Genomic DNA, 137013 nt, shown 5'->3' on the forward strand with positions numbered 1-137013 from the left:
AGACCACACGACGCTCTCCAAGCAAACAGGTGTGGAGGTCGCAAAGACCACACAACCCTCTCCAAAGTTAGCCACCAAAAGTAGAGTGACACACTCGCAGTGCAATCCAACGGGCTTGGAGGTCAGACAGACCACACGACCCTCTCCAAAGTTAGCCATCAAAAGTCAAGTAACACACTCGCGGTGCAAACAGACAGGCGTGGAGGTCAGAAAGACCACACGACCCTCTCAAAAGGTTGTCATCCAATAGGCGTGGAGGTCAGAAAGGGCACACGATCTCCCCAAAGTTAGCCACCAAAAAGTCGAGTCACACACTCGCGGTGCAAATAGACGAGCGTGGAGGTCAGAAAGGGCACATGACCCTCTCTAAAGTTAGCCACCAAAAGTTGAGTAACATACTTGCGATGCAAACATACAGGAGTGGAGAACTGACGTAAAATGAGTGGGAATAGTTATGACTGACGTAAACCACGTCTTTCCTAAAAAAGAAAGGGTGGAAGTTGATGCATGCCACTTAGCACAGGTTATTGCCAAAAAAAGGAAAAGAATCAATTGATACGAATTGACTAGCGGGGTATGTAACCAATAAAAGAAAGAAAGGCCAAATCATGGTTGTTTAATTTCCCATGTGCCAGCACAAAGGAAACTGGCTGGGTAATTGGAGGGGACATTTAGACCCCTGGGGCTGAGAGCCCATCATCTAAGGCCAAGCCCATCCGCAAGTCCAGGAAGACTTGTGGATGACTTAAGGCTAAGAGCCCTACAGATAGAGAACTCGTAACCATAATTACGAAGGAGATAACCCCAAGGAACTGGGAATGAGGCCCAAGAGTAGGTATGAATATCCTACGTGAGATAACTCCTACAAAACAGGAGATATCCTCTTCATTTAAATAAGGAATCACAAAGGATAAGTACACAGAACTGGTGATTAGAGTTGATCACCATCACGCCGCATCTTGCTACAAATAACTCGGTAGAGGTAACATCATTTTTATCTTCAGTTTTATATACTTATTCTTATATTGTTACCAACTTAAGCATCAGAGCTTACACAGGGCAACCAACGTCGTCTCTTCCTGCAAGTGTCATCCGTGCGATTCGTGGTGTGAAACGCATCCTTAATAGGTACATTCAACGTACCGAATATTATGTTTGGTCAATATTGTTATGGTATCAACTTCGAAATTAACTTGGTGAGCTAACAATAAACCAAGATTACCAGTACTTTCAAGCAGGGATAGCTCTTTCTACAATTAAATTGAAGTAGATTTGATGTCCAAAGTATGATGGATTCAGGGTAGTAAGTAGTCAGTAGTGTCCTCTCGGTATAAATTTATATTGACTAATAACTAGATATTTTTTCTTTTATGCCACTACGAGTTTTAGGCTAGTCTATTTACCTACTCTATGTTAACTAGTAATTGGTGTTAAAATATTAGGATCTCAATGTTAGGATAATACTTTTGACATTCAGACAAGCATGCTTGTTCTATATCTAATCTGTCTTGCTCTATACCATTTCTTGTGCATGATACGTGCTTGGTCTGTTGTTAAATTTGTGCCAAATGCTTCTAATCTTGATCCCTTCCTAAACCATGCTAGAAATTCATTGGTAAGTCTTTTTTTTTTTTTAATAAAAAAATGTAACACTTAACTTTCATAACATTGAAAACTAGGGAAAGGAGGAGGACAATCTATCAAAAATCAAGAAAAAGAAATTTTATGAGCTACTTCCAAATGTCCTAACTACTGCCTGTAATTTGAATAATTGAAGACCTCAATTCGTTTAGAAAGAGGCTCTTAATTTAAAAATCAAAGGGAGTATTCTATGCACTTTCCAAAAGAGTTTAAAATCTTCTAGAATGAATTGGACAATTAGAATTTGTTTTGAATTGAGATGAGATAAAAGTTGAAAATTGAATAAAATATTGTTAGAATATTATTTTTTAATATCATTATTGTTTTGAGATTTGAAAAAATTAAATTATTTATTATATTTTGTGTGGAAATTTAGAAAAGTTGTAATGATTAAATGAGATTAGATGAAATGAGTTGAGATCAACTTTGAATTCAAATAAAGCCGCTTTGAGGCCAGTTTGTGTTCTGTCTTCTAATGCCTCCTATAAACATTTATTGCTAAAATTGGAATCTAAAAGCTTACCAAATTAGTAAATTGTATCGAGTTCATGAATGGTTATCATGTAACACCCGACCCGATTCTTGGCCCAAGCCCGTGGAGGACCCCAATTTGCCTGAAGAACGGCATCGTTTTGGATAAGTAATTTCCTTTTCTTTTCCCTCTTTTCTCCCACACCCCCAACAGTTTCTCCTTCTTTTTCCCCCTTCAGTTTTCTCTCCCTTGTCACATTCTCTCCCAAGGCAACCCTTTCACGCCACTTTTGTATCGCTCAACAAATATCTTTCTCTTGCAGTTCATCCCCCTCCCTTCTCCCGTCACGACTCACACATCACCCCTGTCAAGACATCGTCATTGGTTGCCCTCTGTGTTATGGGGGATATAGAGGAAAACATGGAATGCTTGAGTCAGGTCACTGGGTTAGTCCATGGTAGAATGGGTCTTTGTAGTCTGTTGTATGTCGATTTAAGGGGTAGTTATGAGTCCATTTCTTTTTTACTTTCCGTGTATTTAGTTTAGTAGTTATTTTTCTTGTCTATTTAATGTATGAACATATGGAACGAAATATCAAGTATTTTTCCAAAATTTTTAAGTGGTGTTGAAGGGATTCTGGCTCTTCAAATTGCCAGTTTATTATTTTTATATTATTAGGCTCTTCAAATTGATGATCAGTGGAGAAAGTAATTTTATGCTTACCGTAAGGCTCTCCCATGGTATTGTTACTTGATAGATTCCAGCCCAGTTCATTCCTGGAAGGAATTTGTGGTGGCACTCAAGGTCCGTTTTGGGCCTTTGGCCTATGAGCATCCGGTTGGGACTTTCACAAAGCTCTGCCAGATAGACTTAGTGGAGGAATACCAACCCAATTTGAGATACTATCCAATAGGATCGGTGGGCTTATACAGGAGTTCCACATCAACACATTTTTTAGTGGGCTACGACAAGATTTGCAGATTGTGGTGACCATGTTTTAGCCTACAATGTTGCTGGCTACTTTTGGGCTTGCAGGGTTACAGGAAGAAGAAGTGTGGCATACGTTCAATGTCCAAAAACCACCATACCTACCCCAACCCAATGCTCCTAGACTACCTTCACTTGCACTAGTCCTAAGGCTACCCCCGTCTCCTCCACGTCTTGAAGCAAGAAATTTCCAGCCTACTGACCCACCATACCCATTAAGAGAATCTCCCTAGACCAAAGGCAAGAAAAAATATTATACTATTATTGTGACGAAAAATTCCAGTAGGAGCATAGCAATTTCCACTGTGGAAGGAGAGTTGCTAGGAATTTCCCTCCATGCTATTTCGAGTACATCGTCTTCGCAAACTATGCAATTGTGGGGTGTAATAGGAGATAAATCAGTGGTTGTCCAAATTCATGCAGGAAGCACACACAACTTTATGGATCTAAACGTGGCAAAAAAGGCAAACTTTTACATTAACAAAAGTCACAACCTAACAGTAATGGAGGCAAATGGGGAGCAGGTCCCAAGTTTGGAGTGTTGTGAGGTAGTCTCCTTTCAACTACAAGGTCAGTCATTTTTTGCACACCTATACTCACTGCCCTTGGTAGGATTTGACCGTATCATAGGTGTAAATTGGCTATATTTATTGGGACCAATTCTTTAAGATTTTACTAAACTTACCATGAAGTTTATGTGGTACGGAAAAAAAATTCAATTACAAGGACTTAGTCCATCAGATCCCACAAGGGAATATTCTATTTGGGAAGACTTAGATGAGCATCGGAGGAAGTCTCCATACCTTGAGGGCAAGGTCTTCAAAAAGAGAAGGGTTGTGTTATGGGCAAGACATAAAAGGCTATGTGGGATACAGAGGAAAACGTGGGATACTTGAGCCTGGTCACTTGTGGGGTTATCTTTTTGCCGTTTATTTCTTTTTAGTGTTGTTCTTTTATTTATCAAGTTGATCGGGTCAGTCCATGGTGGAATGGCTCTTATTGGTTTGTTGTACATGGGTTTAGGGGACAACAGTGAGCCATTTCTCTTTTACTTTCTGTCTATCTAGTTTAGTAGTTATTTTCTTGTCTATTTATTGTACAAACATATGGCATGAAATATCAAGTATTTGCCCAGAATTTGTTAGTGGCATTAGAGGGGTTCTAGCTCCTCGAATTTCCAGTCTGTTATTTTAATATTTCAATATTATTAAGGTCATAACATTCACGCTGGTAAGGTTTCGTCTATCCCATTATCTCTCTATCCCTTCTCTGCCCAACTACAGCTCTCACTCCCGCTCAATCTCTGTTCCAGATCGATTTCCAGTTGCATATTGGAGCTCCCTCGCTGGAATATTGCATATCGGAGTATTGTTGGGAGATGATTTTCAGGTAATAGGAACGAACTCCCTAACCCTCCAGGTACGGGGCATTAGATATCATTTATTTGGATTTTTACATAGCATTTTTATTTTGTACATAGAACGAAATGTAGCTGCTTTCAGGTATAATATGAGATGAAGGCAGATAGTATATGTAAGCAATACAGTTGAGAGCCTACTCAGTTTCCAGTGATTACAACTTACGCGTTGCCAATACCCCTAGTGAAAATGCCAAGATGGCTGTCATAAGAATTCCCTTATTTCTTATAAGCATCTCCACAACATTTTCTGAATTTGTATTCTTCAAGTCCTTTATGATCTCTTCATAGAACCCTACATTTCTCTTTTCGTCTACCACTTGCTTTGGGACAGTGACAAAGAGGATATCACCACTGAATTTTCCAATGTTCTTTTCCATGTCTGTATTTTTTCGCACTTTAAAGGTTTGCTCAATATAATCAATTTTGTCTTCATGTACTTTCCTTTCTCCACTTATCATCAAGTTGCCAGATCCAGTAATTTGAAGTTGAACCTCATCATTCTTGAAACCTAAAAGACCACACAAAATGAAAAAAACTAATTACATTATTCTTGATTTCATCCATAACTCAATACTAATTCCATTGGTTGAAATACAATATTTTATCACTTGTCACTTTTTCAATGCCTAGAAAAAGTTATTCTGACCTTTCCATGAAGAAATATCACTCACCAATTTTTCCTTGAGGAAGATGGTAAACTTTTCCCTTGCTCTTCTTCTCGTCTTCTCTTTGGGAGCCACTGGCATTTCCTTCTACATTCTCATATGTTCTCTTTTCTTCTACCCCTTGCTTTGGGACAGTGACATACAGAATCTCAGCACTGAATTTTCCAGTGATCTTATCCATGTCCGTATTTTTTGGCACTTCAAAGGTTTGCTCAAAATAAACAATTTTTTCTTCATGTACTTTCCTTTCTCCACTGATCATCAAGTCGCCAGAGCCAGTAACCTGAAGCTTAAGCTCATCCTTCTTGAAACCTAAAAGACCACACAAAATGAGAAAAACAAAGTACATTATTCTTGATTTCATCCATAACACAATACTAATTCCATAGGTTGGAATACAATATTTTGTCACAAAAAATAAAGCTTTCATGATAAAACTTTCGTGCTTCATATACCTTTTTCAATGCCTAGAAAAAGTTATTCCCAGCTTTCCATGAAGAAAAATCACTCACCAATTTTTTCTTGAGGAAGATGGTAAACTTTTCCCCAATAAAGAAATAAACAAAATTTTGCAAGAAACAATTCTGTAGCTTTTGGTGAGCATATAGTTAATCTATTTGAGTAATGCTAAGTACAATACTAATTAAAGTGTGCAAGTCTCACGTACTCTCTTTAAAAAAAAGTAGAATACATCATCAAAAAAATAATTTTTTGACGTGGGTTTCAGATTTAAACACTTTTTTCCACGAGGGTTGCACATTCTAAACCTGCAACTATCATTTCTCAAACTTATCAATAATGCATTTCTTAAAGTATAATGGCAGGAAGAAATTAATACATCATATCTCATGTTGGAAAGTGAAGGTCTTCCCCCTAAATATTCACATGAAGTTTTGTCAGGAAAAGAAATGGTGACAAGTTTTGCATTCACTACCAGGTAGATTAACAAGTAGATAATGGGTGCTTGGGTCCTCCGTCCAACCCGAAGAAGGTAGAAATTTTTCAACTACTGCGTTTTGCCTGCTTGTTCTCCCTCCATTCCCCCTCGTATCTCTAACATTTTCCATAGATGAAACCCACGATCAAGCTGAATTTTGTTAAAGACGATGAATGTTGATGAGGTGATGCTTTGTAATGTAATTATTAGATGCAGTCTTATTTATTTGAAAATGATGAGCAAATCAAGTTTGCTTTTTCGCCAAGGATTGAAACTTGAAATACAAACGCTTTCCTTGTGGTTTTATGCTCCCTTATTCCAAGCTTTACCTGTTGGGAAAATTAAGTTTTGGGTGGCCGGTGGAAAACAGGAAAGGTACTGTATTCTTAGCTTTCCTGGTGCCCAAACTCCAAACCACCTCTTTCGGCCTAGCTAGTTTATTGCCTTGATATGCTCTTGCATGAATATGAAATTCATTATATAATATCTCATATGATAAGAATAAGAATAAGAATAAGGGTAGGTGGTGAATGGAATTCCACATTACTTAGTAAGGAAAAGTTCTTGCTCTTTATAAGGTTCCAATGGATTCTAATTATATCATTAACTAATCATTTTGAAATATAGATTGTATAGTTTAGACCTTCTATTAGAGTGTTACACATACACGCACTCATTCCTGACTAGTGGCTTTGGTTGAGGCTGGCTGCCTCTCAAGAGTATTATAAGGTTGTGTTTGGATGTTGAAATGAGTTGAGTTGAGTTGAGATGATAAAATATTGTTAGAATATTATTTTTTAATATTATTATTATTTTGGAATTAAAAAAAATTGAATTGTTTATTATATTTTGTGTTGGGATTTGAAAAAGTTATAATGATGAGTTGAGATGAATTTATGTTCCAAACGAAGCCTTAATTTTGTATTGATTTTTGATTTTCGAGTCTCTCCTTTTTGAGTTGAAAGACATAGCTGACCAGAAGATAATAAAATTGCATGCTCTTTTCCGCATAAAATACTATGCCATAGCTAAGTCACTTGGAAGGACCTAATTGAAAGAGATTGTTACGAAAGCTCAACTTGTAAATTATATTTTAAAACTGATCTAGCTCTTCTTGTGTGGGCTCAACACATGAAAGATTTTAATTAAATTTTTTGAAACGTTTCGATCTCGTGTTAAACTAATACCTGTCTAGAAAGTTTGATCTGAATAGAAAGAAACAAATTTAATTATGAAAATTAAACAGCACTTAGTTTTGACAGAAACATCATACGTAAGGTGGGAAATTTGACGACAGATGGAGCTTTGAATTATAGGAAATCTAATCCAACAATCAGACAAGTCTCTGTTAAATCCACAATGGCACTTTGGGTACCCTCCAAAAGATTTTTGGGACGGGATTTAGCAGCGGATTTGAAGTGAATTCAGTGAACAAATCCATGATTAGAATGGAACTTACCTATGGCAATCAAAATATAAATTAAGGTGAAATTCTGATGTCGTGGTATTTAATGGAATAAAATTCTCTCTATTTCACTTGAAATTAATAGTATTCATTTAGTATAAAACAATGAATATTTTGGTCATTTCACATTATGTTAATTAATGAAATGATTAAGGCCCGGTTTGAATAGCAAGAACCTCTCATCTCATCCCATCTCATTTCAGTATCCAAACACCACGGACACAAACACTTTTCAATTTCAAATCTTCTTATTTTTCTTCCAATGAACACTAATCATTATAATTTTTCTAGACTTCCAAACAAAATGCAAAAAATAATTCAACTTTTTCAAATCTCAAAATAAAAATAATATTAAAAAATAATATTCTAATAATATTTTAACTTATAATATTTTTATTCAATTTTTTCTCTTTCATTTTCCAAATCTCCATAAAACATCAAACTCAAACCATTTTACTACTATTCACAAACCATTTCACTACTATTCATAAATACACTTCACTACTTTATCTCACATTATTCAAAATTCCATAAAATATTTTAACTTAAACCATTTCACTACTATTCATAAATTACAAATCTCAAGTGGAGTTTAGGACTATCTCTCTCAATGCGCAATCTCATATATAATAAATTTTCAAAAAGCACGCACTTACCAATAGACTCAACTTCCATAAATAAAAGACATTTGCATAACTACAAAGTCAGCAACTCATATTTAGGGTCAAACTCACAATATGAACATTAGATTCTAGTCAACAAATCCAACTGAGACTTTTATGAATCACCAAGATAATTATAAATATTATTCGGCAAATTTAATTTACAACTTCAAGAATATGAAATGAATCTCTTGTATTTCACCAATAACATATGAGATATTTAAACTTTGTTTTTTATCAAGGGTAAAGCGATTAAGGCATTTGCCACGAAGGACAATCATAACAGTCTAACCACTACTTTAAATGACTTGTCCGTATCGCATCATAAACTCTCTCAATTAAATTAGTCGTATTTACCCTCTAATAAAATTTCAATCTCTAACTCTCACGAGTAAACCATAATGGAAACACCAAATAGTATTAAACAAAACTAAATTTTTTTGGTATTATCTATCATATTAATTGTATATGGATTTTGAACAAAAGCACACATAAATTTTTTTTGTAAACAATCTCACAAGACATAACGTCTTACCTAATTTTTACAAACTCATGTCTACTACCTTGTAATATGGAAAACTGCTCATTAGGTACCAAATAATAATTTAAGACAACTAGATCATTATCTCTATTAGTAAGACACTTTTCTAGGTTTGCCAACAGTGTTCAAAGAATTTATTTTATTCAACAGGTCATCAATAATAACAACTAGGTATATTGGATATCTATGAATAGACAGTTGATTTAGACTACATGAAAATTGGACCAACAACATTTATACTTTTGTACCAAAATAGTACAAGCAGCAATCATTCACTCAAAGTACTTCGTACCTTAAATATCATGAAAGATAACCATCTAAGTTTTCTACAAAAATAAACTATTTAACTCATTCTAGAAAAGTTCCAATGAATGTGCAATCAATGATTATCTAAAGATGACTCAATTAGTGCCAAGAGATAGATTCATACTTCTATCAACTCCACTTTTCAATTGTCAATCACCCCAAGTTGGATCATATATGTGAAGTGACTTTAAAATCCTATATTAGGGTTTATATTATGTGAATTTAATACCTTTAGAAGAGCACATATTACAAATATTCTATTATAGTCTCTAAGTGATGAGAGAATATTTTTATATTACTATCACATTATCACTAGTGGTACATCTTCACTTGAAAGTTTACTCCCATTATTTAGTGAATTACTCTCACAATTTTTGGTTTTTTTTATAATAGCAAATGAAAATATGAATATTACAGTAATGTGCAATAAAACATTTTTCTAAAAAACAGTGTTAATAAAATCTACAATACCTCACCCTCACTGAAAATATGAGAAAGTTTCTTGCTCAAGCAAAAACATTCAAACTTAGAGCCTCAATACTTCCATATAAATTGAGTTCATATTTACACAATCACCCACCCTTACTAAAAGGAGAATGAACTTAGTCTAAGGACGACATGTCAGGATTAAGGAGAATGAACTTGCACTAAAAAACCTTTTAAATTAATGTGTGTTAGTCAAGAAATGTTGTCAACTAACCAGAAATACTTGCAAGTTTTAAAAAGTATCTACTTATCTATGAGTTAATCTAAATTGCTTTAATATTACAATGCACAACCTCAAATAAGGGAGCAATTAATCTTTACGTTACAAAATAACCGTTCAGCTTACATTATTACTCACAAAATTCTCAAAGGAAAAATTGTGCTTGAGCTCTATGTGTTAGTTAGTCTCTTTAATTTCTATGAAAATTGTAGTGCATGTGTCACACGCATACTTAGAATTCCATTCATGAAGTTTTTGAAGACTTTTATGATAATGATGGTCTAAGGTTATCTAACACTTAAAGAATCGTCGTTATTATCCAACTATTGCTTACGGAGGAGATTCTTGCGCTTATAAATCGCATATCCAATCTCGAGGCTTTCTTCTCGGTTATCTCAAAGTTACTATCATATGTACATCTAGTTGCACACACATCTAAGAAAGTTGTCACATCTATCTAAGTTAGAATAAAAATAATTAACTCACATTACATGATAAAAAATTTGCTAAGCTTTCTGATAATATCTTGTGCCACAATGCCTAATATTAATTTCTAACATAATTTTTGTACAAATTTCTATTGCATAGGAGATTAATTATACATCAATCTCAACCATATTGCCATTAGGATAAAATTAGTGTACTGAGCTAGTAGTATGTAAAAAAACAATTCTTTCCTAAATTGAAAGAAAATCTATTTGGGCCAATCATAAGCATAAACTATAGATACTCAATTACTTGATCCTCTATTTTATCCTGTCTTGCTAATTTGAAGACTAATGAGCTTATTAGTAATAAAATAAGCTCATACAATTTAATCACAATACACATAAAATTGTCACATTTGGCCCAAATATTTATTATTCAAGAAAAATAATAATTTAAGAAATTTATAACATAAAGTAAAATGCCTAACAAATGTGAGAGAAAATGACCTTATAATATTATGGCGTGCATGCATTCAGCACAACCGTAATCATACCAAAAAAAAAAAATCTTAAAAAAATATACATGGGCATAACCATCTAAAAAATGTTAAAAAATATACATATCGCATATCATGGCACATTGCTTTATGTCAGTTATACTGCACTAGCCGTTGGAAGTACTGTAGCACCAGCTTGGTGCTCCACTCTTCACGCAGCAGAGCCACTACACCGACCTAGTACGCCCTCTGCATGCAGCAGAGCTTCTTGCACTGGCCTAGTGCGCAATTGTACGTCAGCAGCAAAGTGTGCGTCTTGTTGCTCTCTCAAGCACCCTCAGGTGCACGCTTCGCCGAGGCGTTTGCTATTGTGCTTTAGGCCATGTAGCACCGAGTTGCTAACTGCACCTATGGTGCGATAGGCATCGAGCTTTTTACTGTATTCCCTTCATTGATTTCCTTTCCTACTAGATGTTTGAGAGGGTCGTGACAATTTGTTATCAGATAGGCATCCCACGTGAGTAGCTATGGCATAAGGTACCCGCCTCAACCTTCTTCAAGATGGCCTTAACTCCCTTAAAAATCTACGTACCGATTCCCTACTCCAAAACCTGGAAACATAAATGTTGGCCCTAAAAGGGTAGCCTGACTCTGTTATGCAGCAATTAGCATCACTCACCTTAGAGCGAGCATATTGAGCAAGGAGAGGAACCCCACTAGACAGGTAAAAATCAACTTCCCTAATTTCTATGGAGATGGAGATGACCCTAGTGGTTGGTTATACAAAACCAACCATTATTTTTCATATCAAAACACCTTACCACAACACAAACTTAGGCTGACCTCTTTCCACATGGAGGGATAAACCTTGGTTTGGTTTCAGGATTTAGAGGAGTTAGGAGAGGTTTAAGGACTACGAGAGTTTAACTAAGGCCCTCTTAGTGAGGTTTGGACCATCTTCATATGATGATTTAATGGAGACACTAACAAAACTCAAACAGTCTGGTAGAGTATAAGGCTAATTTGGCACAAATTAAGTTGCTTTCTCAATGGGTTAAGGGATGAAATTAGGCTACCTGTGAGAATTTTCAACCTACCAACTTATTGACAGCATAGAGTCTTACCAAAAGCCAAGAGGAAAACTCAGAGTAGTACAAGAAACCATAAAATACCATGTTCTCACCAAGAAAACCTCAAACACGGCCCAACTTCCAAGATTTCTAATCCAAAAACAGCTCTAAAGCCATTATGCCTGTCCAAAAGATCAAACCTCAACGGATGAAAGAAATGAGGGATAAGGGCCTATGCTATTATTGTGATTCCAAACGGAATCGAGGCCGTAGATGTTACAACCCAAGCTTTTTTTTATTAATGAAGTTGAGGAGGAGATAGTTGAACCCCCAATTATGGAAGAGGAATATGAGAAGGAAAAGAAACCGGATTTTGTGACTAATTCAGCACAACCTGAAATTTCCCTACATGCCCGTATTGGATCCTTGAGTCCTAAAAGTATAGAGGTTAAGGGTAGGGTAGGAAACCAAGAAGTGGTGGTATTGATAGACTAGGGAAGCACCCACAACTTTGTGGATCCCTCTATGTTGGAGAAGGGGGGAATTCCAGTAGAACCCAATGAAAAAATAAGGGTGAGAGTGGCCAATGGTGAACAGGTGTTGAGTGAAGCACATTGCACAACACTTGGAATAAAAATTCAAGGGTTGGTAGTTTTTGTGAGTAATTATTTTGGTGCTTGTGGGTTGTGATATGGTTTTGGGAATGCAATGGTTCAAGGAATTGGGACCCATTTGTGGAATTTGAAAAACCTCCCAATGCAGTTCTAGCAAAGTGCAAAAACAGTGGAGTTACAAGGATTATGCCCCTCACAGTTAATTGTAGAAGGAAATATTAAAAAAAAGGGAGGGCTAGAAAAAAGGGCTAGTACTACAGTTAATTGAAGAAAAATAAGGGAGCACAACAGAAGAAATACCCCCAGCCATTCAACAAGTTTTTCGTGCCCTTTATTATTAAGTGTGATGCACCGAAAAGTGCTCTTGGGGCTATCCTGATGCAAAGGGGTAAACCTATAGCATTTTTCAGTCAAACTCTAAAGGGTAAAGTGCTGCCCAATCAACTTATGAGAAAAAGTTGTATGCATTAGTGATGGCTATGCAGAAATGGAGGGCCTATTTGCTTGGGCATCCTTTTATGGTCAAAACTGACAACCAAATTAGCCTTTAGTATTTATTGGAGAAGAAACTAGGGACCCCTATGCAACATAAATCAATCTCTAAACTACTAGGGTATGACATGTTGGTGGAGTATGAGAAGGGGCAAGACAACAAGGCAGCAGAGACCTTGTCCAACTGGAGGATGAAATGCCTAAGATAGAGGCAATTGTTGCAGTGATTTCATTTCCTACTATGGATTGGCCGAAAGAAGTAAGAGATGGTTATCAAGAGGACCCTAGGGTCCAAGAATTGTTGCTGAAGTTCCAACAAGGGGGGTTACCTTCCTCTTATACCATTAGAGATGGATTAGTGTTTTATAAGTAGAATTTGTGGGAAATGGCAGCGCTTTCAAGCATAAGCATAAATTACCAAATCTATTACACACCATTCCAGTGGGTGGTCGTTTAGGGTATGACAAACCATGCATCAGCTTAAAAGGGCTTTTTTTGGGTTGGCATGAAGAAAGATGTCAAGGACTTCATTAAGGGTTGTGACACTTGCTTGAGTGTCAAACCCAATCAGACTAATTCTAGTGGGCTACTCCATTCCCTACCAATCCCCTCCCAACCATAGAACCAAATGTATTTTATTGATGGCCTACCTTTGTTCCATGGATTAAATAGTCTATGGGTAGTGGTAGATAGGCTCACCAAGTAAGGGCATTTTATTCCCATAGTCCATCCCTACATTGCCGAAATAGTGGCCCACTCGTTCGCTAAGCATGTCATAAAGCTACATGGAATGCCCAGTTTTATAGTCTCATATTAAGATAGGACTTTCACCATAATTTCTGGCATGAGTTTTTCAAAATCCAAGTGGTTCAACTGGCCTTTAGCACAACCTTTCACTCCCAATCAGATGGTCAATCTGAGGCAGTCAACAAATGTGTGAAAAATTCTTGAGTTGCTACAGAGGAGAGAGGCCAAAGGATTAGGCCCTGTGGATTCCTTTGGCTAAGTGGTGGTATTATACCAACCAACACTCATCCATTCGAACCCCCCCCCCCCCCTCGAAACCCTATATGGCTACCCACCACCTCGGTTAATAACCTATTTACTATGATTAACTAGAGTGAAAGCAGTAGAAGAAACCCTAAAGACACAGGAATAGTACCATATTTGTGACACCCCTTCCTGTAAGTCAAGAATATTACGTACGTTGGGAACATAATTCATGGTAAAGACATTCAATCACATAAAATACCTCATCTATTGGATCATAAACCTAACTTAGCATGACAGTCTTTCATTACATAAAAGTTGAAACATAAAGAAATGATCTAAACTGGTTCTTTGTGATACTGACACTGCTTAAATGTCTAAATCGTACACTATGTCTCTGGAATTTTATTCAACTCCTGACACTTCTGCTCTGTATCCACGAAATTATCATCTGGGACATTAAAACATAAAATAGATAAACAAACAAATGAGTCGAAGACTCAGTAATAGTACATCATACTGTAAACTTAACTTAGTTTAACATTAGGCTTAATTTTGAAAACTTACATCGTCACAATATACACATATCATATGAATCATTCTTTAGCAACATAATTAGAATCAAACATAATCATAGAAATACATGTAACATGGATGCATGGATGACAAAGTCAAGCATTTCCTATCATTCGTACATGATTTATTCATCTTGTCTTTCACTTATTTCGTGGCCATCATAATATGTGTGCATTGGTCCAATTCTCGTTGACCATATTTAACATATTATAATATAGGGTGAACCATACTTGTGTCTGTGGCACCGTAGAATGTATCATAACATGTAGTGAAACATGCTTGCATCCGTGTTATCACAAAACATATGGTGAACCACACTTGAGTCCATGGCACCGCATATCATAACTTGTGGTGAAACACACTTGGGTTTGTGTCACCTGAAAACATCATAGCATACATGCGATGGACCACACTTGAGTCCATGGCTTGCACATCCATCTATAACATAAGGCCAATCTTATAGCTTGCATGTTATTCATGTGGTTTCTTATTAACTTTTATAATACATGTGAACATGTTGACTTCATGATTGTACATGACATGACATACTCTTGTGCATGGCATAACATTAAATATGGCATATTATTATGAGTCTTACGCAACACAGCATAGCATAGACATGGCATAACATGACCTAAACATTACGTAACCATTACATGGCATACATGTGATTTTCATAACATATCATCTATTCTAACAACAATCCATATCAGCATATAGCATACATAATCTCATTCACAAGCATATCCTCGTAATTCATAAAGGTTCATGAAAAGCAGCTAACCTTGAATTGACTCGTAGCGTGGCGTAGATAAACATCACATTTTCATGTAAAAACAGAATATTTACAACACACATAGAGTTATGATCATGCTACTTACCTCTTAGTGTTGCTTCTTGGATCCTATTTCGTAGTTCGTTACCTCTAGAAGTTACTAAATTTCTAGAAATAGTCTCATAGCATTCTACTCAATTGAATACATATTACGAATTTTAAATCTAAATAAATATTCAGCTACATACTAAATTCTATAAATACTAATATCGTATAATTTTTAAAAATAATAATATCGCAAGATAGGATGAAAAATGTGATGCTCACAATCCCCGCTTGGAATTTGACGAAGATTGAAGCATTGAGACATGTATACAAAGTTACATACTCCCATGCATAATAGATAATATTAAATGCACCTAATATGTTTCTAGCAGTATGCAATAATCGTAGCACAATTTTTTTGCTCAAACATAAGTTGCACTAGAATAACTAAATCCCAATACTTTCCATAATATTAATACGTAGATAACATCATCATCCATCCAAACATGTCTTTAACACAAAACAGAGACATTGTACTAGATCAAAAACTTCTTAATTACAAAAGACCAAATAATCTCTTGACTACACACCGAGCTGGTCGCACAACTCTGCTATCAACAATAGTATTACATTTAGAAACTAGATGATGGACTCCATGAGGTCCTCTAAACGAAGCCTCTTGCTAACTAGCCTCTTCTAGTCCGGTACGTCTTTCTTCATATTTTCTAGGAATAGTTTCTACCATTCTAGTGGAAATGGTAGTTAGGACAACCACAGTGAGATCTTACAATCTTAGCAAGCTATACAACTAAACTACCAATAGTTTACAAAATAGGGATGATAATAAACATGGCATGTAGGCATGATTGACATGACCTAACTTTTACAAGAAAAATTACATCATTCACATTTGAGTTTACATACTTCATAACATGCTTGCCTTCACAAACATATTTCATTCATTCTCTATCTTGTTCTTACAGAGAATGGATGACTCATGGTTCTCCATAAATCATCTACTCATACAGTTTACTGCATTGCATCACATCACAAGTCTATCTAGCAGCTGTGAGTACATAATCTGAGTCTTTCCTTATGGCATTTCCATTACCATCAGTCAATAGAACCAGCTAGCATTAGGTGTCTTTTAACTTTGTTCCAGTGATCTTTTGATCCCATTTGAAGCCTGTTGATGGTTCTTTGTCAATCTACGGGATTCCACTCTATTTTATTCACTCTATGGTGGACAAGGGAGTTCCACTAGGATAGTCCACTATCCTTTCATTTGGAGTTGAGATAAACACTTAACATTTCATGCTTGACTCAAAATTCATGACAGGCTCGCATGTTTCATGACATATATTCATGCTATGTGATAGATATTCATGCTTATGACCAATGGCATCATGAATAACATAGTTATTGAAAATATAACAAGAATTTAGATAAAACATGATTCACTTTGCATGGAGTTTACTATATAACATATTATCATACACCAAGAGTAAGTTAGAAACTAACTTACATAAATACTTGTGATTAAAAATTTATTGGGCTGACATGGGAGGTACAAGATAGGGCATGGGGCAGGACAATCATAGGTAATTGGGTGTGGAAGGAGCCATGTTGGGGTGAAATCCTTGCACCCAATGGACCAGTTCTGGGGGATCAGTTTTGTCTTTTGAACCTCGAACTTGGAGGGCTATTGTGAAGGGGTATGAGGTTGGGTTAGAGGCTAAAAAGAATGCCCACATGCAGTGCATGGGCATGGCAGGCTATACAAAGGCGTCTTGGTTGCTTGCAAAAGTTGTTCAAGTCAAATGGGAATGGGAGATGTGCAAACCGATTGGGGTGAGGCGCATGGTTTTGGGATTTCAAGTTTAAATCCAATGGGCCTGGTCTTGGGCAGTATAAAGATGTAACTAGGGGCATGGTGTGTGTAAGAGGTGTAAGCTTTTGTAAGAGAAACATGGGTCTAACTTGTTTCGAACTCAATCTCCTTACACATGTGTACTAACCTTGACATACGTAAAGGTAGTCCAAATTTCAGGTGTGATGGTGCCTTGTGTTCTAGAGGTTCCCTAGTGTCTCTTAGTTGATTTGGGCATCCTACATTGCAATGTGGCAGCTAGTTGATGATGTGGCGCCTTTTGATTGTCCCATTTCGCACTCAGAAATTATGAAGCTTTTTGTTATATCATAAAATCTGAAAAATTCATTCAAATCTAATAGTGCAATCCATTTCATCAAATTTGATCCTAAGTGTCTTAAAAAATCCCAAACATCTTCCATTCACTTAGCGGATCATAATTCGACTACAATAACAAACCAAAATCTAACTAATCTTTAATCTATGAAATTTCTCCCAAGTTTTTACTGCATATCTAATTTATAATTAAAAAAAATTATTTCCATCAAATTGTTTTGGGGCATTACATCCTCCCACCTTAACTAGAGATTTCGTACTCAAAATCTAAGGGCACGTACAAAACAATATCTTAAGCAGATAATAACTAAAGGAGAATACTCATAAAACTAAAGCCCATCATTGGTCGTGGGGTCGGTGGGTGATGACGGTGGTGGTATCTCTAATCCTGCCAATGTGATGTCCCGAGGGAGATAGTACAATGTGTCATCTTCGGACTCGTAGTACATGTTGATGATTAATGCAGAGTCAACCTCAATGCAACTAGGTCATCATCACTAGAAGATTGTCCCTCCTTTAGACAGCAGTATCGATGAGTGGAGAAGATCAATGATCCAGAAGTCTTGGCATCTGTATAGCATAGCACTCCTCCTCAGCATGGTTTGACGCTGCCTCCTCTAGCGATCTCTAAGCACAAAATCGAGTCCCATCCTTCCAAGTGGTTGGGTGGTGTGGCGGGAACCGTTCCTCATGAGATATTGCTTTCCTCTCATAGCCTGCCCCATGAAAATCTATATCCATGACGTAGGTTCTATGGTGTTCCCACTTCCCCATGCCTCGCCAATAGGCCACAACCTCTTTTCATCAGGTGTCTACTACATCATTCCTCTCTCATTGGGCACACTCACTCCGTTGATAGTATGTATTTCCACACAGTGACTCTCTAACATGCCATATATTGCTACAAAATACTGAAGTCAACAACAAGATGACCAAATTCAAGCTTAACAATCCATGCAACTGTGTCATTTCTATCTGAGGTAAAATTCTTTCTTTGGTATCCGAAAAAAAGAATCAAGTACAAAAGGGATGTCTGATGCATGCAATCTCTTATGGTATACAAAACAATAACTACAATTTCGGCTAAGCCATTTTCATTGTCAAATACAAAAATTAAATCACAACCCAAATAGATGAGACTACTTGGCTTGCATATCCCTTTCTTTTTCCCAAGTTGCTTCCTGGTATTATGGTTATACCACAATATTGTTACCAGTGAAATCTTATAGTTCCTCAACTCCTCCTCCCAATCAATAATTTGCACTCTTATTTTCTCATAGGTCAAGTTTGGTTACAATGGTATACTTTCTAGATTGAAAATTGATGGGGACTGGTCCCCAAAATTCTTCTTTAAGGAAGACATATGGAACACATTGTGAATTCCATGGAATTCAGTTAGTAGATTTAAACGGTACACAACTGCTCCCACTTTCTCTAATATCTTATATGGTCTCACATATCTTAGACTCAATTTCCCTTCTTGCCAAAACGAGTCACTCCCCTCATGGAAGATACCTTCACACAGACCCAGTCATCGACTTCAAAATCCATATTCTCCTCCTATTGTCGTCATAACTCTTTTACAAACTCTAAGCTGCTTTCATTCTTTCTCGGATTAATAAGACTTGGTCCTTTAGTTCCTGCAGAGCCTTCAGGCCAATAACCTTGCCCTTTTCAACCTCATCTCAATATAATGGAGTTCTACACTTTCTTCTGTACAAGGCTTCATTGGGTGCCATTTGAATGGTGGCATGAAAGCTATTGTTATAAGAGAATTCTACCAAAGGAAGTTTCTTCTCCCAATTACCTGTGTGCTCTACCACACAGGCCCTGAGCATGTGCTCCAGAGTGTGTATGGTTTACTAAGTCTGTCTGTCTATCTCAAGTTGGCAAGCACTCAATTTGGTGCCCATCAAGCTCTGCGAAATTTGCTAAAAGCAGGATGTAAAACGAGTGTCTTTGTCTAACACAATCTTTCTTGTCACTCCGTATAACCAGACAATTTCTAACACAAATCCTGGCCAATTCGGGATCAGTAGTGGTTGTTACATGCCTGCCAACTTCTAATGTCCTGCTATGACAACTCTATACACCGATAGGGGTGAAAAAAAAACCGGTGAATTAGTAAACCGGACCGCACCGGACCAAACCGGTGGGTTTGGTTCGGTATCGGGTTTGGTTCGATTCAGTACCAGTTTCGTTTTTCTCAAAATCGGTCCAGTTCCAGTTTTTCTTTTTCTAAAACTAGACCAAACCGGACCGGATCGATTCATATATATATTTTAATTTTTTATATTCTATAAAATATTTTTTATATTATATATAATTTTTATATATAATATATATAATTATATATAAAATAATTTTGTATTATATTTTAAATTACTAATTAATATAATATTAAATTTTAAAATCCTATATCACTATAGTCTATAATACAATCATAATATACTAAAATATATTATCACTATATTATTATATGCTATAATATATTATATTATATGTACTATATAATATATTGGAAAAACTAAAAAAACCGGACTGTACTAAACCGAAAAAATCGGTTCAGTACTGGTTTAAAGGTATAATCAGTGTGGTATCGATTCTTCAAGTTTAAAAACTAGTATATACTGGTTTGGTTTTAAAATATGTCTAAAATCGGACTAAACCGAACCAATTACACCCCTACACACCGATCACCTGTTTACGAATTTCTCCTCATCTTTTTTCATTCATTCTCACCAAAAGCATCCGCTACCACATTTGCCTTACCTGGGTGGTAATTAATGTTACACTGATAGTCACTGATCGTTTTGAGACACCTTTTCTATCTCATATTTAAATTCTTTTGCAAAACATTTACTTAAGGCTCTTGTGATCTATGAATACTTCACACTTTTCACCAAAAGTAGTGTTTTAATTCTTCAGGGTGAACACCACTGCAGCTAACTCCTAATCGTGGGTAGGGTAATTCTGTTTGTAGTTCTTCAACTGACGTGAAGCATAGGTGACTACTCGCCCTTCTTGCATCAATGCACATCCAAGACCTGCTTTAAATGCATCACTATATACTACATAGGGCTTACGGGACTCTAACAATGTCAACACCAATGTCATTGTTAGTTTCTTCTATAATTCAAGTAAACTTCCCTCGCACCTATCACTCTAAATGAACCTTGCATTCTTCTTGGTTAGGACAGTACGTGGTCCAAATAGTTTTGAGAAACCCTCAACGAATCTTTTGAGTAACCAGCCAGTCCTAAGAAACTCCAGATCTCGTGTATGTTGGTCCGTCTCTGCCAACTAATCACTGCCTCTACCTTACTGGGATTGACAACTACTCTGTTGGATATCACATATCCCAAGAATTTCACTTCCGTGAGCCAAAACTCTCATTTGCTGAGTTTGGTGTGCAACTTAGATCTTTATGTCTAGTCAGCGCCAAACCAAAATGCCTTCGATACTTTTTGAATAGATCAAAATGTCATAACAGACAACAAAGCTATCTAGGAATGGCCTGAATACTATGTTCATCATATCCATAAATGTCGCAGGAGCATTAGTCAACCCAAATGGCATCACCAAAAACTCGTAGTGGTTGTACCTTGTCCTAAAAGCAGTCTTTGGTATACCCTGCTCTCTGACCTTTAGGTGATAATATCTCGATCGTAAATCTATCATTGAAAACACTGATGCTTCTTATACTTGATCTCGTAGGTCGTCAATTTGAGGTAACAGATACTTGTTGTTTATCATCACCTTGTTCAACTCCCTATAGTCAATACACATCCTCATCGAACCATCCTTATTCTTCATGAACAATACAGGGGCACCCTGGGTGAAGAACTAGAGCTGCAACTACAGTTGCTGGAGATGGTGCTGAAGTAGATTAGTAATTTGGCAACCAGCTATGATCAATTGGTTGTTACAACAAGTGACAATAATTCAAGTTAGGGCTCCTTTGGGTGATAAAAATTACTGGTAATTCGTTGTTTGATGGAAGTACAAGGATTCAAGCTTCGGCAGTTAGGCTGGATTTTTCAAGGTTTGATGGTTCAGAACCAATAAAGTGGATTCTCAAGGCCCATCAATTTTACGCTTACTATAATACTCCGAAAGAACACAAATTGCAAATTACTTCCTTCCATATGGAAGGTAAGGCTCTCTCATAGTATTGTTGGTTGATGGATTCCAGCCCAGCTCATTCCTGGGAGGAATTTGTGATAGCATTTGGGCCTTCGACCTACAAGCATCCTGTTGGGGCTTTCACAAAACTTTACCAAATAGACTCAGTGGAGGAATACCAAACCCAATTTGAGATACTATCCAATAGGATCGGTGGGTTTATAGAGGAGTTTTGCATCAACATTTTTTTAGTGGGCTATGAGAGGATTTGTGGATTGTGGTGACCATGTTTTAGCCTACAATGTTGCTGGCTACTTTTGGGCTTGCAAGGTTACAGGAAGAAGAAGTGTGGCATAGGTTCAAAGACCAAGATCCACCCAACCTACCCCAACCCAATACACCTAGACTACTCGAACCTACACTCATCTTAAGGCTACCCCGATCTCCTCCACGTTTGGAAGCAAGAATCCCCAACCTAATGACCCACCACCTCTTCCTAACAAAAGACCCACCAATTGGAGCATAGGTGTCGAGTACCTAAATTATTTTTGTTGGAAGGACTACAACCAGAAGGAGAAGAGGAAGTTTTTTAGAGTATTCCCAATGAACAAGAGATGGGAACCGTCCAAGAGCCCACCGAGGTAGGAGAGTTGCTAGAAATTTCCCTCCATGCTATTTCAGGCACACCGTCTCTGCAAACTATGCAATTATGGGGTGTACTAGGAGATAAATCAGTGGTTGTCCAAATTGATGTAGGAAGCACACACAACTTTAAGGATCTAAGCGTGGCAAAAAAGGCAAACTTTTACATTGAAGAAAGTCATAACCTAACAGTAATGGTGGCAAATGGGGAGCAAGTTCCAAGTTTGGGATGTTATGAGGTAGTCTCCTTTCAACTACAAGGTCAATCATTTTTTGCACACCTATACTCCCTGCCCTTGGTAAGATTTGACCTTGTCATAGGTGTAAATTAGCTCTACTAATTGGGACCAATTCTTTAAGATTATACTAAACTTACTATAAAGTTTATGTGGTACGGAAAAGCAATTCAATTACAAGGACTTAGTCCATCAGATGCCACAAGGGAATATTCTATTTGGGAAGACTTAGATGAGCATCGTAGGAAGTCTCCATACCTTGAAGGGCAAGGTCTTCAGAAAGAGAAGGGTTGCGTTATGGGCAAGACACAAAGGGCTATATGGGATACAGAGGAAAACGTGGCATGCTTGAGCCTGGTCACCTGTGGGGTTATCTTTTTACCGTTTATTTCTTTTTAGTGTTGTTCTTTTATTTATCAAGCTGAACGAATCAGTCCATGGTGGAATGGGCCTTATTGGTCTATTGTACATGGGTTTAAGGGACAACAGTGAGTCCATTTTTCTTTTACTTTATGTCTATCTAGTTTAGTAGTTATTTTCTTGTCTATTTAATGTACAAATTATACCATTCACGCGCGCTTGTCTATAAGAATATTACTTATTTATGATTAATTATTTTTAATAAAAATGATTATTTCTTATTAAAATAAGTTTATTTTTAACGCAAATAGTCGTTATGGTTATGGTCGCAAATAAGTTCATAACATTCACGCTGGTAAGGTTTCGTCCGTCCCATTACCTCTCCATCCCTTCTCTGCCCAACTACAGCTCTCCCTCCCGCTCAATCTTTGTTTCAGATCGATTTCCAGTTGCATATTGGAGCACCCTCGCCGGAATATTGCATATCGGAGTATTGTTGGGAGATGATTTTCAGGTAATAGGAACTAACTCCCTAACCCTCTGGGTACGGGGCATTAGATATCATTTATTTGGATTTTTACATAGCATTTTTATTCTGTACATAGAACGAAATGTAGCTACTTTCAGGTATAATACGAGATGAAGGCAGATAGTATATGTAAGCAATACAGGGCCGAGAGCCTGCTCAGCTTCCAGTCGATTCCTATTTACGTGTTACCAATACCCCTAGTGAAAATGCCAAGATGGCTGTCATAAAAATTCCCTTATTTCTTTTAAGCATCTCCACAACATTTTCCGAATTTGTATTCTTCAAATACTCTGTGATCTCTTCAGAGAACCCAACATTTCTCTTTTCGTCTACCACTTGCTTCGGGACAGTGACAAAGAGAATCTCACCACTGAATTTTCCAGTGGTCGTATCCATGTCCATATTTGTTGGCACTGTAAAGGTTTGCTCAAAATAAACAATTTTGTCATCATGTACTTTCCTTTCTCCATTGATCATCAAGTTGCCAGAGCCAGTAATTTGAAAATGAATCTCATCATTCTTGAAACCTAAAAGACCACACAAAATGAGAAAAACTAATTACATTATTCATTCATAACACAATACTAATTCCATTGGTTGGAATACAATATTTTGTCACTTTTCAATAAAGCTAATTCCATGATAAAACTTTTGTGCTTCTTATACCTTTTTCAATCATGCCTTGAAAAAGTTATTCCCACCTTTCCATGAAGAAAAATCACTCACCAGTTTTTCCTTGAGGAAGATGGTTGGCATTTCCCTTGCTCTTCTTCTCGTCTTCTCTTTGGGAACCATTGGCATTTCCTTCTACATTCTCATATGTTCTCTTTTCTTCTACCACTTGCTTTGGGACAGTGACATATAGAATCTCACCACTGAATTTTCCAGTGGTCTTATCCATTTCTGTATTTTTTGGCACTTTAAAGGTTTGCTCAAAATAAACAATTTTTTCTTCATGTACTTTCCTTTCTCCACTGATTATCAAGTCGCCAGAGCCAGTTACCTGAAGCTTAAGCTCATCCTTCTTGAAACCTAAAAGACCACACAAAATGAGAAAAACTAAGTACATTATTCTTGATTTCATCCATAACACAGTACTAAATCCATTGGTTGGAATACAATATTTTGTCACTTTTCCATAATTAAAGCATCCATGATAAAATTTTCGTGTTTCATATACCTTTTTCAATGCCTAGAAAAAGTTATTCCCACCTTTCCATGAAGAAAAATCACTCACCAATTTTTCCTTGAGGAAGATGGTAAACTTTTCCCCCAATAAATAAATAGACAACATTTTGCAAGAATAAACTCTGCAGCTTTTGGTGAGCATATATTTAACCTATCAATATGCTTTTCTTCACAGAAGGTTTTAAAAGTGTAATGGCAGGAAGAAATTAAGACATTATATGCCAGGTAAGGGAAAGTGAAGGTCTCCCCCCTAAATATTCATATGAAGTTTTATCTGAAAAAGAATATACAGTGTTTTTAAGTAGAAATGGTGATGGAGTTTAGCAGATTCATTACCAGGCAGATCAACAACGAGAGAATGGGTTCTTGGGTCCTCCCTCCAAAGCGAAGAAGGTACAAATTCTTCAACTACTGGGTTTTGCGAGCTTGTTCTCCCTCCATATCCCCTCATATCTCTAACATTTTCCATAGATGGAAAGCTGAACTTTGTTAAAGATGATGCATGTTGATGAGGTGATGCTTTGTAATGTAATTAGATGCAGTCTTATTTATTTGAAAATGATGAGCTAATAAAGTTTGCTTTTTCTCAAAGTATTGAAACTTGAAATACAAAAGCTTTCCTTGTGGTATTATGCTTCCTTATTCCAAGCTTTACCTGTTGGGAAAATTAAGTTTTAGGTGGTCACCTACGCAGTTTAATTGTAACCGGTGGAAAACAGGAAAGGTACTCTATTCTTTGCTTTCCTGGTGCCCAAACTCCGAACCATGCACCTCTTTCGGCCTAGCTAGTTTGTTGCCTTGATATGCTCTTGCATGAACTTTTAAAAACTAACTAAAAAATGAGAAATGATTTACACAAACTCTAATTAGATAAACCTCACGTAAGTCTTTATTAAAAAATTGACATCACCTTAAAAAAATGTAAAAAAAATATATATATATTATTTATTAGTGTAATTCACCTTTTTACAAATGACTTGTACGAAATTTATCTATTTAAAACTTATACATGACATTATTAGTAAAAATTAATAAATTTATTCAGCGATCCCAAACCAATTACCAATAGAAAGCAAGAAAGTAGTGGGCCAACAATGAGAGGATTATGGCTTAAGGCCGGTGACTGTTAAACCAATTATAAATGATTTTCTAATTTTCACCTTCCACTTATAATTTGGGTTATTGTTAAATATAAGTTAGAAAATATATCCCCATGTGTACTTAAACTTCTTAATTAATTAATAATGTTACTATAAAGTAATAAATTTTATTTAAAATTTAAGATATTAAAAAAGTACTTATGTAGTTAATTAAACCACTTTTAGTTATTCTAATCCATGTCCTTTTGTACATAATAAAATAATTACAAATCAATGATACGATCTTAATGATTAAGAATTTGATAAAAATCAATAAACGGATCAGTATTTCATGGAATAACGTCCTGCTTATAATTTCACTTGAAATTAATAGTATTCATTTAGCATAAAACAAAGGATATTTCGATCATTTCACATCATGTTAATAATTAAATTCGACGACTAAAATATCATGTGTTTGACACTGAATGGATATTCTCAATTTCACTTAAAAGGGAGAGATTTATTATACGTATTTTTATGCACTTCTTGTTAGTTTTTTTTAATAATATTTATAATTTATTACTGTTGCTCGCCTTTGCTTTTTGGTCTTTTACTTTGTGTTTTATGGGGCTGGAAATTAAATTGCCGTTACTTTGGGTTTAATTTGGCTTGTAGCCTTATTAGTTATAAACGTTGGTTTCTCATAACTTTTCCTTACCGTTTTGGATTTCAAGAAGCTTTATTGCTTTAACAGTTTCTTCAACGTTTTTCAACGGGCTTGTGGTTGTTTATATTGGCTTATTTAGTATATGTTTTTTCCGTTTACGTCCTTTAAGGTCTGGGTCACTTTTTGTCTATTACATATTTATGTATATATTTGTGTAGTCTTGCGGTGAGTACGATGATGGAATGTACTTGAGAATAAGTGAGATAAGAAAAATAAGTTTAGAGATTATAATATTTTTTAGAGTATTTCCAGATAAAAGAAAGGTGTTCTTTTAATTGAGCTCAACCACTTGTGCAGAGTTAGTTCAGACTATACGACGATCAGTTAGGCTGTTGTATCCTAGAGGAGTCAAGTCAAGATGAATTCTGTTGTACCGGTTAATTTGAGACTTTGTATACAGCAGAGAACTTGAATATCTTTAAAAAGAGCGATATTTTCGTGCCTTGGTCCAAACTGGCTTCGTTTTAATTTTAATTTAATTGTAATTTTTATTATATTATTATGAATTTCACCAACACTTCTTAAACTAATACCCATGTAATTATACCAACTAATACATAATAAATAGTAATTCGCTATCTTTTCAATGAATAACATGAGTAATGATACACATACAACTATTTTATAAGAAAAATTCTACTTAATATCCCTACAACACATGCTAAGGGATCCAAAAATAACTCCCTAACCCTCTGGGTACGGGTTATTTGATTTATTTGGATTTTTACATAGCATTTTTATTCTGTACATAGAACGAAATGTAGCAGCTTTCAGGTATAATATGAGATGAAGGCAGATCTTATATATGTAAGCAATACAGGGTCGAGAGCCTGCTCAGTTTCCAGTTGATTCCGTCTTACGTGTTACCAATACCCCTAGTGAAAATGCCAAGATTGCTGTCATAAGAATTCCCTTATTTCTTTTAAGCATCTCCACAACATTTTCCGAATTTGTATCCTTCAAATCCTTTGTGCAGATCTCTTCAGAGAACCCTACATTTCTCTTTTCTTCTACCACTTGCTTTGGAACAGTGACAAAGAGAACCTGATCACCAATGAATTTTCCAGTGGTCTTATCCATGTCCGTATTTTTTGGCACTTTAAAGGTTTTTTCAAAAGAAATAATTTTTTCTTCATGTGCTTTCCTTTCTCCACTGATCATCAAGTCGCCAGAGCAAGTAACCTGAAGCTTAATCTCATCCTTCTTGAAACCTAAAAGACCACACAAAATGAGAAATAAGTACATTATTCTTGATTTCATCCATGACACAGTACTAAATGCATTTGTTGGAATACAATATTTTTTCACTTTTCCGTAAAGCTCCATGATAAAATTTTCGTGCTTCATATACCCTTTTCAATGCCTAGAGAAAGTTATTCCCACCTTACCATGAAGAAAAATCACTCACCAATTTTTCCTTGAGGAAGACGGTAAACTTTTCGATCCCCAATAAATAAATAGACAACACTTTGCAAGAATCGACTCTGCAGCTTTTGGTGAGCATATACTTAACCTATATATCAATATGCTTTTCTTCACAGAAGGTTTTAAAAGTGTATTGGCAGGAAGAAATTAAGACATTATATGCCTGGTAATGGAAAGTGAAGGTCACCCCCCTAAATATTCACATGAAGTTTTATCTGAAAAAGAATTTACAGTGTTTTTAAGTAGAAATGGTGACTGAGTTTAATTAGCAGATTCATTACCAGGCAGATCAACAACTAGAGAATGGGTTCTTGGGTTCTCCATCCAACTCGAAGAAGGTACAAATTCTTCAACTACTGGGTTTTGCGAGCTTGTTCTCCCTCCATTTTCCATAGATGAAAAGCTGAACTTTGTTAAAGATGATGAATGTTGATGAGGTGATGCTTTGTAGTGTAATTATATGCAGTCTTATTTATTTGAAAATGATGAGCAAATCAAGTTTGCTTTTCCGCTAAGGATTGAAACTTGAAATACAAACGCTTTCCTTGTGGTATTATGCTTCCTTATTCCAAGCTTTACCTGTTGGGAAAATTAAGTTTTGAGTGGCCGATGGAAAATAGGAAAGGTACTCTATTCTTTGCTTTCCTGGTGCCCAAACTCCAAACCACCTCTTTCGGCCTAGCTAGTTTATTGCCTTGATATCCTCTTGCATGAATATGAAATTCATACACGCACTCATCCCTGACTAGTGGCTTTACTTGAGGCTGGATGCCTCTCATCAAGAGTATTATTAATTTTGTATTGGCTTTCGATTTTCGAGTCTCTCCTGTTTGAGTTGAAAGGCTTAGCTGACCAGAAGATAATAAAATTGCATGCTCTTTTTCGCATGAAAATACGATGCCATAGCTAAGTCGCTTGGAAGAACCTAATTGAAAGAGATTGTTACAAAAGCTCAAGCTGTAAATTATATTTTAAAACTCTAGCTCGATCGTCGTGTGGGTTAATGGGCTCAACACATGAAAAACTTTCATTAAATTTTTTGAAACGTTTCGATATCGTGTTAAACTAATACCTGTCTGGAAAGTTTGATATGATTGGAAAGTGACAAATTTGATTATTAAAATTATAACTTAAGAGATTGAAATGGATCATTGAAGGGATAAACAACACTAGTCCAAAACATTGCATAAATTGTATTTCTTTGGAGGCTCCAAAACACCACATGTAAGGTGGGAAATTTGACGAAAAGCCGAGCTTTGATAAATACCCAAATTCCTTTAACAAGTTGAGCTTTGATAAGAGGTGAAGAAAATCCAAATTTTCAATTGAAGGATATGTTCATATATATATATAGATAGACCCAGATCCAACCCGTCGGCCTTTAACGCCGTTAATTCTAAGCAAAAACACTAGTGGCTAGCCCCCTCCCAATGGCACGTACGTTTTGAATACCCTATAACACAACAATTAGATAAGTCTCTGTTAAATCCACGGAGTTTTTGGGACTGGATTTAGCAGCGGATTTATATGAACACAAGATAATTTTTTTTCCATTTGGATTTGAAGTGAATTCAGCGAACAAATACATGATTATTAGAATGGGACCTACAAACAAGAGCAATCAAATTATAAATTAAGGTCAAATTCTGATGTGGGATTAGTATTTCATGGAATAAGGTCCTGTTTATTTCACTTGAAATTAATAGTATTCATTTAACATAAAACAAATGATATTTCTAACATTTCACATCATGTTAATAATTAAATTCAACGACTAAAATATCATGTGTTTAACACTAAATGGATATTCTCAATTTCACTTAAAATTAGGGAGAGAATTCTTATCCGTATTTTTATACACTTCTTAAACTAATACCCAAGTAATTATACCAAGTTAATAAATAGTAATTCGCTATCCCTTCAATGTGTAACATGAGTAACGATACACATGCGTACAACCAATCATTTTTTTCTAAAATAATATGAGTAATAATACACATACAACTATTTTTATAAGAAAAATTATACTCAAGGGCCCTACACCATACACCTGTTGACGGAAAAATAAAAACTTACATTAGCAGGTGTGTAGTGTAGGGCTGCCGAGTAGAAGAATTTTCATAATGAAAAAGGAAGTTCGCATATATACAATTTATATAATTATTAGTACTCGAGCATCTCCTAATCGCTAAAACATTGTCCTTTGTTTCGGTTCATTATGGTAAAACATATGAAAAGCTAATGTCACGATCCTAATGATTAATCAAATTAGTATATGCATTTTAGAACTTTTAAAAACTAAATTGTTTAAACCCTTAACCATTTGATTCATATCTATCATTACTAGTCAAAAATGAGAAATGATTTATACAAGTTCTAAATAGATAAACCTCACGCAAGTCTTTATAAAAAGTTGACATCACCTTAAAAAAATGTAAAAAAAAAAATTATTATTTATTAGTGTAATTCACCTTTTTACAAATGACTTGTACGAAATTTGTCTATTTAAAACTTATACCTAGCATTATTAGTAAAAATTAATAAATTTATTCAGCGATCCCAAACCAATTACCAATAGAAAGCAAGAAAGTAGTGGGCCAACAATGAGAAGATTATGGCTTAAGGCCGGTGATTGTTAAACCAATTATAAATGATTCTCGATTTTTCACCTTCCACCTATAATTTGGGTTATTGTTAAATATAAGTTAGAAAATATATCCCCATGTGTACTTAAACTTCTTAATTAATTAATAATGTTACTATAAAGTAATAAATTTTATTTAAAATATAAGATATTAAAAAAGTACTTATGTAGTTAATTAAACCACTTTTAGTTATTCTAATCCATGTCCTTTTGTACATAATAAAATAATTACAAATCAATGATACGATCTTAATGATTAAGAATTTGATAAAAATCAATAAACAAATATCTTTGGACTTCTTTAATACTGATTTGACCATACCCTTCATCCTTAGAGCTGGTTTGGATGCTGTGTTAACATCTCATACATGTAAACATCCAAGTACTAAAATCATTACCAACTAATTATTAATTTATTATAACTTTTCAAACTTTCAAATAAAATATAAAAAATAATTTAATTTTTTCAAATCTCAAAATAAAAATTATATTTAAAAGTTATATTCAAACAATATTTTAACTATATAATAACTTTATTCAAGTTTTTTCTCTCTCATCTCCCAAAACTCTATAAACATTTTAATTAAAAATATTCACTAATATTTACAGATTTTTCATCTCATCTCATCTCAACATTTAAACGAGTTGGAAGAGCTCATAACTAATAGGTTTTAACCATATCACAGGCCCAACTTATAAGAAGGAAGTCATAATTTTGCGTGTTGTTATCACAAATAGAAACGTTTGGTCTACAAAGAAATCTTACAAAATGAAACTTACAAAATGATATATATATATATATATATAATTTGGTACAATATGTAAGATTGTAAATATTTTTTTATTGTAAAATAAATCTAACTTAATCACATAAGCCACGTCACTTAGTAATTTTTAAGATTTCTTTATATATCTAGCACTTATCATAGTTATATATATTCTATTCAATCATAAGTAAAAAAATAACGATCGAAGAATAAAACAGTTTTGCATAGTACTGCATGATAAGAACAAAATGTTCAAAAATAAAAACAATTAATATTTAGTAGTATCTTGTTTTATTGGTTGTGAGGGATAATATAAAGGATTTTTTTTAAGATTTTTCAATTGCGGTTCAAATTCTGAATCTGATTAATTAAATCTGTTCTTAAAAAAAAAAAAAAAAAAACACATATTATATAGTACTGCATGTTGTTAATTTGGTTAGTCCAATGGTAAGTTAAGATTAAAGATCGACTAATTTCTAGATCAGATGGGTACTATAGATTAGAGTAATCAGAAAATCAAAGAGTTTATCAAAATGGTTAATTGCAAAATCAGTATTTAAATTCTCACATTTTTATAATTAGAGACCTCAGTTTTTAACTTTCACAAAATGAATACCTACACTTCGAAAAACTCACAATTAGTACCTTAATTATTTGTCTTCCATTAGAAAATTAACATGAGGATTGTCGCGTTTCATCAATATGGCATGTGTTCAAGTTAGACCGACATGTGTGTCACCTCCTTCTACTTTTGTAGAAGAAGATTGAAGGAGTTGGATATAAATCTAAATGCATTCTTCTTGAAATTCAAATATCAATTTTGCGAAATTTAAAAATTTATTATTCAAATTGTAAAAACGTAAAGATTCCGATGTTGATCATCTTGCAATTCACGCTTATAATAAAAAATTTTAAACCATAAGACCCAAAATTCTATATATATAATGATAAGGAAGAAAGGCAGGCAATAGAAATGATAAAAACCTGATCACCCATGCAATATTAATAGTACTACTGGCTCTCCTCTCTTCCCTCCCTACGTCTCGTTTTGTTTCTTTAATTACTTCATTTAGGGTCATGGTCCTAGTATTTAGTGATGCTGCGCCCTTGGCACCATGCTTTTTAGCTTTAATTTAATCGCCCAAAAGGAGAAAAACTTGCCAAAAAACCATCACAACCGCCTTCTTTCATGTCGAAAATGGGTTCAAACCCTCCAGGTGAGATATAATTAATTAGTACTTTCTCTACATAGCACAAAGGGTTTAACCCTCACACTCCAAAGGGATCGAGAAAAAAGAAAAAGAAAAGAAAGAGAAGAAACTACTCGCATCACATACCAAAAAAAAAACCATCAAAATTAAGAGGAGAAAAGGTGAATGAAGGTGAAGAGAGACTTGGCATGGAAGCTAGGAAGCTTAGATTGCTATTTTTATGGGCTTTGTTGCGATATTTTCAACAACGCTGAAGGCACGCATTGCGGATTTTGATGAGGTGTGGCAGAAGCGATACGAAGAATCCAAGAAGGCTTCCCTCGAGGCCTACCAGCCAAATCCAGAGAATGTTACCGATCATTTCAACGTGGAGGTCCACAAGTAATAACATATATACCTAGCAATAGACTTTTGAGGATTAATATTACTGAAATCACACGCCATACATATTTTAATTTTTTTAAAATAAATTAAAATTCCTACTAAATTAATTGAGTTCTTCTACTCAATATTATCCCTACACCACATAATTGCTAAGGAAAAAATAAATAAAAAAGATAAAAAAAATCAAAGTAGCTAGGTGTGTGTAAAAATAATAAGTAGAATTTTTCTATACTTTATCTGAGAATTTAAATGTTTTCGTATGCATGTGTTGTATTGTCGGTTTCTGTAATACGTACATTTTGTTCTAATTTGCTGTCCGAGAGTTTTAAGTGGAACAAAGATAGATAGATAGATATATATAATGATATAATGATATGATACAAATAAATATTTTAAACAAATGAGCCATAAATATTATATGCATGTAGGGTTCGCTTTATAAATCTATCATTTTTTTAATTTGTAGCTAGCCCTCAAATTTGAGCAAGAACTCGAAGACCAAAACCTTGACTCGATCGCAAGTTGTAATTATTAATTAGTTTGCGTGCCATTGTTGTACGTACATACGTAGGGCCTTGAACGGTGCAGATGGCACAAGGAGAAATTTAGGCGGCAAAAGCTGGACGGGGCCATGCAAGGCTACAAACCCAATTGATCGGTGCTGGAGATGTCACAAAAACTGGGCTAAACGTCGCAAGAAGCTAACGAGATGTGTCCTAGGTTTCGGTCGTGGGACAACAGGAGGCAAGCATGGGAATATCTATGTGGTCACAGATCCATCCGACGGTGACCTTGTTAACCCTAAACCAGGAACCCTACGCCATGCCGTCATTCAGCCCAAGCCGCTTTGGATCATCTTTGCACACGACATGATTATTAGACTCAGCGAAGAGCTCATAATGACGAGTGACAAGACCCTCGATGGACGTGGGGCTAAGGTTCACATTGCCTTTGGTGCTCAAATTACCATTCAGTTTGTAAGAAATGTGATCATCCATGGCCTCCGCATCCATGATATAAAGGTTGGCTCTGGTGGCATGGTTAGAGATTCAGTCGATCACTATGGCTATCGCACGCGCAGTGATGGTGATGGGATCTCAATTTTTGGATCCTCCAATATTTGGATCGATCATGTTTCCATGTCGAACTGTGACGATGGATTGATTGATGCCATCTCAGGATCCACTGCCATTACCATCTCCAACTGCCACTTCACCCATCATAACGAGGTCATGACGTTTAAAATTAAATCTATTGGTTTGTTTATTGATATATTAAATACATGATGATCTGATGTGGAAGTGATCTGATCAGTGATCACACATCAGTTTATCGTAAAGAACTATTGGTGTTTTAACTCTTTCTATGTGTGCGTTGCATATATGCAGGTGATGTTGTTTGGTGCAAGCGATGGATTCAGTGGAGATGAAGTGATGCAGATAACTCTTGCTTTCAATCACTTCGGACAGGGATTGGTACAAAGGATGCCAAGGGCAAGATGGGGGTTTGTCCACGTTGTCAACAATGACTACACCCATTGGCTCATGTATGCCATTGGTGGCAGCCAACATCCTACCATTCTTAGCCAGGGTAACCGGTTTATAGCTCCTCCAAAGGCATTTTGCAAGGAGGTAGGTTCGTTCATTACAATCATGCGTGCATATAGTAGCAAAATGCATGCTAGAGTCTAATTAATTAAAAAGAGTTCAGTTATCATTATTTATCAAAAAAGTTGGATCAAAGAATAATAACCAAAAGGGAAGAAAGAAAAGCATCAATTAATTCAAATACAGTACAAGTACTTGTCACTGTATGATCTGCAGTTTGCAGAAATGATGATGAGAGAATGTTCATATATGCATGTGGGTTACTGATTGTACTGCAGGTGACGAAGAGGGATTATGCACCTGAGAGCGTGTGGAAGACATGGGACTGGAGATCAGAGGGTGATTTGATGATGAATGGAGCCTTCTTTGTTCAATCTGGAAGACCAATTAAACACATGCGCAGGAAGGATGCAGTGATCAAAGCAAAACCAGGCTCGTTTGTGAGAAGGCTCACCCGCTTTGCAGGCGCTCTCAACTGCTTCAAGCATAAGCCATGTTAACCCTGCCAAATGCAACATATATAGTATTTATATATCTGTACGTATGGCGTAGAAACTTATGATCAACCCTGTGAATAAACAGAGGTTTAAGTAGCAGTAGACAACTTAGTGCAAATGGAAATAACATTTTGGGTGGATGTTTGAGAAAGGCAGATCGAGAGAGAGAATAATGGAATTGGGATATATGTATGAGAAGGGAAGATTGGCAGTCTGCATTCAAAAAAAAAAAAAAAATGTAAATTTCTTATTTTATTTGCCGAACTAGTTTTTTTAGAAGTCAAATAACAAATATTTTGGTTTAACATACTCTGTAATGCAACTTTTAAGGCCACCATTGAAAGATTGTCAAGAAAAAAAGTTGCTGTTAAGAAATAGCTGGGGCCTATATAAAGTATACGCTTTAGTAATGGGCGACTATTATTTTCCTCTCATACGTTACCAGAGCAAATTCCGACAGAGTCAAGTGGTGGGAAAATTAAATTTTTTTAAAGCATTGCCCAGAGTGGCCACACCCATTCTTGGCTCTAAGCTGTGGAGCTTGAGGATTTATGTTGTTCAGATTGGTCACTCAAATGGTCAAAGCAATGAATCGAGCTATAACTTTTTGTTTTTTTTTTTATAGTTAATAAGAAAATTTTATTACCATGAATAGGTAAATCCCAAGTACTAAGAACGTATATAAGGGAAATACCTACTTCGCACTAGAAACGAAAAGAGGCTAAAGCAAATCCTGAAAATTATCAACATTCAATTCAAGAGCCTTAGCCCACAAACACAAAGTACTAAAGAAGAAATCCCTAAGTTCTCTCATTGAGCATTCTTTGTATTCGATGCATCTCTCATTCCTTTCCAACCAAAGACACCCCATCAAGCACAAAGAAATTTATCTTCTATATGGCAGCAACACGTTTTCTTCTGTAACACCCGGGCCTAGTGCCAGACCTTTTTTTTTTTTTACATATTTTGGGTTAAGTATGTGAAAAACTCAGTTAAAATTTTTCAAGTACTATTTTATGGGTCGAGAAAATTTAAGGAAGAGCTCATTTATTTTTTTATTCACTACATTTTTTTTTATGGACCATAAAGCCCAACTCCATGAGATTTTTCTCTCTGACCGCACATCCCATGCACATACGTGATCTTCCCACTAGGGTTTTCAGCAGCAACTAGATATACCACTACTTTGATCAAACAATCATATATATTTCTCCCGATTTTCTCTCCATTTGATTTTTAACTCCCAACGATTTTGCGGTTTACCCTTTCTGTTTCTCACATAAAATCTACCTATCAACAGATTTAGATACTCAAATCCTCCCTGCTTATCAATCCGTATCCCACTCCCTCAAGGCAGATTTATACTTCCCTAGGGTTTTTATATCAATCACCTATTTATACACTTCATGCACAGCCCCTCAGGCACGTTACTGCCATTATCACCTTGGAATTTTCAGAGCCCCAACAGCCACTCCACACGCAGCAACTCCTCTTTGCAAACAGCGCACCACCCTCCAGCTCAGTCCTCACCCACTCAGAAAACACCACCCCAACCTCACGGGAAGCCCCTTTCACGGTAGCATCATTCTCATTGGAGTAGTCCCATCGTGAGCAGACCTTGCTCCGCCGTACACCACTGCCAGTGCACCACCCATGTGAAACCGTAACTTCCCCTTGCTCAGCCACTGCGCAGCTCCTTAAACCATCATGCATGACCCGCGCCACTACAAATCTCCACCGGAAGCAACGCTGCAGTAGGAATCGCCCACAGCCACGGCAAACATGAAAACCACCGTGATAGCCGCTGCTCTGCCCTGCACCTCTCTACCCAGTCGTTGATACGCTTTGGAGGTGAAGGACTCTGTTTTTACACGCCGAAACAGGGAAGCATACCCACCGCGAGCCACGTTGTCAGACCCCTTTACTCCGACGCCACTGCCATCAAAAGATGCCGGAGGACAAGCCTCCACCTTCGGACGCTGCCCTGGTCGACGCCCAGCCCCCAAACTGTTGCTAGCCTCGCTGCCCCCACAAAGAGTTTCCGTTCTCTCTCACGCCAAGCTCTCTCTCCGTCCCTTTCTCTTTCTACATGAGGTCTCTCGCTCATCTCTCTCTCTCTCTTACCAGTGCTCAGCCGCCCCTTTTTCTATCGTAACCACTACCCTCACCACCGTAGACAACCGCCCAACTTGCCGCCTGTCGAGCTCTCAATCTCTCAGTGAGCCTCTGCCTCACAAACTGTTGTTTTGCTTTTACGTAACATGAGTTTTTGTCTTCAATTAACAAAGCTTCTACTGAAGCTTGGGTAATGTATTATTTAATTAAATAAAATTATACTATTACCCTTTGATCTACAAATTGCGTTAAGGTGTTTTAAACTTCTAATATGAGTTAGTAATCTCTAATATATTTATGTTTACAAATATGTTTTAAGTCATTTAAATTGGTATTAAGCAAGGTTTTTCTTTCAAACGTAAACGATAATGTTATAATTTTATTATGATCTAGTTTATTAAATAATTGATGTTATATAATTTAAAATATTTTGGTATAATTATTCTATTTAGTATTAAATTTGATAGTTTGATTCTTTAATAGTAAATAAGTTAGAATTTAATATTTTAGTCAAAGGTCAAGTTGGATACTGAAGAATTTGGGAAGTGATGATATTTTAGGGATTGAAAATTTAGGTTTTCGAGGAATTAAAATAGGTTATTCTAGCATTTTAGGCTTAAATATTGAAGTATGTGATCGACTGAAAATTTACGGAAATTACGTGATTATTTTATAGGTGATGATTAATTTTTGTTTGGCATTTTTAAGGAAATTTTCGAAAAGCTAAGAAGTCCAAGTAAGCGAGGTTCCTATGCTAGACTTTGCATAAAAATAAAACGGGCTAAGGTTGATTTTTGAAAAATATGTATGTTTTGTTATGAAAAAAAATGTGAACTACCTCAGTTATTTCTTTTACATTACTCATAAGATTATATTTAAGAATAAAGTATTTTCTGGCATGACTGGTGTAGACATAGGCTTATTTTTGACATTATGTTTCTGAATTGTGCAAAAGAAAGCGAATATGCAATTTTGTGCATAAATTATGTTTTTGAGATATGATTATGTTCTGTTCTGAAGATGTTTTGTACTCTGATATGATGTGATTTCTAAAATCCTCTGGCATAACATTCTGTTTTTGTTTCAGTTCTGTTCTGACCTTACCACGGGTTTAAAACTGTGGCCTCTGTTCGAGTTGGTACCAACTTTTCTGTTTCTGATGCACCCACTTTGAAAACAAAGTGGTTTTCTGCGTGATTTTTCCTATGTGCACACTAAAGGCTCTAAGAATGAATAAGGGGAAGATTCACATTCTGTTTCTGCTCGGTTGGCTGACGGGGTTTGTACAACCCTACCACGGGGGTTAAACATGGTATCTGCTCTGATGTAATAAGATAAGACGTGATGTTTCAATTTATGTTATGCCAAAGGGATTTTAATTATGAATATTTTTTAACTTTCGCTCTAATATTTTTTATAACATGTTCTGACTCTGCATTCTCAAAATAATAAGTGTTTTGTTCTGCATTCTGAATTTTGTAAATGCTCATGTTTACACACTAGTATATGTTCTTTGCTTACTGAGATGTTGATAACTCATTCTTTATCTCTAAATATTTTTCAGATGATTTTGATGGTTCAGCTATAGAACAAGAGTAGGAAGTTTTAGCAAGGTGTAAAGATAGTAGAGAAATAAGTATCTGGGGGTACAAGTACTTATTTGAGAGTCATAATTAATAAATTGATTATTTTCGAATATTTTGATGTATTGAGTTAAGGATATTTTTGAATTATTGAAGAGTTTCTAATTTATCTTACTGAGAATTTCTTTGTTGTTTCAGTGAAGGAACATGTATATTTGGGTTGAGCAAAATAATTAATATTTTATTGAGTTTTCTAGATTTTATAGTTGTGGTATTGGAATTGATATTAAGTATTAAGAACTAACTCTCCGAACCTTCGGGATCGGGGCGTTACATCTTCCCTCTAAACTATTCCAACATGCAAGAAGATCACCACTTCCTTAGGCATTACCCAATCAGTACCCATCTGACCAAAAATCTCATTACACAAAGACTTGGCCACCTCACAATGAAAGAAAAGATGATTTCAAGCTGGAACTAACAATGAGTTAGTTGTTCAACCATTCTTTGGGCTTATACCCTAAATGAGAAATTTTCAAATGCTTGATATAATCATCTGATATAGAATTCTATATCAGCTTTCTGCAAGCTTTTAGTACACATGAAGAGGTCATGCCGCTCTTCAAATAGGCAACCAAAATCCAGGTAAAAGCCACGCTGTAGGATTCTCTAGATACAAACCATCACACCCATTTCCGAAAGGAAGATTCTTATAACTCATTCAGGCAAACATACAATACTGAGTCAAATGAATAATATTTACATTACGTATTCTCAGTAAGTTACAATTTATTCACCAACCATCCAGACTCGATGTTGTGTGTAGCAGACTGACAGTGTACTTGACATTAAATTTGAGCAGGCCAATTTAATTTGTAACATGATCGAACGGCCAAGGAAAAAACCCTAGGAGGATTTCCCACTCTGAACAAGCAAGGTGGAGAACTTGAACCTGTAATACTAGGTTATGGAATTATTCTGGAGCAGAAGATAATACAACAGAGCTCAAAATATGAATCAACGTCCAGTGAAAATCAACCCTTCAGTAAAGAAATCATGTCTCTGCTTCACGACATCTGTCACCACATAAATCGAAGCTTCAAACTTATGGTAAATTATTAGTATGACAGGTCTCAGATTTACAACTTCCAAGATAAACAATTTATGCAAGAATGATTTGCTCAAGGCATCTTCTCATATGTTGGATGCACTAAGGATACAGAGAGAATGTTACCAAGTTCATAGTTTTCCAGATACTTCAAAATGAGTACAAGACAATGCAGATTTTTAACATATTAGCATAGGTGAAACTAGATGTGCTGATGAGACCACCAAGCAATGGAAGCGATAAACTGGAGAAAGTCTTTCATGACTTATGGTTCTCCAGATGGTGCATGGGACTAAGGTTATATTGCAAAACATCAATGATGACAGTAAACTGGGTTGCAACCCAATTTACCCTTGATATTCACATTATGGGAAAATTCAAAGTTGTAGTCTGTTCAGAACACAAGTTACTTGCTCAAGTGCACTAATGCTGGTGACTCCATCAATAAGGATAAGAAAATAGACATGATTAAAAAAATATATATACATACTTAATGCTAGTTTCAAATGTAAAAAACTATAACCAAGTCAGCTAATGAACTCGTGATAAAGCTTCTCTGCTAACCTTTTAGTTTATACGCTTCAAGTCATCAATGTTTAACGCTGAGGCACTTCAAGTTTAAGCAATTTGATGAACGACAGAACAGATCAGAACAATTAAAATAGCATTCAAGAATGTCTTCCAACAATGCTAATGATTTATGCAAAGGGATTGGCTCTTAAGAGAGCCCGTGTTCATCACACACAGAGGCTAGGATACATGTAAACCAGATCATGAAGAGCTGGAACACAGGTGCAAACAAACACACCCCAGGTATCCACAAACAATCCGTATGCACCGCCCACCTACACCGACCTACATGTGAACATACCTGAGATATCTTGAGTTCCAGTTCATCCCACTCTAAAGATGGATTGCTTCCTTTTACTATCCCTGTTCCAGCATACATCAATGCACCAAGACCCTAGGATCCAGAATTGGTCAGCACCGTGATGTTGTTAACAATATGGTTTCCAAATGATTCAGACAGTTACAAAGATTTTCTTGCAATATACAAAACAAATTATATGCTCTTTTACTATTGCTTAGAGCTTACTATTAGTAAATTTGCTCTTAGAAGTGTGGCATCTGTAAGAAGTCAGGGTTTTGTTTCTTAATTGAGTTAAAACGTCATAAGTTCTGAAGGCAGTTCCACTAGCTCAAAATGGATTAGTAAACTAAAAAATAGGGTTTACTTGGCTCACCTTTTCCACTAATGCCGACCTGATGCCAACTGCAAACTCACTCTCTCCACCACCAAACCAACCAACAGGCCCAGCATACATTCCTCGATCAAATACCTCTGAACAATATACATAGAAATTCATGTATATTGATATTAATACCAATTAATTTAGGTTTAGGAAGACAAGGTTAATATTATATTGCCTGAAGAATAGTGTTATGATAACTGTGCTATAAAGTTTCAGCAATTTACTGTTACTGGTCACAGCAATATAAACTAAGTTTTGTTAAACTTTTATAATGGCTATGCCTTGTTAACTTGCGCTAGTATTAGGTGAGATAAATGATACATAATCAGTCCATGTATATGGTCCAAAAAGGGGTGAGAAATCAAGTACAAGCTGGTTTTGTACTGCTAAAATAACGGAAGAAAAAAATAAAAAGATTTGAGTACTCCCCTGTTTTCGCAGCTGTCTTATGAAATCTTTCATTAGGACTAAATTTTAATTATCTAGCAGCCCTCACGTCTTACATTTGCTAGAATATCCAGCCAATGAAATCAAAGAGTATGCTTTCAAGGCAAATCAAATTGAACATCTAATTCCATAAAAGCAGTAATTAGAGAAGGAATTATTGACCACTAATCTGCCTAGGTACTGACATGGAAATGATGATACAAAAAAAGTGTCCTGCAGCATCCAGACATAGGCAGCCAATTTGCAGTTCCTGAGCAGCTACAGAATCTCTCCCTGAGTCTGAGTGTCGTTATCTGTTTTCCAATTTCTCTTGAAGTCACAAGTTATGTCATCTGATTAAGGATATTTCGTGAACTCCATGGTTCGACTCTTAACTGGTCCAACTTACTCCACTTTCTACCAAGTTAGGCAATCCCAATTGTTGGGATTGGGTTCATGTGAGTACTAGGTGCACCCAGAAACAGGTTCATCCCCTCCCTTCTAAATGGGGCACCTATGTCTAGGAAATGGTACTCCATTGAAGTCACAACACTGACAAATTAGGATTTGCACCAGAGTTCTAAATTTGGGAAATAAATTCACAAATCCTAACAACGCTACTCCAACATTACTGCCACAGCCAACACCACCATGACAACCTTTCTATAGTGCCACCCACCACCACCACATCCGCTCTCAATCAACACCACAAAAAGCAAAACCACAACTCCGCACCACCATCATAGCCTCCACCTCCTCCCTCCCCTTCAATCCACCATTTATCAGTGCCACTAGCATATCCAACTTATTCCAAACATGTTCAAATATAGTACACTTTGCCTCTCATAGAAGGCATGTATAGCTTTTTTTGGCATCTTGATTTCCTTCACATGTTCAACCTTATTCCTGAAGACAGTTTTCCTTTCGCTGACAAAATTAATAAATTGCATGCAATATTGTAAGAGGACTTTTGAATGTCGTCTCAAAGAACTTTGAAAGAAAAAAACAAAACTTGGACTGTGCATCATAAAAATAACAATGATAGAGTATCTACCATTTTCGGCTATAAAAACTCGTGCCTCTTCTCTTGGAGATCCGCAAACTGCTGGAGTGGGATGAAGAGAAGCTAAGATGTCAAACTGGCAAGGAAAGATAAAACAGAAGAATTTTGTAAAGAATACAGGTACAGGAAAACAAATATAAATGAAAAAAGCATCATGTCATGCATGGATTAATGATTAAGATTTAAAGCTATTTGGAAGAAAAACAACCGCAATCATTTAACTTTGAGGTCAGGAAAGTAAACACGAAGGATTCAAAATACACAGATTGAATGTAAATCAGAGATCAAATTGCTGTGAAAATTGTGATGGACTGTCTCTGTTTTCACCTCATCATCTTCACATTTTAACCTGCCTGTCAATTGGGCATATAAATGTTGGACTCTTCGTAGTTTCTTTATCACTTTCTTTGGTTCTACCATTACACCGCTACATACAGCCTGCAAAGCAGAATTGTCAGCATAAGTTAAGATGTCCGGAACAACTTGGACAGAGTCTATAACAAATGCTCAATACAGAGATGTTGGGTCAGCAGTTAATGCCATGTCATCCAGCTACTTGCTTATATGAATGTTGTAGGCTTCGAAGTCAAGAGAAGACTAATTAAGCATGATGGCATCATTAGAAACATGCGCTTATTAGAAGAGAATGCTAGTGATGGAGGCAAAGGCATGATCAAGAAAAACCAAAAGCACTAACAGGGACACAAGAGAAAATAGGGCATACATGGTATAGCTGGGTTTTTTTTTTTTCTTTTTTTTTTTTTTTTTTTTAGCAAAATCTGGTGCTAGTGGCCTCTCAAAGGAAGAAAACTGGTTTTGCCAACTTGCATTGTAGATGATTGTTGGATGTATAGAGGTAAAATGCATGGACTGCAATGATCCGTAATCATGAATAAGGCATTCGTCTAAACATAGACAATTGAGGGACTTATTAACCACATAGCTTATGATCATAGTAACTAATTGATGGGGTTTTAGGAGGGACACGTAACACAATCAGCTTTTTATATCAATCACAGATGGCAATGTAGCGGAAAGGAAACTGCAAAAGATTGAGGTTGATTCTAACCTCTAGAATTGCATTGATTCTATCCTCTAGAATTTAATTAATAAAAAAAAATGAAACCTTTCAAAAGTAAATGAAGTCAACTCTGTAATTGAAAGACGTCTTAGGTTCTCCTCAATTAACAAGAGGTCAACTATATTAAACTTATCTCTGAATCTCCACATCTAAAGGAAATCAAATCCTTCCAGAATATTAAATTGAATAGGAATTGCGGTTGGAGTTCCGGCATAAAACCAGTTTTGGATTTCTTCTGCAATTTTTCCTGCATCAGAGCATCCTAGGCATCCTACTTGGAAGGCCATTGATAAGAGTTTCATTACAAACAACTACCAAGAACATATCAAGAAATACATATAAGAAGACCAGTAAAATAAGTAACATAAGTAAACTTGCCTCTAATTTCTTTCTTATGCTTTCTCTCACTATGGTAAACTCTAGGTGGTCCTTGGGACTGCAAAATCAGTACAAGGACAAGTGACATGATAAAAGTTGTATGTCAGCCACACTAGAGGAACTGAAATTACTCGCAGCATTAGTTTTTTTTTTTAATAAGTAAGAGGTAAATTTTATTGATATGAATGAAATAGGCAAGGCCCGTGTATACAAGAGTACACCTAAATACATTCTAGGATCCAGCATTAGTAATGGTATTACATCCCTAAAAGTTAACAACTAATGGTAATTCACTAATAACCTGGAAAGCAAGTCAAGTTCTACTTGAAGATCTTGAGCCATTGATCCACCTCTGGCACGGGTTCCAGCCAAAGCCTCACTACTGACGCGAAGACATTTTCTGTGAAATAGTCGCTCCGGCTGTTCACAAAGTTTATACACGTTAAGTTAATGTTGGACATTGAGTCCAAGGACTTTGAAAATATATGAACTATCACCCAGTAACAGGCACAAGCAGTAAAGGGCAAAACCGGTAGGTGAACAGGAATGCCAGGAAAGCAGTATACAAAAAACAAAATCTTTGTCCTTTTTTTAAATTTTTGTTGGGGGGGACATAAAAAGCATAAGCTAGTTGTTGAGTAATGAGACTTTTTACCGTATTGCCTATAAATGCTGGTGCATTAGGTGGTTGTAGACAAAACTGATAAGCATTGTCCTTGTCCTTTCCAACCTACAATGTCTAGCTGATGTAAGCTGATCTTGCTATCTCACAGATCCATAAAATTTGGGGATAAATACCACGATATGTATAGTTCGACGGTGCAAATTAAATGAAGACAAGAAAATACTACCTGCAAACATGTTAACCATGTTGTAGGAGCAATATCGTTAGCAGTCACCACTCTGCTGCTTCGTGCTAGCACAACCTTAATTATCACGTTATGATTGATTCATTTATACATAAGAGAGAGAAAACAAAAGAGGAGGCAGGTAGAGGGGTGGATATGATGGAAAAATTAGTGTTCGAAACCATAGAACCTGAATATTCAAAATCAAAAACACAGAATATATATAACCTTGGTTAGTTCAGAGTTGCTTCTCTCTATTTGCTGCAAGGATCTGTTAACAGCAAGTTCCCAATATTTCTTAGACGGAACATCAGTCTTGCTTACTATGAATGTTTTAGGACGTTCGTTTCGCATGTTTACGACAAAGGAAGAAAGCTGCATCATCTAAGAATGTATAAACAGGAAATATAGATATGGTACAAGAGACTAACCACACGAATATCCATTCATTGCGCAAAGCCAACAAAATATACGGACCTGGCGCATCGTAGCCTGAAGTGCATCAATAGCCATTTCCCATGGCAATGAAAGGGATTCGTCCCATGCAACAGTTGTTGCAAGCATTGAGTTTCCTTCAAGCTCATCCAGCTCAACCTGTCATTCAGAATATAGTAGCGGAAGGTATTAATCCCAACAAGAAAAATGACCCAATGCCCCAACTCAATCGTGTAATGAAAACAGCTTCTCTTGCCTGAGGAACCATAAAGTAAAAGGAACCAAAACGCTCCCATTCTGACGACATGTTAGACCTCGCATCGAAACGGATACCTCCATAAGCACGGATTAAAGGGCTCGTAGCTGAGAGGAACCTTCATACAGAGAAAATACCACATCGAGATTTCTCATTTTAACGTACTGGGCTTCCGAAATGACAGAAGAAAATGAGATTAATTTTCAGTTTAACTACCTTCTAATGGATTTCCAGTCGCTATATGAAAATGGGCCCATCCGTCGAAAGAAGACTGCCGAACCCACGCCGGCAACACTGACCATACTGTTTGCTCCCTTTGGGCTGCCATTCCCGTTGCCGTTTCTGTCGACAGATTGGAAAACATCGGAGCTATCTGATCGACTGGAGAAGAAACAGCGAGAAAGAAGGAGATTGTTTTGGGCGTGAAGCCAATCAATTGCGTCAATTTGTTGCTGGATTGGGACCTAATCACAAACAAGTATGCCCATTAGCTTTTGTTTCTACTTTCTTCTGCTAATTTCTATCAATTTTTTTTTTTTTTTATTATTTTCAAATTAAAAAAGAATTTATATTTTAAATCTTCTATCGTTCTGGTCTTTTGCAATCTAAGATTATTATCAAAAATTCTAATAGTCATCCCACGCCGTATATCAATATGTAATTTATCATTTTTATCTTTCAATTTAAATACATAATTATGTGATTTGGCTATCAATAATATGATCTGTGATTATGTACGTAGAATATGTAATGTACACGTTTTGATAATTTAAAGTATTGTTTGGATAGTGAGTTAAGATGAGATGAATTGATATGAAAGTTGTAAGTCTAATAAAATATTATTATAAAAGAACTTCTATAGATACAAAAAAATTATACAAAGTAAATTCACAAACTGATGTGATTTTATAGAATTTATTAGATCTACTTTATAATAAAAGTAACTTTACAATCTGACATATCACATCAAGTTATGTCAGTTTGTAAGTTTACTTTGTATAATCTATTTGTGGCTAAAGTATTTTTCTTATTAAAATATTATTTTTTAATTTATTATTGTTTTAAAATTTGAAAAAGTTGAATTATTTACTATATTTTGTGTAGAGATTTAGAAAAGTTCTAATACTGAGATGAGATGAGATGAAACACTATCTCGTTTGTTTTAACAACTATTTTTATCTCATCTCATTTAATCATTACAATTTTTCCAAATTCACACATAAAATAAAATAAATTTAATTTTTCCAAATCTCAAAACAAAAATAATATAAAAATATATATTCTAATAATATTTTATTCAATTTTTAACTTTTATCTCAGCTCATCTCATCTGCGAAAACGAACGAGATCGAATGGCCTAAGTTTGAAACTTTATGATTTAATTTGAAATTGTAAAACATATTTTATTCTCTCTTTTTATTCAAAAGTACTCCGACTATTTTTTAATAAAAAGGCATGCCTTAACAATAAAGAAATTTTATAAAAATAAACCTAAAATTTGACGTGATTTGATGTATTATGTTAAATTATAAAATTATTTTTATTGTTAAGTAAATCTAACATATGATATAAAATCATGAAAAAATTATTTTTACCTACATACCTATGTAAACGTTGTTATAAGTATTAGACTAGATGGTTTTAATGTTCCTTAGAATATATATGAGCTGAGCATTGTCTTAGGCACATGATGTGCACTCTGTGTAAATACCGTAGACAATAGGTTTGTTATCGTCTATGGTTGCTCATAACAAACTTTATTCTTTATTTGTATATATATACTGACACAGTACCGCATAACAATACAACGAGGAATATTGTGATTTTGTTGTGCCTACTCTGCTCTCCTCTTTCCTTTATTCTAACTTGGTATCAAGAGCAATCGACTAATCATCTTTGATCCATGGCTGAAGAACTCTCAAATCCCCCACCACCTCCAACGCCTCATCCTCCAACGCCTCCTCCTTCGTTTCCCTCCCACCATATTAATTCCTCCTTTTCTCACATTATGACTACAAAATTATCAACTGAAAATTATATTCTCTGAAAAGTTCAAACTTCGGCATATCTCAGAGGTTAAGACCTCTTCTCCTTCGTCGATGGTTCGTCTCCTTCACCTCTTGAGTTTCTACCTCACTCCTCGAATACATCACCCAAAATCAACTCTGATTTTCTCACCTGGCACAAGACAGACCAACTTGTGCTCAGCATCCTCTTCTCCTCCATCTCAGAATCTATACTCAATCATGTTCTTTCTTTCACTACATCTCATCAACTATGGACCTCTCTTTCTTTTATGTTCTCTTTTCAATCCCAAGACAAAGAGTTTCAAGTGCGTTTTCAGCTCCAAAAGTGAACAAACCATTTCGGACTATTTTGGCAAGGTGAGCCAACTAGCAGATTCGCTTACTACAACTAAGACTCCTCTGTCCGAAAAAGAACTCATCACCTACATCCTCAATGGTCTTGGTTCTTCTTATGAATCCTCCGTAACCTCCATTACTACTCGATTTGACCCCATTTCATCTCATGAACTTTACCAATTATTTCTCATACATGAAACTCGTCTTATGCACAACCATCTCTCTCCTCTATTACTATTGTTGAACCATCAGCACATTTTACCTCTGCCTCCCGTGATCAACGTGGACTAGGTTCTTTCTTAAGAGGACGTCAGGGACGTGGTCAAGGTCATGGCTACTTCAATAACCATGGTGGTCGCACTTTTTCTCCTCAATACACTTCACCACAGTCCCAATCTCAGCAGTATAACTCTCAACACTCAGTCTGTCAAGTGTGCCAAAAGATTGGCCATGTTGCTCTTCAGTGTAGGCAACGATTTAATCATTCTTATCAGTATGAAGCTCCCAAAGTTTTCTCAGCAAACTATACTACTCAAACCCCCTCTTCTGAATCGGTTTGGTACTCCGATTCTGCAGCCACTCATCATCTCACTCATGTAACTTGAGCATGTCTTATGAGCCTTATGCAGGTAGTGAGACCATTAGAGTGGGTGACGGTGCTGGCATTCCAGTAGATCATTTTGATGATTCCTCTCTTGCTTTTAACTCCTTTCCCTTTCTTCTCAGAAACTTGCTTTACGTTCCTTCTATAACAAAAAATCTTGTCTCTGTTCTCAAATTTTGCACTAATAACAATTGTTATTTTGAATTTCATGCCACCTATTTTTCTGTGAAGGACAAGGTGACACAGAAAATCCTCCTCACCAGAGTCACTCGTGATGGTCTATACATCTTCCCCACCACCAAGTCCTTACTACCTCCCCCATCTGTCCATGTTGGAGAACGAACTTTAGTTACTCACTAGCATAGGCGGCTTGGGCATCCATCTCTAGCCTTAGTCTCTCGCGTGTTGCACTCAAAATGTTTGCCTTATTTCCCCACAGATTCAGTTTTCTATTGTTCAGTTTGTCCTCTTGCAAAATGTCATCAATTGTCGTTTTCTTCTACGTCGGAACATTACACTAAGCCCTTAGCATTACTTTGTGCTGATGTATGGAGCCCGGCCCACTATGTTTCAAGAAATGGCTATGAATATTATGTCTCGTTTGTTGACTATTTTACTCGATATACTTGGTTCTTTCCCATGAAATTAAAATCTGATGTGCACACATTTTCTCCACTTTTTTGCCTTTAGTTGAATGTTTGTTTAATTCCAAGTTAATTACACTACAAACCGATGGAGGTGGTGAATTCAAACCTCTCACCTCCATATGCAATCAACTGGGCATTACACATCGTTTTTCATGTCCTCACACCCATCAATAAAATGGGTTAGTCGAACGTAAACATCGTCATATAGTTGAAACTGGGCTTGCACTCTTAGCCCAATCTTCTCTTCCCTTTAACTATTGGGTTGAAACCTTTGAAACTGTGGTTTAACTCATCAATTTACTTCCTACTCTCACTCTTAAAAACAAGTCACCTTACTCTAAGGTTCACAACTGTGAACCGGACTACAAATTCCTCAAAATTTTTGGTTGTGAGTGTTGGCTCAACTTAAGGCCCTACAATTCCCATAAGCTAAATTTTTGGTCCACCTCTTTCATTTTTCTCGGGTACATTCCAGTCCATAAAAGGATACAAATGCATGGACCTCAAAACTCACAAATTATATGTTTCTCGGGATGTGCTCTTCAATGAAAAATCTTTCCCTTTCTCCTCTACAAGGCCCATGCAATTTCCTCTCAATTTTGAATCCTCTCCAACCCATTTACCCCTCTTCTTTTCGTCTCTTCTTGGCCCTATAGCAAACTCATCTTCTTTCAATTTCAGCCCATCTATCCTTGGTCCAGGCCCAACCCATTCATCATTCATTCATCCTAATAATCGCACTGAGAACTCATCCTCTTCACCTTTACCAAACCAGCGCCCTAATCTTCCTTCTTCCACCGTGCAACCTGCTCAAAACTCTTCCCAAACAAATTCGTTGATCTCAAGCTTGATTCCACCTCGCTCTCCAATCATTACACGAGCACACACAAACTCATCCCGTCCTCGCCGATTCACTGGTGGAACTGTTGCCTACCCCACTCGACACTGTCTCACCGTCTCTGCACAAACTCCAGATGAACCTTCAAGTTTTTCTCAGGCCTCAAAATTTGATGAGTGGCAACGGGCCATGAAGGAGGAATATATAGCTTTTCTTCGAAATTCAACATGGACGTTGGTTCCGCCCGTTCTTCACTAAAATGTCTTGGGGTGTCGATGGGTCTTTCGCACCAAGACCCACACGAATGGTTCATTCGAACGTAGATATGCCCGTTTGGTTACAAAGGGATATCATCAACAACCTGGAATTGATTTCCAGGACACTTTTAGTCCTATTGTAAAACCTTCAACAATCCGACTTGTGTTATCTATTGTTGTTTCCAAAGGGTGGCTCATGCATCAAATTGATATACAAAATGCTTTTTACATGGGTTACTAAGAAATGATGTTTATATGCAGCAACCCTAAGGTTTTATTGACTCCACTCGACCACACCATGTCTGCAAACTTCATAAGGCAATTGACGGTCTAAAACCAGCTCCACGAGCTTGGTTTGCTCAGCTAAGTACCTAGCTACTTGATTATGGTTTTGTAGCTTCTAAAGTTGATCCATCATTATTTATACTAATCCATTTTGATACTCAAATTTATTTATTAGTCTACGTGGATGACATTGTCATTACATCTTTGAAGTCATCTGCTATCATTGGATTAATACATGATTTGGGTACTGCTTTTCCTGTAAAGGATCTGGGCCGACTTGCTTTTTTTCTTGGTATTGAAGTTGACTATACTCAAGATGGTATTATGTTGTCTCAATGTAAATACCTCTAAACTCTTCTCACCCGTAGCAATATGCTCCATGCAAAACCCATGTCCTCCCTAATGTCTGCCTCCTTAATATTGTCAAAATATGATACTCCTGATTTTGAAGATATCACATTATATAGGAGTATTGTAGGTGGATTACAATATTTGTCAATCACGAGACTAGACATTGCTTTTGCGGTGAACAAGGTTTGCCGATTCCTACATGCACCAAAAATGTCTCACTGGACTGCAGTGAAAAGAATTCTAAGGTACTTAAAATCTACAATTAATCATGGACTGTTTTTTGTTTCAAAGTCAAGTCTCACACTCCAAGCTTACTCCGATGCCGATTGGGGTGTTTGTTCGGATGATCATCGCTCTACTAGTGCTTATTGTATTTTCTTGGGTCAACATTTGATATCTTGGAGCTCCAAAAAGCAGTCCACTGTGGCTAGATCTTCAACAGAGTCGGAGTACAAACCTATAGCCTCATCTGTAATATGGCTCCAAACTATCCTACGTGAACTTGGTATCTCTTTATCTCAAGCCCCAATTTTATGGTGTGATAATCTTGGGGCGACCTACCTTTCAACAAATCCAGTTTATCACTCTAGAACTAAACATATGGATATTGACTATCACTTTGTGAGGGATAGAGTTGCTGCCAATACATTGAAGGTTTCCTTCATCAGCTCTCAAGATCAAATTGTTGATGTTCTTACCAAACCCTTGGTAGCTGACAAGTATCTTCGTTTCAAATCAAGTCTCAATGTTGTTGACACACCCTTGAACTCGAGTGGGGCGTATTAGAATAGATGGTTTTGATGTTCCTTAGAATATATATGAGCTGAGTATTGTCTCAAGCACATGATGTGCACTCTGTGTAAATACCGTAGACAATAGGTTTGTTATTGTCTACGGTTGCCCATAACAAACTTTATTCTTTATTTGTGTATATATACTGACACAGTACCACATAACAATACAACAAGGAATATTGTGATTCTATTGTGCTTACTCTGCTCTCATATTTCCTTTATTCTAACAATAAGTCAAAAGATATATATGATTAGCAATGATAATTGTTTTATTATACTAATAGCAAATTATATTTTATGATAAATTTGAATTTATAAATTGACGTTATTTGATATGATATATTAAATTTTAAAATTTTAATATATCAAATCAAGTCATGTCAATATATAAATTACAATTTTTTATAAATAATAACTAATTTATCTTCTTCTAAAAGTAATATTGGGTATAAGTCTCAAATAGATAAATTTTATACATGTTCTTTGTAAAAAAGCGGGTCCCACTAATAAAGAATAGTTTTTTACCTTTTTATTGTGGATCTACTTTTTTACAAAGATTTGCATAAGATTTTTCTTTTTAAAACTTGTACAAATTATTTCTCCAGTAGGAGAATATATAAAATGTTAACATGGAAATGACTATTTGGAGCCGAAAATTAGAAAAATAGTTAATGTGTATCTTCTCCATTACAAAGAAAATAATATGTACACTTTGTAAAATTAAAAAAAAAAAAAAGGAAAATCATTTAAAACCAGCAGGTAGGATGCATGGAAGAGCTAGCATCTTTTATTCATTAAAAATTATGTTTACAGTATTAAGATGTGCAAGTTTCGCATATTCTCATTAAAAAAATAGATAAACATGAGATTCACATAAAAAAAATTAATTTTTTAAAAGTGAACTCCACTTTTTTTCAAAATGAATGCGCAAAATTTACACAATACCGCAGGACTGTATCTAACATTACTCGTTATTTATTAAGTTTAGGTGCAATCAATACACATACATACATACATACATACATACATATATATGACCAAAACTATGATTCATGTGATATATGATCAACTTAAGCAATACTACTACTCAATGATGCCCCAATTAAAACTGCAATACATGTATGTAATGTGCTGATCTTCCTATTAGACAATAGCATTCACTACCACAAATCTGAGCTATTGGGATGATTTTTCTTTAGTACGAAAAGAAAATTGTCCCAAAAAATAAAATCTAGGATGAAATTTTGATTTTGTTCCAAAAAAATACTGAAACATGCAGACCGTTCGAATACATTCGAACAGTATACTTAGTGACGATAAGTTTCATCCCTAATAAAATAATTATTCGAGGATGAAAAAAATTGGTGGGTTAAGCGCAGAAAAACTGATTTACCGTTCGAAAAGCCCTCTATAGCATTCGAACACGTAGATCACCAATTTTTGAACGGTCAGTTAACATTCAAATGGTAATATTGTGTTCGAATAGTGACACTAATTTAATAAAACATTTAATATATTAAAAAATAATAATAGTAATCAACAATTAATTTATAAAAAAAAGATATAATGCATAATTAATTAAACTTACAAAACATCAAATATTGTTCATACCAAAAATAAAACAAAATACAAATAAAAGATATAAAATACTATGTCCCTAACTCTTTGAGGACATCCTCGATTGCATCTATTTTTGTCTCAATCTGTGTTAGTCGAGTAGATATAATCTCCTGAGTCAGAGACACGCAATTAACATTCACAACTAACTCAGAATGGCACCCATGATCTCTTTACGTAAGCCAGAGAAGACAATCTGGATCTCTATATGCACTACATCAGCAATCTGATCAGGAGTAGCAGTGCGTGATGCCTTAGGCTATGTGGATGTCTCACTGGCCAATATTCCATGATCAGTCGGGTGTGCATCTCTGGTCTGAGTATCGACTGGCTTTGTAGTAGGAGCATGAAGATGAAGTCTCGAGTATCCCGTGCTCCGTGACAGGGTGGAGGAGTTGATTGGTCCAATCGACTCCTGGATAAGCTAAGCAACATCAAGTAAGATCCCGACCGATAACATGAATCGTGTGATCTGGAGGCCGAACGGCAAAATATCTGTCGTTGTAGCATATGAAACCATTGATCGCATCCAAGTGAATATATAATCCACTAGGTCGATAGGCATCAAACGAGCGACACGTATCATAAATCTCACTCTATCTATGCCAACTTCCGTCTTGTGCTGACGATGGTCAATGTTGTGGGCGATGATTAAGTTTATAATCTTGAAAAAATCTGATAAATGAACATGTTTGATGCTCTTCATCCCATCATAAGGAGGAGCATCTGGACCAACAACCAACTGCCTCACCTCTGCATCTGAGAGGCCATCCAATCCATCAGTATTAGTGTCCTCGTCCTCAACTCTCTCCTCATCAGCTGAAGACTCCTTGGACACCACGTTTGGATATACAATCCCCAAATATGCGATGCTGATAAAATCGACAAGTATGTTTGCCAAGAATGGGAATGAAATACCTCATATGTTGATAATATATTTACCAACAGCATTCAGACTGGAGGCACTGAGCCCTTTATAAAAGATGGTGACAAGATCAACATGTGCCAAGAATAGGAACATCTAGTCCCTCTGGCCTAGAATCGGTAGCCAACCGTGCTCTACGAACACCGATGTCAAGGAGTGGCCCTCGAAGAGAAGATCTTGAAAATCGTCGATCTTCACCTGACGGTCTAATAAAACTTTACAGCCTAAGAATGTATCGACCGTACTACTAAAAGAACCTCGTTCTCCTGGTATGGCACGCTTTGACTTTCCCCTAGCAGAAATTTCAACTTGAAATTTAAATAATAAAATTAAAAATATTAATTACAAAATATAATAGACAAAAGAATCATAAAATTATATAATTAATGAAACAATTTAAATCTTTTTTTTGTGTTTAATCGTTCGAACGAGGTATCTTACGTTCGAACAATGTATCTTACGTTTAAATTTTGTATATATAAATGACGGCATTCGAATGCGTTCGAATGCTAACAATACATTTCAAATGGTTTTGGATATAGACAGTCAAACGGTATAGACACCGTTCTCAAGAACGACTTTTAAGTTCTAATCGTTTGAATAGTATAAATACGTTCGAACGGGAACTGGATCGAACTCAACAATGGTTGAGCAACTCAATGGCCATCGAAAGGAAAGGAATCCAGTGATTCCTTTCATTTCTTCAACAAAATAACACACATACAAGGCCAAAATGTCCATAGAAACATTTTGGCCTTATGTTTTGCAGCCCCAGAGTACTAAATCTAAACTTAAATTGAGTTTTCTATGGACAAGACCGAAATGTTTCTATAGACATTTCAGCCTTGTGCGTGTGTTATTTTGTTGAAGAAACGAAAAGAATCGGTGGATTCATTTCGTTTCAATGGCCATTGAGTTGACTTAGCCATTGTTGAGCTTGATCCAGTTACCGTTCGAACGTGTTTATATCGTTCAAACGATTAGAACCCAAAAGTCATTCTTGAGAACGGTATCTATATCGTTCGACTGCCTATATCCAAAACCATTCGAAATGTATTGTTAGCGTTTGAAGATGTTCGAGCGCATTCGTTTATATATACAAAATTTAAACATAAGATACATTGTTCGAACATCAAATAGCTCATTTGAACAATTAAACACAGAAAACAGATTTAAATTGTTTCATTAATTATATAATTTTTTATTGTTTTGTGTATTATATTTTGTAATTAATCTTTTTAGTTTTATTATTTAAATTTCAGATTAAAATGTCTGTTAGGGGAAAGTCAAAGTGTGCCAGACCAGGAGAACGAGGTTCTTCTAGTAGTACGGTCGATACAGTCCTAGGTTGTAAAATTTTATTAGACCATCAGGTGAAGATTGACGATTTTCAAGATCTTCTCTTAGAATGCTGCTCCTTGATATCGATGTTCGTGGAGAGCGGTTGGTCAACGATTTTGGACCAGAGGAATGAGGCGTTCCTGTTCTTGGCATATATTGATCTCGTTACCGACTTTTATAGAGGGATCAGTGCCTCCAGTCTGGATGATGATGGTAGATATATTATCAGTATACGAGGTATTTCATTCCCGTTCTCGGCAAACATACTCGTGCTCGTGCTCCTTGAGGCATCACGCACCGTTACTCCTGATCAGATTGCTGATATATTGCGTACGGAGATCAGGACTTCCATCTCTGGCTTACGTAAAGAGATCACGGGTGCCATTTCTAATTTAGTTGTGAATGTTGATCGTGTGTCTCAGAATCAGGAGACGATATCTACTTGACTGACACAAATAGAGGCAAAAATAGATGCAATCGAGGATGTCCTCAAAGAGTTGGAGACATAGTATTTTATATCTTTTATTTGTATTTTGTTTTATTTTTGGTATGGACAATATTTGATGTTTTGTAAGTTTAATTAATTATGCATTATAGCTTTTTTTTATAAATTAATTGTTGATTACTATTATTATTTTTTTAATTGATTAAGTGTTTTATTAAATTAGTATCACCGTTCGAACACAATATTACCATTCGAATGTTAACTGACCGTTCAAACCCTATACGTCGTACGAAAATGGGTGATCTACATATTCGAACGGTGTAGAGGTTGTTCGAACGATAAATCAGTTTTCCGCACTTAATCAGCCAATTTTTTTTCCATCCTCGAATAATTATTTTATTAGGGACAAAATTTATCGTCCTTAGTATACGTTCGTTAGAACGAAATCAAAATTTTGTCCTGGATCTTATTTCTTGGAATGATTTTCATTTCGTTCCAAAGAAAAATTGTCCCAGTAGCTCAAATTTGTTGTAGTGTTAATTATATGAAGCTAATTCTAAGCAGCCAGAAAATAATATATAGTATAGTCAATAAATTATCTGCTCTAATCATATATCTTATATAAATATATACTCTATATATAACATTAATTTAAATAAAAAACATGATTTTTAACAAACAAAAAACAATAATGAATGTACGTATAATAGAGCAATGCTTTCTTCTTATTATACTATCATAAATTATTAAACTTACAAAAAAAGAAAACAAGAGAGAAAAATTCAACTGACGCTTCAAAACTAATTACTAGCTAGCTATCATCCATTTTACAGCGTGGTGTTTAAACTATGAAGTAATATTAGATAACAAATCTTAATTATGTAATTTATGTGTATAAATCTGATGCAGGTCCTTTGTAAAGAGGTGGACTCTATTAAAAAGTGTGATTTTTTTTTGTACTTATTTATAGTGGAGTCTATTTTATACTTTGAAATTCATTGCAAATGGTTAATTCAAAGCTGCAAAACTTATTTTCTCATGATAAAGGATCATATATATATATATATATATATATATATATATATATAAAAGCAAACAGAATATATTGGAAGTATATATATAGTTAATAATTATATATTCGGTCTTCTTGTTCTAGTAATACGAAAACTATTACTAATTAATTAATTAATTAATTAAAAACACATTTTATACCGACAAATAACTACGGTACGTTAGTTTTGAAACATGGTATATATTAAACTAACACTTGAGATAATTGCACTGGATTTTGCATATCATGATAGTATGAGGGTGCAATATATATGTATATATATATATATATAGTAATTTTATATGAGGTATATGCAACAATATGGGCTTTTTGTGAATATGAGTAAGATAAGCGGCGCCCTAATCCTAACTATCTTCACATATATATAATAAAAAAAAATGAAGATGATTGCAAGAGAAGGATGCATGGATAGGGATCAAGATCGACTTTACAAGAAGCTGTTCAATACCAGCTTTCCACGTGCCATTACAGATAGATAAGAAGTTGGACTCTCCATATTAAACACACACGTTATAGTCCATGAATGGATGGAGGAGAGAATATACGCCATGATGAAGAAAACCCACCCCCACCCAAAAAAAAAAAAAAAAAAACCCAGAACTTGTACGTGAATGTCTAGCTTAGCTAGGTAGGTAGGTAGCTTACCTGGAGACGTATAATCCCTGATGCAGACGCCGGTGGTTCTGATTTCAATTGGTAAATGGCGGCTTTGAGACTGTCCATGGCCAATGCAGGTGATGGAACCGGGGATAAACTACGTGTTTCAATGGTTTCTACAGGGAATAGTCCGGCCTGGTCTGATCCTTTGCAACCATTCATGGACATTATACACGGCTGATATCGCTGCTTTCAAACACACATACATTCAAAGATGACCAATCATCATTACTTCAGTACTTTCTAAGAAATGTGAAGAAGAAGCAGCACGTACAGACGTACGCATGCTACATATATAAGTACGTTGGTAAAGATCACTGCATTGCTTAATGCTTACACGACGGAAGAAACGAAGGGTTTGGCTACTGGAACTGCATTTGCTTTGGTTTGGATGGATTAAACGGGTCAGGAATTGCCCCGACGCGGCACCTGCAGCGCTAGCTGCCATATCTGCCCACACAGAGAGAGAGAGAGAGAGAGAGAGAGAGAGAGAGAGAGAGAGAGAGAGCTCTATACAATAACGATAGTCCCGTATTATTTATAGGGCCGAGCGATGGATGCTGTCCTGGTTCCAGTATTGCAGTGAGTACAATTTTCTTGATCTCCGCCGTTGCTTGGTTTTAAGCGGTTGAGATGTACGTGTGTAAGGGTGTTCATCCAGGTTCCAACCCGGGAACCCAGATGTACCCGGACCGAAACCCGGGTTTCAAACTCGAGCCGAAACCCGGACCAAATTGATCCGGATTAGATACAGGCCGAAACCCGGGTGGATCTGAGTTTTTAAAATCCGGAAATCCGGGTTCTGTGTCGTTGTACCTGGATTTTATTTATTTATTTTTAAGTAAATGCCTTTATTTTATTAAATTTTTTTCTAAGAAGTCAAGTTTATGAAACACATAATATTTGTGTTCTAAAAATACTAAATGCATGTGACACAAAAAAAATCACTACAAGGGGAATCACCTTTCCCGATGATTTAATTTCGCTGGGAAAAATAATAAAATAGCCACCTATCACCTTTCGCAGCATTTATAAATCGCTGGAGATTCGTCGGTATTAAAGCCCCACTTCTAATCTACTCCAACGAAAGTTAAAAATCGCCGAGAAAGATTTTCTTTACTAGCGAATTTTTTTTCGCCGCAAATAGTATCTTATATCGCCACAATTGTAATCTACGATTCAGTTGGTAATCGTCGGGAACGATTAATTCCAGCGATTTACTACTGTTGCTAAAATACATAAAATTGCCGGAAATAGTTTTTCCAACGATTTTAGAAAATCACCGAAATTGACTAAACGGTTTTGAAATGACAATTGCGACGATAACAATTCGCCGCTATTGACCTATACCAGCAATTTATAAATCGCTGCAATTGAGTTATTGTTTTGGTGAACTCAATTGCAGCAATATATAAATCGCTGGTATAGGTCAATAGCTGTGAATTTTTATCATCGCAATTGAGTCTTTCATTTTGAAATGACAATTGCGGCGATCATAACATCGCTGGTATAGGTCAATAGCAGCAAATTTTGCTAAAACTTCTTGACCCAGTGTTCTTACTCGGCCTCTTTTTTGTTGTTCCTAAATGCAACATTCAACCAATTTTTGCTTCATTCATTCAAACTAAACATTGAAAACACATATAGCAAATAAAATCCATCAACTCATCCAAACTCATATGTATTTATACACTAAGGTGATGCATTATATTCTCATATCAAGTACAAACTGAGTTACATCTGAAATAATAGATAAACATCATTTTTATAATAGATTGTTTAACTCTACTATCTACTGAAATAACTACTACCAAGTTCCACAAATCTATTTAAGTGGGACCGTTCATCGGCATTAGCACCCACAGTTCTACATATTGTCTTCGATCGAGAAAGGTAGCAAACACGAAGATATATATATCACGTTACTTCTCATACTCCTCATCTGTGTATTTGACAATATCAACAGACTGCACAACATTAAGGAAAACTAAAAAATTCAATTATAATATTAATCAAGAATAGGTTAAAATCCATCTATGCATGCATCACAATGCAATCCACTACATATTACACTAATGGTATTTATAAATTACATTATCAAACACAAAATTACAAGAAATGAGTTACAAAATCAGTAGCACGGTCTTCCCATCAGTGATTTAATCTCACACCAAATAATAATAGTCCATTGTCAATTCCTACAGCCAAGAAATCAAAAAGCTCATTAACTAGTTTTGCATGTTCTATTCAAATAGAATATTAAAAATGAGTATAGAAAATGAGTATAAAAACTGAGGGTTTTATGTATAAAGATTGCAGCACCTCAAAATGGTTTTGAAATTAATGACAATACATCAAAATAATGTCAAGAAATGCACCCAAACAGTCCTATCTAGCTAAAGGGTAGTCATAGAAAAGATGCATATCAGATTCAATATCACCCAAAATAGTCCATTGTATGCTTGCAAATGCATGTGCTAGTGTTTGGCAATAATGTTTTATAAGTACAATTGATTGGGTGCAACAATAATGTTTGGCAAGAATCAAACATTTTATATGAGTTGAACTCAATAGTTTTCAATGAATAAAAGTATGTAACCAGATTTAAAAAATAAAAAACTTCAACTAACAAATGCATAATTCAAGCAAATGCATATAGTAATAAAATTTATTCTTTATTTCAACATAGAACTTCCCAAGACTCTAGTTTTTCTTCTTATATTTATTTAATTTTTCAATTTAGAAGGCAATTAATTATGATTATCCACCATTGCTCTTCAATTATGGCCAAGAGATCTGACACTGTTTTTAAAGCTTCATTGGGTTACTTTCTTCACCACTCAGTTCATGCCAGTTTTCCAAGCAATAAGGGTTCAGTAACAAAAGAAATATTTCATTCCATCTACCTTGTAGTCATTTTTTTTATAAGTAAAGCAAATGAATCGAATAATCGTGTTCCCTTCCCAAGGTTACTACATGAAAACAAGACCATTTCACCAGAAAGAATCGTGTTCCATCTACCAGTTTGTAGTCATCATGCTTCGCAAAGAACATTTTCCACAAAAATGAGTGGAAACCCACCCTTTCACTAATAGGTTGCACCAGTTCTTTTATATATCAAGCCAAACAATACAGTGAGTACTAAATGATAAAAATCAGCTATATGGGTAAATCTAAAAGGATCTACAACTACAATGGAATTAGTGACTTGGTGAAATACACAAAAGTGAACTTTTTGTAACATATTTGAATTTTAACATAATCCTGAGTTATTATGGCTAGCAAGGATAGAAATAGGCCAAGAAGTTCTGGAGTGAACAACTCTAGACAGCATAATGGCAGAAAATAGTTCAGATAGCAAAAATCCTATTATTTCAAATAAGCTTGTTTGGGTAAGCAAAATTAAAATGCATTTTAGGCCAAGTAATATTGAGATTAGAAAAAAGAAGCATGAGCTAAACATCATTATTAGGCCACCAATCATCTATAAAAAGCATTTGCTTTTCTCTAAAATAGTCAAGCAAGACAAGTCTATAAAACCCTATTCACCACCAATCACAACTAACAAAATAATAACAACAAAGAATCTAAGCTAAACTAAAATCTAACAAATACCACTACACACCAATGTCCCAAACAATCCATGAGTTATAAAAGCTCAACACACAGAGAGAGAGAGAGAGAGAGAGAGAGAGAGAGAGAGAGAGAGAGAGAGAGAGAGAGAGGGTTTCGAGTAAATGGTGAATCTGGCCAACCAAAACACTACTCACGCACTACCACAACACAACAGGTTATAGATCTGGGCGACGAAATGCAACCCAAAAAGAAAAAATAGATCTAGCCAAACGGCAGCTCTACTAGTCACTGGAGACAATGGCTAGGTTTTTGGCTTCCCCAACACACTCTAGATACGAAAGAAACCTCCCCCTAAGAGAAGAGATCTAAATGCTCAAAACAGAGAGAGAGAGAGAGAGAGAGAGAGAGAGGAACGTACCGAGAGTAGCAAAAAGGCTCTGTCTTCTGTGGACAGTAGCCTCTGAAAGCACCAGTGGCGATGGTTGTGGTTTCGGCACTCGGTCGAGAGAGAGAGAGAAGTTAGACAGAGAAGAGAAGAGAGCTAGGGTTTCAGTTTGAACTTTAGGCAAGAGAAGAGAGATCGAGAGCTAGGGTTTTCGTTTGACACTTTGGGCGAGAGAGAGAGATGGAGAGCTAGGGAGTCAGGGACAAGGATTTGGAGCTGGACTTTGAGTGAGAGAGAGAGGACATCACACAGAAGAATGAGGGTTTATATATATATATATATATATATATATATAACCCAGGTACCAGATGTTAAATCCGGAACCCATGTTTCATAACCGGATTCAGCCCGGATTAATCCGGATTTTGTAATGCGGGTTTCGGCCCAGATTTGTTCCTGACATGGCCAGGAAAAAATCTGGCCCGGATGAACAGTCTTATGTAATGTGTGCATGTAATCGATCTGCCGTAAAATTTTCACCCTACGCTATCCATCCGGGCGAAATATTGTTTAAATTAAGGGAAATGTTTTAGTCACAAAGAGACTCACAAAAGCATAGTTTTAAATTTCATTCCGTTCCGGCTGTAATTTTTTGTTCTGATGTAGTATCTGGAATGCTATACCTTCTCGTTTCGTTTTGTTTCGCTCCAAATTCTGGCCATTCCGGTCCCTATTCTATTTCGGACCCTTTTTGTAATTTTCTTGTGCTTGAATAATATTTTTGTAAATTTTAAATCCAGATGGTATTTAATTAATTCTAGAATATAAATTGTATTTATATAATTTTATTTTTTTGTAACTTTAAATATGTCCCTTTATTCTCTCTTTTTTAAAATATCATTATTTTTTATAATTTCTCTGTTCTTTTTTTTTTTTTTTTTGTGTCTCAACTCAAGTTTGTGATTTTTTCAACATATATTCATTTTATAAATCTTCAATTCTTCCATATATATACACATATACATGATACACACTTACATATAAATATTTATATATAATATATAATTAATCCCGAAACTTTACACTAGAATACACCAATACCAAAAATATTCTGTTCCAGTACTTAAACCGGAATGATCATCAGAACGAAATTTAAAACATTGCACAAAAGTAAATCTAATGTGGCTTGATTAAATTGTAAAACTGTTTTTATGGTACTATATAATTAATCCCGAAACGGGACACTAGAATACACCAATACCAAAAATATTCCGTTCTAGTACTTAAATCAGAATGATCACCGGAACAAAAATTTAAAACATTGCACAAAACTAAATCTAATGTAGCTTGATTAAATTGTAAAACTGTTTTTATAGTATTATATAATTAATCCCGAAAGGGTACACTAGAATACACCAATTCCAAAAATATTCCGTTCTAGTACTTAAAACCGGAATGATCACCGGAACAAAATTTAAAACATTGCACAAAAGTAAATCTAATGTGACTTGATTAAATTGTAAAACTGTTTTTATGGTATTATATTAATCTCGAAATGGTACACTAGAATACACCAATACCAAAAATATTCCGTTCCAGTACTTAAATCGGAATGATCACCGGAATAAAATTTAAAACATTGCACAAAAGTAAATCTAATGTGGCTTGATTAAATTGTAAAACTGTTTTTATGGTATTATATAATTAATCCCGAAATGGTACACTAGAATACACCAATACCAAAAATATTCCGTTCCAGTACTTAAAACCGGAATGATCACTGGAACAAAATTTAAAACATTGCACAAAAGTAAATCTAATGTAGCTTGATTAAATTGTAAAATTGTTTTTATTGTACCATAAAAAGTTATATCAATTTGTAGATTTATTTTTATAAAATTTTTTTTGAGTGATAATATTTTTCTTAAATTAAATAAGAATTGTCTATAATTAAAAAGAAATTAAAATTTAAAAATTAGTAAACATTACGTACCGACATATATAATGATTGGATCAGGAGAACAGATATTACTGATGAATGATTATTAAACTCGGCATGTTGATTATTTTCTTTTTAAAATTAGTAATTAAATAAAAATATACTGATGAATGAATGAAAATATATTGTATATTTAATTAAATAAATAATATTAATTTTGAATGACATGGAGAAGATTTTTATTTAAATGAAAATTGTACATATATATAAAAAGACAAACATATTAAGAAAGGCCGAGACAAATCAGACCAATCTCAAAATTCCGACCACCTTTTTTTTTTTTTTTTTTTTTTTGGGACTTGCGTGAATAATTTAAAACGAAAACATGAGAAAAACACAGTGATTAACGGGATTAATTACATGAGAGAAACACGTACGTTCATGAAGGGGCCATGCTAATTTGTCGTTCTTCTGAATAGTATCCATCCATGCATCCATGCATGTGAATAATTTTGAAAAATATATATATAAAAAAGACTGATTATTAAGGCCACACCTGTCCTTTTAATTTTTATATTTAAGAATAATCTTCTTATTTCCCAAGCTAAAAGTTTCATCTTCCAATTGCTAAAAGTTAGTGATAGAGGGAAATAGAGGGAAAAAGAACAAGAGAAATAACTTAGCCAGCTCAGCCTTTAACATTCCAAAGATTTTCAATTGGACTAAGTACTTAAGATCGACTTGTTCAAAATATAATTAAATATTTTCTGGATAATCTTCTATATATATATATATTAAAAAGAACAATTCGTATATTATATATATTCAAATAATAGAACGTACCGTTCACCTTATTTTCCTAATGATCACAATCTTCAAATAGTTTTGCAATATATAAGTCGGTATGTTGCATGACACATCACTTATAGTAAAATCTATTATAATTCTAAAAAATTAAAACACACGTCTTGGGTGTATAAAAAATAAGACCTATAAATAGATTTTCTCTTCTAATTAACCTAATTCTAAAGTTTGCATTTAAGAATGATCACATTTTTCGATAAAAACTATAATAAATTAATAGATATAGAGAAAATTAAATAAGACAAACGATATTGACATTAATTAATTGCACAACATTAATTTATCACAAAATCTTTCAAGTTCTTTTAGACTCCTCGTGATCACCATTCATTTAATATGAGGTTAGATATGACGTGGCTAACAAGAAATTATATAATCTTGCTTAAAAATTATATAATATATGTAGATACTGTACTAAACATTGTGATCATGATGCAAGATTGAATTTTGCATAAAGAGGCCGTGGGGTTTTTTTTATATATATTTATTTAATATTTATCCTTGCATCATCTCTTTTCGTTTGCATGCACGTTTGTATATTTTATTTCGGCTGTGACCCACTTCATCTTCTTCGAGTAATGACAGGTTGTTGCATGGCTGACTGATCTTGAAGACATTCAGAGATCTTTTCATTGCATTTGCTTCAAATTAATGAGTGCAAGCAGCTAGGGGAAGATATAATATGCGCATGGAACGTACAGAACAATTAGGGTTTGTTCTGATCAGGACTCTCTGACGATATAATATAGTTATAGTTTAATATTATACCTCAACATATATATATATATACAAATGCTAAACGCAACCGCGCATTGTCCCCGTTGCGGCCTCGGCGCCTACGTGGCATTAATGTGAAACGACGACGTATCGATTAATTTGAATTCAGTAGCTTCCCTTCCTCCTCAAAGCTTCGTGGCATCCCTCTCTTCCCTTCCCCCGCAAAGCTCCATCCCTCTCTTCTTCCCCCCTAATCTCATTCCTCTCTTCTTCCCCCACGCACGAACCCTAACCCAGAGCCCGCATCCCTCTGTTTCGCACGAACCCTAACCCACACAAACCCGCAAGCCGAAACTACCCTTCCCCCGCATCCCGCCCCTCTCTTCTTCCCCACGCACGAACCCTAACCCATAGCACCCAATCCCTTCCGTTTCACACGAACCCTAACACTAATCTACCTCCTTCCCCCGCATCCCACCCCTCTCTTCTTCCCCCACGCACGAACCCTAACCCATAGCCCGCATCCCTCTGTTTCGCACGAACCCTAACCCACACGAACCCGCGAGACGAAACGGATTCTCCACGACCCTGCATGGTTAAATCCTCGTCGTCCTCCCTCTCCCCCGAACCTCCATCCCCGTCGTCTTCACCCCTGAGGTCGCGACTGGACACGGTCCTCCCTCTGCTCGATTAACCCCCCAAGTTTTATTTGGATTTTTGCTTTTACTTTAATGAATCAAATTTGTGCTTATGATTTTCACATTTTGTTTATTTGGATTCCGTTTATTTATATACCTTGCAATTTGAATTTTTTGCTTTTTTATTTATCTTTGTACCTTACATTTGAATTCAATGGGGCAGTTTGCAATATATTTTTTGCAGTGCAAGAGATAACTACGAGGAGAAACAATGTACAAACGAAAATGTCATTTGAATAGCTAGAAATATATTTGGGTGTGTGGTGTTGGAGAAACAAGGCCGATTAAGGACGTATTTTCTGATGGGTTTGTAGGGCTTCTGTGTGTGTACTGTAAACGATTCTTGAGGGCTTGAGAAAAAAAAAAACAAAACAAATAGGAAAAAGGGAAATTGGCATTGCTGTATCTAAATGTATATAACAAATAATCTCTTTCGGAGCCTTAGAACATGGAGGGGAGAACTTTGCTTAATGGAGCCAATTAAGCTAGGAAGTAGAAAGGTTTTAGTGGTGCACATTTGGAGTAGATTCCTGTCTGATTACAACTCCTCTATAAAGAGTGGTGATGGTATCAGCTGGACCACATGAGAAGCAGTCCCTTGTTCTGGAGAAGCTTTTTTCTTCTAGTTCCAAACATTGCAATTATAGGAAATTAGATGTTTCGTTTGGGAACTTAACAAACGTACCATTGCTTTTCTATGTTATAAATTCACCTTTGCTTTCTCCATCTCCTGAAGTTGTGACAAAAAAAAAAAAAAACTTGTTGAATTATGTGCCACTAGAATTTTAATCTCTACACCCATTTGGTTGTGAGGATCCAGGATCCCATAAATGGGTATGAATCAAATAGCCATCTTTACTCCACAAAAGGCAGTGCAGTTATCCTGGGTCCAAAGGAGAAACAAGTTAGGATCCTGGAGAATATGTGAATAAGTAACTTGAGTGTATGAAAGGAAAAAAAAATTAGACTTTTGGGTTTTGCTTTAACTTTCTCAGCAAGTGTAACGATTTGGGGGTTAAAGGGAGTTCAAAAGCTGCAAAGGTTGCAGTGTAAGGGAAAATAGTTAACTGCAATTAAGGATTTCCTGTTACAAGTTGAAGAACACCAAAATAATTAAACACTCATAGCATACTTATACAACTTGAATGATGGCTCGTAGTTACTTAATTAAAACTTCTTGCCTACTAATTTTATTCCATCATTATAAAACTGTTATTCAATTGTTTTATGGGGGTTCATCTTAGAATGTCATCATCATCTTCATCAATATCTTCTTCATCTTTTCCCAAACGTGCTTTGGGAAAACCATTGTGCTTTTGCGAGCTCGAAGCCACATTGAAATGGTCAACTACTGCAAAAAATCCTAGACGACCCTTCTTAGGATGTTCAAAATATAATACCCAGGTAACTACATTATTTGTTGCCTGAAACATTTTTTATATATATTAATTTCATATATAGTACAATTCATTCATTTCTAATACAATACAATATATGCATGAAATGAGCAGGGCTTACCATACTGTAAGTTTTTCAAGTGGTTGGATGGTAATGAAGTGATTGAGTTACAAGTTGAAGAAAAAATGAATGAATTGTTAAAGAAAGAGAAAGAGGTCGAGAAGATACTCGAGCTTCTTGAAAAGAGGGAGATTGAGCTGCGTAAGATAGTGGATCGCCTCGAGAGGGTGCAGATAGTACTATCCAATAAAAGCGATGAAGTTATGCAAAAGGAGTCGCTGCTTAATGCACAAGAAGCTAAAATAAGGCGTGTAGGCACGCTACTTCGGATTTATTGCTGTTTTGCATTTGTACATGTATTTTACCTAGTGTTATATAAGTAATTTGGGATTGTTGTTAGTTCTATGTTTAGGTATTGGACTTGTACATTTGTTTTAAATTTGTATTGGACTTGTACATTTATTTTCAGTTTGTCTTAAGTTTATCTTTGCTAGAGCAACAGATTATGGTTGCTAGAGAATGGTTGTGAGTTAAAATGTCAAAAATGTTGGTGCGTGGTCTCAGCTCGAATCTGTCTAGCTCAACACGATTCTTTATTCTTTGTGGCTAAATCCCTCCTATATCTATATATGTTATTAATTCCTTTAAAAACAAAAAAGAAGAAGAAGATACGCGCGCACTCTCTAATTGATTGAAATTAGAGAATGATGATCAGGAAAATATTTCTGGCAAGAGCAAGACAAATGGAAGTTGTAGTCATGATAAAAGTCATGCATGTAAATGTGATCCAGGTAGTGGTGATCACATTATTTTTAAAAGTCATGCATGTAAATGCGATCCAAGTAGTCATGCATGTGCTTAATTTGTCACATTATTTTCTGCTAAATTAATCAAAAGGATGACAACGTTTGCTTGCATGTTATTTTTATGCACAGACAAGTTGTTGGCTGTGGCTTTTACAACTAAATTATCAAATCCAACCATTACAACAAAGTCCCTCCCTCAAACACACAAAATATATCCAATCCACAACTAAATTATCAAATCCAACCATTACAACAAAGTCCATCCCTCAAACACACAAAATATATCCAATCCACAACTATAATCCAACCCGTGCAATACATTCAATAGACAAAAAGTTTATCCTAGAACCCATCATTGCAACGGTTGTGATCCATCAAATCCAAATTGCATCTGTAAAGAATAAACAACAAAATATATTATTCAAGTAATATATATTAGTATATTACTTGAAAAAAAAAAAGCTATGAACCACTTACGCTTTCTTGACTCTGCATCACTGTTTCTCGGGGTTCGGTTCCAATATCGTCTACAGCCACGCTTTCTCTTTCTGGAATAGCCTGATGGAAATCAAACGTAAATATATAGCCAAATAATAGATATTATTAATAAGTTTATATACAATAGGACCGAATATACCATCTCAGAAGAGCCAAATAAATTCCTGCATACTTCTACGATCGGTGTATCTCCTCTATCCACAACTTGGGTATGTCCTCCATCCCGCTAATGATTGATTTAACAAAAAAAATTAAAACTAAATAATTTTCTTCGCAAACAAAATATATATAAAAAGCGGATATTAAAATATCATCACCTCTTTACGCTTCCCCTTTGCTGGTGCTTTCTTAGTCTTTGCTTTAGCTTTCCGCATGTCTATCTCCATCCTGGATGCTCTCCTTAGAGAAGGAGGTCTGCCTTTGCCTCACACAACACGCGGACTATGTACTTCCCTAGAACCATCGACCGTAGTGTCCTTTGCCGTACTATCAACATTGGAACCAATTTGAGTCATTGATGAGAGTTCTTGATTGGCACGATACAAATCAATCATTGCATATAACTTAGTTCTCGCATCCTCAGTATGCTCTTGCGAACCCGCTGCGTGAGTAATCATCTGATAACAGATATTTAAAAGATTTGAATATCTATTAGCATCTGCCCGCTGTTCCCCTCCATCATAGCTACTGTGGATTAATGTGTATCGCCTTTTAATATCCTTCCTCCATCGATCTAAAATGTAGAGTTCTGACAAAAATTTAATATCGTTACATCTGAATACGACCAAAATATGCCGACATAATATCCCTCTCATCTCAAATAATCCACAAGAGTACTTTGCAACTGCATTTTTGTCACTAAAGTCCACAAAATGGGTAACCAGCTTAGTGAACTCTTCTAAACAAACTTCATCCTCTACCATATATGTTTTTACTGCACCATCACTTTTATGTAACTTTGGATTGAAGTCAATGATGCCGTTGACTTGTTGCTGAACTTCCTTAAATTTAGCATTCGTGTACAACTCTTGAAACCTCTTTTCAATCAGAGATCTAGATATGCAGGGGATTGTGGCATTAAATGACTGGAAGTCCGCAAGATTTTCATTATCAATCTTTTTTTTCAACGCATTATCAAATTGGTCTACAAACTCCTTCAAGTTTGTCCTAGCATGAACATAACCATCAAAAAATACATTCATGCTCTCGCTTCGCTGCGTTGTACTCATTCCAGCCCAAAAACACTCCTTCAGAAATGCCGGTACCCAATGTTCACGCTCAACATATAGGCTTTGCAACCACGCATTCTCATGTAAGTTGTAAGTGTTAATCAACTGATCCCAACATTTCTCAAACTCATCAACAAGTTGGGTGTCGTAGACACATTTCATCAATGCATTCTTCATCCCAGTTTTGTACGAACTATATGAGCCAAGCTTCTCGGGGACTTTCTTTAGTATATGCCAAAGACAAAATCTATGCCGGATTTTTGGGAAAATAATTACAATCGCATTTTTCATCGCTCTATCCTGATCAGTGATAATAGCCTTCGGAGCAATACCATCCATGCATTGCAACCATGTCTCGAATAACCACACAAAGGTCTCGGTATCCTCACTGGAAATCAGGCCTGCCCCAACAAAATTGACTGTCCATGGTGGTTTACACCAACAAATGGTGCAAAGGGCATCCCATATCGATTCGTTAGGTATGTGGTGTCGAATGTGACCACGTCACCAAAATCTTAGTACGCTGCTCTACTACGGGGGTCTGCCCAGAAGACGTTCTTTAACCTCCCCTCATCATCTATATCCATCATATAAAAGAACCCAGGATTTTTGTACTGCATCCGTAAAAAGTAATCTCGGAGCGCTCCAGCACCACCTGCTCCAAGTCGTAAATGTCTGGCCTTGTCAATATAATTACGACAATCATTTTCCAAAAATTGGAGGTTCTCGAATCCACCCACGCCAACAACAAGAGATCCATAACTCTTATTCGTTCGGATGCCAGCCAAATCATTTGTATCGAGGACCCTTTTTACGGCATCACTAACTTCTCTATTACATCGGAAGAAACGGGATTTCTTTGGACTGAGGCCGTGATTATAGATATTATGTACTGTCGTCAACCGAAGCACACCATCTTGCCTTAAGGCATTAATCTTTGCCTTACATTCAGTTTTCCCTGTCGGACGTAGGTTGGCAACATTCAATGTCCTATTCCGGGCCTTCCCACCGCGGGCACAAGCAAGGGTGACATATCTAACAGACTCATCTTCTCCCCTCTCGGTCCGCTTCGTCATCACCCCAAACCCACTCCTCTTACCATATTCCTTATAATAACTTAATAAATCTTCAAAGGAATTAAACTTCATTCCTGATTTTGGCTCCTCAATTGTATCATCATGATCCACTTGGACATTCTGAGATTTCTCAGCACTGCCATCACCAGGTTCCATAAGACTTGGCCTATCCTCAGTACATTCTTCAGCTTGTGGACTTGTACATGGCGCTTCAGTTTCCCCACCATCAGGTCTATTATCCTCTGAACCAACTATTCTGCTTGTGGCAGAGCTTGAATTGCTGATAGGAGTCAGAGGTTCGATGATATGTTGAAATGGGTAACCAGCATTCTGCAATAAACACAAAAAGTCCGCAATTAAACTCCTACAAAGAAGCCAACTTATTAAGAATAAATCATGATCAGTTATCACCACCTGTATGTTGATTGGATATTGGTTGCCAACCGAATATGGTAGAAAAATCGGTGACCACGTAGGCACTGGTCTAAAGTAACCAGGCATGTAATTTGGGATGTTTGGACTAGTTGATGGTATGGCCTAACATGTTATTAGATAAAGTTATTGATGTATTTTGGAAATAAATATCGACTAAAAAATACCAATATTATTGATATATTAAATCATATTATATACATACCTCGGATGGGGGATTTGAGTTAGATAATGTCTACGTAGTTGGCTGTTCTTTCCAGTTTCCCATTTTGAAAACATTAACTATTGAATTGTAAAGTTCAATGACAATAAAACAAGATCCAAGCAATTATAAAGTTCACTTAGAGAATAACCAAAATTCAGTCTTATCAATTTCCCCAAGTACACAAATTTTAGAAAGTTTATGTGGAGAATGCAAATAGAATGCAGATCTAGTGTATATATATACTGCTCTTTCCATAAAGCTTTTTCCATAAAGAAATGGGAATGAAATAGTTTATAATACTGCCAAGGGAGAGATGGAGCAGAGTTGGAGCTAAAGAGTCAAATCTCTGAATTACGTGGAAATGGAGTTGGGAGTTGTTTGGACAATGGGTCTCCACTAAGCAAGTTCTAGCTAGACCTTCCACTAATAAGAAGGTCGTGGCATATATATATATATATATATATAACAAGAAATCCTTAATTGCAGTTAACTTTTTTCCCTTACACATATGCATTTATGATTGATAAGGGGGAGATAATATGAATTATATCAAAAATGAAAAATGACCATTATAGGTAGGCATTGAGCTCTTCATGAGTAACCAACCCTCAAAACAGCCAGCAACTCAAACAACTCAAAAGTTATAGGAAACTTCCTATATCAACATTATCGGTAGGCAAGCAATTTCAAGTAGAACAAAACTTCATGTGTAACTCAAAACTTCATCGCTACCACATTTCAATTAGAACAAAAGAAACAGCTGCTGTGTAACAAACTCTAGTAATTTGCAAAGATGTGCATAAAATACACAAGGCAAGCAATTTTCATGTTCAAAATGTTACCGCCTCTTCTACTTGCAGCAAAGTATGTTTTCTGTTCTCTCTCTCCTAACCAGTTGTCATAAAATATCCAACTGTTCAGACATGTCTTCGACTAAGACAATTAGGTTGCTGCATTTGAATAGCGTCTTTCTTCCTATTTTCCAATTGCTTCAAGATCCCCAGAGACATTTTAGATGGCCTCAAAATAGTAGGGCTGGCAAACACAGTCAATAGCATGTATCAGTTTCCTCCTAGGCCCCACTGCATTTGCACCCATATCTTTGAGCTTCTTCATGGTTAAATTCACCAACTAAAATTTATTAACACTCTTCCTTTGAAAAATCCTCACAAACTGACTCAGCCCGAGCGATGCTAGCCACCTACTCAAGCCCCCAGCCTTTTGAAGATTCCTCTCAAGATTTGATGCCCTCAGCCTTTGACTCACCAACATTAAGCTTAAAAAATGCACCCCAAACAAACACATTTCCTGCAATTTTATTCTACCACAATCACTTTGTTTTTCTACAGCAGCTTCATCTCATTACAAAGAAAGCCCAACTTTCATTACATTGCAACATATTACCGTAACTAGATTTCAAGAGGGTTCATAACACTAACAAACAAAGCCATTTTCCACATACAAACAAAAAAGACAAAAGCAACCTAGAGCAACAACCCAGCTAAATTTTTTATGAAAGAAAAATCCAAAAAGCCAACAACAAGCCATTCTCTTACCCAGAAATGTAGATGACAGACTACACTTAAAACTCAGATGAGAAAATGCACGTAGGCGCCAAAGATGAGAAATAACACAGGGATCAAAGACCGCAAGAGAAGAGAATCTCTCTGGTTTGGGGCTCGGAAGATTGGCACATAAAAGATCTGATTTGGGGCTCAGATGACGGCAAGCGAAATGCTCTGGTTTGGGCTCAATTTCTTCTTCAAAATGCGACATTTCTCCCACCCTCCCGCGTTATGTTTCTGGGTTCTTTTCTTTTTCTCTTTTTTTTCTTTTTTTTTTTTTTTTAATATTATGTGCCACATCAGCCGCGAGGCCGCAAAAGGGATACGAAGCCGGTGGTATATAATAGTACTGATATATATATATATTTTTTTTCTAAGCAAGCAAACTTCATTAAAATAAAAGATGATACACGTTAGAAGGGGTGGGGTTCCCCAACAATATACCCCAAAAAAACAATCACAGTGCAAATATGGTGAAAAAAAAAAAAAAAAGGTTATGAGACCAATTTCTTGGTCTCTACCCAAACCCTACTAAGAGGAAACCGTCTTAAAAAACGTTTTGAAGGTAAGCCACCGTTGGAAGCGAATGCACTGTAGTTAAAAATCTTGAGGTATTCGTTGGTGAGGTCCTTAGTCTCTCTCACAAGATCACAGATTAGGGAAAGCAATAACCCAGATAGACCGGCAGGGGAAGGCCAGATCTACAGCGGAGGAACAATCAACCCACGTCTCTAGAGTGGCACGTGAGAGCCAGGCGCAGGTGGAATGGAGGAGGGGTCTGGCTGATTTGAAGGATCGGAGGGTGGCGAGTCTGCTGGTGCGGCACGTGTAGCTGGCTGAGCTGTCAAAGTGTGGCAGCGCGTGAAGACCAAGTGTGGAAACAAACCGTGCATAAGGGCCACGCGCAGACATTTTGGGCACGGTTCCGTATTGTCCTAGTAGATCGGAGGGAGGGGAACATCGTGGTGAGGCGCGTGTCGACTGTTCACGACTGGAGTGCAATAGAGATGAGAAAATCCGTGCCAATGGAAAAAGACTACCATAAAAGCATATTCACAAATAAGTAGTAGAAAGGAAGAGGAAAATAAAATGGAAATGGAGAGGATGAGGATGAGGCTCCACCTTCTTCTCCGGCAATGGCACTATAAAGGATTGGTTTTCTTTTTAGAGAGAAGACAGAGCTTCTCTGTCTAGAAAAGGAAAAGGCCGGTCTGTCCTCTCGGATTCTAAGTACAAATTCCTACTTATTATACCTCAACATATGCTTGAATTTAATTGCTCACTTTTAATCATGATATCAATCATGACATGATGAACGTACTTACGTACGTGCTTGTATGAAATTATTTTATATGTGTCAACAGAAACACAAGACAAAATATTGATGAATTTCTGAAAACACGAAATGGAATAGAACAGCTAGCTAGCATTTATGTGAAACTCGATGCAGTAGATAAGGTTTCTAAAAAGGGAATAAACAAAGTTAAATTAATTCTTCCATGGAGTAGTACTACTAGTAGCAACTATATCTATGTTAGGAGAGCCCATCCCTTGTATATAGTTATATATAAACAATGTATTAATCATTCCTTCAATTTTGCTTTAAGATGAGAGAAATAATTTGTACAATCCTAACTAACTTATAACATGTACAACCGTGTAATTCATTTGCAAAAATGAGTAAATCTAAAATTAATATGAAAAAACTTACTCTTTAATAGTTAACTTCACTATTTTTCAAAGAAAATGCACGTGACTAACACATCCCAATTATAATTCTCATCACTTTGTTTTAATAATACTTCAACTAAAAACTGTAACCATTCTCTTCACAGGGTAGCGACAATCTTCAACAATAGACCAGCAGTGTGTTGCTTCCTGTTGATTGTCGCACATGCCTAACACAACTCTTGCTACGTGGCTTCAATTTTTGCTGTTTCCGGAAGTTAGAACTCAATAAATGTCGGACACCATAATCGATTTGAAGCGGAAGTTCTCTTGATTACCCAAATACCAACTTTTATTTAGCGAATAAGATCTTTTACTTTTCAAGTAAAATGGCTAACATATGTACAATATGGTGATATATTCACTTGTCAAGTACATATGTTTCAAGTGCTATACATTAATCGTAGAGTACAACCACCGTCCGACAACAAAAAAAACCCTCATTTTATGAACGTTTTACCGTTCATTCTCACAAGTATCTTATCATCACAAAAAGATACGAGCATTGAAACACAAACCCTACAATTCCAAAGATTCAGGCGCACCGTAAGAAAACTATATCACTAGTTCTACCAGGAACTATCCCCATCCTGGAGAGGAAGGGGGGGAGGGGGACGGGACTATGCTTTTTCATCATCTGCAATACGAGGATCAACCCCCTTGATAAAATAAAAATAAAAATTTGGATCCAATATGCTTAATGGGAAGCATCCCTAAATTTACTATTCCTCCTCCACATCAAACCCACCAATCCGCTGCCGCCTCCTATCAAAAACTACTTTAAAGGACTCCTGTTCTGCACGTAGTCTCTCTTGGAATGTGCTCTGCCTCTTTGACTCACCAGCATTATGAGTTGGTGCTGGGATTTCCTCTTCAGGTAATGGGTTGGACTCCTGCTAGTGTTAAAAGAAAATACGGTGAATTATTAAGTGGACCCTATGAGATTGACATGGAAGATGAGGAAATGAAAGGATTCTTCTTGGTGGAGGACTTCAGATAACAAACACAAGAACAGAGAAGGATTTGCTCCAAGTGACCAGCAAGAAGAGAGAAACTTGTTCCAACAGAGGAAATGCACAAAAAGCTAGCACTGTTCACCCGGGTTCCAGACCGGGTACCCGGATATACTCGGACCAGAGCCCAGGTTTCAAACCAGGCCCGGGTTAGCCAGGTTATGAACCAGGCTGGAACCCGGGTTTTTGAAACCCGGAAATCCGGGCTTTACCTTCTTTTTCTTTTTCTTTTTTCTATTTACAAAAATTCAACTTAGTGATGATCTAAACAATAAACCATCATGCTGCATTCTTGTAGTGTCATGGTAGGAATCATTTGGGTTGGTTTTGGACTCTTCAGCAAAACCAATTAAACATCCCTATTTGACTTCTTATTCTGGTTGGCATCAAGCCTCCCATTCCATTAAAACAATCTGGGTGCACATAATCAAACGCCCCATTTGCTTGTCTTCCAAAAAAATTTCGAAGGCTATTTCAAAAGTATAATTTGTAAATAAATGAAATAGAAACATCAAAACATTCAAACCAAGAAAAAAAAAAAAAAAAAGAAAAAAGAAAAAAAAGGTCCTGGATTTAAAACCCGGTACCTGGACCGGGTGTACCCAGGTTTGGTTACCCGGGTACCGGCCCGGGTTTGTTCAAGGCCGGAACCCGTAACTAGAACCCGGTTATCCAGGTTCCAGACCGGGCCGGGAAAAACCCTGGCCCGGATGAACAGGCCTACAAAAAGCCCAGATTCTATTATATTATATTTAGCTCGATAACTAACCAAGTTGTATCCGGTGCCAGGTCCAAGTACTAAAGACAATAAATTTGCCTTCTTTGCTGCATGTATTGAAAATCCAGTGCTACCCACCTGCAGGGAGGAAACAGGCAACAAAAAGTTTTACAAACACGGCAGAACTCAGAAAAATAGACATGCTGTTCCACAATATGCAAAGGTAATCATGATGCACCAAGCCGTCAGATTATTTAGGTGCAGGAATTATACAAAGCGATTAGATCATGGGCCAATGACTTTCCAAGGATAAATGACCCTATATCAAGTGGAAAACATGTTCCAATGTCAACAAAAAAAAATTAAAATAAAAAAACTAAGCATTGCGTTTGATCCTCAAAATTTCTTAACACTACTACATGCTCTACATGTCAAACGTTTCTCTACGACACAAAAGAATATTTATTTATGGGTTAGATTATAATTTTATTGATGACGAAAAAGGCTATTACCCCAGAACACAGGACACAAAAAGAGAATGACAAGCCCATCACAAGTATTTTCATGAAAATATCTAAATTTGTAGATGGTCTAGATAAATTTAGAGAAGTTTCACGTAGGCACAATACCAAATAGCACAAAGAAGCAGGTGGGTTATATAGCTGCAAGTAGTGTGCCCAAACAAGCAGGTGGGTTATATAGCTGCAATTTTAAGAAGTCATCCAACATCACTCAAGGAGATAGAGAACACTCCTCCAGATGATGAAAACAGCTCCAAGTCAACTACATCATGCAGCCTCCAACTCAAAGCCCTTTTACAGCAGTTAATTCACAACTACTTGTAAAAGAGCCTTGGGTTAACCTCCCAAGACAGTTTCATCACAATTACCTTTAAGCTGCCTATTTCGATTTCATACATCAATACACAAGTAGAGATCTCTCGCCTGCATGTCATTCATAGTAGAAGACCATTTAGTTGGTGATCCACATGGTTAGCAAAGAACCTCCACATGCCCAATCACAGTGCAAAAGTCCACAGTGAGGTGTCATAGTCAGTTGTGAGGTGTCTTTTTTACATCCTAGTGTCTCTATATATGCATCAATGGAGACAAGAGCCAATAGGGGACAGATAAAGATTCAAGGGTTAAGGATTCTTAGTCCCCTTTGTTCCTATTTTTTGGTCTTGGTTTTTCTAACCTTTTTTGTTAAGCTTTTAGACTTCACATTGGTTAGACTCCTCTCTCTGGGTGTAGGGAAAAAAAATCTTGTTTGTTTTTGGCTTTTTTAATAGGTTGGTTTTTTGGCACAATCTCTTTTTTTTTTTTTTTTTGATAAGTAAGGTTTTGTGGCACAATCTGACTGGTGCTTGGTGTTTTGTGGTGAGATCTAAATGGCAATGATGTTTTCTTGCAACATCCAACCAGAGTCTGCATTTTTCAGCAAACTTTGTGTTAGTGTTTTTGTTTTACTGGAATTTCAGCTTGTTAGTACCCAGTTTGGTGCTCTTCTTGTGAATGTTTTCATACAGTCTGTGATGCAGGACAAAGTATTCACAGTTTTTTTTATCAGTAAACAAAGAGTCTTATTAATGATAAAGGTAGGCAAAGCCCGAGTACACAAACATATACAAGACTGACAACTAAGCATGAACGACATCTATTTGCGATGGGATGATTGAAAAAATGGAGAGAAGGTTGGCTAGTTGGAAAATGATGTATCTATCGAAAGGTAAAAGGGTTACTTTGATCATAAGCACTCCTTCTAACTTGCCTACAGATTTCTTGTCCCTGTTTCCACTACCAACCAAGGTGGCTCACTGCATGGAGAAGTTGCAGTGGGACTTCCTAGGGGGAAGGATGGGCAACAAGTTCAAATTCCAACTTGCGAATTGGTCCATGGTATGCACACCAATCTCAGAAGATGGGTGGGAATATGGAAACTGTTGGTCTTTAGGGCTCTATTGGGAAAGTGGTTGTGAACATACCAATCGAAAGGGGGGCTTTATGGTGAGCTGCAATTGACTATAAGTTTGGTGGATGTTATTCAAATGAGGCGAGCGGACCACATAGGGTGGGGCTTTGGAAACATATCATAAGAGGATGGGATACTTTTACCAAGTGCACTTGGTTTGAGGTGGGTGATGGGTCCAAGATTAAATTCTAGCATCATCTTCGGTGTGGCAATAGGGCCCTCAAAGAAGCTTTCCCAGAAATTTATGGAATTGCAAGTTTGCAGGAAGCATCGGTTGCAGATCTTCTAGACCAATCTAGCATTATTCCTTAATGGAATATCACTTTTCTTAGAGCTGCACAAGATTGGGAAGTCGATACATTCACAGAGTTTAGCAACCCCGTATACTCTTCTAGAGTAAGGGTGGGAGAGGATGATAAGATTCCTTAGTGCCCTTCAAAGAAGGAAAGCTTACCGTCCATTCGTTCTACAAGTTTATTGTCATGCATAATGCAAACCCATTTACATTGAAGCCCATTTGGAAGACTATGGCACCCCTAAAAGCAGCTTTCTTTCTGTGGACAGCCTCCTTAGGAAAGATCCTCACTATAGATAACTTAAGAAAATGCAGGATTATTATATTGTATTGGTGTTGCATGTGCAAAAGGAGTGGGGAGACTGTTGATCACCTACTACTTCACTGTGAAGTTGCCATGACTCTTGAAATTCTTTGCTAGAGTGGGGCTAATGTGGGTGATGCCAAGAATGGCGGTTGACTTCCTAGCAAGTTGGTAAGGCCTACATTGGAAATGCTCAAATCACAGCAACATGGAAGTTGGTCCCAATTGGCATATGGTGGTGCCTTTGGAAGGAGCAATCAAAACAAAAGAAGCTTCGAGGATCACGAGCGGTCAATGGACAAGCTTAGACTTTTTTTCTGCAATACCTTACTCCCTTCGCCTCTTGTAATAGATTTTAATGGACGGAAGATCCATTAAAATCACACACCAAAAGAAGTCAAACTGTTAAAAAGTCAAATACAGAAGCAAGAAGAGGGGGAAGGAGAGAAAATTACTTATAAATTTTATTCCATTCAATAATCTAACTTCATTGGATGACATTGACACTTAATTAGACTAATTCCTAAAAAAACACAAACTTCTAAAGTCAAACAACTCCTAAATAGATAAATTTCCCAATAAAACAAACTCCTATTAAACCCTAGGGCAATGCTCATTTATTTAATTACAAAACAACCCTTAACAATTTTTTTTATCGGTACAAAACAACCCTTAACAATATAAATTATTACTTAATTTGTCCAGTATCAGTCTGTCTGTGTTATAACCCAAAAAAGGAAAACAAAATCCCATCTTTGGGTTTGTGCATTCCAAGTTGAGGGTGAGTATTAAGAGTTTGTTTTTTCGCTCATTTGTTTTTTTAGTTTATTCCAAGCTGAGCATATATATATGTGCTCCAGCTTGGGAAGGAGTGTTAGAGAAGAAAGAGACTAGTGTTTCTAGCACCTGCCCTATTCCAGAGAAGGTGCTAAGTTATCAAGTCCATAGCGAGCTATCATAGTGATGTTGGAGGTTTCATTCACCCTTTTGTGTCTCTACATATACATCAATGGATTGAGGGTCATTGAATGGAAATGAGTCTCTCTTCTTTAATTCCTATTCTACCTTAATTCGAAACATCAGTATTCTTGAAGTAGACAGTACATGGAAACCAGACCCAGGAAAACACCATTCGAATGAAAGAGGATCCATCCATGGTTTAGAATGTCATGAAGAGAAATCCATGAACAATCATATTGCCTTTAAAATGGACAAAATAGTAGTATAAAATATAAAATACCTGATCAGCCCAACGGACAGATTTGACTTTCTTGCCATATGCTTGAATCAACCCAGAAAGAGCACTTATATTAGTCTTCACACCCTCAGTTCTTTCAGTATCATCCTCATCTGGATCATTTGACCATTTACTCCGACCTAATTCTTTCACTTCTGAAAGATGATCTCCTTCAGAATCCCATCTATTCCCATCCTTCGAAGGACCTAAATCTCAAAACATTCAAGCATATTGATATAAGGTTGGAATAAAAGTCACTATAATTTCTTAAATGAAGATAGGAAATGAGAATCCAGCAACCATCATTGTCATAAAGTGAATAAATACTAATTATTTGCAGTCACAAATAAGTAAAACCTATCCAGAAGGCTTGTTTTAGTCGGGAAACAAAAACTAGAATGATTATTTAAAAAATAGAATATGCGTTTGTTTTCTGTTTTGTTTTGTTTCTTTTCCCATTTTTTCTTTTTTGTGCATGAGCATAAACCCCAGCCAATATGTTTTCATAATGAAGCACCAAAGAGCAAGGCTCGAAAATCAGAATCAGATTTGCAATTGGGGAATGACTAATTCAATTTGTTGAATCAGGTGACTCACAAAAAGTTTAAAACAGGTATTTCGGTGTCAACAAAAAATATAAAAAAATATAAATAATAAATTATTGTATTTGACCTCATTGTCCTCATTCTTTTTTTCTTTTTTGATAAGTAAAATGAAAATTTTTATTGATACGAATGAAGTAGGCATTTTATTGATAAGTACATTTTATTGATAAGTAAAATGTACACAGGAAGTATACAAAAGAACACCTAAATAGGTTCTTTTGCCTCAAATATTCTCATTTACAAAGTAGATAAATACTCTTAATTGTAAGGTTATTATATTGTGGTATTTTGTGCATAATCAGAAATTTAATACAGAATATTCAGTTCTCCCAAATTTTTTTCTATTCAACCAAATAGAGTAAAGAACTCCATATTTTTATCTTTCCATTTTTCTACTCTTCTAATTGAACACAAGGATGAAAAAGTTTATATGCATTAGTGTTATCATATTTTCGTATGAGAAATAATAGAACTCATTTCTCAAACACAATCCAAGAAAGAAACATAATTTTAAATCAGCTGGAATGTGCTGGAATCGGTTTGAAATCAGCTAAAATAAATCAAAATCAACCAATTCACCTGAAATCAATCAAAACCAACCAATTGAACGGATTATTTGAACAACTCAAAAAATGCATTGAAAATCGATTCAATTTGAATCAGTTGAATTTTTCTAAATCAAACCATTTTCAAGCCATGCTAAAGAGACACAGGACCAGATTTTGCAAGAACTTGCTTCCACTCAGAACAACCAAAGTTATCTAGAAAAAATCTCAGGGTCATTTTAGAGGTAAAGCAGCCCGCATCCACCGCCGTCAGATACCTGAACAGATACCTTTTTAAAATCTGATGAGCAAGTTCATTATAATGTCAAAATTTTATTCCAAAGTCTTAAAAAATTACATGTTTGCCACAGAAAAGAGCCTGCCATTTAGGAATTCATTTTCTCAGATCAAGACACACAGAGGCATGTTGAGAAATAAGACACATGTTGATCTAACTGATACGACAATTTTATTTTCAATGCCTGGCTTGATAATTAATCTTTCCTTTCAATTTTAGATACTGATCTTCCAAGTCTTATTAATTAGTAACAAAAAAACTAGGGAAAACAGGTTGAGTGAAATTAAAACAATCCAGCCATAAGCCAAGCTTGCTTAAACACTATAAAAAAAGTACTGTAAAAAACAACGTGAGCTCACACACAAAACACACACTTATAAAACATCTATTGTAAGTAATAAATAAGTGTAAAGCAAGAAAGAAATGTAGAAGACACAATCATACTTGTTAAAAACATAGTAAATTAGAGCCAGTCAGACTGGCAAGGGTGGAAATAGAGACATAATATCAAAATTATATAAATTATAAAAAAACAAGAGTGTGTACCATCAGGTGCATCTTCTCCTACAGGAGCTATGATATTCTCAGGCTTTCTTTCTTTCAGCTCAGACAAATCTCCATCAAAATCTTCATCTTCCATGTCCATGTCTACCTGGAAGATGTTAAATGTAAATTGAAATTAGATCAGCAGTTTAAACAATGGCTCTAAAGTTCAACGTTCATAACACAATGTCATAAACACACAAACACAAGCGTGTGCAGGTTAAGCACAAACTAGTCTGCATAAAAAAATAAGGCATAAATTTCTTTCAAAATAAGCGTTGACTAGTTTCTTTCAATCAATAAATTTCTTACTTGTCAAAAAAAAAAAAAATAAGGGATAAATCCACAAAGCCACACAGACTGCCACCCAATTCGCAATCAAGCCTCCAACCTATCAACTTTGGCAGTCACCCACTTAACTACTAAAAAATCAATGGACCCCCTACACAAAAAATTTGATATAAATACTCTTGATAAAATTTACATATATTAAAAATATATATTAAAAAAATAATTATAAATTAAAAAACATATATTACTATTTTCTTTTTATAAAATAATAATTTACTATTTTTAAACACTAAATTTTTTTTATTTTTTTTAGATACTTTTTTAAATAAAAATTCAAATTTCATTTTTTAAAACCTGTTTTTTATAAGTAAAATGAGAATTTCAATGATATGAATGAAGTAGACAAAGCCCATGTACACAGGAAGTATACAAAAGAACACCTAAATACATTCCAGAAATTAAAAACAGAATATCACGAACACTAGTTCCATTAAGCACAATGGCTGAAAACCAGAGTAATAAGGTGTGCACAAAAAAGTTCCAAAGTTCCTCCACTGTGCGCTCCCTATCTTCACAGCACTGATCATTCCTTTCCATCCAAATACACCACATAATGCACCAAGGAATCATCGTCCAAACTGCAGCCACTTGGGGACAGCCTTGTCCTTCTAGCAAGCTATTAAGTCCACCACCCTCAAAGGCATAACCCAAGCCACACCAATTCTTCTAAAGATCTCATCCCACAACACTCTTGTCACCTCACAATTCAATAATTAATGATCCACTGATTCCCCATTCTTCTTGCACAAATAACACCAATCCATAACAATGAGACCCCGCTTCCTCAAATTGTCCGTGGTCAAAATATTCCCAAGAGAGGCAGTCCATATGAAGAAGGCGACTTTGAAAGGCACACAAGACCTCCAAATACTCTTCCACGGGAAAGGGAGATTACCATGTGATGCCAACAGCTTGTAATAAGATCTCACTATAAACCGCTTGCTCCCATTAGGCCTCCACTGCATCCTATACCCATGTACCGATAGGCCTCCCATAGAATATATAAGACTGAAAATTTCAGAAACAGTATCCATTTCCCAATCATGAATATCTCTATTAAATTGAACATCCCACTGGTGAGAACCATGGGAAAATGCCAACAGATCCGACACAGAAGCATCCCAACTACCAGCAATGCGATAGAGAGCTGGGAAAGCCCTATAGAGAGCGCGATCTCCACACCAAACATCATGCCAAAATATAGTTCTAGAGCCCTCACCGGCTACAAAACAAATATGAGTGGCAAAACTCATCCAACCTCTCCTAATAAATTTCCATAAGCCCACACCATACACCCCCCTCACTTCATTAGAACACCAATCCCCCCCCCCCCCCCCCCCCCCCAAAAGCACTTCATTTTTTTAAACTTAATAGGGATGTTTGGTCACTTTTAAGAAATTCTAGGACACTACTGTCTTTTTAAGGGAAAAATGGGGTACATTGCAGTTTTTGGTAGTTTGAGAGATGATTACCAAAAGGGAAGTGCTACAACCACAAAGAGACCTCACAAAAGTAAACCCACAAACTGACCTAGCTTCATATGATATGTTACATCTACTTTACAATAAAAGTAGTTTTACAATCAATGTACCACATCAAACCACGTCAGTTTGTGGAATTACTTTTGTGGGATCTCTTTGTGGCTAAAGAGATTGCTGATTGGGTGGTATTTTGAGGGGACTTTGTGTATCATAGCCACAAAATGATCGTAATCAAACCACCTCTTTGAATTGAACGGCCAGGTTTTGAGAGGTAATTGACCGGGTTCCAATACCCTAGGATCCTGGCCCAACTATTTGACAGCTCTAAAAGCTCTGCAAATTTAAAGTTCATGTTTACATAGCTTGAGGACCTCGAGACTTGATCCTTTACACCCCAAAAATAGAAAGGTGCCAGACTTATCTCTGCTATAGCAATGATATATATATATACAGAGAGAGGGAGAGAGAGAGAGGAACCTAGCTAAATGTTCGATACAATGTCTCACTTGAAAAATAAAACAACTGACTGTAACAAATATTAGAACTGACACTCAGCGACAAACGTATTTACTTTTTCATCTACATAACTAGAATTGATAGGCACTGAAGCATATCAAACAAAGTATATGGTATGGTAAATTTCAATCTCCAATCTAGATATTAATTTAGAAATAAAAAATGAACATTAAAAGCATATAAATAATATTCAACTACCTCTTGAATACCACTGTCTTTAAGGTCATCCCCATGGAATAATGACTGTCAGGCCAGAAAAAATACAGCATTAAAATCCAATCATGTAAGCAACTATAAATTTTTCTTTGAAGAGAAAATAAAAGTTCACCATTTTCCTGAACCATTAATATCTTATGCATTATCTAACATGGTACGGCATTCCGCATTTTTTAGATGACTCAAATACTTTTTGACAAGTAATAGAAGATTTTATTTGAAAAAGAACAGACATAGCTGAAGTACACAAGTATACAACATAAATGACTACAATATTTCTTTTTTATAAGTAGGAAATTACTAAAATATGAAATGACAGCAAAAAGCCCGTCAAAATATTTCCACCTATGACCTCTTCTTTGCCTTGAATGTCCTGTAACATACAAGCTCAAAACAAAACTTCGACCATCAAAACATCGTACCTTAACATCTAGCTGCAAGTACAAAGATGGAGCTTCTTCCCACTGCCTGGCCATCTTTTTAATGTCATCCTTGGTAAAACCATGCACATTTCTAGCTGCACAGCCCTAAAATACACAAAAATATCAATTTTATACCTCATTTTACGAACAATTGTTTTTTCTAATTATATAAGCACTGTCTGCTTTTTCAGAGATAATATTATCAAATACTTTTCATTATGACAAAAAAGCACGGCGAAAAAAAAAAATCAAACTACAATTTAAAGTACGTATCTTTGTTGTGCAGGTCTCATAAAATTAATAAACAAAGGGTTGATTACACTTTGAGCCCCGATTTAAAATGACCACAGACTACCAACATACATATTTATCCTCGAACTTTTTGGTACCTTCAAGGAGCGAGATGTCAAGTTGGTATTTTGAGGTGCACATTGCAAAATAGGTTATATATATATATTTATAAGTGCAAAATTGGTCATATTTTAGATAGTTGCAAAGTTTAATTTTTCCATAAACAACTTTACATGTAGTATCCCACCCGCCAAAAGTATAAGGTTTATACACCAGGAAACTTGAATGATAAGTGACTTATTGCATTGGGATAATAACACTGAATGTTGAACATTGAGTGAATTAAAATGGTGATGTGCAGTAGTAATCATAACATGTAACATTTACCACAGGGTCCTTATATGTAGCTTCCAATATGTAAACTTCATAACCCGAACTCTGACAAGAGAAAAAAGGACAATGAGTGAAGTCAATAATAAATAATGAAACTATAAGTAGCCACAATGCCATAAGAAAACACAATAGAAGAATTTAAAATAGCAGTAGAAATAACATTGGCTTTCAGATTGAAACAGCAAATGAAATATCCTCGTATTTGGTGCCTGGATGAATCAGCTTCCATAGAATAAGAAAGATACAGACAAAAGGTGCCTTGAGTATTTTGTTTTTTTTTTCCTTATTTGGCACCGGGTGTCCAGAACTAAGTCCCAACTAATCCTGGGGGTGCACAGGCCCCTTGCCAATGAGTTTCCCTCAACTGCACCTCAGATAATTCAAGGGAACATTCCCCAGTTCGAAGGCCCTAGAAATTGTTTGCACCCAACAGTTCAAACCTTAGACTCGGAGGGTGCATACCACAAAGACCAAGCTCTTACTACTTGAGCCAACCCCTAAGGGTTGCCTTGAGTATTCATTCCCACCCACTATCTTACAAGTTACGATTAAAAGCAAACATGCAACCAGCATCATCAGATACTTCAGCGAAGACACAACAGGTTAGGAAAGCAGAATTCAAGGTAGGTGCTGTTACTGAATAGCAGTAAATTATGTCCAACATGCATCGTTTGTATGATAGTTGAGCTAAATTTTATGATACATTGGGGCAAAGCACCAAAAAGCAAATTTGAAACTTTGCAGTCGAGTTGCCATAATTAAAATTATCAAATTCTGCACTATTTGACATTTTGGGAATAATGATAGGAGTGAACTACTCAGACCAAGCTTTTTTTTTTTTTTTTTTTTTTTTTTTTTTTCTGGGCAGGGGGTGGGGGGGAGCCAAAGCACAGCGAAGCATCCTTTGGGCCAAAAACAAATTCACACACAGGAAAGCAACAACAATTGGATTACAAATTTTCTGACAACCAGCACTCGGCAATAATACAATTCAAGGTCTCTTTTACCAATTTTGCTTACCCATTCATTGTCTATAATTTTTCATATCAAAAAGTCCACAATACCAAAGAATCAAAGTATCATTTAATTTAGCATGAAAAACATTTTAAAAATAAATCAATTTGCTAGCTGGGTGTGTCCATTTGTATGCTTCTTGTGTACTAGGGTGGCCGATAAAATTGCATTGATTATAAAAAAGAAAGAAGAAAATAAATCATTGAAGACCATTAATAGGAAACCGGGCTAATAAATTCTATACACTTTAATTTAACACAAATACTTGTAAAAAAATTATTTTAACACAAGCAAAACTCCGCATAACTCAATGTATAATACTTTTATAAAGCTCTTTTAAAACAAAGTAGCAGCCAAAATCAGTAACTAGGCACTTCAGGCTTCTTGTTTACAATCATTCAATATTAACTTGAACTGAGAAAGTACATATCTAAAAGTTAGAAATCATATCAGGTAAACATTATGTTACCATCAACACTGTGATGGGTGTATTAGAAATTTAGTCGTCATTTCAGAACACATGGCAGAGGTTCTTAGGGAGAGAGAATTGAGGGTATACCTTTGCAATTGCCCAAAACTGAGCAAAATCAGCTACCCGCAGATTGCGGTCATCCACTAAGACGAGGCAAACATACCACCAACAAAAGGGTCAATAGCCGAAGAAAACTGCATCTGTTGTTAGTGAAAATGAAGGCAGTGCATGGGCACTGCATCACCACTTAATCTATAATCAAACTAGATCATTGGACTTATTGAATGCCGTAACAAGCCAGCCTAACTAGAAGAACCTTTATTACCTTTAATTCCATTATCTTCTATTTACGCCTAAGGTTTGGAAATTCTTTTTAAGAAAATAAATGACTTCAGAAGTTTCTTGAACTAAACAATACTTCAGGCATCTTATATGCATTTGTCTTTTGAAGGCAATATAAGCTTATGAATCGATGCTATGACTAGCATCAGAGACATGTAACTGTACATGACTAGTAGGCACTACCTCAACATAATTAAACCAAAGGACAACATGTCACAAAACTGTGCACAGGAATTAAAGAAAGAAAATGTAAGAGATTCCATATTCAAAATTCTCGATAAATCAAGTAAAAAAAGAGACAGACTATACAGAAAGAAATTGATAAATGCTTCAAGCAAAAGTATACGAGTTCTAAGTTTTCAATTAATCTGAATATTTTAGAACAGAAAATGCATACCAATGATGAAGGTGAAAACTCCCTCCTCAACAGTCTTCTTAAATGCTTTCAACATGCTTGACCGATAAGACTGTTATAGAAATTTAAAGCATGAATTACTGAAAACAATTAATACAAAGATGCATGTGCACAAGCAAAAGAATGCACATGCAAATACACAACAAATGATGCAAAAGCAAGTGCCCAGTAGATATCAGTGATCAAATGGGTTAACATAAAAGTCAAAATCTCAACCGTCTAAGGATAGCAATACAATAGGTAACTAACAAAACCCAATTATGGTAACAAAATAAAACAAAAGCCACTGCCATATACCAGTTCACTACTACAAGCCTGTGAAAGCAGAATCCATATTTTAATTGCATTTTTTTTAAAGACATAGATTGTCATTCATGAAAAATAAAAAGTAAACATATCTAATAACATGAACAAAGATCAGTATGACATGAGGAAACCACATGCTTCATGTACTCCACATCACACGCTTGTACCCACCAACACATGATTCGATACACCTCTACTTCAACAACAAGAGATTTAGCACGTAACTTGTATTTTTTGAAGCATTTAGCATATAATCTATCAGTTACAACCAATATCAACATTTACAAACACCAAATTATAACAAACGGTTGTTTGGCAACAAGATTATGTGACACTAACGCCTATTCTCACTTCAGGTCAACACATCATGAATGGAATTCATGGAAAATGTTTTTTATCCATCCAAGGGGACAATGAGAAGAGAGGCAACATTTCTAGACAGGTACAAGTAAAACCAGCTCTCATGATATGCAAAACAAGGAATTGGAAGAAGCCATGATAAAGCTAATAGTTAAAATCAAACCTCATAGAGCATGCTTTGCCAATAGATTTTTTGATAAGTAACTTGCTTTGCCAATAAATAAGACCAATAGTTTTACCAAAAACAATAAAAGGCTTCAAGCACAAAAATCTACACGAAGAAAAAACAAGCATACAAAATGATAGTCAATAAATAAATTCTAGAAACAAGGGCTTTGGAGATAAAGGACTTTCGCCCTATTAGTCTTGTGGGAGGCATCTATGAGACAATCTCTTACTTGTGAGCAAACGCGAAGAAATTAGCATTAGAAAAGGTGATATCGAGGGCCAAAATTCATTTATCAGGCGAAGATGGATTTTAGACTGGCTCTTGATTGCTCATGAATATCTCGACAGTATAATCCGTTCGGGTGTACCAATGTTATGCAAATTGGATTTAGGGAAGGCCGATGAGCATGTCAATTGGGCTTTCTAATGTAATTGTTGTGGACATGTGGTTTCCGGACAGAGTGGCATCGTGTATTTATGAGCATATTTTATATTTGTGATACCTCATATGATAAAGATAAGGGTAGGTGATGTATGGGATCCCACATTGCTTGGAAATGAGAAGTTCTTGCTCTTTATAATATTCCAATGGGACTCCAATTGTATTATTGACTAGTCATTTTGGAGTATAGACCATGTGGTTTGGGCCTTCCACTAAGGCATTACAAATGGTATCAGAACCTATCCCAACCAAAAATGTGGGACTTGAGCCGTGCCACCTGCAATGGAGTGGCCCAACGAGGAAGTCGGGAAATTTATGGGGGTAGATTGTGATACCCCATATGACAAGGATAAGGATAGATGGTGTATGAGATCTCACATTGCTTGGGAATGAGAAGTTCTTACTCTTTATATTATTCCAATAGGGCTCCAATTGTATCATTGACAAATCTTTTTGAAGTATAGGTCATATGGTTTAGGTCTTCCATTGGAGCGTTACAATTTTGTATCTCTACTCTGCATTTCCCTCTTTCGATTCACAGAAAACCATCCAGCTTCTTCAAAAGTTCCCACAATGGTCAAGGTGACCCATTATCCCCCATAGTCTTGGTCACGGTAATCAAAGCTTTGAGCCAAAAGTTTGATTTATGCTGAAATGGGAACTCTTACCTAGATTTTCATGAGAGAAAGGATTGCATGAATTGATAGTGTCCCATCTCCTTATTGCTCTTCAATGAATATAAATGACTTTACATCGATATCAATGAATATCAAAGGCTAACGTTCTAGTTGCCCCCTAGAATGTTAACCAAAAACTCCCAAATAGACTTTAATGGACTGGTGCTACATGTGCAAAAAGAGTGGGGGAGACCATTGACCATCTACTACTTCACTACGAGGTAGCCACAACCCTATGGAATGATTTCTTCACTATGGTGAGTATAGGTCGGTGATGCCAAGAAGAGTGGTTGATCTCCTAAAAAATTGGAGAGGTCTACAAGGCATTCAAAATTGCAGCAATAGGAAGATGGTTCCCATTTGGTTATGATGGTGTCTTTGGAAGGAAATGAATGCAAGAAGCTTTGAAGATCATCAACAGTCTCCTTGTAATAACTGCTGAGTGCTGATCATGCCTAGAAGTCACTCTTGTATATGTCCCATGTGCATGGGCTATGCCTATATTTTTATCAATAAAATTCTTGTTTACCAATAAAAAAAATCTACAGCACAAAATCATCAGTGAAAAAAAAACATGTACATATTAATTAGATAAAAACAATCAAACAGAAAATCATTTAGAACAAGATAACCCAATGCAGTCTCAAGACACCATTTGAGGACTAAATATATTCTATTGCACCAAAATCTACCAAAAAAATGCAAGAAAAATAAAACTTCCAATGAAAAGACAAAAAAAAAAAAAAAAACAACTGCATTGCCTCTAATACACCATCATATGATAAGTTGTAGTTTTTGAAATATATTTTCTAGTTCCAGATGAAAAATTTGCATTACCTCCTCCATTTCAGGTTCATAACAATACTCCATGACCTTCTTCGTTATTGGTTTCTTGCCTCTGGCCAAAATCGAAGATTTCGAAACGTCACCTTCCTCAACCTGTAAGGCATTAGACAATGTTATTTATACACTTTATATCAGTTATACCTTATAAACCAAGACACAGGAAGAGAAGATTTATGATAATCAATAAGGATTCAATGTAGATCATAAAAAAATATTGAAGGCAACAACAAACCTTTTCAACCTCGGTCATAAAATAATCGTCCATAGAATGAATACGTGGAGCGTGACCACCATTTTCAACCTCAAGGTCACGTAACATCTTTGCTAAGTAGCTCTTCCCACTACCTGATTGTATAGTAGATGCAATAAGTTCCCATAAAATGGTCATACACTTATATTTTTAATGAAGTGGTGATGGAAAAAGCTTTCCGAAAAAAAAAAAGACAAGAAGAATTAAATCAATTGAATAATATTAACACTCCTGGGATGTCTTACATCTCTAATACAAGTATTCTCTAGATTTACCTATCAAAAAAATATATTAATTAGATTAAAGACTTCTGGGCTGTTGCTAATTCATCACGATGAAGGAACTGAGAATTGAAGAGGTCACTTTAGTCAGCAAACTATGAATCTAGAATGGGTCAAGCAAGCGGAGATAAGGTAGGAGTAAAGGGAGGGTTCAAGTTGCTGTTACTGAAGTGTAAGATATTGTCATGGAATGACCTATCAAAAAAAATATATATTGTCACGGAATGTCAGAGGACTGAATGATAGGAATGGAAGGATGAGGATAAGGAATTTATTGAGAGAACGAAAGGTAGATATTATTCGTTTGCAAGAAACTAAGTTGGCAATCTTATCTAGAGCAGATGTACCCAGCATGTGGAGATTATAATACACAAAGGGTAGCATTTTTGTATGGACAACAGCCCTAGGGAAAACTTAACCTTGGACAACTGAAGAAAGAAGTGTGTTAAAGTGTTGAATTGATGTAGCATGTCAGAAAAGAGCAGGGAGTATTGGCCGTGTGGGAAAGGACTGAAAAGTAATCCTTACCACTCAAAAGTGTGGTGAATGATTCCATTAAGCTTTGATGGTTGGGAAAGCACAGGGTTAGATATGGAACTCGATATGTTCAAATGACTCTATTTTTGGACAGCACCCATTACAATCTTAGCTTTCCTACTTATGTCTCTTTCATGGATATGTGCTTTACTTGTGTATCCCTTGACCATGGGTGCTATCTTTAGTATACTACCTGAGTGCACGGATTGTGCCCATTTGTGCTTTATACATATAAACCAATAAGTCTCAACTTTACAGAAGCATAGGCACATAATTCCATGATATCTATTAAAGAGACTACAGGATGACCAGAAGTGCAGAGTCATAATAAGCTACCTGGAAGCCCTCGAAGGATTAACACAATATGATCAGGGCGAGAAGCACGATGCGGCAGTTTAAATAAGTGGGAAGCATTAATAACTTTTGGCTTATCCGAAGATAATTGCTTTAGAGAAAAAGGTTGTCCATCCCCGACAGCCTGCTTGGACTACAATAGAGGATTGCTTGAGATTCCTTAAGAGTGCAATAGATGAGTCGAAAGATACAAAATCATTTAACAAGACTAACATACCTCGGAAAGAAAGCCAGCGGAAGCATGCATAAGTGGTTCATTATAAAAATAGGGAAGGGTCATGGAGTGGGCCTCAGGAATTGGTGGATATGATGAAGGCATCACAGCCGATGAACCAACAGGAATGGGAAACAAAGAAGAGGATGTTTTAGGCGGTGAGGAGTAGGCTTTCATCTCTGAAGAAATGCGCAACACTGGGTCAACAGCCGGAGTTGGTGGTATCGAAGCAGGAATAGGAGGCTGCCTACTAAAAAACGGAGAAGCCTCCATTTTACCCACATTCTCACTGCCACCAGCAGCGGATAGAAAATATCCTCCATGCTCATTGGCATTTGGATCACCGCGTTGGGTGAATCCAGGTAGAGTCTGATGATGAAGTGAACCCTGCTTGCCATCTTGAGATGGAAAACCAACTTCGAGTGGTCGTCTCACATCACTAGGCAGACTAGGTGAATGGAAATCATGTCTCCTATCAACAGGATACTGCATTCCATAGGGTTGTTGCAGTTGATTGTTAGGATCACGATAGTCCATTGGAACGCTACTTCTTTCTTCAGGGAACAGCATCCTTGTCCCTTGCCAATTATTCATATGAGAATGCTGTGGTTCTTTTGCTGGCATGGAATCTCGACTTTGCCATTGTTGATGATTGTGGGGGTTACGATATTTATCATGCGGAACTTCAGAAACTGGATACGGCAGGCGTGGTTGATCCACATTTTTAATCCCATGTGTCTGAAAAGGATGCAGAGAACTGTCAACCTGACCATATCTAGAATGAGGGAATTCTATATTCTGAAACCCATAGCCATTACTCTGCATATGTTGCTGCTCTCTTCTATCATCCGAACCAAACCTTGGATCTTTGTTGCTCATTTCCATATTCCTCACACTCAGTGGTCCGACTTCACCCTTAATGTCCCGAAAGCCATCAAATTTCCCGTACTCCCCACCACCAGGTCTACCATAATTCCCATCAAAGGGTGAACTTTCCTGAGCATATGCATTCGTTTCATGATTCACTCCCGGAATCGAGCCCGCACTGCCTTCAGGCAGCAGTGCACTCGACACAGCACCGTGATCACGAATAAGCTTCAATCTCCGCACATCCTCCGACGAAACCATTCCAGGATTCTCGTGATTATGAATATCATCAACCCTAGGCCTCTTAGAGTTCCTATCTCCCTCGTTCGTAAACCAATTACCATAAGACTGCGATTGGAATTGCCCGTACGGTTCTCCTCTATCCAAGCTAGGGTTTCTATGCCACGGCCTCAGATCTCCGAACCCGTCAGTGAACGGGCGGGGTGGACCCGTGGGCCCACTGTATGGATCGAATGGGAACCTAGGGTTTTGATAGAAGGAAGGGTGCGGAGGGCAAAAGGGAAAGTGAGCAATTGAGCAGATGGGGCAGATGTTACCCGGGATGGGCATGGGACGCCAATGTGGTTGACGATGATCCATTCCGGAGCTTGATCTGAACGATCCACGGGGCCCAAAAGAAGCTAAGTATTCTCGAAGAGATTCGAGACTGCAGTTCAGGGTGTCGAGGTTGCTAGGGTTTCGAATGAGCCATGAGGAATTCGAAGATAAAAGCTCAAATCAGTGACGGCACAATTTACAACTGTTTCTGCCAGGTTCATGTTACGGCGGGAAATTATCTGGTACATCCGTCTCGGGCACCGTTTGGACTGAAGCATCATTTTATTCATCTCAACATCTAGTAGATTGTAAGTTAATCAATTCATTCGATGCGTCACAGACTACTCATCTGGTTAAATTCGAATCGAATTTAATTTGTAAAAAAAATAAAACTCATTCATGAAAATAAATACTCACTCGATTAGTAAATGACACATACCTAACAAAACTCTACTTGACTTGATTATGCCTCATTAAGGCTCGCTCATTTATACTCGAGCCAACTTTTTTTTTTTTTATAAATAAGAAATAATATTATTGATATGAATGAAGTAGGCATAGCCTATATACACAAGAAGTATACAGAAAAACATCTAAAAACATTCTAAGGACAATAAATTAAAGACAAGAAATCATAAATATGTCCCCATGTACAATAGCAGAAAATCAAAGCATTAAGGTGTCGAAAAAGAAATTCTTCAGCTCATTTATTGTGCGTTCCTTATCTTCAAAGCAGCGTGCATTCCTTTTCGTCCAAATACACGACATGATGCACAACGGGATCATCTTCCACACTGTTGCCACTTGCTGACAGCCTTGCAACTTCCTCCAACAACCCAACAAATCCACCACCCTCGAAGGCATAACCCAAGCAACATCGACCCTTTGGAAGATCTCATCCCACAACACTCTTGTTACTTCATAGTGTAGTACGAGATGGTCCACAGATTCTCCATGCTTTTAACACATGCAGCACCAATCCATCACTACACATCCCCTCTTCCACAGATTGTCCATGGTCAAGATCTTTCCAAGAGCGGCGTTCCATACAAAAAATGCTACTTTAGAAGGCACACAAGACCTCTAAATATTCTTTCAGAGGAATGGATTATGGTTCTGTGTAACCAAAATGTTATAATACACCTTAACAATACATTTTTTGTGATTATTAGACCTCTATTTCAAAACTATCACATTGTACCAGATGAGTTCCTATGGAATATAGTAGATTGAAAAAATCTGAGACAATAGATAGTTCTCAAACATGAAAATCCCTATTAAAAAGAATATTTCATTGATAAGAACCATGAACAAATAACTGCATATCCGCCACTGAAACCTCCCTATTAGCTGCAATGCGATAGAGAGCCGGAAAATTCATTTCCAATGCATGATCACCACACCACACATCCTGCCAAAAACTGATACAATTGCCCTCACCGGCTACAAAACGAATCTGTTTTTCGAAACAAGGCTAACCCTTCATTATAAACTTCCATAAACCCACACCATACCCCCTCTCATTTCATTGGAACACCAACCACCCAAGCAGCATCATATCTAGCGTCTATAATCTCCTTCCACAATGATCCTCCCTCCGAGTGATATCTCCATAGTCATTTCCCCAATAAAGTTTTATTAAAAGTTTTCAAATTACACACTCTCAACCCCCCATATACAACTAGGGCACATATTGTCTTCCAACTAACCAAATAAAATTTCTTCTCCTCCCCCAAACCCCCCATAAGAATGCCATGAAGAGTTTCTCGATTATATTTACCACCCCTGCAGGCATAGGAAACAAAGATAAGAAATAAGTGGGAATGTTAGTAAGGGTACTCTTGATAAGAGTGAGACGCCCCCTTTCGATAAATACACACGTTTCCACCCAGCCAACATTTTCTCTATCTTTTCCATCACCCCATCCCATATAGCTCTAGCCTTGAAAGTTGCACCCAACGGAAAACCCAAATATTTCATTTGTAACGAGGACACCTTACAATCCAAAAGACTTGCTAAACTAAGGATATTTGAGACCGCACCCACTGGAACCATTTCGAACTTACCAAGATTCACTTTAAGCCCTAACATTGCTTCAAAGCAAAGTAGCAATGCTCGTAAGGTTTGGATCTGGCTATTATCTGCTTCACAAAAGACTAAGGTGTCATCTGCAAAAAGAAGGTGTGAAATGGTAATAGGGCCATCAGATCCACTGCCCACCTGAAAACTAGATAAGAAACCTCACCAACAGCGGCTTGCACCATTTGACTTAAAGCCTCCATAAGTATAACAAACAAAAGAGAAGAAAGAGGATCTCCCTGTCGTAAATCTCGAAACTATAAAAAAAAACCAGCCGATGTACCATTAACTAGAACTGAGAACCGGATGATTGAGATACAATGACGCATCCAAGAAATCCACCTATCCCCAAAACCACACCTCTCAAGCAAGTATAAGAGGAATTCTCAATTCACATGATCATACGCATTTTCCATGTCAAGCTTGCAAAGAATACCTGAACCTCCCTCCCTTAACCTATGATCCAAGCATTCATTTGCAATAAGCATCGAATCAAGAATTTGTCTACCACAGATAAATGTGTTCTGAGGCTTGGAGTTAATATGTTCCAGCACAGGGCTTAACCTGTTGGCTAAAACCTTCGAAATAATCTTATAAACACCACTAACCAGGCTTATAGGGCGGAAATCCTCAATAAACGAAGCCCCATGTTTCTTAGGAATGAGAGTAATGAACGTCGCATTAAGGGATTTTTCAAACTTTTGAAAATAGTGAAATTCACTAAAGACCTGCAAAACATCACCTTTCACTATGGCCTAACAAGTTTGAAAGAAATCCATAGAAAACCCATCCAGGCCTGGTGCTTTATCCTTAGCCATCCCAGAGGTAACCTTGTAGATCTCTTCTTCGTCAAAATCTCTCTCCAAAACACTCACACTCTGAGAGTCAATTGCTTCAAAAGGCAAGGCATCGAGCTTCGGCCTCCAAGAAACCATTTTTGAGAAAAGGGTCTCATAATATGCACAATATGGTTTTCTAACTTAGGGGGAGAAGATAGCACCTGAGAGCCTGAATGTAGCGACTCAATAGTGTTGATGCGCCAATGTGAATTGGCCACTTTATGGAAGAATTTCATATACTTATCGCCTTCTTTCAACCAAAGGGTCCTGGATTTTTGGCGCCATGAAATCTCTTCCAACAATAAAACCCTTTTTAAATTTGCCACAATCGTGCCCTTCCTCAATAACACGTCATCTGAATTCTCTTCCAATATTTCCTTGCTCTCTAGCTCCTACAATTCCTCCAACAAAGTTGACTTCTGATCATCGATGTAGCCAAAAACTTCCAAATTCCACTTCTTCAGGTCTTGTTTCAATGCCTTCAGCTTGCTTGTAAAAATAAAACTTGGAGTACCAATAAATTGATACGATGACCACCAAGCACGCACCATATCTACAAATCCATCAGATGTTAGCTACATGTTTTCGAACTTGAAGTACCAGCGACCCCTGTGAATGCCCCCACAATCTAGTAATATAGGAAAATGATCTGAGCTGATTCGAGCTAATCGTTTCTGACTGACTTCTAGATAGTGGGCTTCCCACGAAAGAGAGATTAGGAATCTGTCTAATTTTGACCACACTCGACCATTTGACCAAGTGTACTCTCCCCCTACCAAAGAGAGATCCATGAGATCCAGATCAAATATGAACTTAGAGAACTTCTCCATGGCCAAAGTGTTCCGATAATGCCTTGATTGCTCGCTTGGAAAGCGAGTAATGTTAAAATCACCCCATGCTCGAGTCAACTCATTAGCTCGATTTAATAAAACTCATTTATATATTGATAAATATATAAATACACATATATATATGAGTTTTGCTACTCATCATCTCACACACCACACACCACATTTATTTTTATTTATTTATTTATTGTTTTTTTTTATTCTTATTAAAGTAATTGAATTCTTCTACTCATATTCTTCTTTTAGTGTAGAAGTTGACAGACTATAATGACCTTGAAATAGGTTCCGAGGGACTGTTGGTGAATGAATATCGTGTGACTATTTTGACTAGAAATTGATGTAAGTGGCTTTTTAATGAGTTTTTAATAAAAGAAATGATGGTTTTGTTTGAAATGGTGTACTTGAGTATTATATTTCAAACTTCTTTTTTTTTTTTTTTTTTTTTTTTTTTTTTTTTTTTTTATAGAAGAGAAGGTAGTCACATGTCCAATAGTGACTCCTGCCTAAATTTATTAATAAGCCTCACTTATGGCGGAGGAATACCGTGGTAGCAATCACTGTACTTGGATTTTACAAAGAATAGAGAAACAAAAACTCCAAATACCAAAAAAACTATATCAAGAATACCTATCCAAACCAGACTAACTATAAACAAATCCAAATCGCAATGTCTAAAGTGAACAAAGCCTCAAGCAATATTTCAAACTTATTTAAACTTTGGATTTGTGCACATTCTTATGCTATTTTGGTTCTGCTTGTGGGATTTGTGCAAATTTTGTAATGTTTGGAATTTTGAGGAATGTTATATGGCTTATTAAATTTGAAAGTTAAATGTGAACATGTTTATTCTTGAGTCTATGATATGAATGTCTTTGTGACATATTTGACGTCTCTCGTGGCTTAATGTTTTCGTGACATGATATCTTTATGATATATTGATGCCCTGGCAGCATGATGTTTTCGTGGCATGATATCTTTGTGGTATATTGGTGATTTTCCTATTATCATGTGGTCTTGAATATGATATTTGGCTGAATATGTTGGTTGAGATAAAATTGTATTGCTCACATTATTTTATTGAGAATTTATTCATTCTCTTATAGTCAAGAAAATTGCCAACTCCTACACTCCTATTAAATTGTTACTTACTGAGTACGTAGCGGCTCACCACTTCATTTCACATCTTTTTCAGAGCTGTAGAAAGTCCATTGTTTTGAGGTAATAGCTTTTGAGCCAAAAATTTCATAGTGGACTTGAGTTAGTCATTTGAGATTGGAAGTTTTGGGACTTGATGGTTTTAGTTATACAGAAAGTTTTCTTATGGTCATACTTTAGTTATTTTATAGTTTTTGTTGAAGTATTTGTATTGTAATTATTTAGAATTTAATAAATCTAGCCGAACTTGTAAATGGGTTTTTGAGAATCATTGTATTAAATTGTAAATAGTTTGAAAGTTATGTATTTGATATATATTTGTAACCAAGGAGAAAGTTTTAAAAAGATAAGTGGAACTCTATCCGTTTATAGTTTTGGGTTTGGGGTGCTACATTTAATATTGGGGTCTTGGATAGGGGTGGGTGGCGAGGCTTTGCCCACCCCGTCTGGCCCCGTATGCTTGCGAGCGCGGATGCTAACACACATCTAGGCACCGCGGGACTAGCCCAGGCTTGCCCGACCTAGTTATATATATATATATATATATATATATATATAATCTAAATTTTAATAAAATGACATCATTTTATCTTTAGTTATATAATTCTTTAAATAAAACGACAACATTTTAGGAAGTTCTCTCCAAAACGTCGACATTTCACATTAGGTTTGATTTGAAACTTAAACCCCCCCTGCCCCGCGCATGTTCTCTCTCTCTCTCATTGTCACCTCCCGCATCGTAGCCCCAAGTATCTCTCTTTCAGTCTAAGTTGATTTTTTTTTTTTGAACTCCTAAATTATTTAGGGTCTCAAATTCAACACTCTTAAATCATTTAGAGTTCAATTCAAACCCCTAAACTAATTTAACGTTTCAGATTGAAATCCTAAATTATCCTCAAAAATCAATCTGAAATCTAACCTAATCACACAATGCAACCCCACAACATCCAAAACACAATCTCATCTTCCATTGAAAATATAAAACAATTTAGATTTCAAAATTTCAAATTTAAGGTTTTGAGATACTTACAATGTGAAATTGAGAGAATATGAACTCGGCAACGGCGACAAGAAGGAGAAGAGAGTGAGAGAGAGTCGAATTGAGTGAGAGAGGTGTGAAAGAAAGAGAGAGACAGAGACGGGGAATAGATTAACCCTAAAACAAAATGATGCCATTTTGGAGAGTTTATAAACTCTCAAAAATGATGTCGTTTTGTTATAAATCTTATTTTGTTTAATATATACGATATAATATATCTATACAAATGGGCAGGGTGGTGCGTAAAACTCAGGCGAGGCCAAATCCCCCCCCCCCCCCCTTCTTGCGTGGATGCTCGCCCATCCGCCCACCTGATGTTGGCGTACAACCCCAGCCCCATGCCTACGAGAAGGATAAAAAATAAAATAAAATAAAATCATTGCCATAGCCCAATAGTCTATGCATGGCTATTAAGAATGGGGAGAACTTTCTTTTTCTAAATAAGGTAATTTGTACCACCTAGTTTGATGTCATGAAGATGAGAGGAATGCATGGGTGGGTGATACACGAGTCACGAGAGGTACTAATGGACGATAGATTTTCATAAAATTTGGAAAAATCACTTTAGCCTTTAGTTATAGCTCTGCTCGACTATGCTTGTCATGGGTGTTCAATGAACAATGTTCACAGCTCATGCACCATACCACTTAAAATGTATTAGTTTGACGATGACAAAATCTAAGATGAAAAATAATAGTTTTCTTTCGAAAATATATCAGATGAATTAGCGGTGGTTCATCTTGGTCGTGCTAAAACTTTTTGGAATCATGCTGCAGTCATCTTCTAATTTTTTCCCTGCCTGAATGATGTCACTCAAGTATCTTAGGCAAGATCATAATTGTGAACTGGAAAATGTGGTTTTTGTAAGAATCAGGACTCAGCTATAGACTGCCATCTCAAGAGAGGAGCTAACGTTTCTTGGTTAGCAAACGTGTAAACTAGAAAAACAAACCAATCACAAGAGCAACATCCACGCAGAAGAATTTGAAGATAGCCTGGAATTCATTCCAAGAAAAAGAAAGACCCAAATAGACTAGGCCGAATTCTGCAAATGCAAAACCAGGAGCGTTGATGTAAAATTAGGGACAGTAGCTAGTTCTATGCATGTCAAACTTCAACTATCAATTTCTCAACAACATTAGCCATCGAACAACATACTCTGGCTTCCAAGGCTAAAGAACTAACCATTCCCTCCATAGATCTTAGCTCTTCATGAAATTCAGGATGCAACACCAGTGAAGAAAACTTTTCATCCAACACCAATCCAACCCAGTTGATGACATCTTCCAGCTTAGGAACCCAACAGCAGGCCTTCAAACCTAACTTCGATGATGCTTCAGAACATGGAACTGCTTGAGGAAACCTCTCGTACTTCTTCAACCACTTTCCCAAATAACGAATCAAACTCATCATTTCTTTACCATTCAACTTACTAATTGAGGATGCTAATACCACTGCATCAACATTTGATGATGCCAGCAAGTAGTGCAAACAAATCTCGGGAGCCGAAAACCCGTCATGGGCCATCATAAGCGAAATTGAAGCGTCCTTTGCTAATCGTGCTTTCTTCCCTGTGAGACCCTTATCACTCGCTCTCTCAATCGCAGATAAAGCCTGCTTCTCCCATTCCTTCCTCACATTCACCATGCTAATATAAGCATCTTTCGGTGGAGAAAGAAAATACTTCAAAATGCAAAGTAATTCAGATGCCCCAAGATCCGAAGCATGCTTTATACAAACACAAATCAAGTCCGACATCTTCTTCACCACAAGTCTATTAACCAAAGTTGAATAACAAGAATGCTCCACATGCCCATTCACAATCAAAGCCTCCACCAATTCCCAAGTCTCCAAAACCACGCACGCGTCCAAAACCAAACCAGCAACATCTTTGCCAATCATAGAACCTAGCTTCTCAATCAACGCCACCGTATATCCTTTATCAGACGAATCAATCCCGATGGAAACCCCAGCTTTGTCCCTGATTTTCTCAAGAAACTGATTCAAAATCCGAATAAACTCATCCTTATCAAAATCATTCGGGTTCTTCAGCTTCCGGTTTAACTTTGTGAAGAAATTTTTTCCCAAGTCGATGACTTCAGAATCGGTTTTCGAGATTTGCCAACCGACAACGGGGTTGACGAGGGAAACAAGATTTGGGTACTCAAGTTTGGGCCTCAAATTGGGTAAAACATCATCGGGGTTGAGAACAATGGGGTATTCTGATTGCGAAACGAGTGGCTCGGAACTGACCGAGGCGTTTTCTATCACTTCGAGCAAAGTCATAGAGAAATTGGAAAGCAAAGCGCAAAACCTGAGGAGTAAACAGATATATACGTAAATCGTAATCAAACAAAAGACTTAAAACATTTGCATCAAACTTTTCCTCAAAACAGACAGAGTCTAATAAGATATCTCCCTTCATTCCAAAACGAAAGTCCACCACTGAAGCCATGGAACAATACAAAATCCATATCCCATTTATTTAGATTACAGTTTAAACGAAAAATAGAAAAGATAAACGATTGTTAGAGTTCAGACTACATGAGCTCAGCTCATCCGAACCTCAGGAGCCGAAAAGGAGCGGCGCACGGCGATGACACAAGCTGAATCCCTAGGTCTGCTTCACAAATTACAATCTCTCTATGACAACTTCGGCGCCTCTAATACTTAGCACGAGAAAAGGTTTCGGACTGGATCTGGGCCCTTTGGGGCATTATATTTAGCCCAATAATATATGTAATTTTTAAGACGACAAGCTTAAGGAAATTGATGGTCCTGGCATGTTTGAGCATTTGAAATATTTTCTGGCATGTTTGAGCATTTGAAATATTTTAGAAATTTTTTAATAGTAATAAAATGGTTTAAGCGAAGATATTTTTATTGAATTTTGAAAAAAAATAAGAAAAAAATTTTGAATAAAAATATTATAAAGTTAAAAAATTATTTAAATATTATTTTTATTTTGAAATTTGTAAAAGTTGTATTGATTTTTGTATTTAGATAATAATTAAGTAATAATTAAATAAAAATTTGTAATTAAAAAGTATTTTGTGTTTGAGTATGTTTAGAAATGAAATTATGAGAAGTGTTTGAGAATTCTTTGTTTGTCCAGACAAGCCCTTAGTTCACATATCATTTTTGTATCCATTTTTTCTCGAAGAAAAAAAGTTGTGGAAGATTAAAATTTGTGTCCTATAGCTTTGTTTGGTTACGCAGTTTAAATAAGATAAGATGATATGTTTTTATTGAAAGCTGAATAAAATATTACTAGAATATAATTTTTTAATATAATTTTTATTTTGAGATTTGAAAAAGTTAAATTGTTTATTATATTTTGTGTTGGAGTTTGAGAAAATTGTAATGATGAGATGAAATGATTTTGTGTATCCAAATTGGCTTTTGACAAATTGGAGTCTTAATTTGATCTCAACATTATTGAGGATAAAATATCTATTACTATATATAAAAACAGCATCATATAATTCCGACTTGACATTAGCTCATAAAGTAGGCATTCTATCAATTAAATTTAAAGTGTTATATTTATGAAGTGCTAAACCTTTTAGAAGTAATGTTTTATTATGAACCATTGTAACTTTTAAGTTTTATTTATTTTCTTACATATAAAGATATAACCTGATTCAAGATTCTACTCAAAAGTATTAATTCAACATTTATATTATTTTGTATTTTAAGCAGAGTCATATGACTCCGATGTGATATTCTATTAATAAAAGTAGGCATTCTACATATTAAACTTGAAACGTTGTGTTTATGAAGCGGTACTCATTTTAAAAGCAATGTTTCATTATGAACTGTTATAACTTTTAAGTTTCATTTCTTTTCTTAGATATAAAGATATAAACTGACTCAAATCTCCACCTAAAAGCACTATTTCAACATTTATATTATTACGTCAAATAAACCGCCCTATAAACCATTTTGAATTTCTCTACTATAAAATTCAGTCTTTCTAGATCTCTCTCCCATACAAAACATACACAACAATCCACACATTGTGTAGGTTATAGGCATGAATATCTATTATAGGTCAGTAAGTAGTGATAAGGAGCATGAATATCATCTTCGTAGCCTCGTTCTTGTAGAGACAAACTTGTAACCTTTCATCGTCGATACCAAATGTAAGTACATCTCTTATCACAAAACCATCAACAATCTTGATGCTTATTAGTGTCTATTTTTATGTGTATCAAATACGATATTTCATTAATGTTAATTTAAGATACAAAGATGTTCCATTAAAATCTTCTTCCAACTTGCAGATACTACTTAATTTCCAAACCCAATGCTCTTTGCGTCAAGTAGATTCCTTGTCGCTAATAAAACATAAAAAGGTCTTTGAATTTCTCAAAAACCAAATTCTAAAGGGAACTCGCTTTTTGTAACTGATGCAATTCAAGATCCAGATCAGAAACCCAACTGGGAACTTTCTATGCTCCACTTTGATCACCAACTCATACACAAACAACTTCACGAGAGGAAGCATTCCTCCCCTCACCTCCCTAACCTGCGTTTGTTTTGTGTGTTTGAGCCCCTTTACTCTTAAGGAGCGAGAAAGGAAGGAAAGGGGTGTGTTTTGGGTGTGAATGAAACTATAAAGCTACCTTCTTGTAGACATTGTGATGGATGCTGAAACAATACAATTGGTTAATTGATTGTGGTTCAGTTTTCAAGTGTATGTTGTAAAAAGAGAGACGAGCAAATAGAAGGGCAGGTACCTTTCTGAGTAAGAGAGGAAGGGCAACCTGTTTGACAAAATTCTTCTTCTCCCTTTTTATTGAATAACAAACAAACATCTGACTCCCAGAAGAGTTCTAACAAAAAGCTCTTATTGAAGTCTAACTCCTACGGCCGGAAAAATGCAAGACCGAAAACTCCAAAGCCGCACAAACACAACTGTTAAGTCCGGACTGGGCTTCCATCACATTGTAAGCTAAATCATTTATCTTCTTCTGGTGTCAGCATGAATCCTCTTCAGGTTGATGGTGGAATTTCCCAGTGCCTTGGCAGTGGGCCAACATCGTATATTATCTCTCTATGGCAAGACCAAACAAGCTTTATTGCTTCTGGGGTCCCAATTCCAGCACCCCTGGGGTCTCCAGCTGGTCCGAACCTGTCACACCATTGTTTATGACAAATTTAAGAACACAATCTTCCCATTAAGGAAAAAGACTAATGAGTTTTCTACCTACCAATGATTCTGTGGAGCTCCAGTTGTTCTTGCTCTTAGTCCAGCATAAGTAGTCCCATTTACTGTGTTTCCAATAACTTCCTGCACAAATAAAACAAACTGAGAAGACCTATTTGAAAAGGAAAATTTTATTTGGAAGCCAGTGTGCCTCCATTTTATTGATATGGCAAGATTTGATTTGCTAGAGAAATTTAAAATTAAAATCTCTTACAAATCAAGTCTTACCATGTCAATAAAATAGAGGGTGTGCTTTGCACACCAGCTTCCAAGTAGAAGAACTCGACATTTGAAAATCATCATTAAGGGAAGCACTTATTGATAGGTATCAGGGAGACTGCTCCACACAGAAAAGGTTGCAGAAAACCTTTCCTCACATCCCAACACACAACCTCTAATTTTTTCTCTCCCCTCTCCCCGACAAAAGGAAAATAAGAAGAACAGGAAGTGACACATCTATTAACAGTTCGAGTTCATATAGACAATGAGCTGAGGGTATGCAAAGCAAAACAAAGGTCAAAAGTGAGTTTGGGCCAGCCACAGAGGTGAAACTTCTTAGTTATCAAGTACATGAACAATAAATGCACAAACATTTTGAAGATTGTGCGATAATATCACTCTTTTTCTTACTTCGTATTAAATGTCCCAACAAAGGCATAAGCATGGCAAACAATAAGGTAATCCAAATTTTAGGGAATACTCAAGCTGTGGTTAAAAAACTCTTCACAGCCAATTTAGCAGTGCGTGTGTGTGTGTGAGAGAGAGAGAGAGAGAGAGAGAGGGAGAGAGAGAGAGAGAGAGAGAGAGAGAGAGAGAGAGATGCTGAATCTTGCCTGCAGGAACAGGGGATCATTTGAAACCACAGCAGCTGTTAAATGTGCGTGCATCCTCTCCACAGCATCCAATACCATTGACAGTTGATCTCTCTTATAGTCAGTAACGATCTAGGAGCATGCAAAATGCAAGTCGCATATAGTCAAAAACAATGTACGAGGGAACACAAAGATGCCAGTAACATTAGCTTCCCTCTATTAAAATTCATTTCTTTGTCTAAATAATGAAAAAATTGAAAAAGAAAATTCAGGATAGACCTCTCTCTCTCTCTCTCTCTCTCTTCTCACTCACTCACACACACACACACACACACAATAACTCGTGCATCTAAAAGCGCACACAGGCAAACATACCCCCGGGAAAATGACCTTCTTAGTTTCCGTACATTTTGTCTGTGACCCTGTTTTCCTTTATGAAAACTTTTAGACACCTAGATCAACTTTGGAGATATAGTGATGCTTTCTGGCATTGTGGCACACATATAACACCTCAGGAAAACTGATCATAATCATCCAAAGATGGGCCAATAAGGTCGCAAAAGCAGGCCTACCTACTTTGAAACTACCAGTCTTCAGTTAGGTGACAACAAAGCAGATCTATCAATAGTCAAACTGTGCCATTTCAGGTGCTATTTTGCATTTTAATGGAAAAAGAGAGCAAACTATGGAATGGAAATAAGAAAAGCTCTTTGTGGCAGTCCGCAATTTGAGTTGTTAAAGTTTCTAGGAAAAGAAAATAAAAACAGACAATTTAAACAATATACACTATCTAGGAAATGATTTATTTTTCCTGAACTAGTTAAAGGTTTTTCTATAATTTTTTTTTTTGATAAGTAAGATATAAACTTTATTGATGTGAATGAAATAGGCATATACCTAGTACACAGGAAGTATACAGTTGAACACCTAGATACATTCTAAGAGCGTTAAACTAAAGATAGGAATTCATGTATATCATCCCCATTTAATACAATAGCTGAAAACCAAAGCAGTAAAGTGTGCAGAAAATAATTCTTCAGCTCCATCATTGTTCTTTCCTTGTCTTCGAAGCATCGCATATTCCTTTCCGTCCAAATACACCACATGATACACAACGAAATCATTCTCCAAGCTGCTGCCACTTGATGACTGCCCTGCAATTTCCTCCAACAACCCATCAGCTCCACCACTCTCCTAGGCATTACCCAAGCCACACCGACCCGTCGAAAAATCTCATCCCACAACCCTCTTGCTACATCACAATGTAATAAAAGATGATCTACCGATTCTCCACTCTTTCTACACATGTAACACCAATCCAGTACAACGCATCCTCTCTTCCTCAAATTATCCGTGGTTAAGATCTTCCCAAGGGCGGCATTCCAAACAAAGAAAGCAACTCTAGAGGGCACTCGAGACCTCCAAATGTTCCTCCAAGGAAAAGAGGTGTGATCCTGTGAAATCAAAATTTTATAATACGCTTTTACTGAGAATTTCTTATGATCCTGGAGCCTCCATTTCAAGCTGTCTTGTTGCGCCATAGTAGACCCTAAAGAATGTAGCAAGCTGAAAAAATCTGAAACCATAGATAATTCCCAATCATGAATATCTCTATTAAACAGAATATTCCACTGATGCGAACCATGGGCAAGTAATCGCACTTCCGCCACAGAAGCGTCCTTGTTAATTGCAATACGATATAAAGCTGGAAACACCCTTTCCAATGCATGATCTCCACACCACACATCCCGCCAAAAACTGATTCGGTCACCCTCACCTGCGACAAAACGAATATGATTTACTAAAATAATCCACCCCTTCCTTATAAACTTCCATAGCCCCACTCCATGCCCCCCTCTCACTTCTTTAGAACACCACCCACCCCAATCAACCCCATATTTAGCATCTATTATTTCCCTCCACAAAGAACCCTCTTCCATATGATATCTCCAAAGCCATTTCCCCAACAACACTTTATTAAAAGTTCTCAAGTTACACACACCCAACCCCCCATACTCAACTGGAGAACATACTGTCTTCCAATTAACCAAATGAACTTTCTTCTCCTCCCCTAAGCCTCCCCAAAGAAATGCCTTGAAGAGTTTCTCAATTCTATTCACCACCCCTGCAGGCATAGGAAAAAGGGATAAAAAATAAGTGGGGAGGTTTGTAAGGGTACTCTTGATAAGAGTAAGATGACCTCCTTTCGATAGATACACCCTTTTCCATCCAGCCAACCTTTTCTCTATCTTTTCTACCACCCCATCCCATATAGCTCTACTCTTGAAAGTAGCACCTAATGGAAGACCCAGATATTTCATTGGGAATGAGGACACCCTGCAACCCAGAAGACTTGCTAGATTGCGTATATTAGGGACCACACCCACCGGAACCAACTCAGACTTGTCAAGGTTCACCTTAAGCCCTGATACTGCTTCAAAACAAAGTAATAATGCACGCAAAGTTTAGACCTGACTCCTATCCGCTTCACAAAACAACAGAGTGTCGACTGCAAAAAGAAGATGTGAAATGGTACAAGAGCTACCAGAGCTATGTCCCACCTGAAAACCAGATAAAAAACCCCCACTAACAGTAGCCTGCAACATCTTGCTCAATGCCTCCATAACTATGACAAAAAGAAAGGGAGATAATGGATCACCTTGTCGCAAACCCCTCGAACTATGAAAAAAACCTGCAGGAGTGCCATTAACTAACACTGAAAATCGGGCCGTTGAAATGCAAAAACGCATCCAAGAAATCCACCTATCTCCAAAACCACACCTCTTCAATAAATACAAAAGGAAATCCCAGTTCACATGGTCATAAGCCTTCTCCATATCTAGCTTGCAAAGAATACCTAGACTTCCCTCCCTCAATCTAGCATCCAAACATTCATTTGCAATGAGCACCGAATCAAGTATATATCTCCCATGAATAAAAGCATTTTGAGGCTTGGAGATAATATTTTCCAGCACTAGACTAAGCCGATTAGCAAGGACCTTTGAAATAATCTTATAGACACTGCTAATCAGACTTATTGGGCGAAAATCCACAATATTCGACGCCCCATATTTCTTTGGAATGAGTGCAATAAAAGTCGCATTAAGTGATTTTTCAATCTTTTGATAAGCATGAAATTCACTGAACACCTGCAAGACATCACCTTTCACCACATCCCAACAAGTTTGAAAGAAACCCATTGAGAAACCATCCGGACCCGGCGCTTTGTCCTTAGCCATACCAGATATGACCTTGAAAATCTCATCTTCCACAAAAGGTCTCTCCAATACACTCACAAGCTGCGGATCAATTGCCTCAAATGGTAAGTCATCAAGCTTCGGCCTCCAAGTTACTGGTTCGGTAAGCAGAGTCTCATAATAATGTGCAATATGACTTTCTAGATCAGCCGAAGAAGATAGCACCTGTGTACCTGAATGTAACAACTCAATCGCATTATTGCGTCGATGAGAATTAGCCATTTTGTGAAAAAACTTCGTACACCTATCACCCTCTTTCAACCAGAGGGCTCTGGATTTTTGACGCCATGAAGTCTCTTCTAACAGCAACACCCTTTCCAACTCTGCCACAACCGTTACTTTTCTCAATAACTCCTCCTCCGAAGCTCTTCCCAATAATTCCTTACCCTCCAACTCCTGCAACTCCTCCATCAAAATAGACTTTTGATTGTCAATGTGACCAAAAACTTCCAAGTTCCATTTCTTCAGGTCTTGCTTTAGAGCCTTCATCTTACCTGCAAGAATAAAACTCGGAGTGCCACTAAACTGGTACGAAGTCCACCAAGTTCTCACCATCTCTACAAACCCGTCCACCTTAAGCCACATATTTTCAAACTTGAAATACCGGCAACCCCCTTGAATGCCACCACAATCTAAGAGGATAGGAAAATGGTCTGAGCTGACTCTAGCTAACCTTTTCTGACTAACTTCTGGATAGTGGGCTTCCCATAACGGTGAGACAAGAAATCGATCCAATTTCGACCAAGCACGGCCATTAGACCAAGTATACTCACCACCCACCAGAGGGAGGTCCATAAGATCCATATCAAAAATGAACTCAGAGAATTCCGCCATGGCCAAAGTGTGTCGATGATGCCCCGATCGTTCACTAGGAAAACGAGTAATGTTAAAATCACCCCCCATACACCACGGCACATCCCATAAAGAGTGTATTCCTGTCAACTCCTCCCACAACCGTCGTCTATCTCTACCTATGTTAGGACCATAAGAACCTGCAAAAGCCCAAATCCACCCATCGCTCACATTTTTGAATAGCACCGAAACCGAAAACTCTCCAACACACTCCTCAATCGCCTCAACCACTCTTTTATCCCACATTAATAATACTCCACCTGATGCTCCCTGAGAGGCCAAATAGGACCAACCCATATAAGAACATCCCCAAATACTACGCACAAAACTTCTATCAATAAAACCCAACTTTGTTTCTTGCAAGCATATCACATCTCCCTTCCATGATCTCAATAGCGCTTTGATCCGAAGGCGTTTGTCCCTATCATTGAGACCCCTTACATTCCAAGAAACGATCTTAGGCTTCATTAAAACTTAACTTACCCCTCCCCTTTGATCTAACCCTTCCACTACTCCCCTCCTTGACATCATAATTGATGGAGCATGTTAAGCGTTTAAGTTCCCTATCTTGTTTTGAAGCTGATTTCGAACGGCTAGCTTCAATAGCCACAAGAAGGGCCATAAATTGTTCCTCATAACCTCCAAAAGAGACCCCAAAAATTTTCTGTAACTCCTCCACCTTTTTAAAAATCCAATTCGTCGAACAACTCCCATAATCACTGGGAGGGAGTGTACATAAAGGAGTAAGAGCCCCCACTTCCCCGACACTGTGATTGGGAATCACCAAAACATCCAGCTTATTTGTTTCACCACTTAAAACCATATTGTTAAGAGGAGAATCATCCCCAGTAAGTAACTCATCAGGTCTACTCATCACCAAGGGTGAAAGACCACTCTGAACCACATCACTGTCCCGCAAAAACACCTCACCGCAAAGGGACATCTCTCTATCCCTCAAGCTTGACTGCTCGTGCACCACTTCTGGGACTACGTCCACCACGCACAGTTTCGATAGTCCCTTCTCCACAGACGCGGAAGTCAATGCCAGAAACTCCCCCTCCTCTACCTCTTCCCGTCGGAACTCCTTTACCGTTTCACCTGAGTGGTCGACCGAGAGTGTCGGCAACTTCTGTGCCGGCAGGGTTGCCAATAATGCACTTATCGGCACCACAGGAGCAACATGACCTTGGTCCAACATCTCGGATCCGAGTCGAATCTCCTTTTCCGTCTCACCAGAGGGTTCGACTGAGGTTGTCGGCAGCTTTTGTGCCGGCAAGATTGCCGGTAATGAACTTATCGGCGCCACCAGCTGTCCCTGGTCCGATATCTCGGATTTCTATAATTTGTTGCTACCAATACCAAAGTTTTGGTCATTATGAAATAAATTCCCACAAAAGTTGCTTTGAACAGCTGAAATACCAGAGTATGATGCTACCAAGGATATACTAACCCATTTCAAGATTCAGCCCCAAATTTCCATATCCAGGTTCCCCCCTCCCCAACCATATGTTCCACCCAGCAGGATATTTAACTACTAGTATCTTGAATGGCCATTGTTACAATTCTATTTAATCATACCCTACCAAAAAATTCTGAACTCAAATGTAGAATGAAAATTGGCTGTATTCACTAAACGATTTAAGAAAGTGGGGAAAAAAGTGACAGTAATGTTTCTTTTTTCTTTACCTGGAATGGTCCAAAAATCTCTCTTGTTACAAGCTCATAAGTATTCTTCTTCAAAATCTCTTCAAGTGGAACATAAATGGCTGTTGGTTTTATAGCACCATATATGGGTGGAATGGAATGATTCTTTAAAGGTTCACCCCCAAAGAGTAGTTTTGAACCTGGTATCTGAAGCAATTTACTCATGTGTTCTAGCATAGCTTCAGTTGTGAACTGCAACAACAAAAGGAAAAGCAAAGTTATATTCATAGTGTCCTACAAGAAGGCGCATTCAAAATTGATAGATTTTGTAGTTGAAGTCCTTGATGAAGTCAAATAACATTCATAATGTGCAGGAAATAGGCTTCTGGGACAATGGTAGTAAAAATGGTGTTGATTTGATGAATCATGAAAGATATTTTGTTGATCATACTGAACATAATATTTTTTTCTGGAAAAAAAAGATAATTAGAATAGCAGATAAAGCACCATACTTACAGTAAGGACTGGGCCAATAGTTAAATCTTCCAAATTCCTTCTCTCAGCAAGATCTCTTATTTTGGATACAAGTGAAGTCCGAGACCAGTTCTGCCCAAGGATAGTGGTTAGACTGTCAATATTAATGAAAGGAAAAGGTTGGCAACCAGCTACAACTCCCAATTCACAATATTGTGACAATGTGAAAGTCTATGCGGATGACATAAAAGGCAAAATGTGATTCAACATAGAAACACATGGTTATCTTTGCAGGATTGATAATAAACATTCTTGTGAAGTGTCAAATGCAGGCAACTAACCTCATGCATGAATAGCATTGATTGTGCGGAGCACTTCTGACCACTGCATGCATATGCATCCTGATCACAGACCCATGCAACATAATCTTCCTGCCATTCAAAAATCCATAACACATAAATCAGCAGAGGCATCAAATCTACATGGCAGGAAGTGCCTAATCTAAAGTTAAATTTGTTCATAAGAAACCTCCTGAACATCAGGCCCAAGAATTTTCCAGTCAAACCCTGCATCTTCCAATTTAATGCGACCTTTAAGGTCAACAGCCAACTTATCTGCCACTCTTGAGCTACCAGTAAAGAGGGTCATTCGTGGATTTGCCTGCAAAGTGATAGGAGAGTAAAATTTTAATTTATATATACCTTAGAAAATTTACATACTCGTAAGACTTGTAGAATTCTTGGGGTGACAGCTATCCTGTTGTAAATAATTGGTCAAAGTTCAATACTGCACTCTCAAATTGTTTGTTCACAATGCATTTACTTTAGTGATGACCGCTGTCCAAAGAGCAATTTTTTTTCTTGAACCACCACCATGTAACCACTTCCATTGCCACCATTCATCACTCTCTCTCCTTATTTTTTGCCCTATACTGTTCATTACTAACAATATCATCAAACACAGCCCACAACCCACAGTTGCCATCACAACACTACCATTATGAATGTACCATATAACCACAGGATATGTTGCAGATGATAAGTTGACATTGTGACTCTATGATCATTTTTTACTACTACAGATTAACACTGAACAGTCAATGCCTTAATGGTAAGACATTTGAGAGAAAGTGCGGTGAATGGGAAGATAAAATGTTCTAGAACATGTGAACATGACAAATTATAATTCAAAGCAAACAAGCATAGAAGAGCACGATGGGGACAATTAAAAGAATGACTAAGTTCTCCAAAATCTCCCTTAAACTACTAAATCAAAAATCTTTGGGGAATAAACCCCATGTACTCGAGCTATGCCTTTTCCTCATCAATAAAATCTTCATTTACTATAAAAAAAAAAAAAAAATATATATATATATATATATAGGGCTCTGACATTATTAAGAATTAAAAAGCGCAAAATCTATCATATCTGAAAACCAACCTCCAATAATATCTTGTTCATTGTCTTCCCATCAGAATTTATAAAGTCAACATCATCCACAGGTAACCCACAATAATGAAGTAATCGCATCATTTGCTCCATGACAATGCTCACCTGTGAAACATTCCCAGTCATTATTGTAGCATATCCACTGGAGACCGTCTACTAGAAATATTTCAAAAATAGAATAGCCGAATGCACTAGAAAGGGATGCCAAAACATGGAAGGGTAATTTGTGGGGGGGGAATATACTTTCAGAGCAGGGATTGAACACTAATCCAGCCTTTTTTGAAATACTGCTTGCCCTCTCAACTAGCATTCAATGAAAATCCATGCATGTTCCTCATCTAACTAGCTTTATGATTTTGGCATCAATTGTGCTGATATGTTATTAGCATCACCAGAATAAATTGATATAATTGTGTGAACCAATTAAAATGGGAACAAAGAATTAGAAAGCTCACACCAACTATAGAACTTAAGAAGAACTTTACATGCATACCTTGCTATCAACTTTAAGAATGGGTTTGTTGCCCATGTAAAGTGCTCCCATCAACTGAAGTGCAGGAATCTCCAGCGGAAAATTGAAAGGAGTAATAATTGCAACCTGCATAGATTGTCTTGGATCAGCAAATTATGAAGAAACTACGGCCAGCATTAAGCATTTATGATTTACTATTTTGAGGGAAAAAGGTTTCTAGAAGAATCAAATCTCAAATAGAAACTTATGAAGAAACTATGTCTTCATCCATCCTGGAGACATCATGTTTCACAAATGAAAGCCAAATGCCCCTTAAGACGACAAGATACCAAGCCTAGTTTAAAACAAACAAAAAAGGACACCATGAGAGAGAGCTTCTATCTCATAGAGGTTGGACTCTTTTCATATTGAAGATCCATCAGTTTTTCTTCATGCTTAGAGGAATTTAACTTCTTTACTCTGAAAGCACGAAAAAAGGGAACCCATTACAAAGTTCTTATCAGATTCACTTAGTATGTAGCAGAAATCGTGTCCACATTTCAAGAAGTCCATTCAAAAAGCATCTTATTGCTTCAGACAAAAGGAAATTAATAAAGAGCTCCAACAAACATTAAAAAATCCAGGTGACATGTCTTTATTACACTGTAAAGATTAACATTTTAACGCACTCTTTTCTTCCAATCACTTACCATGTCAGCCATCATTGACCAAAGGGTGAATAAGCAAATGTGAATCGAGTAAATTTCTTGAATTTTCCCTCAATTATTAATTTGATTTCCCATGTTCAAATGATTTTTGAAAAACAATTGATGGTGGTCTGAAAAATATGATTTCTACTAGCTTTGTTCATATTTCAAAGGAACAACTTACAGGACCATAAGGCCAACGAAAGCCATGACTTTGCTGTCCGAGATGATTTCCAGGTATTCCAAAAGACCTTGCAAGAAAACGAACCTGCCAAACATCTTAGCAACTTTACTAGTGAAACTACAACAGAAAAAAGGAAATTTTTATAACAGAAAGGTTTCAAAGTATAATTATTTCTAGAGTATTTCTTCCAGTACAGAACCAGTCATGATAAAGGCAGCATAACATTATATTAATTAGATCATTAATGAAGTCACCATCTGCTCCCCACCCCTCTCCCCAAACCCATAACAACCACCCCCAAGTTAAGACAACCCGAATGGGGCGAGGAGCTCTGGCTCCTCCCTCCCCCTCTCCTCTTCCTTCCCCTTTCCCGTTCCAAGGCTTGAAAGCCAATTTCATTAAGCGTTCCTTTGATTTATTCTCAAACGGTGGAAATGATCGTTTTATCACCTTATAGGCATCTCCGAGCAACACATGCCATACCGCCATATTCTCAAGCCATTGATATTCAAATCCAAAGAAGCTTTGCATCATTCCTAGGGGCGCGTGCCCCTCATGCACAGCCAGTATCATTTTCCATACTTCTTGGCCATTGACAAAGCACAAATCAGTCCGACAATCATATCTGCCTAGTTATTGTTTTCCCTAAAGATTGGAATTGACATGCTCTTTTACCCATGGCAAAGAAAGTGGATTTCTCTGTTGATCATCTAAGAGCAACCAACAAAAATACAACCTCTGGTACCCCACCGCTATTGGCAAATCAAAATGGTCCAAAACATCCCGGACAGCTTAATCAATCATTCATACTTCTTGGCCATTGACAAAGCACAAATCAGTCCGACAATCATATCTGCCTAGTTATTGTTTTCCCTAAAGATTGGAATTGACATACTCTTTTACCCATGGCAAAGAAAGTGGATTTCTCTGTTGATCATCTAAGAGCAACCAACAAAAATACAACATCTGGTACCCCACCGCTATTGGCAAATCAAAATGGTCCAAAACATCCCGGATGGCTTAATCAATCATTCTTATGATGACCCTTTCCTTGACACCTGATCAATTGAGGAAAACCAAGACCAGAGCATCAACTTATCTCCATTTCCACTTCTTTTCCTTTTTTTTTTTGAAGTAATTGTGCAGGGTTTTTGTGTCAAGGCAACCCACCCCCTCTTTGGCCATTATTAATATATATAAATTGATAGGGAAAAAATAGATCGTTAATGAATCGATTTGGATGAGACAGGCTGCAATTAAAAGATTCTCAGCAAACGGTTTATCAATAGAAAAGAAGGCTATATTCCTTTTCAACACCATTAATGCTCAAAAAGTTTTAATCTTTATGTACCTGATCACCAGAGAAATTCTGTAGAAATTTTTGTGTAACTTGAACTTCACCAAGAGCTTGCTGGTAACTCTTTGGAGCAACCCTTTGTATTAACCTAGTGAAGAAATCAGAAACCTGAAACTCATGTGAGTAGAAAAACTAATGAGACTAGGGCTCTATTTCTTTAGAAAAACAACCAACACTAATATATTTGAGGATTTCACAACCTATATTGAGTTAATGCATAATCCCAAATATTAAAATTATAAAAAATAAAGATAAAAAATTTTCTGTATTACAATACAAACCTTTGGGAGCGAAAGCATATGGGCTGCCTTTGCAGATATGTCTCCAAACAAAAGATACCTGCAAAACATGGTTTTTATCGGTTTTTGTTAATTATTTGGTAGTCTTTAATTAAAGTATATTGTTAAAAATACAGATGAAATAATCATGATATCCGCAGCAATGACATCTCTGATAGAAACTAATAAGATGGAGGGGGGGAGAGAGAGAGCGGCACAAACCTCTCTGGCTCTTTAAAGGGATTGTGTAGACCATGTTTTGGACACTTGGACAAGCTCTCGACATATGGCTGCGTAAACAATTCAACGGTGGGGGAAATAATCATAAAAAAGGGTAAAAACTTGATTTAGACGCAAATAGAAAGCCATACGCAAAATCTCAAACTTCAAATTATTGCATTTATAAGAGGAGGAAAGTGGAAAGAGACATTATGAAGCACAATGACCTAAGCTCAGCAAGAAGTTCTCTGTTCACTCAATAGTTGGAAAGACCTGCCTGGAAATAAAATAATAGGGAAATGTAGACTTACTCAAAATACATACCTGAATGCCTGCTTCATCTACGTCAGCGACTTTAATGAATGGATCTCCATTTAAAGGATCGAGAAGTATATTCCAACTTGAAGATCCTTTCCATTTACCCTGCACTAAAAATTGAGACATTCTATGTTCAGAGTACTCTTCCAATGTGGGTTTATACTGAAGACAACAAACTCAAAGCCATCTTTGTGTCCATTAACTTAGATGAACAAAATTAAATTCTTCTAGTGGTGTCGTCTTTCAGCTTCAGTTAGACATGGTGAATAAGTAGATGCAATGAAATTTTTACTTTTGAAGAGGGGGGGGGGGGGAGGGTAATAAATTTGATCCGAAGGGTAAGAAAATATTCTAGAAAAAAGTGCAGAAACAGGACAGAAAATGAACTAAATAATCACTTTAAACTCATGTGCTTTTGTTTTTAAACCACGTTGGCTGCTGCGCATGAGTAATGAGAATCAACACCTTGCATCGGGTTACGCGCATTGCTAAAATTGCAGTACCTACCCAAATTATGAACTTCAGCAGGTTGAGAACCTGATATCTCTTCAATGTCTACTGTAGCAAAGGGTATAGAATGAATAGATCTGCTAAAAGGAAACAATGGAATTGAATAAGTAGAGTATTTTCAGGGAGACAACTATAATAAATCATACAAAGAGACATGCCAATCAACTTCAAATATTTTGCACAAATATCACAACACAACAACCAAACCCATCACAGTATGAGCTCTTCAAATATTACAAAAGCGTCCAAGAAAGAATCATCAGGCACAGCACTCAGATCCTTTTACAAATTCATTGGAAGCATGTGTACATGACAGTTCCATCCAATCAATGGTCTCAAAAATAGTAGCAGCAGAATAACAATTCCACCGCTGCTTTGGATTCTGTCTCCAAATGCAATTTGTTCACAAACATTACATAATGGGATGCAGTTCAACAAACATACTCATCCTGCAATTTAACTGTCCAACTTTGCCTATGATCTTGAATCCAAAAGAAGCTACTCGAAAAAGGCATGACCGTGAAATTGGACTTTTGTATGTGAGGACAGTAATAGAAGGATGCTTGCATAAAGATTTAAAGAATGATTAAAGTGGATTATGCGAAATTACAGCTACTGAAAAAATTCTCACGAACTAGCTTCATCGGGGTATATAGAATTCATTAAACATACGATTGGGCAAATTTTATGTTACAGTTTGAGTTCTCTTGAGTTAAACAGAATTCACAAGTAAAACTCCAAGGAAAGCTTAAATCACATCAGATCAATATTTTAAATGAACTAGTCAATGATACAATTAGAGTCTCTATAAATAATTCTAAAGGCAAGAAGTTCTTCCTCCCAACCAATGTTGAAACTCATTCACTGTCTTCCTATATTTAGGCCCTCACCAGGCCATTCCATCATAGATGGCACGGTTCAAGTCCTACACTTTTCGTTGGGTATGACCTGAAAAGATTTCTAACAACTCAGGGAAAGCCCAAGCATATTAATGCCTTGTTTGGAAGTTGAGATGAAATGAAAAATCTGTAAATAGTTTATAAATAGTAGTGAAATGATTTAAGTTAAGATATTTTATAAAATATAAGGAAATGAAAGAGAAGAAATTGAATAAAAATAATAAAAAGTTAAAATATTGTTACAATATAATTTTTTAACATTATTTTTATTTTGGAATTTGAAAAAGTTGAATTATTTTTTGTGTTTTGTTTGAAATTTTGAAAAAGTTGTAACGATTAGGTAATAATTAGATGAAAAAGTCAGATTTGAACTTGAAAAATATTTGTATTTGAGTGGCGTTCGGATGTTAAAATCAGATGAGTTAGGCTTTGTTTAGATCTTCAACTACTCTCAACTCATCTCAACTCATCATTACAACTTTTTCAAATTCCAACACAAAATATAATAAACAATTCAACTTTTTCAAATCTCAAAATAATAATAATATTAAAAAATAATATTCTAACAATATTTTATCATCTCAACTCAACTCAACTCACTTCAACATCCAAACACACTCTTAAAACAATCTCAACATCCAAACCGGGCCTAAGGCTTCTAATAATTTTAAAGTACAAGAATCTCGCGGGAAGCCACTCACCACCTTGCTACGCTTCGTTTGGTGTGACATCACAAGTTGTTCTTTTTCTTTTTTTCCTTTTAAGGTTAAGATAAATACCGGGCGAAATGAGATATATCACAAATTACTGTGCTTTTCAGCTCTCATCATCACAATATTATACAAAACCATAGAAATGAATGCAGGACCTATCAATTTTTACAGCCCCACGAAAAATAATATAAATATAGAAACCAACTCAACACCCCGAAATGACAATACTTCTAAGAAAGCAACACAAACCCAGCAATATGCCCACTAATTTGAAGAAACCCCACCGACTGAAAAGCAGCAATTTGTGCAGAAAACATTAAAATACCTTGAAAGATTGAAAGAACTGAACCAGCTGAGACCCTTCTGGGGGGCTCTTGCTGTCACTCCTCTGCAGACTACGAACCTAAACATGATTGTGTTTTGATAGATCACTGAATGTAGTTTTGTCGAAGATAAGAGGGTCTCCTCAAACCACTTTGTACTGCACTACGAAACCTAAACACACCCAGTTAAGATTTCGAAAAGCTAAATAACGCACAGATGACGGCCGCTTCAGGACCAAGCTGTCTTTTCCACGTAACTTTGTTCTTATGTTTTTGTTATATAGTGCTCCCACTTCAATCAATCAAATCCCAGTAACGACGCTTCATCCTAATGCGAGGAGAGAGAGAGAGTCATCCCATGTGCGTAGAACTTCATTGCTGTCAATAGACTTTCGTCGGACACCATATGTCGACCTTCCATCATGAGAAGCTACAATCATAATTCATACCCAGCAAATAAATACTGATGAACGGCTTTGATTGCCCATTTTATAAAGGGGAAATGTTAAATCAATTTCTATGTTTTAATATCAAGGATTCCTTCCATTTTTTTAATTTATCGGAAAAATTCTCTATCGTTCAATTCTTGGTAACATTTTTTCTTTCCTTTTCTCAAAATGTTTTGATAATTTGTCTTGAGCATGTAATTTAATTATATTGAATTAGAGCATTCGGTTATGGATAACATATCTAGGTATATTTTAATTAAGAAAAATAATGTTTGGAGTCATGAACAAGTATCGCGTTTTTCTTTAAAAAAAATGAATAAATATGAGAATTACATGAAAAAATAATAATTTGTTAATAATAAATCTTACATTTTTAAAAAAAAAAATAAAAATACACGACATTTATATATTTTATGACTATATAAAACATTATTCTTAAAAATTCATTTTGAGTCAACAAAATTATAGTTGGAGCCCAGTATCAGAATTGGGCTTGTTTAAGTCCTATGCTTTTTGAACTAATTTATTAAAATACTATGCACCCTTTTACCATGTGAGATAATTATTTCTTAATATGATTTTCTTATTTTCTATTAACATTTAAAATGTATTTAATTAGTTCGTAATACTGCTAATTCAGTCTTTTTTTTTATCAAATTTTAAAATAATAATAATATTATAATAAAATTTTATTCAACTTTCAACTTTTATCTCAACTCACTATCAAAACCACACCTTAAAAAATTATATACATTTTACATATTTAAGCAACACATGATAGTTTAATAGATTGATTGGGAGGAATTTTGAAATATTTCTTCAAAATGAAGTTAGCCCATCAAATATATAATAAAAATAGGGATAAAATTTGGACAAAATCATCATCAATTGACTCAGAATGTCCCCACATACGGTCAAAAGGAAGGAAGGAAAGAAAAAAAAAAAAAAAAAGAGTGCTGCTACACTCACCGCTCCCAGCTACCGCTGGGAGCTATCATTAGTTATAAGGTTTTATTTTATTTTTTTGTCTTTTCATAAATGTATTTTTTAATACTTTTAAATATTAAAAAAAAATCATAATATTATTAAAAGACACTTTTTTAATCATTAAATAAAAAAAATTAAAAAAACAATACGGTAGACTTGAGCGGTAAAATAGAAAGGAAAGAGTAGTATTATCCAAAAAAAAAAAAAAAAAAAACAAGAAATCGTCAAACTCTTGCCATGTTATCTTCCTCCGAGCAAGCCTACGTTATGCGAATATGCGGTCCATTGAACGTCAGAAAATTTGGGCCTTCTTAAAGTGGAGCCCATTTCTAATAGAAATACACTCCACATTTCGATCCAAAATTCATGCAGCAATATCGGGGTACGAGTTTTCCTACTCTTTATCTCTACACATCAAATATCATATTTAATTTTATTTTTAATTTATTTTTAATTTATTTTTCTTAAACTAATTGAATTATTCTACTCATGATTTTAACTTCTCAACAACATATTTTATGAAAAATCTTATGTTAAGTATGTTTACGTTGTGATGAGTTTCTTACTGAGTCATTGACTCATTTTAGTTTGTTTTGTATGTTTATAAATTATCCTAAGTCAGGATAGTTATGACAATAGAGCTGCAGGATAAGACTTAGTCTAGGGAGGCGTGAAAGTGGCTTAGATCATGTACAGAGATTTTAAGTTATGATTTTAATGACACAGATTTTGGGAAATTTTAATAAATGTTTCCGCGCACTCTCATTTATGATTTTAGTATTTTGATAGAAAATGACTATTTATTATAAGGAATCTTTGTATCTGACGCAAGTATAAGAAAATATTTTTTTTAGTTAAGTTCAATGGTAGCACTTCGGTTCCAGATATTTAAAAGAATAATTTTATTATTAACTATGGGAAGTAGGGTGTTACATATTTATAGAGAGATTTAGGAGAGGGTGCTGACGAGTTTGAGTTGGACTCCGTTAATACATGTAGTGACACTAATTTGCTAAACACTCAGTCGTGATCATCTAAGAAGAGAGTTTGAATTTAAAAATATGATCTAGTAGTTCATTCAATGTAGGATTGACAATGATTGAGACTGTATACGGGACTTCAATCAATGATGATTTTAAATTGAAATAAATTTCTAATGACCGGTTTTTAAATTCTAAAAGAAGTCTAACTTGTTCAATAATAATAAATGGGATTTAATGTAGTTATTGAGCCTAATTAAAGTTTCTAATCAATTTTAATAATTTATCGCTTGTTGATTTATCCAATATAGCCCATTAAATATAATTTATGCCTAATAAAAATTATCAATATTCCGACCTTATAATTATTAAGTCGGGTTATTACAATCCCCCTCTCCCTCACAGACTCTTTCTCTTCTTAGTTTTCCCTTTCTTTTTTTCCTCTATGTCCACCGTTGCCCTCTCTCCCTCTCGCAATTGTCGTCCTTTACTCCTTATCATCCTCTTCCTCTCCCAGTTTACGAGGTTTTTTTTTTTTTACTAGTTTAAGTTTATTTTGGTTGTTTCCAATTCAAATCATTGGATAGAAATTGTGTTGTGGATTGTTTATGTGATTTTGTTTATTTTTTGTGTTATTTAATTATTTATCTTTTATCTTTTTTCATTTCGATTGTGGAGCTGTGAGACGGTGGATGGGGAGGTGAACTAACTAGGGATTTGCCCTCACACTCCGGCACACAGACGAGTGCCCTGCACCTAAAATACGATGGAAGTGGAGTGCGGAAAGGGAATAACCTCGCTTTATAGGATGCTGGTAGTACCATTAATTTTGATAGTAAGAAAAAACAAGAGGTTGTTTTAATGATGTATTTTTTATGTTGTACGGATGACAAGACCACAAACTATGGTTCTAATACCAATATCCAAAGACGACAAAAGGCTGTTCTCTTCTTGCTAAAGGTCAAATAGACAAGCGAGGAAACCAATCAAATGTATTCTAGCTAGGGACAATAGTATTCTATTGAGAGAAAGCTTATAAAAATTGATATATATATATATATATATAGAGAGAGAGAGAGAGAGAGAGAGAGATAGAGGAATATATCTATAATGAAGTTCTTCGTTAGATTTTCTCTTCAATTTTCTTTTTTCTTAAAAATTAATGGTGGATATAGTATTCATGTCGGCACCCCATTGACAATTAAGAGCTGGCTCCATCACCTATCCTCTTACAACCATTTAATTATTCCAACACAAATAAAACAATATCTAGTGGTGGGGATCTCTTGTGGAAATTGGCTTTCCAATAAGATATTAGTAAAAGAAGACAAATCCAGATCGTTACACATTCATTTAGTTATTATTGGTTCCCTTCATTTCCAAGATCCAACGCATTGACTTCGATTAGAATATTTAATTTTTAATTGATCTGCAGTGTATATATAGCATAATATACACTATTAATGCTGTAAGAGGACAAGATCATCATGATCCAGCAGTGTGTATGGTGCGTGAGATTTTGTAAATTTCATAATATTGTTTCCATTTGATCAATGCAACTACCAGCTGCTAGGTCGTAGAATTAAGGTTACGTTTGAATTCAAAACCGGTCACTTCAATTTATCTCATCTCATTATTATAATTTTTTTAAATTTTCACACAAAATATAATAAATAATTCAACTTTTTCAAATTCCAAAACAACTTTCTCAAATTCTCACATAAAATACAATAAACAATTCAATCTTTATTCTACTATTCACAAATTATTTCAACTCATTTCTGAATCCAAACCACTCTTAAGTACGTTCTACTTGCAGTACTTGATTTGATCAATGTGTACCATAAGTTTGAATATTTTTCTTTCTATTTGCCACATATATATATATATATATAATGAAAATTGCTAAATAAAAAATGAGTTTTGCTACGTACAAGTAATTTTGCGTATTAATGTTGTTGCCTTCATATTCTAAATTTAAATTAGCACTGTTTTCAATAAAATTTACTTTCTGACCAATCATATTGAATGAGTGCGCGTATTAATACGCAGAATCGCTTATAATTAGATTTTTTTATGAAAAATAGATTTTAAAAAAGTGAAAATTCTATCATGAGCGTGATACCTAGTACGTACGTAGTGCAGTACTGCAATATTAGTAAGACTGGAATATTGCATATGAATTAAGTTTCCTAATTACTAGCTACAACCACTAACAAATATATATAATATGATAATAAAGAACTTCTTTTATTTTGGAATAACGTAATATATCATGATATTTAAATATCTACATTGTGGACTAAGATATTGGCGCTTATAATATATAATGCAATATCACAAGCAAGAACAAAAGTACAGATCATAATTGACCTATATATATATATATATATATATATATATATATAACATGCATAAAATTACTTTAAACAAATTAAACTAGATCATCAAGCTTGGTAACGTGTTTGCCAAGTGCATCTTAATTAAATATAGAAAAATTATACTCAACATTTCTATATTATACACCTGTTTTTAATTTTATATTTTTATTTTTTTTCTCTCAATAAGTGTGTGGTGTATATATGGCTGATGAGTAGAATAACTCATAAATATACTTTCTTCCTCTTCGGAAGCCTCTTGCACTAGGAGAGGAAAGCTCCGGCCTCTCTCCTTCTCATCGAACCTAGACTGGACCAATCATTTCCGTGGCCGGATTTATATAACTATGTTATTTCAATTTCAAGAAAACTTCTCCTCCTTTTTTTTTTATTTTTATTTTTTATTAATGCCTTCCTCCCTGAAATAGTCATTAACACGTACCACAAGCCTCGGCAACCGTTGATCTATCAACTGCTGCAAAAGCATTGACAAAACCTCCAGCACGTTTGACCCATGCATCTATATATGTACCAGAGCGCGCTAGCTCTTACTTCTATTGATAATCAAGAGGTGAGAAAATGAGTCTTTCCTTATATCAATCCATCACAGTACTAATTCCCAACAACAAAATTACAACCCCTTGATTTATTTGAGATCATGAGTGGAGACCGCGGGTTCTTGGCATATTGTCGCATATGCACAATTATTTGTACTATTGATGTCCAATGGCCAACAAGTTAGGTATGCATAGATGTGTCATACATGTATGAAAGCAATTGTTAAGTTTGAAATTCGTCTTTGATCTTTTATAATATTAATTATATTGATCAAATCAATTGATTTCAGAATGTGAGCTCACATTTATATATTGATATATCATAAATTAATGCCAATACCAAACTTTAATTTAGTATGATTATCATAAATTAATGCCAATACAAAACTTTAGTACGACACACTCTGATCTTCATATCTTCAATATACAAAGAGAAATGAAAAATCTAATTGTAAGCTATTTTGCACACTAATACGCGCACCTATGTAATATGATTGATCAAAATATAAATTTTATTGAAAACAGTACTAATTTGAATTTAGAATATGAATACAACAATATTAATATGTAGATTGGTACGCAAACTTGTTTGTATATAGCAAAACTCAAAGAGAAATGATATTTGCATTTCTAGGTTGTGCAAGCAATATCATTTTTTAAAAAAAATAGATAAACTTATATGAAAAAATTATTTTTTTAATAATGAATCTTTTTTTTTTTATTATTTTAAGAAAAAGTTATTTTAAACGTTGAAAGGTAGGCAGGCAATATATGGAGAAACTTTTAGAGGGGCCAAGAGGGTGGAAATTTCAGAAAGAGAAAGTCTATTTTGCCTCTCCAATTTGACACCTCTATTTGACTGTTAGTCAATTTTTTTTTTTTTACTTAGTGGTTAAGGAAGTAATTTTAAATGTATTGATGTATTTTTTTATTTTTTAAATATATTTAAATATGTTAAAAAAATGTAAAAAAAAAAAAAAAATTTTACCGCCCAGCGGTCAAAATGGGGCGGCATAGTAGCCTCCCCTTTTAGAAATTTAAAGTCCAAAGAGAGAGAGTCCAATACATGTGTAAAAGGGAAATCTTTAAAACGTTTTAATGTACAAAGAAAAAATTAATTAGGTCAAAACCTCATCGCGCGGTTAGTACGTACTCCCTCACCAACTTGCAGTTACATCCCTTTGAATTTGACAAAAACGTTGAAAACTGAAAGGTCACCACCCTGATCATGTTCACATGGGGCGCCTGTGTTCTATATACCAAAGCAAAATTTTACGTAAATGGCGGAGACCTGCTGACTCTTTCACCCTTTTAATCCTTATAAAACTCTTATTTTTCTAACAACTGATCGATCAATAATAGGGCTTCTACTGTATTTTCAAAGCCTAGTGGAACAGAAACGTGGTGCAGCACGGTGCCCATGATCCGCGTACATACGTCAAGTGTTGGACAGAAACAGCTAGTTTGGAGCTGGCTGTCTCTGTAGAAATAGTTCCAGTCTCTGGACATACTGATCATCTGATTTTTCAATTCCATGCATGAATGCATGCACGACATCGATCGTCCTGATCAAAACTCGAGGTCAATGACAGTAAAAGACGATTATTTCTTCTATATATATTTGGATAAATCGATCAGATCATGCGATGAAATGACCACTAAGAATATACTTGTTCTTGATGAGGTACGTACGTAGGCGTGCGGCCATGTACACGATCATGATCTTGCCCAAACGACCAAGCTAGTGATCCATTAATAAGCTAGCTAGCTCATATTTGCATTAATACACATGACATGCATGCAGATCATTATGTTTTGAGCCTACGTACCCGCTCTGCAACATACTTTTTTGCGTGGACAAAGTTTTTCGTCTACAAAAGATTATTTTCGTCGCAAAATGATATTGAGTTGTGAGCCTTCTTTGATCTAGAGTTGTGCTGATTCTACAAGAAAAATGGGTATTTGTGATTATTTTTTGCGAGAAAAATAGATTTATTTTAACTGAAAATGATCATTTTACTAGAAATAATTGGTTACAAATAAGTAGCTTTCTAGAGTTATGCAATGATATTTTATATACTAATTAAGAGGGATGATATTTGAGCTAGCATGCCAATTTGGAGTTTCATACATCCTATCTATTTTCTTCTTTCTAATACCCCATATCCATTAATATTGTCCAACATGATGCAATTAACATATATATATATATATATTTATATATATATATATATATTTATATATATACCATCATTATTATGATCGTGCAACGTCCACTACAACACAATTTGTTTTTTGTGATAGAGGAAATCGTTACCAAAAATTGCCAAAACGTCACTAAAGATATTTGGTGACGGTTTACCATGACTGTCACCTAATGTGCGTCACTGAAAACAATTGGTGACGGTTTACTGTTGAGCCGTCACTAAAAATATTTTTAGTGATGGTTGAAGGTGTTCTGTTTGGTTGAACGTTCGAACGTTACTTTTTTTGTGACAGTTGAGAACTGTCACAGAAAGTAACATTCGGACGTCAAATTGAACGTTCGAACGGCAACCCGACCGATTGGCGTTCGAATGAGAGAATTTGACGTTCGTTGATTATAGTTCAAACGTATCATATTTACATTCGAATGTTTATGCGTCCGAACGTTCATTATAATAAATGTTCGAAATTAAGTTCGAACGTTAACGGACAAATGTTCAAACATAGCGGGTTTAACATTCGGACGTTATTTCGAATGTAAACAAAGGAGCATTCAAATGTAAGTGGTACGTTCGAGGCTTTGTTTGAATGTTAATTGTTTAATCGTTCGAACGTTTTGTTCTTTTGAGTGTCAGTACGTTCGAACGTAGAGGCCTACGTTCGAATGTTACTATCCAATTTATGTATTCATGTTTGAATTCGAACCAACGTTCGAATGTTTTTAATTTGCATTCGAACGTAAGATCATAAATACTAATTTCATAAAATTTAAAACCATGCCAATTGTATCATATTACATACTATCAATTAACAAGTAACAATGTCTTATAAAATTTTAAAATTAGATATTAAGACTAGCCACCAATACTGATAAAATTTATTTCTTCTTTTTCCCTTGCCCACCGCGATTCTGTTGTAACGACATAACACGCTCCATTTGCACCATCATCTCCCGTTGCACTTGCTCTTGGACTTCACTGCGTATTCTTTCCTCCTGGTCTCTCTGTTGGTCCTGCAAACGCGTCTCTAAATGAGACTGTCGTTCTAAGAGAGACTCTAACTCTTGCTGTCTCGACCTCATATACTCATTCTGCTTATGCCATGTACCTTCTAAATCTTTGGTAAGATTATTAATTTGTGAAGTCGATGAGGTTGAGGAGGATGAACATCTATGCTTAATAGATCGTCTCAAACCTCTTGCCATACTAGACTGCGGCCCGAGTACTTGCATGATGAATATGTCTATGTCACTAGGGGAGGATTCCCCAGAAGCCGACTGCATTTTCATCATTTTTTCCTACAATTTTAAAGGTAATGATCATTAATAAGTAACGTATTAAAAGTATAGAAATAAAAAATAAATTATTCACATGTTACATAATTTATTTAACAAAATTAACACTGCTTACATAAATATCTGCAGCGACAAGATCCATCCACTCACTATGCTCATTAATGTGATCAACAGCATAGACATGAATGAGAGAAAAGTTTTCAGGATCATCACGTTTCTAACAAAGCGACATACACAATTTTAAAAAGATAATGTTAGTACTTAAATAAAAGAATATTAGAAAAATAAATGAATTTTATAATATTTTAATTATAATTTTTTCAGTAAGACGGTGGAATGACCTTGAACCGGCACGATGGTGGACAGTCAGAGCGGATATATTCTGTGCATTTGTAGAACTCAAGTGCTACAAAATATATTAAAAATGTTAATTGTAATATATATTCATATAATATATATAACGAATATGAATATAAATAATTAAAAGATATAAATGTAAAATACCTGATAATCTGGAGATGCGAAAAGATCACAACACTTTCTCCAATCATCTAACTTCATCTGTTGGAAAGGAGACTACGCAGCCTCTTCCAACGTCTCAAACTTCTTGAAGTGGTCATGACATCGTCCCTTGTGATGTCGGAATAATGTAGCCATCAACTCATTCACGGTTCTCAAATCCTCACTACGGCTAAAGTTGAGGTCGAATTCATCCTAACAAGTGAATCAGGTAAAAAATATGATATACTAATCTAGGTGAAAAAAATGTACTCTCAAAGTAAACTCACCAGCACACGACTTCGAATGCGCTCCTTAATCTCATTCGGAACATCTCGCCATGAACGCACATAAAATAGAGCATAAGCTCGAACTATTGTGCCAATATAGGAGGAAAGCGCTGCTGCACTATCATCCACTCCTCCAGTGGAATTATCAGGAATGGTGATCTTGAGTTTTTCGTGCCTTCTACTTTTCTCAAGAGAGATGTCACGTGTATAGCCACGACCGCGACGTGCAGATGCATCAACTACATGATAATAGATAGTATAATTATAGTTATATAGTTATTGAGACAAAAATATTAACTATATAATTAATTATCAACGATAATATTTTCTTACTGGTAGGTGTTGACTGACTGTTATTTTCTTGCGTATTAACTTGATCTTCAGGAATGGATTCCTCGAGTGGGGAGTCCTCAATGGCTTCGGGACTTGGACTTGGCGGAGGCACATTTCTTCATTGTCGTTTTGGCGGTATTCTTGAAAATAATTAATAAAATCAAAGAAAATTAATTAGAAGAAATTATGAAAATTTAAGATATTTTATAATTACCTATATGAATAAAATATTTAGTACTTTTATTCTTCATCTTTAGATGTATTTTCTATGCTTGTTTTAGAATCTCCCTCAATAACATCTTCATCATCATCATGCACCTCTTCTTCATCCTCCTTATCCACCTCCTGATCGGATTATGATTCGTTTTCATCTTCTGACACTTCTTCTTCTTCTTCGTCTTCTTCCTCTTCACTTACTTGAATTGAATGTTCATTTAATACGGACGGGTCGAGATGGACATGTGGGACATCATCTCTACACAAGGGGAGCAACTCGAGTGACCACCAAGGTCAACAAACAAGTTAATACCCTCTCCATCTTCCTGGTATGCCTCCACAAGTAGAGTGTCATCTTCATCTCTACTATTTTCGTACTCTGCACTCGTTCCTACTTCATATATATTTTGAGGGATAAATTTTTGTACGACTCGCCAAGTTATCTCTCCACTATCTTCATCAGTACTTTTCATTGGATCAATCAAGTAATAGACTTGCGTAGCTTGACAAGCTAATACGAATGGATCATCTTCGTACCATTTAGATGCAGTATTGACAATCGTAAAGTGATTATCCCTATGTATCGAAACCCGACGACCGCCTAGATCCCACCAATCACATTTAAAGACATATGTTACAGACCCACTCAGATATTTTAATCCGATAATATCACGTATGACACCATAATAGTCAATATCATCTGTTCCATGACTCCCCTCAACCAACACACCAGAGTTTTGAGTCTTTCTATTACGTTCACGGTCCAGAATATGGAATCTATAACCTCGAACAGTGCATGCAGTGTATTGAAGTGTTCTATTTGAGGGACCACGAGCCAGTGCATATAATTCAGAAGAAATTGATCCGGGATCACGAGTACGTTATTCCAAAATCTAACAATGGAAATAGTATATATTTATTAAAAGTTATCCAGAGTTAAAAGTTTCAAAATATAACATATATATAATTTTATTTCATACACATTCTTCAAACCATGCGGGAAATTCTTCCTCGTTGTCTTGCCTCTATATTTTCTATGCCTTCCATCCTAAGTTTGTCCATGTGCTCACTGTTATAGATAAATGCAAAAGATGTATATTTTGAGCACAATAATTATAGTTAGCCTTGAAAAAAACTAGAATTATTCGAACTATGGAATGACATACCTGAGATAATCATCAATCTCCAGACAATTATTTAGCACATACCATCGAACTTTACTCAACTCTCCATCGATTAAATCCTAACCTGTTTGTGCACCCAAGGGTCGTACATCCAACCCTATATAGCACACATCAACTTTCCATCGATTACATGTAGTACCCATCGGGTATACCCCAGATCTATACCATTTACAAATATATGACGTGGAAGACACCGAAAGTTCATATTAAACGTGGAAAGTAGGAGTAACAAAAATGTCCAATACATATAATATAATCACAAACTGTCCACACTGGACAATTCAGGAATTAGTGGACACATAAATGTACACTAATTTCCAAACGGGTCTGAGGTTATTTATGCAATGTCACACGCATCTATCAAAAAACACTACAAATAATATCTTCATGTTCTGTGTCTAGATTGTCAAACAAATAGTATTGCATGTTATATTGTTAAACTGGAGAGAGATGGAAGAATATATTCACAAGTTTAGTATCATAAGTAGATACGAGGGAGAATGATCTTGAAGAAATATCTATATACTTTTTTTTTTAAATTAAGTTTTATACTCATCTTATTCCTAAAGTATCATTAATAAACATGTATTAACAAAACCTAAAGACAATATATTTCTAACCATGTAAACATATTCAAACAAAATTCACAAACAATAATCATAATATTTCAAATCCATATCACAACATATTCATAGTATTCTCACAACAATATTTATACACATATTAATTCATCAATGAATACCATACATAAACTCACAAACTATTCACAAACTATACAAACAATAATCACAATATTTATACAATGTCACACCATATCTATCAAATTCACACTACAAACAATATGTCCATGTTGTTTGAATTAACAATGTCACTTTCTAGTAGTATTATATTGTTAAACTAGAGAGAGATAAAAGATTATGTGAAACAGTTTCCTATCAGTACACAACGAGAGAGAATGATCTTGAATAAATGTTTAAATTTTAGTCTAATTACTTAAACGTCACAAACTGTCCGACCTTGACAACTCTCAAGGCCAGAGAGACTCTGAGAGTCAAGCAATTTGACCGGCATTTCTTCAAGATCATTCTTCCCTGGGGTGTACAAGATACGAAACTTGTTTACATATTCTTTCATCTCTCTCTAGTTTAACAATATAATACAATACGAATGTGACATTGTTAATTTATAAAAGAAATAAAAATTTATAGTTATAGAATCAAAAGTTCAGATTTCTCAACAGCCAACAAAGTTTTTTATGGTGATTTTAGATTGGTTGGGGCTATCCTATACGAAATAATTTAATTGTTATTATAATTGTTATTATAATTGTTATACTTAATTTGAAAGGTTATTATATAATTTTAATTATTATCATTCTTAAAGTATCATTTTAATTGTTATACTTAATTTGAAAGGTTATTATATAATTTTAATTATTATCATTCCTAAAGTATCATTTTAATTGTTATACTTAATTTGAAAGGTTATTATATAATTTTAATTATTATCATTCTTAAAGTATCATTTTAATTGTTATACTTAATTTGAAAGGTTATTATATAATTTTAATTATTATCATTCCTAAAGTATCATTTTAATTGTTATACTTAATTTGAAAGGTTATTATATAATTTTAATTATTATCATTCTTAAAGTATCATTTTAATTGTTATACTTAATTTGAAAGGTTATTATATAATTTTAATTATTATCATTCCTAAAGTATCATTTTAATTGTTATACTTAATTTCAAAGGTTATTATATTATTTTAATTATTATCATTCCTAAAGTCGTATCATTTTAACTATTATACTTAATTGAGTGAGTTATTTATATTTAATAAGTAATTATTAATTATAGTTATTGCATGTATATATTATACTTTATATATAGTTAAGTTATATACTTTTTTTTTTCCTTTTTTTTTTAAAATTAAGTTTTATATTATAGTTATAATTTGAATAATAATCATATTCTAGATAACTTAGTATGAATATTATATATACTTATTAAATGTTAAATATTAAGTCTCACATTAAATGTATATTAAATTCCCAATCTTTACATAAATCTAAGCATATAAATATATTCAATAAAAATTCACAAACAATAATCACAATATTTCAAATCCATATCACAACAACAACAATATTCCCACAACAATATTTCTACACATTAATTCATAAATGAATATCATAAACTCACAAACTATATAAACAATAATCATAATATTTCAAGAGTAAGCATAAAATCACAACATGTATAAACATATTCCTCAACTTGAGAAAGATAACTAGCACTCACAAATTCTTCAAAGCCAAAAAATATTATATAAAAATTTTCACATAATTCCGAAACTTAAACACAATATATTTCTAACCATGTAAACATATTCAAACAAAATTCACAAACAAAAATTACAATATTTCAAATCCATATCACAATATATTCACAATATTCCCACAATAATATTTCTACACATATTAATTCATCAATAATACCATAAACTCATAAAGTATTCACAAACTATATAAACAATAATCACAATATTTCAAAAGTAAGCATAAAATGTATAAATATATTGTTAAAGTTTAGAAATATACCTAGCACTCACAATATCCTCTTACAAATCAAAAACTTCCAACTTGCCAAAATAACCAATCCTTCAAAAAAATACAACACTAACTTATTAGAAATATATATAACAAAAACACAAGACAAATATAATAAAATTTAAGAAAATACAAAACAAAAATAATTTTTCCTTACCAAAACTCAACTCAACTCTCACTCTAACACTCTCTCACTCTAACTCTCTCTCTAACCCACGTCCCTCTCTCACTCAACTTTCTTTTACTGAACTCTCTCTCACTCTAACCCTTTCTCTCTCTAACCTAGGAAGTCTCTCTCTCACGTCTATCTCTTGCACACACGGGAGAAGCAGCAGAAATGAGGCTGCTGCCTCCCGTGCGTGTATTCATTCAAAGTTAAAAATTTTATAGATAAAACGTTCGAACGTTTAAGTTATACGTTCGAATGTTATATTATCCTGTCCAATTTTTAGATGACGTTCGAACGTTAAAAAACACAGATAAATTTTTTGCAGAAAACGTTCGGATGTTTTCTATACACGTTCGAACGTATCTTACTATAACAATGCCAAAAATCTAGCGGAAAATTTCCTGCACTTTTATTTTCATGTTCGAATGTTAAGAATTTTGGCGTTCGAACGTTTATAAATTCTCAATGATTTTCATCAACTAACGTTCGAACGTAAAAATTTTAACGTCCGAACGTTCATATCATCACAAAGGTACCTAAATCGAGCGGAAAATTTTTCGCACTTTTATTTTCATGTTCGAACGTTAATAAATTTGGCGTTCGAATGTTTATAAATTTCCAGTTATTTTTATCGATGAACGTTCGAACATAACATTTTAAAGTCCGAACGTTCAGATCATCACGTGGATACCTAAATCGAGCGTCAAATTTCCCGCATGGGATGCCAATGTGAGTAATATGGACTATATATATAGTAAACTATATAGTATATAATATATAATATTATATACTATATTATATATATATATATATATATACTATGATAGCATAATACTTTAAATGAAAATATAATAATATAGTATATATACTATACTATTATATATAGTGTTATAGTATAGTATATATCTATAATACTATATATATAATACACTATATATATATCCTAAACTTATAATTATATATATATACACTATATATATAATGCACTATATATATACTATATAATAATGATTTTCTAGAATCACATCATCTGAGGGTCATAATTTGTATGACTTTCAACTTCATCCAAATATATGACTTTCAATGGACACCTATATCGATGTCTGAAGATACGTACGGCCCACTTCATAGCCACAAACGCAACAGCTGAAAGTAAGCAGCTACAACGTGATCACCGAGTTAGCTAGCTAGTCAGTCCTCTATATATTTATTACTTGTAACACAATCATGGAGGATGTTTGAACATTACTTTGAAAACAAAAGGGATTGATCCTCCCACTAAAATTTCCTTGCTATTTACTGATCCAATGGTTAATCCCGTTTTTTATCTCCATCTATATGAAAAAAGCATTATACTTTATATATAGTTAAGTTATATAATTTTTTTTTCTTTTTTTAACATTAAGTTTTATACTATACTTATAATTTGAATAATAATCATATTCTAACTAAATTAGTATGAATATATTATTATATATACTTACTCCATGTTAAATATTAAAACAAGAATATTAGCTGTATATTAAATGTTTTTAATCTTTACTTAAATTAAGATCCTAAACTTATAATTTTCTTGTTAAACATATTCAATAAAAATTCAAAAACAATAATCACAATATTTCAAATCCATATCACAACAACAACAATATTTTTACACATATTAATTCATCAATGAACACCATAAACTCACAAACTATTCACAATATTTACAAACAATAATCACAATTATTTCAAGAGTAAACATAAAATCACAACATGTATAAACATATTGCTAAACTTGAAGAAATATAACTAGCACTTACAAATTCAAAAAACCAATTAATTTAATTGACATTTATTAGAGAGAGTAATTTGATTCCAATAAATCTATTTCGGAATTTGTACACTAGAACTTTGGGTACTAGTTGTAATAAATAAAGTATATCGTTTTAAGCTAGTAATAAGAGCTTGTGGTTCTAATGTTGTTTTCATTAGTTTATAATGGATCGTATATATATAATATATTATATATTATATTATAATATATAATATAATATTAGATATATACTATACTATATATATAGTATAGTATATATATAATATACTATAGAATACATTATATATATATAGATACTATAATATACTATATATATATTATAATATAACATAATATATAGTATGCTATATGTTATAGTGTACATTATAATATATAACATATATTAATAATATAACATATTATAGTCAATATTTTAGAAAATAAATCGAAAAACGTTCAAACGTAGTAATAATTACGTTCGAACGTTTCGTGTATATAAGCCCAGAACAGAACGGCGAAATGTCATTTTCACCGTTACTAACTTCGTTCCCGTTTGCACGCCGACACTCCTCCGTCGCCGCGGACGTTTATGTTATACGTTCGAACGTATGGGTTTTACGTGCAAGCGTAAAAGATGCACGTCCGAACGTTGAGACATAAATAAATTTAAAAAATAGTACGTTATTTTACGAAAAAATAACGTCCGAATGTAAAACAATACACGTTTGAACGTAGAAGCCTTAACAGCTATGTAATTGAAATGTCGTATATTCGAACGTCTTGGTGAAACGTTCGAACGTTACGACACAAAATGGCTAAATAGACTCAGCCATTATTGAAATCTCCAAAATCAATCTACAAGGTTATAAATTCCAAAATGCCACCGTAGAAATAAATTATACACTTCAAGAAACTTTTCTACGGTGACTATTTAGCCAATGGCAAGCCGTGGTGGCCGGAAAATTGAGTCAAACATCCGGCCACCACTTGACCTGTTTTAAACAAAACTAAACCCAAATCTCAAATAAAATACATGTTATTTGATTAAAAGATGAATGCTTACCTTTTAGTGACGTTTGTGGATGAGTTTGACTGCGAACATATAGGATACAAGTCCGAACTTAAATTTATTAACATTGTTTTACGTTCGAACGTATACGATACATGTCCGAACGTTTTATCTGAACGTTCAAACGTTTCTAACAGTATGTTCGAACGTTAATGCAGAGCAGTTTAAAATTAACACAAAAAATACATCAATGTAAATAATTTTTTTTCCTTTTCTATTTTTAGGATTTGGCTTATCC

At 35.7% G+C, this 137013-nt stretch overlaps 6 protein-coding genes across 16 annotated transcripts; 1 reads left to right on the forward strand and 5 right to left on the reverse strand.

Moving 5' to 3' along the window:
• Positions 1–4493: 4493 nt before the first annotated feature.
• LOC121235931 (inactive protein RESTRICTED TEV MOVEMENT 2-like) lies at positions 4494–28317 on the reverse strand. 4 transcript variants are annotated; one of them, XM_041132371.1, is made up of 8 exons: positions 28091–28314; positions 27280–27595; positions 24568–24578; positions 24114–24419; positions 23603–23914; positions 19165–19173; positions 5192–5497; positions 4494–5028 (listed from the first exon to the last, which is right to left on the reverse strand). In XM_041132371.1, the coding sequence occupies exons 1-8, from the start codon at positions 28200–28202 to the stop codon at positions 4673–4675; spliced, it is 1728 nt and encodes a 575-aa protein (XP_040988305.1). In that variant the 5' UTR covers positions 28203–28314; the 3' UTR covers positions 4494–4672. The 4 variants fall into 4 exon arrangements, with proteins under 4 accessions (XP_040988305.1, XP_040988306.1, XP_040988308.1 ...); XM_041132372.1 differs by lacking the exon at positions 28091–28314 and adding an exon at positions 27736–27810; XM_041132374.1 differs by lacking the exons at positions 24568–24578; positions 27280–27595 and having other exon boundaries at positions 28091–28317.
• Positions 28318–32337: 4020 nt separating this feature from the next.
• On the forward strand, positions 32338–35312 carry LOC121234060 (pectate lyase-like). Its single transcript, XM_041129865.1, has 4 exons — positions 32338–32812; positions 33387–34044; positions 34204–34446; positions 34701–35312. Exons 1-4 carry the CDS (start codon positions 32652–32654, stop codon positions 34920–34922), a joined length of 1284 nt encoding a protein of 427 aa, XP_040985799.1. The 5' UTR covers positions 32338–32651; the 3' UTR covers positions 34923–35312.
• A 3997-nt stretch (positions 35313–39309) lies between these two features.
• LOC121235634 (isochorismate synthase 2, chloroplastic-like) lies at positions 39310–58159 on the reverse strand. 4 transcript variants are annotated; one of them, XM_041131973.1, is made up of 16 exons: positions 57999–58159; positions 57650–57847; positions 45682–45929; positions 45466–45583; positions 45252–45368; positions 45003–45149; positions 44778–44852; positions 44582–44656; positions 44228–44346; positions 43927–43984; positions 42795–42905; positions 42459–42543; positions 40970–41067; positions 40598–40689; positions 40290–40361; positions 39310–39693 (listed from the first exon to the last, which is right to left on the reverse strand). In XM_041131973.1, exons 1-15 carry the CDS (start codon positions 58107–58109, stop codon positions 40322–40324), a joined length of 1692 nt encoding a protein of 563 aa, XP_040987907.1. In that variant the 5' UTR covers positions 58110–58159; the 3' UTR covers positions 39310–39693; positions 40290–40321. The 4 variants fall into 4 exon arrangements, 2 of the variants coding, with proteins under 2 accessions (XP_040987907.1, XP_040987908.1); XM_041131974.1 differs by lacking the exon at positions 45003–45149 and having other exon boundaries at positions 40961–41067; XR_005934578.1 differs by lacking the exons at positions 39310–39693; positions 40290–40361 and having other exon boundaries at positions 40650–40689; positions 42459–42509.
• A 16952-nt stretch (positions 58160–75111) lies between these two features.
• LOC121268804 lies at positions 75112–94420 on the reverse strand. 3 transcript variants are annotated; one of them, XM_041173068.1, is made up of 13 exons: positions 92718–94420; positions 92483–92624; positions 91311–91423; positions 91070–91171; positions 88262–88331; positions 87610–87665; positions 86031–86081; positions 85353–85457; positions 84913–84957; positions 82370–82475; positions 80379–80587; positions 76620–76706; positions 75112–75730 (listed from the first exon to the last, which is right to left on the reverse strand). In XM_041173068.1, the coding sequence occupies exons 1-13, from the start codon at positions 94179–94181 to the stop codon at positions 75560–75562; spliced, it is 2721 nt and encodes a 906-aa protein (XP_041029002.1). In that variant the 5' UTR covers positions 94182–94420; the 3' UTR covers positions 75112–75559. The 3 variants fall into 3 exon arrangements, with proteins under 3 accessions (XP_041029002.1, XP_041029000.1, XP_041029001.1); XM_041173066.1 differs by having other exon boundaries at positions 92483–92633; positions 92718–94419; XM_041173067.1 differs by having other exon boundaries at positions 80379–80581; positions 92483–92633; positions 92718–94417.
• A 6660-nt stretch (positions 94421–101080) lies between these two features.
• On the reverse strand, positions 101081–102808 carry LOC121235714. Its single transcript, XM_041132087.1, has 2 exons — positions 102665–102808; positions 101081–102413 (listed from the first exon to the last, which is right to left on the reverse strand). Exon 2 carries the CDS (start codon positions 102383–102385, stop codon positions 101207–101209), a length of 1179 nt encoding a protein of 392 aa, XP_040988021.1. The 5' UTR covers positions 102386–102413; positions 102665–102808; the 3' UTR covers positions 101081–101206.
• Positions 102809–104871: 2063 nt separating this feature from the next.
• On the reverse strand, positions 104872–120057 carry LOC121234666 (probable aldehyde dehydrogenase). 3 transcript variants are annotated; one of them, XM_041130705.1, is made up of 16 exons: positions 119761–120053; positions 117821–117900; positions 117320–117423; positions 116999–117066; positions 116780–116837; positions 116493–116606; positions 115142–115225; positions 114293–114397; positions 113791–113904; positions 112879–113010; positions 112692–112781; positions 112393–112482; positions 111919–112128; positions 106145–106255; positions 105316–105395; positions 104872–105236 (listed from the first exon to the last, which is right to left on the reverse strand). In XM_041130705.1, exons 1-16 carry the CDS (start codon positions 119844–119846, stop codon positions 105098–105100), a joined length of 1665 nt encoding a protein of 554 aa, XP_040986639.1. In that variant the 5' UTR covers positions 119847–120053; the 3' UTR covers positions 104872–105097. The 3 variants fall into 3 exon arrangements, with proteins under 3 accessions (XP_040986639.1, XP_040986637.1, XP_040986640.1); XM_041130703.1 differs by having other exon boundaries at positions 117821–117903; positions 119761–120050; XM_041130706.1 differs by lacking the exons at positions 104872–105236; positions 105316–105395 and adding an exon at positions 105723–106066 and having other exon boundaries at positions 106117–106255; positions 117821–117903; positions 119761–120057.
• Positions 120058–137013: the final 16956 nt, after the last annotated feature.

The sequence above is a fragment of the Juglans microcarpa x Juglans regia genome, chromosome 6D (assembly GCF_004785595.1).
Source record: "Juglans microcarpa x Juglans regia isolate MS1-56 chromosome 6D, Jm3101_v1.0, whole genome shotgun sequence".
Lineage (NCBI taxonomy): Eukaryota > Viridiplantae > Streptophyta > Magnoliopsida > Fagales > Juglandaceae > Juglans > Juglans microcarpa x Juglans regia.

What these genes read in the sequence shown, in the direction of transcription:
- LOC121234060 (XM_041129865.1), top strand. Translation starts at nt 32,652, where the DNA reads ATGGGCTTTGTTGCGATATTTTCAACAACGCTGAAGGCACGCATTGCG. An exon ending in TTCAACGTGGAGGTCCACAA is followed by an intron (nt 32,813 to 33,386) that starts GTAATAACATAT and finishes GTACATACGTAG; the next exon opens with GGCCTTGAACGGTGCAGATG. An exon ending in ACTTCACCCATCATAACGAG is followed by an intron (nt 34,045 to 34,203) that starts GTCATGACGTTT and finishes GCATATATGCAG; the next exon opens with GTGATGTTGTTTGGTGCAAG.
- LOC121235634 (XM_041131973.1), bottom strand. Translation starts at nt 58,109, where the DNA reads ATGGCAGCTAGCGCTGCAGGTGCCGCGTCGGGGCAATTCCTGACCCGT. An exon ending in CAGGGATTATACGTCTCCAG is followed by an intron (nt 45,930 to 57,649) that starts GTAAGCTACCTA and finishes GTTTGTGATTAG; the next exon opens with GTCCCAATCCAGCAACAAAT. An exon ending in TAAAATGTGAAGATGATGAG is followed by an intron (nt 42,544 to 42,794) that starts GTGAAAACAGAG and finishes TTTCCTTGCCAG; the next exon opens with TTTGACATCTTAGCTTCTCT.
- LOC121235931 (XM_041132371.1), bottom strand. Translation starts at nt 28,202, where the DNA reads ATGGAAAATGGAGGGAGAACAAGCTCGCAAAACCCAGTAGTTGAAGAA. An exon ending in TCTAGTTGTTGATCTGCCTG is followed by an intron (nt 27,596 to 28,090) that starts GTAATGAATCTG and finishes GTGGTCTTTTAG; the next exon opens with GTTTCAAGAAGGATGAGATT. An exon ending in TCTTCCTCAAGGAAAAATTG is followed by an intron (nt 5,029 to 5,191) that starts GTGAGTGATATT and finishes GTGGTCTTTTAG; the next exon opens with GTTTCAAGAATGATGAGGTT.
- LOC121268804 (XM_041173066.1), bottom strand. Translation starts at nt 94,181, where the DNA reads ATGGATCATCGTCAACCACATTGGCGTCCCATGCCCATCCCGGGTAAC. An exon ending in CTACATATAAGGACCCTGTG is followed by an intron (nt 85,458 to 86,030) that starts GTAAATGTTACA and finishes TGTGTATTTTAG; the next exon opens with GGCTGTGCAGCTAGAAATGT. An exon ending in CTGTCCGTTGGGCTGATCAG is followed by an intron (nt 76,707 to 80,378) that starts GTATTTTATATT and finishes TCCTCCCTGCAG; the next exon opens with GTGGGTAGCACTGGATTTTC.
- LOC121234666 (XM_041130703.1), bottom strand. Translation starts at nt 119,846, where the DNA reads ATGTTTAGGTTCGTAGTCTGCAGAGGAGTGACAGCAAGAGCCCCCCAG. An exon ending in CCCTTTAAAGAGCCAGAGAG is followed by an intron (nt 116,838 to 116,998) that starts GTTTGTGCCGCT and finishes CATGTTTTGCAG; the next exon opens with GTATCTTTTGTTTGGAGACA. An exon ending in GGAGCTCCACAGAATCATTG is followed by an intron (nt 105,237 to 105,315) that starts GTAGGTAGAAAA and finishes ATGGTGTGACAG; the next exon opens with GTTCGGACCAGCTGGAGACC.
- LOC121235714 (XM_041132087.1), bottom strand. Translation starts at nt 102,385, where the DNA reads ATGACTTTGCTCGAAGTGATAGAAAACGCCTCGGTCAGTTCCGAGCCA.